At 39.8% G+C, this 121896-nt stretch overlaps 4 protein-coding genes across 4 annotated transcripts; all 4 read right to left on the bottom strand.

Annotated features, from left to right (window-relative positions):
• Positions 1-386: 386 nt before the first annotated feature.
• ppp1r37 (protein phosphatase 1, regulatory subunit 37) lies at positions 387-51595 on the bottom strand. Its single transcript, XM_036149430.1, has 13 exons — positions 49801-51595; positions 30556-30653; positions 22572-22617; positions 20807-20907; positions 15998-16117; positions 14878-15028; positions 14592-14747; positions 12013-12125; positions 8713-8854; positions 8448-8614; positions 4995-6408; positions 4831-4911; positions 387-2350 (listed from the first exon to the last, which is right to left on the bottom strand). Exons 1-12 carry the CDS (start codon positions 50555-50557, stop codon positions 4835-4837), a joined length of 3342 nt encoding a protein of 1113 aa, XP_036005323.1. The 5' UTR covers positions 50558-51595; the 3' UTR covers positions 387-2350; positions 4831-4834.
• A 5336-nt stretch (positions 51596-56931) lies between these two features.
• On the bottom strand, positions 56932-57663 carry LOC118556129 (late histone H2A.2.2-like). The gene is made up of 2 exons (XM_036150345.1): positions 57568-57663; positions 56932-57413 (listed from the first exon to the last, which is right to left on the bottom strand). The coding sequence occupies exon 2, from the start codon at positions 57404-57406 to the stop codon at positions 56990-56992; it is 417 nt and encodes a 138-aa protein (XP_036006238.1). The 5' UTR covers positions 57407-57413; positions 57568-57663; the 3' UTR covers positions 56932-56989.
• Positions 57664-62238: 4575 nt separating this feature from the next.
• Positions 62239-62966, bottom strand: LOC105939140 (histone H2A, orphon). The gene is made up of 2 exons (XM_021307897.2): positions 62841-62966; positions 62239-62684 (listed from the first exon to the last, which is right to left on the bottom strand). Exon 2 carries the CDS (start codon positions 62675-62677, stop codon positions 62276-62278), a length of 402 nt encoding a protein of 133 aa, XP_021163572.2. The 5' UTR covers positions 62678-62684; positions 62841-62966; the 3' UTR covers positions 62239-62275.
• A 37030-nt stretch (positions 62967-99996) lies between these two features.
• Positions 99997-119164, bottom strand: bmp16 (bone morphogenetic protein 16). Its single transcript, XM_012881212.3, has 4 exons — positions 119090-119164; positions 118274-118357; positions 107273-107640; positions 99997-101770 (listed from the first exon to the last, which is right to left on the bottom strand). The coding sequence occupies exons 1-4, from the start codon at positions 119101-119103 to the stop codon at positions 100701-100703; spliced, it is 1536 nt and encodes a 511-aa protein (XP_012736666.3). The 5' UTR covers positions 119104-119164; the 3' UTR covers positions 99997-100700.
• Between the last annotated feature and the right edge of the window lie 2732 nt (positions 119165-121896).

Genomic DNA, 121896 nt, shown 5'->3' with positions numbered 1-121896 from the left:
TCATTCCAGTGTGGATAATGAAACTCTTTATCAGCTCCAGCTAACATCTTGATGAGGCGTTTTGTGCTCGTTTTTGGGTTAATGTGCACATTTCAGACCAAATCACGTTCATCTCTGCGGCAGAGAGAACCTCTCCTTCCAGTATAATGTCTGGACATCCTTACACTGCTGATAAAGGGAAATAGTTGTTTGAATAATTTACGGGGTTTATAGACACATTGTATCCAAGGACAAAACTAAACTTTAAAGGTTGACAGCTTTCTTCCGTAGATCTTGACTGATTTCTTTGTGATGATGTCACAGAACAGGAAACTTGACGAGACAATGAAAAAATAAAAATATACACACTGTGTGATTTTCTGGTATAACACTAACCATGAACTGGAAAAATGAAAAATGTTTAATGGTATTACTTCATGAATTCTGTTTATATTTCACCTTCTCATGGGACAAATCCAACAATCCCAAACCGACTAATTTAATTCACCACGGAGGCCTTTAATTAGTCATAACATGCATTTATTTGAGAGAAACAAATTGCGCCATACATATCCGTGTGATTACCAGCACATTTCAATTAAGTTAACAAATCATTATTAAAAATTTCTAAAAATTAAAGCATTACAAACAGTGGTGGTGGTGGGTTTCAAACTACTTTTTGGGTGGAGAAGCCCAGGGGGATTGAGCGCTGCTCCGTGGGGGGGAAAAAGAAAACACACCTGCTGGTTTCTGCTTCAGGGGAACAAAAAAAACAAAAACAAAACACGAAGGCAAGGAAAACCAAATCACAAAACATAACATGGATGTTTAATGTTTAGGTTTTTCCCACTTGCTCTAAAACATTTAGTTTCTGCATTGAGATAATTCTCCTTCTGGTGTCCATGAAAGAATAATAGCCATCAGTGCCCCCTGGTGGCTAAAGCTTCACTCAGCAGAGCTGCTGCAGAACAACAACGGACATGTTTACAGCTTTCTGCACCCCAGTAGTCAACCATTCAATTAAATCCACTTTTTACTCTCAACATAGATTATCCAATCCCAAAAAACGTCATCTACTCTAAATATTTTCTCTAGTTTGTATATGAAATATACATCAAAAAGGACGCCGGCTTCAAAAGCAACGCCCAGACAAAAAAAAAAAAAAAAAAAAAAAAAAAAAAAAAAAAAAGAGATGAAATTAAGCAGATGCAGAGATGGAAACGGGGAACATTTTAAACTAAAAAAGACATCCTAGAATACAAAAATAAGTCCTTTCTCAAAGCAGCTGAATGTGGGGGAACAAGCATTGGTGAGACGCTGAAGGCAATATGAATAAAGGGTGAAAAGAGGAAGAAAAAAAAAAAAAAAAAAAGGAGGATCGCATAGCAAGGAGTTTGGAGCTGCAGGGATTTGAGAAAGAAACAAAGCAAATTTCTAATCCGTCTTTTCCTTAAAGTGACGTAGGTTTTTAGTTAGGATTTGTGCATGTTTGTTAAACGGGGGGTAAAATCCAAATGTTAAATTAGTTTCAATCGTGCAAAACGTAGGGTTTAATGTTCTCCATGTCAGTAAGTTGGGGGACACAGATTCCTGAGGGGCCAAAACAGAGCAGAAGACGAGAAAACACAGGGAAAAAAAAAGTCACTTTGGCAGAGGTCCCTTAGAGTTTTATTTCTGGTGGAGAGATAGAGAGAGATAGAGAGAGAGAGAGAGAGAGAGAGAGAGAGAGAGAGAGAGAGAGAGAGAGAGAAAAGAGGCCAGGAGACACACACAACGTTTACATTTACACAGATGGATAAACATCCTCAGCTTTCTTGGATACAAAAGCCTTTAACAGCAACTTACTCCCACCTCAAGAGTTTAAAGCCAGCAGGTCGGCCATGTTTCTCATCATCACCGTTACGTCTCTGTGAGTCATGAAAAACTGTGACTGCAATCAATTCCCCCCCCCCGACAACAATCTACAGAGAGCAAGTAAGGGCTGTCAGAAAGGTCTTTGGTTAGTGTTTTAGCCTCGCTCCTTCGTCCCTGATCCGCCTGTGCTTCATAGAGGTGCATGTAAATATCACAGAATGGGAAAACGTAGTGATAACAGGGGAGATCCTTACACCTTCCCCGCCTTTCATGTGGATGACGTAGTTATGGATGTAGGAGACTCTCCATTTGTCAATAGGTGAGCTCCAGATGATACCGTCCTCTTTGTATTTTCACGTGCGGAGCTTTGCGTGTAACACCGAGTCATCTGTCCTTTAAGGAAAACATTGTGTTGCTGATTAAGGTGAAGAAACGACAAAAATATTGTAGGGCAGCCAGTCATGTTGCAGAGCTTGACGAATCGGCTTAGTGTTGCTTCCATCTGTCCTCGCAGGCCCTGCAGGAAAAACGAGAACAGAGATGAGTCTGTCTGAGAGAAACAGAGGGTCCGTTTAAAGTCACATCCCGTTTATATTGTGGATCATTTACAAAGACAAACTCTTTTTGAAATGTATAGCGATGCTGCACAAGTAGTCCGAAACTCTAAACCTTTTCAGATTTAGTCACATCACAACCAAACCTAAATGCATTTTATTGGGATTTTATGCAAAAAAATTCGATTTGCACCATTTCTTACGAATATTCAGCCCCCTTTGCCTTTCTGATACCCCCAAATAAACCCCAGTGCAGCCAGCTCCCCTCAGATGTACCCTAATTAGTAAAAAAATAAAAATAATAATAATAATAATAATAAAAAGAGTTGATCTGTTTGTAAGTAATGTCAGTATAAGTCCAGCTGTGCTGCTTCTGGCCTCAGAGGTTTGTTAGAGAACATTAGTGAACAAACAGCATCATGAAGACTGAAGAACAAAACAAACGTTGAACACCTTCCAGAGCTCTGTTCAAAACACATTTCCATCTAAAAAAGCAAAGACTGTAACAGAACCATTAAAAGTGACAGGCCAGGCAAGGACAGCATTAAATACACTGCAAAAAGAGAACTAAAAATAAGCACAATTTTCTAGAAATGAATGTATTTGGCCTTGATTTGAGAAGGTAAATAAGACTATTTGCCAATGGAATGAGTATTTTAACCCCTGAAAAGGGATAATTAGACATCCTGCACTTGAAATAAGACGATGGAGATGAATTGTTCCTATTTTAAGTGCAAAAATCTAATTCCATTGGCAAATAGTCCTATTTACCTGCTCAAATAAAGGAAAAATACTTTAATTTCAAGACAAAATGTCTTATTTCTAGGTTTATTTTTGCAGTGCAGAGGAGCAGCCAGGAGGACCGCTCCTCTCGTCTGGACTTTGTAGAAGAGCGGCAAGAACCACCACCTTCATGTTTAAACACGGCGATGGCTGTAGGGAAGCTGCTCTTCAGGACAAGAACCATTTGACGGGAAGATGCCTTGAGCTAAATGCAGGGCAGCAGTAGGGGGTGGAGATTCTCCTTCCTGCAGGACAACAACCCTAAAAATCCATCCAGAGCTAAAACGAAATGGTTTAAATCAGAAATACGAGCATATTACTCCAGCACCGGCATCCCTTCACTGGTTGCCTTGTCGGTTTCGAGCTGATTTTAAGAGCTTGCTGCTCACCTTCAATGAACTTCTTATCTGTGCGACATTTTGCATCTGTACGTTCCACCCCGTGCTCTCTGAGCTCAGGGCACGGCTCTTCTAAGAGTCCCTAAGGCTAAAAGGAAAACTGTAGGGAGCGTGCCTTTTCCTTTCGTGACCCATCTCTGTGGAACAATCTCCCTCCAGACATTCGGCAGGCGTGTTCTGTGGAGGTTTTTAAAGCTCCACTTGTTCACTTTATCATATGTGGCTTAAATTGATGCCTCTAGTTATATTGTTTATTTTTGCCGTTTCCTTTTTGTCTTTATGTTTTTACCCGTTTTAAATTGTACCGTTTTGTTCCTTGTTTCAACATTTTTCATCAGCTAATAAAGTTGTTATTGTTATTAGAGTATATAATTCGTTAGATTGGCTTCGTCAAAGTCTGGATCTAAAACAAGACCTGAAAACCGATGTTCACTGACTCCACCCATCCAATCTGGTCGGTCTCTAGATGTACGAAGCTGACGGAGGCAAATTACTTACAGCTAAGACTGTAACTGCAGTCAACAGAGTCTCTACAAGGTATTCAATCAGGGGAAGAAAGACAAAAGCACGCCACACTTTTCTGATATCATTTCTGCTAAAAAAAAAAAACATCTCCTTTTCATGCCATGTCATAATTACACATTAGTTCATGTTGTTTTATCATAGGATGCCAATAAAGCACACAAAGTGTGTAGCTGTGAAAACATGAGAATGGATTCATTGAGCATAAATACTTGATGTTGTTGCTTAAATAGCTTAAATGCAAGTAACTCTCAGCACTGAAATGCTTACAAAATGTTAAAACTTTTCTCTTTTCTCTCTCTAAGTTACTTTTTCCTTCAGCCGCTCTGTCTTCATATTTGTATGAACACTACTTCTCTTTTTTCAGCAGTAGATTCATGTTAAATCTACTGCACCGCAAAAACGGAACTAAAAATAAGTAAAATGTTCTTAAAATTAGTGCATTTGTCCTTGATTTAAGCAGGTTAATAAAATGATTTGCCAATGGAATAAGATTTTTGCACTTATAATAGGAACAACTCATCTCCATCATCTTATTTCAAGTCCAGGATGTCTAATTATCTTATTTTAAGGGTCAAAATACTCATTCCACTGGCAGATAATCTTATTTACCTGCTCAAATCAAGGACAAATACACCAACTTTAAGAACATTTTACTTATTTTTAGATCCATTTTTGCAGTGCATGGAAGCAAAGTCTAAAGGAAACCTTTGCATAGTGATAAAAACGCAGATATTTACCAGTTTATGGTGCATCTCTACCATTGTCCATGCTGGCCTCTAGGAGCAGCTCCTCTAGTTCCTGTCCACAGCTGGCACTGACTACACAGGTGAAACAGAACAGATGTTTTCTAACGGGTAAAACAAGCCTGCAGGAGAGGATCTGAACGGGAGCTGCGACTCACCGTGCTCCATAACGCAGCTGCCGGGCTTTGGGCTTTCACCGTCCAGCAGATGGAGGGAGAACTCTGGTTTCAGACCGTTGGGTAGAGTTGAACCGACCACCTCCCCGTCCAGCGCCACGACGAAAGACTCGTCCGCAGAGCTCTCGTCCGTCGACTCCTGGTCTCTGACCTGTGAGTCTGGATCGACTGCAGCGGCGTCTTCAGGCTGAGCCGAGGCAGGCGGCTCCTGCTGGTCAGTCTGGACCGAGTGATGCGGGTCTAGACTCGCCTCCTCCTGGCTTGGCTCCTCTTCCGTTTGGCTTGGTGGAGGTGTGGCCTCCGGTTCTGCGGCCTGGTCAGTGTTGAGCTGTTCTTGCGCAGACGCTTGGGGCTGATTCAGTTCATTCGGCTCGCCATCCGTTACGTCCTCCTCTCCTTTATTGCTTCCCTCAGCAGAGGTAGGCTCCAGTTGGGGGCGCTCAGAGCTGCTTGTCGGCTTCAAAGTCTCATCCTGTTCAGATGAGGAACTTGAAGGCAACGCTGGTGTTTGCGGACTTGGATCCACCGCTCTTGCTGGATCTAAAGTTCTGGCTTTTGCCTCCTCGGCGGGCTGACCTGGTGACGGCGGGTCGGGTTTGTGAGACTGTGCGGCATCCGTTTCAGGCTCTAGTCTGACTTTGTGAGTCTCCTCTGTCATCTTACTGTCTGCTGACGGAGCAGGTGGGCTCCCCTTCGTGCCCTCCGGGGTCAGCTGGGGTTGTGTGGGTGGGGGCTGCGTCTGCTGCGTTGTCAAGTCTTTAGACGGGCAGGGCGCTGCAGGAGCAATCTTCTGCAGCTGCTCGGGGGGGCTCTCCACCCGCGTCACCATGAAAATCTTGTGGCCCCTGCCGGGACTCGACACAGAAATACAGCGGCCGGGCGAGGGAGGAGTCACAGAAACTGTAGTTTCTGTCACCGTTATCCCGGAAATTACACCTGGTCCTCGTACGGGTGAGACAGACGGGGGTGAGGGCGTACGAGAGGCACGGAGGGGGGGCTGACTGACCCCTGTTTGGGTTGGAGGAGCAGTCTGATTCGACACAACGGAAGAAGACTTTGTTACCACCTCTGCTTCATCCTCATCCTCGGTGTCGGAGTCAGAATCCAGATTGATCGGAGGGACGGTCGTCACGGGGCTGGTTTCCGCCTGGCTACCTGCCTGTGATTTGTTTTTAGCCGTCTCACTTTCCTCCTCTCCTCCCTTTGTCTCAGCTGAAGCTGGTTCTTCCTCCTCTTCCTCCCTCGTTCCGTCCTCTGTGGCTATTTCCGCCATGGAGGCCGACAGTCTCATCTTCTCCTCAGTTTCCTCCTTTTCCTTCGCAAGGATGAAGTTTCTCTTGCAGCCGTTCTGGATCTCGGTCAGCAGGCCGCGCTGCGTATCGATGAAGCTCTTCACCTGAAACAGAGAGTAGATTCTACTATAAACCGCTGGGAAGTGTTTTCCCTCTGCAGTCAGAAGTCGCATTTGTTCTATAAAACACTTTTTAAAGGAAAAGTCAAGACTAAATGAAGTAAGTAACAAAATAAATAAATCTAGAGCACTGCTGCGGATCCAATTTTTTTACTGAGTATAATTTTAGGGCTGCACAGTTTTGGGATTGGATGAAATTGCAACGTTATTGTAGAATATTGTGACAACGACATCTGATAATCCAGTTTTTCGTACTTTTTTTTGCTTTCTTCTCCATCATCACTTCAGCATCTTGGTCACTAAAGTGAATCAAAGTCCATCCATACTTTGGGGATGGACTTTAAATCAAAAATGTTTTTATTTGGTATCAAATGCCCCTGAAAAATTATAGCCAGCCAAATATTGCATGCAGGCTTGTCCAGTGCGATCGCTTTATTGCAAACATTAATACTACACGAACAATTACAGCTCAATGTATGGTGCTTTTCTAATTAAAATCGACCCTAGATTTGGTACTCTATAGCAGCAGGAGTTTCCTATAGGTTGGTATCCTCCAAGTCCTCGGTGAAGTTAAACTCTTTTCATTGGACAGTTTCTGATGTGTTTGGTGGTTCCTTGTTGTTCTCACTATTTTTCTTAACCCGATGTGAACATTTTGGGTGAAACCAGAGCAGGAAAAACAAAACAACAACAAAGACTGAAGTCATTTCACATCATTCACCAATAATGTTGCATATCGTTTAGGGCTGGGCAAGTTAACGCGTTAATTTTGCGTTAACTCATTAGACTATTAACGGCGATAATTTCTTTAACGCGCATTAACGCATGTTGCTCACATGCTTTTATTTTGTGAAGGTCTGTTGCTGCGGTGTAGGGGTTTGAATCAGAACAGTAGGTGGCGATAATGCGCCAATAACCTCGCTGTCAGCCAAACCTCGGATTCAAAGAGGAAGAAAGGTGCTGGCCGGAAAAAAACAAAGCCGACATGCGGAAGGCGGTGTTTCCCGCAGGAATTTGCTTAGGCGAGGCGGTGAGTTGGCAAACGGAACAAGTTTTGTACGGAGCGGAGCGGGGGGTGTCTGCATCGACGCCGTCGGTGAAGTCGCTTCTCGCTTCAAAGTATCCATGTGTTTTTGCCTGTTTTTGCCTACCATTCACTATATGCACGCGAGAAAGCAACAACAAAAAACCGCGTATCAACGTCAAATAAACGCAAGCAACGCAAGCATATCGAGTTAGCAAGCATTTCAGTTTAAAGTTCTTCCAGCATCGAATATAACAGAAACAAGTTAGTTGGAACCACTGCCAAGTTAAACTTTGGTATTGAACATAAAATGGTAATGCTGCTCCCTGCTGTCACCTCAGAAATTGCCTGTTTTTGGTAGATTTTTTCCCCATAAAGAGAATTCCCTGTCAGTGGCAATAAGCTTTAATTTATTATTATTGCTATTTTTTGTTTAACACGTTTAAGTTGAGCTTTACACTAAATATGTGTTACTGATAAGTGCTACAAATGTTACAACACTTTTGTTCATATGGCAGCAGAACATTAAAATAAAAGTGCTCTTTACACTACTTTTGAATTCATTCTTGGAGTTTGTAAATACAATGCGATTAATTGCGATTAATCAGGGTGATTAATCGCGATTAAATATTTTAATCGTTGCCCAGCCCTAATATCGTTATGACATCATGCAGCTCTACAATCCTACAAAAATAATTCAGATAAAATGATCAATAACTTGCCTTACCATGTTGAACTCTAGTTTCATTCTTTGTCAATACGGCACAAACATCCCTGTCACACCAATTTCATCCCTTCTTTAAATGTGACACTAGCTGTAGCTCTGGCTAAGAGGAAACAGTGACTTTGAGGAAACATGCCAACATCAGAGTGTTTTTGGCAGTGTGTCTGTGTGCGTGAGACACGTGCCACAGGGCCCTCTCCCCCACTCTCCTGTGATTACACAGGGGGTGAAACTTCTTCTTTCCCTTTTAAAATTCAGTCGACGCTTGATACTTACACTTTCCTTCTTGGGTTCTCGGTCCAGGTCGAGCCGCAGCAGCGAGTTGTTGACCTTCAGCGCGAGCGACAGCGCCATCAGGCCACCGGTCTTGATCTCATTCTCCCGAAGGTCCAGACGCAGCAGTCTGGGGCTCTCTGCGATGAATTCAGCCACAGCGACAGCTCCTGCATCGCAAAATTAAAAGCAGCCAGATAGTTAGCACGGCCACTTTAAAAACCCAAAACCCTGCAGCAGAGGCACAAAGACGCATGTTGACGCCCACCTTCACAGGACAGCTTGGTGGAGGCCAGTCCCAGCCGCAGCACAGAGCGGTTGGCGATCAGCCCGTCCTTCAGCTTGTGAACTCCTTCATTACCGACTGAATTGTGGCCGAGGTTCAGAGTCTCCAGACTCTGAGTGCACGGCTGAGAGACAGAAAAACACAGATTATTTCTCAACCTTATGAAGAAAAGCACGTTATTAAGGAAATAATCAAAAACAAAAGTGAACACCAGAGAATTAATCTGAAATACGCAGGCTGTATCGAATCATTTCAGTGCTCAGATTTCTGATGAGTAGCTCTGATGTATGTTTCTGACTGGCATAATATAAGTTTACGTTATTGCATTGAATGTCTGCCTTTTAAATAGCAGTCAATAATTAATAATATTTCACAAATGTACAGCTTTCCATTATCCTGACAGCAACTTGATTGGTCATTATATCTTCATTACTGCTTTTGGCTTTTTTCTTATAGTCAAATATAGTTAAGCCCAAAATTATTCACACTCTTGGCACAGTAAGATTTAAAATTATATTCATTAAACCACAACGTTAGTTTTTGATATGAAATCAAAAGGGGGTCTCCTAAAAGATAAAAAAACCCCAAAAAAACATTGTAAACGGAGAGGCTTTACTTTCACAGATTCAAGGCTGGACTCTACAAACCGTTTCTATTCCTTCCAATCAGAAAAAAAATCCCGTTGGTGAAACAAAATAAACCTAAATCTGCCAGAGAATGGATGATTTAGGGCTTAATTGTAGCTATCAACCACAAAAATACTAATTACTTGTTTTGTTATGGATATGTGAAGTGAAAATAATATGCTTAATGCTTTCATAGTTTCCCAATTCAGCACTGCTACAAAGAGCTATTTCCCCGCCTGTTTCTTTAGCCCAGTATCTTTAGAAATTGAGACTAAATGTGATTTAATTAAATTAATACTTTAATCTGTTACTAAAACCTAAAAATGTAATGTCTTTGTCATCATCCAACCCAGATCTAGTTAAGGAAGTAAACTAGGAGGTTAAAATGTAAAGAAAGAAAGAAACAAACAAAGAAACAAACCCAAAATGTCAAAAAAGCTAAAGAAAAATCAAATTGAGAGGTGGTAAATACAAAGAAAGAAACAATTTCAAAAACTCTAAAGTGATATAAAAGAGTACATTGTTTTAATATTTCAGAATTTATCCTTTAAAAAATAAAATGAAAGTCTGGAAACTTTTATTTTCAGCACTTCTTTCCAGATGTGGGAACAACAAAAGCTAACTCCAGACGTTTTCTTGCTTTTCCAGACTGAATGATATTGTCTGATGATGCATTTATGACCTATATGTGTAATTATTTACCATTGGCTCTTTGAAAAGACGTTAATATTGCATACCCCAGTGCTACTAACACTAATATAACACAAATAAAGCCCTGTACCAGAGAACAACATTGCAGAAGATCTAATAAATGAATAGAGACTAATTAGAAACAGTGAAACGCTAAATTAACACCAAAACAACAAAAGATAAGGCGTTTTAATAATCTAAAACTTGGTAACAAACCAACAAGTTGTTTCTTCAGCTGTTGCTGAGCAGTAGGAAGAGGTGTGAATAAAACCCCAGCTTCTCATGTTTACTCAGGGAAATCCGACAGCACTAAATGTCAGGAGTCTTAATGATTATCTGACAAGGAAATGTCCCCTAAAATAAAATGTCACAGCACTACTATACAGAGCATAATAATCCCTCATTTACACAGCTGCCACTCCTGGCTCTGCACAAACAAACTGGAGGGTGACTCCTTTACCGAGAAGTAAACGTGAGTCAACAGTCTTACTGAGAGATAATTAACAAACGTCTTTGGCTGCATTGTTCTTAACAAGACTATCCAGAATTTAAGGGGTTTAAATACAACCTCTCTAATCAAATCAAGTCTTAAGACATTCTGTTTGTGTTGTTGTGAAGTATCACAGTGCCGAATAAACTGCTTACCATCTGTTAATGTTTCACCAAAGGTGACGATGCTAACAGATATAATAAAGATTGGATTCTACTATTTGAGCGTAAAGTTATTCAACCCCTGCTGGAAAGGGGTTTATTGGCAAAATACCAACAATGTTCAGCCGTTTTAAACAAACTACACAAGAACAGACTAGATAGTAATCTAGTCTGTTCTAGTCTTTGCAATATTACAAAGAGGTTATCTAAATTCAAAACTAAACCTTGCCATCAATGATTACTGCAGTCTTGAATTTATTCTTCATTATAACAGACACCTGTAAACCAGGTGACATCTCAGGGATGCAACAAATCATGAGCCTCATTAGCTGATTCAAGTTTGCCTGAGATAGAACGTCTCAGACACTTTGTTAGAAACATAGCAAGCAAGAAAATGATACAAAAAAAAAAAAAGACATTAAAATGCCACCTGGACGTGGCAGAGAAAGGAAGCCCCCCGATGGCTACCACTAGTTTCCACCGTCAGACTAAAGAGGTCCATGTCTGAATTCAAAGGCATTGTTTTTTTTTTAATATACTGACTAAAAAGTAAAAGTTTGCAGAAAACAGGAAGGAGCCTACACTGAAAAGAGCGCCATGCCTGCAGTGAAGCACGGCAGTGGCTCAGTGATGCTCTGGGGCCGCTTTACTTCCTCCGACACTAGAAACCCGCAGCGTAACGAGGGCAAGACGGATTCAATCAAGCAACGGGAAATTTAGGAGAAAATGTGCTGTGGTCTGTGAGGAAGCTGAGGATTGGGCGTCAGTGGAGCTTCAAACTGGACAAAGACCTCAAGTGTGTCTGAAAGTCCACTGAGAAGAAGTCATGGCTGTTGAACGCTACTGAAAAGTGCAGGTGGGATTTAGAAAGGCTGCTCGACTAACAACTAAAGACGGTCGTCATGAGGGAGTTAAATAATTCTGACATTGCCGTAATGATTAAAATTGCCGTACTGTGTTTAATTTGGACAAACTACTTGTAATATTAGTCCTATGGAACTACGTAAACTATTCTTGTTTGGTTTATTTATAGCAAACAGCTGCTAGTCTGTACATTTTGCCAATATACCTGATTTGCATTGGAAATTGGATACCAAGAAACCCCTTTGATAATCTTGAATAGTCTCTTTATTCTAATTTAACGTGTCATTTTCATTAATCATTAACCTAAAACTAACGTGGTTACTAACTAAAACGTTGAGTTCAGTCAAATAAAAAGGGAAACTGTTTGGTGTAAAGGGGTTTTCCTCCAGCCACCTGGGTTATGTGTGTGTGCTGCATCATTGCACAGTGAATGCGTCTGTGAGTAACGAACCAGTGCGCCAGCGAGGTGGCCCATGCCGTTGTGTGTTAGCTGGTTGTTCCATAGCACCAAGGTGACGAGACCTTTCCTTTGCTCCTTTAGTCCTTCACATAAGTAGGCCAGACCTGACACGACAAACACACACCCGTAAACATCTGCACGCATCGCCTTAACGTTACATACACTGCCTCACAGGAGTGATTTGTGCTCTTTTAATTATTTACACATTTTGCCAAGTTACAACCACAAAACATCAATTTATTTTAGTGCGATTTTATGTGACAAACACAAAAGTATTATATAACTGAAGAGGAACACAAATTAAATGTGTTTTTTTTTTAACAAATAATTTTGTTTTCAGCCTCCCTGGGTCATTACGCTCTGGAACCACCGTTTGTTTTAGGCTTTCTCACTCAAAGTTTCACCAACCTTCAGGCAAAACAGCTCATCTGATAGAGAGCATCTGTGAACACCAATAGCCAAAGATTTTTTTTTATTGTTTTTAAGCCTGGGTCTAATACATGAAAACGTAGGGCTAGGCCATATGGACTAAAAATAATATCTCAATATTTTTAGGCTGAATCCTGATGTACGATATTTATCTAGATATGTTTTTCTTTTCGTAAAGTAATTATAAAAATGCATCTCTGAATCGAGGCTTTATCGCAAATGTTTCAGAGGCACATTTTTTAACAAACAGCTGTAGATAAATATAAGAAACAGCTGAAAGATAACCCACTGGAAAACATAAAAGTATAATTTATAAGGGATGGGTATCGTTAAGGATTTATTACCACTACTACTTTTATCGATACTGTATTTTATCTGTACTATTAGTGATACTTATTTTTTTTTTTAAACCAAACAACAGGGTAAAAAAAAAAATAATGGTCACTGACTGGCTTCTTTTTAAACATTTGGAACAAAAGAAAACAAAATAAATATCTTTATAGAAATAGAGCAATAAAAACATATCAATAATTTCAATAATAAATATCTTAAATAAATTACTATATAAACAAAAGGCTAAAACTCTGTCTTGAATAAAAAATATGTTGTAAGAGTGAGGAATATCAACATTGACAAGACAGAAATTGATTAAAAACACTAAATATGCTCAAAACTAAAATAAAATATGAAATATTTTACCTCAATCCAAACGACATTTATGTTTTTTTCATATTATTAATTTTAACCAAAATATAACAGAGACACCCACAGGGGATGATGTAAATAAATAACAGAGGCTGAGTGTGAATCAGTTCCAGGGAGGAATCTATAAGTGCAACAGTTTCAGAGAAAAAAAAGAATACTGTTACCCGTTAAATATTATGTTTATAATGTTTTAACATCCTGCTTTGTAATCCAGGGAAAGCTTTGCTCATGCGTGACTCATTTTCAATGGGAAACAGATGAGTCGGTCTCATCTCTCTGACTTCAGGCAGAGTTTGCTGCAGCAGCAAAGCGAGGCTGACCGCCTGTCAGCGCTATCGAAGAGGGAGGGGCTCACAGCAGCTCGCCGTTTACTGAAGAGACAGTGAACTCAGAACGATCGGTGCTTTTACTTGTCGCCAGTGTCTCATCCAACACAGAAAAAACGATAAATTTGTTGCTTTTGAATGAAAAATTCTCTAGAGGGGTCTGAAAAACTGCTATGTGTTGATGACAGTAAGGGAGGCGAACATGTGAGAGCAGAACTGTAAATCCGGGTTCAGTGGTGAAAGGTGAACCTCCGGCCCAGTTTTTTTTTTTATAATTTCTTCACAATTTAATTCAATTTAGTTTATTTCTAATGGTCCCACTTCAGGACAAATGCCATCTCAAGGCACCACAGAAGACAAACAGATCCAATTTAAACTAAAATCTGATATATCAATCACATAAACACATTCAAATTCAATTTCTGACATCCCAGATGAATTACAGTCTTCTTCCAGGATTGCCCTTGTTTTAGCTCCATCTATCTTCGTCTCGAGTAAAGGGGGTTTAATATAAAGTGCACGTCAGAGCTAGGCAATAATAACATTAAAAATAGATATTTTTTTAAAAGCGATATAAGATGAGACTACATTGTTTATATTGTGATTGTCTATGTTGCATTATAATTATACATTTATGTATTCCAGTAGGTTGTTTCTCATACTTATCTACAACTGTTTGTTAAAAAATATGCCTGTGAGATATTTGGGATAACGCTTAGAGATGCATTTTTATAAACACATTCAGCCTAAAATATCAAGAAAATATTTTTGGTCCATATAGTTACCAGCCCTAATGCAAGTCACACCTTTACCACAGTTTTTTTATTTATTTATTTATTTTTTTTGGTAAAGAAAATGTAAAAGTCATGTATAATTTAATTGTATTTGACAAGTATGCACTATAGTGTGTTTGTCTATCACATAAAATCTTTGGTTGTAATGTGACAAGACAGTGTCTTGCAAAATACTTTTAAAACGTAAACAGCAAAATGCAAAGTAATAATATAAATATAAACATGTAATTATCCAGAACCTCATTGAGATATAAAATCTAAGAGGGACCTGAAATGTTTTTTTTACAATCGTCGTCTACATTTTAGATTTGCGTACCGGAGTCTAGGATGTGGTTATTGCGCAGGTCCAGAATCTGAATGTTGTAGTTAAACTTGAGCAAGTTGCCGAGCTGAGCCGAGTCCTGAAGGCCGTTGAGCTTGTTGTCTGCCAGGTACAACTCCCGCAGGTTCATATTCATCTTCAGGGCCGTGGCTGATTGAAGAGGACGCGGTTGAGGCAAAGCAAGTCGGGCCAGAGGGATAAACAGAGGGATCACGTTTCAGTTCATTCTGAGAAAAACAGGAAAAGGACAAAGAGACCCCCAGTCCCACGCCTGTCTTACCCAGTAACATGAGCGGCCTGCCAGACAAACCAGCATTCTCCAGGTGGAGGACTGCCAAGCTGCCACTGATCCTGAGCGCTCGGGCCACAAAAGGAGCCGAGTGGTCCAGCAGAGGAGTGTTACGGGCATCTAGATACTGAAGAGAGCTCGTCTGAGGAGGAAACCATAACAGAGGAACGGCTAAGTGGATATACAGACAGACGCACAAGTCAGTCTCCTTTAATACAGTAAATAATACCAAAAGTGTTTACATCTAATACAGTTGCAGTTTCTTAGTTGCTGATACAGAGGCAATACATTTTATTCTTAATACTTATTATTTGAGTAAATTGCTAACCAAAATACTGATGTTACTTTCTGAAATAAAAGTGATTTGAGTTTTGTTGCTTTAGGTTTAATCTAATGTTTAACCTCATTCATTCATGCACAGCAGTAGTCAAAACATTAGTAGATTAAGATGTATACGTTTCGGCGAAGTGTCAGGAAGTTCTCCATTAATAATCTGATATCTATCACTTTTATCACAACACTAATGAAATGTCAAATTAGTTGCTCACCGGATCAACATACAACATCTTTTATCTATATGACACGTTGAGAACAGCCACATGAGCTACAGCATGTAACAGAAAAAAACAAAGACACCTAGACAATTAAAATAAAATGACCTATTTTGTTTATTAATTTCAGAGAGAAAAAGGCTTGTCATACTTTTTAATGTAGGCTTGTTTTCCAACTTGTTTTTTTCTAACACTGGTCTAGAAACCAAGACGGCCTTCAGTAGTTTCATTTTCTTAAAAACTCTTTGTGACGCCATATTTCTCAAATCCATTAATACTGATTAAGCTTTCATTCATTTTCTATATATATATATATATATATATATATATATATATATATATATATATATATATATATATATATATATATATATATATATATATATATATAATTCTGCTATTATGTTTACATTTGAGGCAGCACAAGGTAAAAGCTGGGAATAAATTACAACTTTATATACATCTTAGCAAAATATTACTCAGATTTTTGGATGAGAGCGTTTGAGGGTCTATAAATGCTTTGGTTGTCTACAGCACGTCTCTGAAAAACTATCTCTCACCTTTCTCATCATGTGAGCGGCGGCCTGCCATCCTCGTGTGCCGATATGCTTGTTGAAGGAGATGTTGAGATGTGTGGCTGATTCGTAATACTCTATCATGTCAAAAAGAGCTGAAGCCCCCTGAGAACAACAACACAATAAGGAGAGATATGAAGAATAAAAAAAACAATCAAAAAGAAAATCCTACATAACAAGTTTCAAGTTGTTTAAAATGTCAAAGCCTCTTAAGAAATGTTACAGAGGTTTTAACAGTTCCTCTGGACAGGTGAGAAATTAGAGGTGTTTGCATGATGGCTTTAGAAGTGTGTGGGTTATTTTACAACTTCCTTGGGCTGTGGTATTGTTTAACATGAAAAAAAACAAAACTCAGACTAATTCAAACTAATGAACACTTAAAAATTAGCTTGCATATCTGAACTGAATCTAAATTTTTTTCTCTGCATTCAAAACAACCATTTGTATAAAAATGCTAAATTATAAACACAAAAACAAAAGGGTAAAGTCTTTGTTGTATAAAATACTATTGTTGGTCATTATTACTCACACAGATTATTCAGTGTTAGCAGAATGCTAATATAGAGTAGTGGATGCTAAAGGAGAAAAAAGTTTTTTCGTATATGACATTACAAACTTCCGGCCTTTTCAGGCCAATAGACTACTCATTTTCTATTTTCTATTTCTATTTCTTAAGTCTGACCGGCAAATTGAGAGAATGTTTTTCCAAGCACTTTAACAAGTAACAGCATGAGCTTCTGCTGCAGCTTGTAAGATAGCAGTGGTTTGAAATCCATATATAAACTAAGGAATTAAAAGATTATCCCCATTTATACTTCCAATCATGTGTTCTTAACCTTTATCTACTTTTAATTAAACTCAAAAAAGTGCATCAAAGTAGAAGCTGTTGCGTTTCTAAGTTTGAATGTATTTAATGGTTAGGCAAAATTATCTTTTAAAACCTGGTCGGTGGTTCGGTGACAATTAGCCGATTGTTTTCTCTGGCCGTTCAACTGGTGCATCTCCAGCAACTCTTCCTATTTCATGCTCAATAAGTAACTGATACATTAGCTAGTGGCTGAAGTTTGAGCAATGGATATCTTTATTAACTTCAGTTTTGTATTTTGTTTAAAACATTAACATAGCTGTAGACAAAATGTGTAGCTAGTGGTTTAAGGAGAGCCTGATTTGTATTTTCCTCTAAGGATAGAAATGTAACAAAAAAGGAAAAAAAACAGAGAATCAAGAAAACATAATGTTTCCTAACCTTTCGCCTTTTTATGTCTGTGTGTGTGTGTGTACTGGGAGACATGGCTGAGTATACACACACACACGCGTGTTTATCTACAGGGCGGAGGGAAGATGAGTCACATTTAGTCTAATAAAAGCCACCCTGTGATCACGCTCTTCATGCCTGCTTCTCCACATGTTTTTTTAAAACATCTCTCCACCGAACTATTTCTCTTCTTTCATCCGCCCAAAACCGTCCCAACATGACGCCGCGGTTGCAGATACGGCTCTCTGCCAAAGGAAACCATCTTCCCCGTATCGCTCGGGCCCACTTCAGAAAATGAATCTATCCTCTCAGCGACTCAAAGCATGATTTACTCCTTTTGCTTTAAAGATCAGCTCAACCAGCGGTACGTCTTTCCATAATTTGTCCTTTCACAGCTCCGTCTCGTTGCAGCTCAAAGCGAGACACTTGTCTACAGTGACTCAGTTAATAACTCATTCAGTTACTTCATTTACATTTCCGGAAAAGCTGCTCCAAATTAATAAAAAAAAAAACTAATAAATGTCAAGCTGTATTTATTTGTACGCAGCGAAGGTCGTATCTTCTAGAACGCGCATTACGGTAAAAAGGTATACAAGCAGCATGATTCATCTATGGCTCTACTAGTGCCTGGTGACTTTTTATTTGAAGGGGGTAGATTATAATAAAAAGCTGCTATTTATATGCTTGATGACACAGGTAGGTATAAACTCAGTCAAAACATCTGTACCCTTTTGTAGTGCCTCTCAGGGATTAAAAACAAGCAAACGAGTGATTCAGATTTCCAGTGGAAAAACAAGTAATTTCACTGGATCATCTCAGGAAAAAAAAGCTATTTTTATTTCAGTGTCCTTCCAACATCCAGCCATCCTGCTTCCATTGTACCCTGGAAGAGGGAAGCGCACATCTGTAATAGCTTCTTGCTTCGAGAGAATGGCAAACTACCATCAGCTCTATTTTATTTCATTTCATTTCACCATGAAATGGGTTTGAAGTAATATGGCAAAGGAGCGGCAATGCAACTTTATTTATATAGCACATTTCAGCAACAAGACAACTCAAAGTGCTTTGATGATGGAATGATGGAAACATAAGAAACGAAAACACAAAGTACCTTGCAGTGGTAAAATAAAATTAAGGAAAAAAGTTGGACAACGGACTGAAATCATGATGTTTCAGTTAACCACCTAAACAGGACAATCAAAATAAACTCTAAACAAATGGGGTTTTAACTGTGAAATTGGAGGGACCCAAGAGGAAACCTTGGGGAACCCCCAATGTGATTTTTGTCAACTCCAGTGTCAAGTTTACTATTGACACAAAGAAGTCCCTGTCCTTCAACTATGGCCTAGTCCACATGTAGCAGGTTATCTGGGGAAAACTAAGATTTTTATGCGGTTGTGCCTTTCATCCACACATAAACGGCGTTATACATCCTTTAAAACGAATACTCCGGTCAAAATGGAGATTTATAAACGCTCCGGTTTTGAGCCTGCTTATGTACATGAAAAGACAGATTAAGGTCGGGCACATCACGGCACTGACGTCACATACGTGCAGCCATTGTTATAGACTTGGCCATAGTTGAGTAAAAAAATTAAAGAAATGTTAAAGCGGTGCTGATTTCAACGTTTTGTTGTGATTGACTTAACAATATATCTCTAAATCAGTGTTAAACTGGACAAATTCACAAACCTTTAACTTTTTTTCTCGCAGTTTATTTCCAACTGTTACCTCTGCAGGCAAAACATTTCCTGTTTTCATCTCGAAATCAAGACTTCAAAGTGAAAGTGTAAATTAAACGTTCTAAACATTATATTTGGTTCAGAGACCTTTTATTTGTCTGATTTTACAAGCCAATACATTGGTGTGCAAAGGAGAAATAATGCTTTGAGGTCAGCTGTTTTACACAAGCACGCTGCTGTTCAACATCGCTTTTATTTTGAAGGACTCTTGACTGGTTGGTGTAGGTTTTATCTTTGCGGTACACAGCTCTTATGCGTCTGGCATAAAACAACGGTCAATGGTGAATTTACTCAGACTTGCGTGGAGGAAAACCTTGCTAAAAACAATCCTGTATGCACGGTATTATTATTATTATTTTTTTTAAACGATGTGGGGTAGAAATTTGGATTTTTAAATACCCCGCTGCGTGTGCACAAGGCCTAAGACTCAAACCAGTTAAGTGGTGTATCATAAAGTCTGACCCAGTTCTTCAGTAATATACCATGTTTAGTGTCAAATACCGCACAGAGGCCCAGTAACACCAGCGGTGTGGTTCTTCCACAGTCTGTGTTTATGCAAATCTCAATGAACACCTTGACAAGGGCCGTCAACAGTGCTGTACTGAACACAAAAACCTGACCGGAACATAAAAAAAAACGGGTGGTCGGTTTTAAGAAGGTATTAAACTGTCGAAATGCAGCTTTATTAAATAACCTCATTGATGAATGGGAGATAAAAAAAAAAAAAAGGGCCTGTCATTTTGCAATAACAAATTTAATAGTGGTTTGATAACTGGTGGAAAACACCTGACAAAAGGGATGAGTTTGTTATTAGAATCAAATCAGATGTTATGACAGGCAAAACTTTTTAAAGGAAATCTGTGGGTAAAATACTGAGACAGTAGTAGGAAGAGTTTGACTTTTTTTCCTCTCCGTCCAATGGGAAATCAGTTCAGCTGGCTTTCAGTGTTTCAACATTTGTTAAGTTTGATATATAAAAAAATAACCCAATAAAAAAAAAGAACTAAAACGCTATCTAAGGGTCTCTGTGGGTAGAGTGTGACATGGAAATGACAGCAAGAACTAAATTACTCAGCATTAGGATCTGTTCTTATAATTAAATAATCTGGGCCAGTAAATAAATAGTAATTTTTTAACGAACGAGAACAGAAATCTAAGTATTTAGAAACAAAGTTCAGATTTTATAAACACTTCTTTTGGGTGCTGGACTGAGCTTGGTTTACAGCCAGGCTGAATATTTTCCAGAGGGAAGGTATTTTGAGTGTTTTCTAAGGTCCACAGCAGATTATTTAGAGTAAAGCTTTACGCTACTACCAATAAAAAGGCAGCAAAGAAAATATGCAAGCAAATATGCTTGGTGTATTTTATTTAAAGCATGTCACAGATATCTAATTAAGACCTAAAGAGATCATATAAGTATGTGCATAAAATGGTTAAACTGATTGCATCAACTGACTGTTACAAATATACAGAAGTAAATCAACCACTCGCAGAGCAGACACCTGATGCATTTAGGCTTTGTGACTGCCTTCTGTCCGTATAATACACTAACATACAGCAGATTTAGAAGATTAAACCCATCAGGACCTGCATCCCGGTGCATCAGTAAATGTGTTCAGCCCAAACATTTCTAATAGTATTTACACAGATTAACATCTGGGATAATCAAACAAAACCACGAAGAACCTCCTAAATGCTGCCAGACTTGAGAGAGTGGAGAAGATAATCACAGATAGACTGAATGTTGAAAGTGGCAATGAAAAGGCAGATAGAGGGACTATTTTTAAGTTATCTTACATCTTCATCCAGGTTGGTTTGCTCCAGGTCTATCACTTTAAACTGGACTCTCTTCAGAATCTCCTCCAGAGACTCGCATGTCTTGTAGTCCAACTTCTCACCTGAAGACACAAACACACAAATAAGCATTTAGGTGCAGTGCTATGAAGGCTGGAGTTAAAAGTAGGTTGAAAAGGCTGTAAAATAATCCCAATATGCAAGTCTGGGTCTAGGTTTAGTCACACTAAAACCTACAACCTTTAAGATTTTGTAAATTAGGACATTTAAAAATGATTGCGCTTTCTCCATGTCTAACCGTTAAGCTTAACATTACATAAAAATACAACACAGTCATTACTTAATGATTTCTCAGTGCAGAAGCCTGAGAAGAAGTAAGTCTACCTTAAGAGGAGGTAAATTAAGTATGGACAAGTCAAGTGTTTTTAAGTCCACGTCTATACAAATGCTGAAGTTTCAGTAGTTTTCTGGAATGGGCTGTGCGAAACGAAAAGATACTGAAAAGCTAAACGTAAGAGAAGGACTTGTTTCTTCAAGTGATGGACAGGGCACAAGCTAACTTTTAGCTTGATATGCCCTGACCAATAATTGACCACTTGGAAAAATAAAAAAATCTGATCTTTTTTCCATCAGTAAATAGACCAGACTAAGCATTATTAGCACAAGCTGACAAAAACCCTCTTTGGTGTGGAAGATGTTACTGATCGATAAAGCCATTTATGAGAATACTGTATTTTCTACAACCTTTTGAGATGCACTCAAACTAAATGGGGAACAGTGAAGTTGCCTTGCTTTGACCCTTTTTGAGAGGCCTACTGTCTGCTATGGAAGCTCCAGGGAGACAGACTGTCGTTTAGAGACGTTAACTGAACCAATTACTAAAATTATGCAAAAGATTTTAAAATGTCATCTTCGTCAGCTTGCCTTATTTTTCAAAGATTAGCAAAACACCGTTTTATAGTGACTACTCTGGTGCAGTGTGATTTCACCTCTACTCCTAAAATAATCAATGATTGCTTACAGTAAGATGGCTAGAATAAAATTTGCTGCAACCTTTATTTTATCATCATATATTTGTTAAACAGAAATTGGAATTGGCCAAATCTGGCAATGGCAGGTCAAAGCTATGGAAAAACTGTAAACTGGCCATTGCATTCTTACTGGCATATGAGGTTTTGCACTTTTTCGCCCTGAAAGGTTAATGCAGGCTTTTCCAAACAATATGGTCCCCGTTATAGTTCAGGGGTAGAAAACATTGAAAATGGTTTCCAGTTAGTCCCACAGTGGCTGTCCCAGCAGGTTCACATCAAGTTCAAACTGTGCTATGTTCGAAGGATTGCACAAGAGCACAAAAAGCAGATCTCAGACTCTGCAAGTCTCAGAGGGTAAAATGTAGAAGTTCATGGTGGGAAAAACTAGCAGCATGTCTTAGGTTGGACATAATGGCTCTAAAAAAAACACAAGATAACTGGAACAATAACATCTGGAGTTGTGCAAAGAGAAAATTTCTCCAGATACATAAAAATTAATCACACAGAAAATAATTACTTCAAGTTGTTACTGTTGTGAATTTACAGGTTTATTGTTTTTTTTTTTAACACTTTCTTAATTTTGGCTTGATTCTAAAATAAATAAATGAGTTGTAAGATGTCATGTGTTATTTATCTAAGCTTGCTTAAACTAATTCAGTGACCTGTTAAAGACAGACAAAGTACATAGGTTGGATGTACAGCATTGGCTGCCACTGCTGTGTAATTGTTGCGCTTACCTTTCAGATCCAAGCATTCGTTTCGCTGAGTCAGGTCTTTCAGTTCCTACAGAAACAAAGAGAAATAAAGTCGGAATGAGTTCATTTCGTCCACTAGCACGCTGAGGCAGACTTTGCTTTTCACATGGTGAAACTTTCATGCCACGTAAGAGGAAATTCAATAAAATCGGTACAAGTGATGCACAACAAAGATCTTGAACAAACTGAGATAAACTTTAAATGCAAACATTAGTTGCAGGCAGCTGAAGCTGCTAACAGAGTCCCCAGAGATAGCAAGTTTGTGAGGAACAACGTATCGCATGAAAAGCTATGTCATTCCTGAGATAATTAGGATTAGCTTTTGAGGATATGTTGATCATTAGATTTCTTCTGATTTCTGCAGTGTTTTTATAAATCCTATGACTTACTTACTTTCTCTGCACTGGCTGCTCTACCAAAACTAATAAATGGAGAAGACCTGGACAAGTTGATGCTCTATGGCTACTATAGGGTCAAAAGATTCTCATGGTTTATTTCAAAAAAACCTAGTACAGACCAAAGGCCAACATTATTTGACTTCCCTCAGACTTGGCCTAAAGAGATATAAAACAGGAACAACTAAAATGTAAGAGTGAAACTAAACTTCAAACCACAAAGTTGCGCTAAGAAACGTGAGAAGCACTAGAAGAATGACTTCTAGAGTAAACAGGAGGGTTTGAAGCGGCTCCTGAGGGGTATTTCGAGTCATGATTATGTGTGACGGTAAAAATGTGGACAGCAAACTAAAACTAAGCAGCATAAAAAAAAATGATTCTTTAGGCCTTGACCACAGTAATATGTAAGCTCCACTAGGAGTATAACAATACACAGATCCACATCGATATATTGATTAAGTAATTAACGATGCAAATGAAAAGATTAATCCATATCAGAGTCGAAAAATTTAACTGGAATGGCCCCTAAAGTTAATGTTAGGAGTTGGAAAGTCGGCGCAACATGACGGTACTTAACTTCGGCATTCATGATTGCTGCTACTCACAGCAACACTGTTTGTAGCAACTCTCTATTATTTCTGTAACATTTAGTCATTGGTACAAGTGCTACCTTTTAGTGTTCATCAGACGGGATGTTTCAGCAGTTTATTTGCACAAAATATCACCTAGAACAGTGTTATTGTCACTGTTGCATTTCTAACAACAGTGCGAGCGTCCATGGTTTTTTCCTACTGTCCGACAAAGGGAAACTGGTACGCAAAAAGGCGGAGATGACGTAATCTGACTGTGACTCATTAGTTCAGACCTCCAAGGCAACAAGAACGCACAGTCAGCCTCCGTGCAGCCACTCACCTCAACAAGAATCTGCTGCGCGAAGTCTAAACTCTGCTAATTCAATTTCAATTTATTTGCAAAGCACCAATTCACAACACGTCACCTCAAGGCACTTTACAAAGTCAATTCAGTTGAATCCTACAGGCAGACTGGTTGAAGAGCTTTCTATCCAATGCAACCCAGTAGATTGCATTAAGTCATTGACTTGCAGCTTTCACTCCTCCTGGATGAGCATGTAGCGACAGTGGACAGTCGCCGGCATTGTGTCGTTTACTTTGCAGTAATTCCCTTTAACAGGAAGAAACCTCCAGCTCAATGTGAACGGCCATCTGCCACGACCAACCGGGGGTCTGAGGAGACTGAGCAGGGACGCACAAAGAGAGCACATAAGCACTGATCCAGGAGTACTTTCTAGGAGAGAGATGCGTAAAAGGGCAATGGCAGTACTAGCTTCTATAGTGTCTTCAGCTGGCAAAGAAACACAGCTAGGCAGAGGAGCTCTGAGACAGTTTTCAAGTTACAAGGAACCCAAATCAAACAAATAAGCAGTATGCTGCCTGCCGCTCAGCTCAGATGTCGCACACCATAAACGACAGAAGGGTTTCTGAGGCCGTGTTTTGCACCTGCTGGTTCCCATGTGAAACCAGCTTTAGTGTGTCTCGACTGTAAATGTTTATTCTTTGAATTTACACATTCACAGCTCCTGATGTATGTTCACCTTGACCTCCATCTCAGCGCGAAGACGTCCAGAGTACCACAGACTAAAAAAGGTGACATTTAAACTCCTGGTAAAACATCCAACCCACATAAACATGAAAACACACAGCACGCTGCTCTCAAAAACTATGTACCAGCAAAACCCGGGCTCTAAATGATTGCTGTGTCCATTCAGGATGAACTCCATAACCCCTGCCCTACTGCCTCACAGAGAGAGTTCGTGGCCTCTTGCGTGACTCGACTGGTTCCAAACACATGATATTTTGGGACAAATACCACATGTAAAAAGCTGAGCTATCGTTACACAGAATGACATTAACTAATTAAGACAACAGTTTGTACGTTAAAGAGAAAAAAAAAAAAAAACAGATACAGGCGGCAACAGTTTCTGATGACATTTGGTGAAATTAAACCAGTGGTTAACAACTCAGACTCAGTAAAGAGAAAGACGTGCATCTCTGGTGCTTTTTCAGTAAGTCTGTGTCTACCTACAGTGGATATGGGCACTTGTCTGGAACAATGACCAGATCAGAGTAAATTCCTACCAGTGAGCTCTGCCAGAACCCAAAATAGAGCGTGACACATCATGGATCACTTCATGAGTGCGGTGCGGTGGGTGGCTTTACAAAGAGCAAGTGTTTCAGTTTCTGACCATTTTTTCCCCTCGCCTGTGGTGCTTTGTTTGGAGCTGAAGGGGTGGCGATGGCATTGGGGGCCTCTGATGGTGTCAAGGGGGGCCAGCCGGAGGTCTTAACCCCTTGGTATGGTGGTGTTGTGTGTATTCAGACCACGTCCGGTGGCCTATGGCTCCCAGGGATGTGTTGGGCCTTCCCCCTTTGACCTCTCAGGGGCTAGCTCACCAGGAGGGAGGGTAATGTGCCTTCCCTACTTTGGCGCTTCTGTTTTCCAGCTACCACAGTGATTTGTGTTTTCCCCGCTGGTTGGGGTCTGTCCTGTTTAGTGTCGGGTCCTGGGTTTGGCTTTGCAGCTGTAGATAGTAGCTGTGTTTCCATCCAATTCTCATGCGAATCTTGAGCAAACTTTTTAAATAATCGCAAAAAAGAAGATGCACGAAAATCGGACGCGTTTCCATCTACTGGTTTGTGGCGAATTAACCAGGAGATGTGCAGCGTAACGTTGTCAGACGTTAACGCTAGCTGTAATAAACAGGAAGTAAATGTTGGTAACTATAGCATGGACCACAGGAGCGAAGCTTTAACGAATATGCCGAGCTTCTTTTCTTTTCTGTTTTTTTTTTTTTTTTTTTTTAAATGGATGAGACTTAGAAATGCTGGCGTCGTTGGTCCACCCGTACCTGTTGTTGCTTCCAGACCTGTTTTCTAGGGTTATGGGAATATCTGGTAGATTTCTAAGTAGCCTAAAATTTGTTTTACTTGGTCACAAATGTGAGTCCACATACATGGAAACTGAACGGTAGTTGGTTTTTGAGACAACACTCGCTTGTTCCAAAAGACATTAATCTCCCTCATGTCATATTCATCCTCTTAACCGAGGAGCCTATGTATTACTTCATTCATTTAAAACATACACAGCGGCTGTTCTGGGGCCCGCAGAATAGAGTCGCCTATACATGCCCCTCTCCTCTAACATCTCCACTTTTCATATAACTCTGATACACAAGTTGAAAATGAATAAGCATTTATGAAGGTCATTCCACTTAAGGAGGGTATTTGCATTTTATCTGTGCATTAACAAGGGCTGAATGAAGCCTATAATTTTGCATCTCATTTGCAAACATTTGCCAGAGATATATATATATATATATAGCAACAGAACTAACGAAGGACATAGGTCTGCACCAAGAAACATTTTTGAAATAAGGAAAAACTCTCGCTGCAAATGGAAAACAGAATCAGGAGAAATGTGACACAAGGCTACCAAGTGTCCAAAGTTTTAAAACCCCTGTGGGAATAACTGTGCAGCAGGCATTCAACATGCAGCTACTAAATAGTGGCCCAAACACACAGTCTCACGCACTCAAAGTCTCGCACACACGAGCCGTAATGTGGAAAAATAAATAAATAAATAAATAAATCACCTGTAAAACCACTGGCAGGTTGCCACGTGACCAATTCAGTAGGACTTAATAAAGAAAGCATTAAGAGTGAAAAAGAAAACAGTAAATAGCCGAGCAGCTCTTGCCAACTGCCTCTCATTGGCCAGTCATGCTTATGTGGCTGGTCACTGCAAGGATGACTAAGCAGAAATGGACGACCGCTTTACTCGACAAAAACTGCTGTTAGACAATTAAAAAGCCTACATAATGATCAAAATCTGACACCGGCTGACGATAATTTCAGTGCATGAGATGGAAACGCACTCTCTGGTGTTTAAACAAGTGGATTTGGACTTTGATTTACTTCCTTATAGTCGTTAAGGTGGGAATTTTAAACCCTGAAAACCCTGTTGCTGCATTTATTCCAACATGTGTGTGTTCCTGCCTTTCCTCTTGTGTTTTCGCTAAATCAATTTCCCTCCTGTCAGACTCTCGGGACACATTGTTTAGCACCCCCGCTGGAGATGTGAGCACTGAGCTTTGGAGCAGGGATGCATTATTAATTCCTCCTGATTGTTGTGCCACTGCAGAGCACGCACTGTAAACCGTTTAAGTGTCCCGCTTTATGGGCTTTGCACATTTGTAGCGACAAGCTTTTGAATGCTGGTGTTAAATGAGAAAGAGGTCCAGATGGAAATATGTTCAACTCTGTGAAGAGATCACCACTTGACTGGTCAGCTGAGAGTTTGGGATACCATCTCAGCCTCATGTGGATATTCACATTGCCGTGCTAAGCTGCTGTTTAATAAAAAAAAAAAAAGAAAAATCACATGGTTAGTTTGCAGGAGTATATTTACACACTGCAGGGCTACTTGACAGATTTCTAAGCCATTTGTCTAATTTCCAGGCTTCTAAGTAATATAAATCGTAAGACCATTTAGGACAAAATAGGAAAACGTCCCCCCTCCCCCCTCTGGCTATATAGTCCACATTTCCTCAAGCTGTCCGTTACAAAAACACATCTGACATTCAGAGGAAACAGCTCCCGAATGAGGAAACTCCAACTACAGTAATAGAAATGAAGCATGTGCGTCAGTTCACACACAAAGGCAAAAGATCTGCAGAACAATGCAAACAAACAGCCTTGGGGCTTCCTCCTAGGAGGATGGAGTACTGAAGGTTTACATGACATCTATTTCTTGCCACCAAGAAACTACCAAACAAAAACAAATAGTCCTGACAACTCGGTTCCCATCCCCCCCAAAAAGATCTACCATTTGAAGACCACATGCAGCCCAAATTCATATCATTGCATTTAGATAAGCTTTTATAAAGGGTTCATTTCTTGGAAAACTAGTAAAACTACATCAATCAAACATGTTAAAAAAAGAGCAGATGCTCCAAAATGCGTGTATGCTACAAAAACAGTTTGAGATTGATGTGACGTCCTTGTGATTGTGTTATTCAGGGCCTGGTTGGGCTGTGATTTGAAAAAAAAAGAAAAAAAAAAAAAAAGAAGAAGAAAGTTCAAGACTTGAACTTGTCCCTCGTAAATCAGACAACCACATGACAGCAGCTCAGTGGCTGTGGTGAAAACGACTCGCTGAAGTTGACATTTGTTCTGGAGATGTAGAGATTAGCCTTTCGCCAAAGTGAAACTAATTTCCTCTCTTTTTGAGGACATGAGGATTCAAATTTTGACTGGTTGACGTGGTTTTTGAAAGGAATATAACACACAAAGTGGAAAAATGTGCTTTGATAGCAACAGGATTTATTAAAATAAACAGAAACTGAGAGATTTATGCATCAAAGCAAATGACCCTAACCCTTATCTGATTAAACTTCAAAATAGTGCATCAAAGTACATGTTGTTGGCTGATGTGTTTAAGGACCAAAGCTAGTGGCTAGTTGGAGCTCATGGTTGTAGAAGAGAACAGTAGATTCAGCTGTGACTGCCATAATGTTGGCTTTAACATCTGCCTTAGCATGAACACTGAACAGCACCACGTTTGTTGTGAGAGTGAGGAACATGTGGGTTACAGGGAGAGGAAAACAATAACGTCATTGCTTCAGAAAATATGTATTCAGCATGTATGTACAAAAGTACGAAACCAATGATTTGAAATGTTTCCGGTCTTCGACCAGGTTTTAAAAGAAACATAAAATAACCGTCCCGTGTAATTTTATGTATAAAAGTACATCAATGAAGCTGAAGCACTCCTCTGGCTTGTTAGATTAAACATGTTAAAGTATAGTTTCCGTTTCAAGAGTCATTTTATTACCAAAGAAGTCTAAAACAGAGAAGTCCACATTTACAGGGAAAGAACCTGGGAGAACTGAAACAAGTGTAGCTTTAATTCCCACACAGCTGATCTCATGTTCGTGTGAAACGGGGCCTTAATGAACAGGGAACAAAGCAGAGTTTCACCTCAAACTCCCAATCACTCATCATAGGGAATCGAAATAAAATTGTTCCGATTCTTATCTGTGGCGCATCTCTAAAACACACTGAATGGAGGAAGATGGCAGGTTCCAGAAGAGATGTAAGCCCTACAGTAGCTGGGGCTGGGCAATAATTTTATTTTATTTTTTTTTCAAAGAGACAAGATTAGATAACATCGATTCTATCGAGATGGTCTAGGTTGGGTCATTATTATACTTTTATATATCTCAAGACTTATAATCGTTTCTTTTTGATCTGTTTTGATCTCAAATTGGAAAGGTGGTAATAAAAACATTTTTAGCTGTTCCCTGAATTACATGTAGGTAAATGTGTAGTTATGCAACATATTCATACTAGTATTATATTGACATTCGACAGCAAATTAACAAGGTCATGGTAGCAAAGGTAATGGTAAGGACCAAACCCTTTCGCTGAACGTTGAGACAGTTGCTTTCACAAACATGTCGTGGGGCAGAAAACCCAAACAGCTCCAGGGTAGAAAACAAAGGATAGCAGAGATATCTGCAGCTGCTATCTGTAAAATAATCTTGTAGATTAATAAAAATCTGATATTAAAAATTCACCTCCTGGCGTGGTGCTTAGGTTCATTTAAGTTCATAGTGGAAATAATATTTTTTTGTAATTGCTCTTGGTTATCTGAATCCTTTTGGGATTAATACGAGAATCGATTCAGAATTGAAAAATCAATTTTTTTTTAAACACACCCCTAGCTTTTTGGGACATTTGGGATAACGCTTTGATCTAGAGATGCCTTTTTATAATTAATTACTTTATGAAAAGGAAAAAACATATATCGAAATAAAAATCTGCATTCAGCCTAAAAATATTGAGCTATTTTTGGTCCATATCGCCCAGCCCTAATAGTAGCCACTTTGTTGAAGTACCAGTCTGCAGGTGAGCAAAGAGCAGAACCACTGCATGATCTTCTAGCATCCCTCCCTTCTGAAACACATGCTGATCAGCACAATTTGATGCAGATAAGATCTTGTCTGTGGTACACAACAAGTTAGCTTGTATTAAAAGCACTGAATACTGTTTGATATTTGTTATAGGTTGTCTTGGGTGATGACAAGTGCGATAAATCTTCAGTTGGTCAACCACAGACCCCAAAGACTTTCTTACCAATCTCTCACCATGGAAGATTTGTGAACCCAGTGTTAAATGATGACATCTGAAATTATCTAAAGCATAAGGTTAAATGTTTGAGCTCATTATGTATCCAAGGAAAAGCTCATTTTAATGAGCCGAGTTAATATCTGCAGCACGAAGGAGCGAAATACAAGGTGAACAGCTCATTATCAAGACAAAAAACAACAACAACAACAACTAAAAAATATGCCAAAATAAATCATGTTTCCCAGCTATAAGCGACAAAATAAATTTCTTGAAACAGGTCATTTTTTCTTGAAACAACATTTAGGACATAAAAACTCCCATCGAATCCTCAGCTAAATGTACGTTTTGTGTGTGGATTCTTACCTGTATTTGTTTGAGCACTTTGGGGATAGGTTTACAGTTGAGTTTCTGACAGGCCTCTTTATAGGAAGAGATGATCTCCTCCACCGTCACATTCAGCGCTACAAAACAAGATAAAAAAAATGGTTAAACCAGAAGGATCTGTTCACATTTGAGTATCTAAAAAGTCCTAAAAGTAAAGCGTTTCCCAAAGGTCTGAAGCATGTTTAGATTGTGTTGGGAATGTCATGGCATCGCTGAATCCAGGCTCTAAACAGAAAGACGCTGTAGAAACACTGCTTTCTGGCAGATGTCATATCATTAGGTTAACCAACGCCTATTAATTTACCAACCTTACCAGTTCACTTACTGGTCATATTTAATTATAAAGCTGTTGCCCCCGGTACATATAAATGTTACTGTGATTGTAATTTTTTTAAACACAAAGAGAGTTAGGGAAAAATTATACAGCCTCTGAGTCTGAACACACCCTGATGCTAATCATCCATGATCAACTTTCTATCAATATTCCTGCAAGACTCAAATCCTTTTTAGAATAAAGTGTTGTGCTGGGTCACAATGAAAACACTTTGTTTTATTGTGAGTCGTTTGCGTTTCAGCCTGAGGGAGCACTCTCCTGACACAGAGGATCAGAAAATATGACCACCCCCCCACCCCCCTTCAGGGTGCCCCTACTTAAGTCGGCAAAAAGGAGGTATTGTTCTTGGTTTCTGTGTGGGTTAAGTGTAGTTGCCATCCCCGACTGTTGCAGAGGCTAACCCCAGTCAGATGACTGGGCCACTTTTAAAGCCACTGTTCAGGCTGAGAGGCTCTGATGATAGATGAAGTGAGGCACTCGTGCAGCGAAAGTATAAAAACCACGACGGGCAAGAAAGCCAGCACACACGCACGCAAATTTACAAAATAAGGCAGCCAGACACAAACAGGACTATTCACTCCTTACATCTATCAATGCACTCGCACACGGGACGCTGCCTATGTGTGCATCTGACTTTTGCTGCAGTCAGCGATCTGATTCCACCGAGGTGGGAAACTTGTCTCCTTCACTGCTCGGCTGCATTCATCACTGGAATCCTTCCTCTCCTGCAGTGGTTCGTGTTAATGTGGCCGACATTACGTCCATCACCCACCGCTTTGGTTCAAAGCGACATCCGGAGAAAAATGCTACACTGCGTGAAATCTGTGAAGCGTGTTTGTGCCTGTTTTCTAGAAGAAGAAAAAAAAAAACCATCACATCTTACTCATCTTCACTGAATTTGTCCTGGTTTGAGTAACATCAAACACGGCAGTATTTCCACCATTAATCCACACCGGAGCTCGAAACCACTGCTGAGGAAGTTGCTGAATTTGGCACTAATGTAAAAAGCAGGAGATGTGCCAGTCCAGTCGTACCAAGTAGTGTTGCAGTACTCAAGAAGGGCCTTGGCAAGACTTTTAAATCTTGGTTTTGTCTCTGGATGTTTTTTCTGAAGACCAATCAAGTCCACAGCTGTGACGCCTGTTTGTTTGTATTCCAACTTAATGTGAATCTCTTGGCTGCTTTTGAATGTAACCAGGTTTTTTAACTCAGAATACATTGAAAACCTTGTGTCTCTTGACATTTTTGCAGCTTTCTTATAATTACAGCAACGGTGTTGAAAATGGTCCCTGGTGGATTTGGTCCTAGGCTCACCGTTCTCCATCCTTGGTCTTGACTACAACATCACTATTAAGCCCTCCTGATCACTACGTTGTAGAACGCCATTTCACTGTAAATGCAGCAGCTTTTGGGAGATATAAACCACAAAAACAGCTGGATGTAGGACTAGACCAGGGGCCAGCAACCTTTACACTCTAAAGAGCCATTTTGCCTACAGTCCACTTGAATTAAACTCGTTCAGAGCCGCAAATGTTGCCTGGTCTTTTGAAAAAAGACAAGTTATAATTTTTGATAAAGATCTACCGTAGGAACTATGTTATCATTAAAGAAACGCCCTTTTATGTCTATGTTGGTTTAAAAAAAAAGAAGATTTATGGGATGTTGATATTTGTAGATAATTAAACTTTTGATTTAAAATGAAATATTACTGGCACTTTTAGCATCATTCTTTTGTGAAAATTAAAAGCATTCTTATATTTAAATACCATAATAAAATATAATTTGTAGCCAAAGTTATTAAGAGCCACTGTGGAAAGTCCAAAGAGCCACTTGCGGCTCCAGAGCCACAGGTTGCAGACCCCTGGACTAGACCTTTCCTGGACCTTTCTAACACATGAACATGCTTTGATCTAAATTATTCCTCTGTAGCTCTAGATGTACATTTTGGGTCGATGTCCTGCAGTCCAAGCCTTTTATAGCCTCTAACAGGTATTCTTCCAAGTTTCCCAGTATTTAGTATCAAAAATGATTTCCACAGCATGATGCTGTTACTACCCTGCTTCACCTTGTGGACTGTGTGTTCAGGATTAAGCTCGGCGTTGTGTTTATAGGCATAGCGTTTTTAGGCCAAAGCGCTTGCTATTGGTCTCATCTGATCAGTTTATATGAAACGATATACTGAACCTATTATGGGGTTCTTTTTGCCAACTCTCTAAAGGACAAGTTTGTATACCTTAAAACTGTCCCGGCATCCTTTTCCTTCCACTTAACAATAACAAACTGCTTTGTGTAGGTCTACTGGCTAAAATGCCCATAAAATACATTGATACATATTGTTTTAAGGTGTAAAGGTTTAGAACGGACACTTTTAGTTTGACTTACTATGAAATGCATCACTAGAAGACATGAGATGTGTCATGTAGAGAATCCTGGATTATCGAGGTACTGAATGGAGTGGCTTATTCAGAGAAACACTCATCCATAACAGAAATAAGTTTAAACACATGCGTAACTGCAAACGGGCGTTTTAGCATTGCATGCTTTAGTTTTACCAGATTAATACCTTTCTGCATGTGTACTTTACCTTTGGAGTATCGCTAGACTAAAGTGCTTCTCTGTCAGAGTTTGGACAGCAGTCTGTTCAATTTGTTGAGCACAGTTTGTTGCGTTCCAGCGAACAAAGTGTCCTTGGGAAAGTGTTGTTGTGCCGAGTCGCTGTGGAGCAAGTGTGTGAGTAAACATTTCCTGAGATGAGGTGGGGTTCGGGGTGGGGAGGGTCTAACGCTCACTACACTGTACTTTAAGGCAGCTCGTTAATTAAAGAGCTGAGAAAGAGGTGTTTATAAGGAAAAAAATAATTTATTATCGTTTATCATTCTCAAAAGTCATTTATCGCTGCTATGTTTAAAAAAAAAAAGAGCTGGGCAAAGAGACTAGAGCATTTCTATGAATTTAAAAGAAAGCGTAAACTGAGAAACGACACAAACAACAGTCGGAGAGAAGAGCTGAAAGATGCAGAATCAGTAAAGCCTGAGTGCCAACTGCTGTCTGGGTTTCTGCTTGCTCTGGCTTTTGTTTTATTGCCCTCTGCTCAGAGCTGCTGCTACATGCATGGAGGGGAGCGGTGATGAGGAAGGCACGCAGAGAGGCCGGGAAGGCGAAATTACGGAATCTCGCTACGACTTAGAAAAACAACCCATGATCTGGTAAGAGGCAGATTACGGCGGCTGAAAGGATCCAGTAGAAATTAAAAAAAGGTAATACGACAACGTTCAGTAAACACACGCCGCACCAGAAAATGAAACAAAAACACAAACGCATGCAAGAGTGAAAGGACAAAGAGTACAGGAAGCAGAGTCCAGATCAAGAAAGGAGACCCGTTGAAAGATATTACCAAGGACATTTAAGGGACCGTAAGAGAGAACATTACAGTCTTGTTTTAACTAGCCCTTATTTGCCTCCTTTAAAAAAAAAAAAAAAAAAAAATAAATAAAATCAGGTTTTAGCTACAAGTAAGAGTACAAAAGGACAACCATGTGGTCTACATGATGGCCGATGGAGTTGACACCTTGACAGCAGGAGCATTACACATTTGTGTTTAGTGTCTACTCCAAAAAAAGCAAAAAACGAAGCAACTGGACTTGTTTTCCGTAGTTGAAGACGTTTCGCTTCCTCTTCAGGAAGCTTTCTCAATTCAAAAAGGTCTAGAGTAATGATGAGGACCAAGCTTTATACTACTGCCCAAACAAAGGCCTTGTAATGGCGTTTAAACCAAGCCAATAACAACCCTAACAACTCCTCGTTACAGAGAAGTGGACGAGTTTCGGTTCAATCTGCTGGCTTAATGTCTTTAACGACCGCCCATTACTAAGGGGTGGACCTGTTTCTGTTGAATTTGAATGTTATCTAAGCCATTACAAGGCCTTTGTTTGGGCAGTAGTATAAAGCTTGGTACTCATCATTACTCTAGACCTTTTGAATTGAGAAAGCTTCCTGGAGAGGAAGCGAAACGTCTTCAACTACGGAAAACAAGTCCAGTTGCTTTGTTTTTTTACTTTTTTTGGAATGACCATGACCTGGATGACTGAGAATCTTCACCAGCATTTAGTGTCTACTCTTCCTTATGACAAATAAATCAAACCCAAGAAAAAACAACAATATATGCAACCAGTCCATTTGAAAAATGTTTTGGTCTGTCAAGTGGATGAAACGCGCCCGAAAGCAGATAAAATCTCTGTCTGTATATGATACAAGACGAGACGTTTAGGCGTGTTGATACGTCCGAGAAGGAGAGACGTCTCTGCTCTAACCCAGAACACCTCCGACAGGCCACACCTGCACGGTCTGATCTGATCGCTGCTGGCAACTATCCACAGCGCAACAGCCGAGCTGCCTGGGGACGGCTCGCTGTGGTCTGAGCAACAACACCTTGTAGCCTGCTGACGCAACTGTTAGAACCACTGCTTCTCAAATCTGGGTTTGCCAGTTTAGTACAAATACAAACATTTTGTGAAACGTGGACCACGGCAAGCCAAATTCACAATAATGCTTGTTAAAAAGAAAAGGAATTAAGTCAATAAGGCGAAAACTACTTCCAGTAAACACAAGGATGGATAAAGTTTAAAGGAAACCGGTGTGATTAAATCCAGATGGTCTCGGTACGGCCACAGACCTGTGTCCTAATGACAGAGTAATGCAAATGTGCCATATAATCCACACCTGCAGATGAATGGCATTTTACAGACTCGTATAAATGGCCTAAACTCTGCTTCAGGGGGTAGCTGAAGAATGCACGGCCTCCACCTGGTATGCACGAACACACAAACAACCTCTTGCATGAGAGCAAAGGATACAAAGGATAAGTTGAGTCGGTTTAAAAGATATTCCACCTAACTCTATCAGGATCAAAATCAAACACGGGACTGTGGCTATGGTGCATCGTTCCACTAAAATGTTCTACTAAAATGCAGAATAATTTGGCACACATCAACAGTAATCGTGTTTTTTTGTGTGGTTAAATTATCACAGGCATAATATAAACTAGGGATGGACATTATCATATACTGGGAAGAAAAAAACTAGCACTGAAGTAATAATGATAAACTGATAAGTATGGTTGGGATTGTTACTTTTGACATTTGAAATTATTTTCTTTAAAAAAACTCCTGCGTTTCCGTTTTAACGTATGATGCAACGCTATTATTGTGTGCCTTTTAGCAGCACGGTTGAGAAGCTCAATGTAACAGGTGTTAGAAACAACCACCTGGATAAGTTTTACTTGTTGAAATGATGCATTTAAAGCCAAAAAGGTTGGGATGAATCTGTCATAATCTGTCAGGTTTGTATCATAATCCCTATTTCAAATATGAAAGTTTTTTCACATAAGATTTTTTTTAATTATATGATTAATTAATTCAAATGTGGATTTGATCTCTATGGAGGAATTCTGTCCCACACTTTACAGAATTGTTTTAATTCAGCCACATTGGGGGGGATTTTGAACATGGACAATCGGTATAGATCATATTCTAGACTTTGACTAGGACACTCCTAGCTCTTTTTTTGAACCGCTCAGAGACAGACCTGCTGTCGGCTTTGGATCTTTTATTAAGTTTGTCTTAAACTTATGACGCCACATTTTTCTTTATGGTTTTCTGGTACAGAGCAGAATTAATGGCTCCATCATTTACAGCAGGCCTAAAGCAGCGAACCAGACCAAGATCCTCACATTACCACCACCATATTTGACCGTTAGTAGAATATTAATTTGTGTTAGCTTTAGATCAGATTTAGTGGGAAATCTACCATCCAGAAAGATCGACTGTTGTCTCCTCAGATCACAAAATATTTGCGCAGAAGTCTTGGGGATCATAAAGATTATTTTTGGTAAATGTAAGATGAGCCTGTTCTTTCGCCCAGGGGTGGTTTTGAACTTACAACTCAACCACGGATTCCATTTTTGTTTAGTTCTTATTACTAAATCATGAACACTGACCTTAAATGAGGCCCATGAGGCCTGCAGCAAGGCTGGGTGATATGACCTAAAATCAATATGACAATATATTGACTAGTTCGCCTCGGTAACGACAAATGGACAATGCTCCACGTTGTCTCGACTTGTCACCGCTCTCACTGGGATTTGCTGCAGTAGAAATAGCTTTTTGAAAACCTTTCAGACTAATTGGTTACACAGAACACATTTTTAAATAAAGGACCAGGTTAGTTTGGATTTGTTGCCCTTCATAAATAATTTGAAAACCTGCATCTTGATTCCTTATGTTACAATATGTTTGGTCTGAAGCGTTTAAGAAAGAAATCTTAACGGAGTAAATACTTTCTCAAAGCCGTTTCTATCAGCTCTTTCCAGTTTATCCAGAGACAAATAAGGGCACAATAGGAAATGACCCAGCTTTTGTAAATCCACTCCTACTTAATTCGCACTCTGGGTATTGCAATTCACCCGTTTTCTAAAAATACGCTGTTCCCCTCAGATTCTGAGAAAGAACGTGTTTAAACAATACCTCCAACGAATGCTGCGACGCACTGCGTTGCGTATTATGACCCTTGGACCTGACTCTGGTATTTCCTCGTGTCAAGTAGCTTCTGTACCGCATCTGTACGAAACCAGAACCAGCTGGGTTAATGTCCCAGGGTGAGGAAAAAACAGCTGGCAACGGTCATGAATTTTACATCAATTACTTAACCTGAATAACAGGCAAGGCCGTAAACAAGTAGGAGCACATGTAACATGAATGAGAGTGCAAAACCGACGTGACCCACAAAGCCCTTCTGCCAACTTACACACCTTAACTGTCTTGTGTCTAGGGCATGAAGCGAGAATGCAATCATTTTAAATATTATTAATATGGATGTTTTGCCTTTAGTACAGTGTGACTGGCGGTCAGATTTGACTGCTTTTTTCACTAAACCACTCTACTGTGACAGCTGAAGCATGAAAATCCTATGAATCAATTGTTCTCTGGGCCGATGAAGAGGGCCGGGTTGTTTCTTTTTGAAGAACATGGTCTTGCTACAACAAGGGAGTCCCGCAAGCTTAATTTTTTGTTTTTTTTTAATAAAAGATACAATACTATGGAGCATATTGTAGTATATTAACATTTATGTTCAATACCAAAGTTTAACTTGGCAGTGGTTACAACTAACTTGTTTCTGTCATATTCGATGCTGGAAGAACTTTAAACTGAAATGCTTGCTAACTCGATATGCTTGCGTTTATTTGACGTTGACACGCGTTTTTTTGTTGTTGCTTTCTCGCGTGCATATAGTGAATGGCAGGGAAAAACAGGCAAAAACACATGAATACTTTGAAACGAGAAGCGACTTCACCGACGGCGTCTAAGCAGACCCCCCCGCTCCGCACAAAACTTGTTCCGGCCGCCAACTCACCGCCTCGCCTAAGCAAATTCATGCGGGAAACACCGCCTTCCGCATGTCGGCTTTGTTTTTTTCCGGCCAGCACCTTTCTTACTCTGAATCCGAGGTTTGGCTGACAGCGAGGTTATTGGCGCATTATCGCCACCTACTGTTCTGATTCAAACCCCTACACCGCAGCAACAGACCTTCACAAAATAAAAGCATGTGAGCAACATGCGTTAATGCGCGTTAAAGAAAATATCGCCGGTAATAGTCTAATGAGTTAACGCAAAATTAACGCGTTAACTTGCCCAGCCCTAATATTAACATTTCAATGCACCGATATGCCCATTTTATTTTTACACATTAAAAGCACACATTCAACATTCTTCTGTTACGTTTTTCACTTAAACTTTTTGTCCTGTGTTGTCAGTATTTTCACTAGGATGAGGTTTCCATATATTTTTGTGCTTTTTTTTTCATTGTAAAAGTCTTGAATACAGCAATTCAAGTCTTGCATTGGAGGTTAGAGTAATAATCTAACAGGACAGTTAAAAAACCCATCAGCTAAAAGTGAAAGAAATGCCCTTTAAGGCCTTAGAACAGAAGAAAGCTGCAGTCGAAGCCCTCAACACCTCCCACACATGTCAACATAGACTGAGCTGCACTGTGCCGACAGTGCAAGAATCGTCTGCGATACCAGGATATATATGTGATACCAGGACTGTTAATGCACTAAATGAGGAAAGCATTTGCATGACGTGGTATTAAGTGATATCATACGTTAATATATATATTTACAAAGTATTTTTATTCTGAAAAACACACAGATCTCTACTTCCATAAACTTTTTTTTTTATTAAATAAAATTCTTAGAGCACCTTAGCAGCAGAGATACACCAATCAGGTGTTTCCAGGCAATTTGGAGTAATTCTGATTTCTATTCCTACAGACAACATGTCAAATAGAACAAAAAGCATGGCTGCTGGCTCTTTGATAGAGTTACAACATACAAATGTCTCTAGCTTTCATAAGATGTTATGAAACGTATAAAAGGGCGTGTTCACCTGTGATGGAGTGGCGAGGTGTTCAGGGTACAGTCTGTAAGCTGGGAAATTTGGGTAACAAGCTGGTTCTGTAGGAACCCAAAACATTAATGGGCACAAAAAGAGCGCAGAATAGTTCATACGGGAATGAGTAACACTTTTGTCTCCCTCTATTGATCTTATACTTTAGTCAACGTTAAAGATCAGAAGCCGCCGATTAACTTTAATCCCCGTCTGATTTAACAGCTTTTAATATAATGGTCGTAATTGTCCATCCTAATGGAGGGCTTTGTTACACTTATCAAGATTTGCTCTGCTGTGCAGCAGCCTTTCTATAAAGCAAGAAAAAGCAGTAGTGCGTTTGTGGACAAGCTTCCCATCTAATCAAATGCTTCACCAACAACCATCAATTTGAACAAAGTACAAAATAATAGAAAGAAAATGCTCCCTCTCCCAGCTACTGAACCGACATTTTTACGAAAAGCCTCTGAAGAAATGTTAGAACACCTAAGGGGCCTAATTACTTCATTATGAAGTTCTTCAAAAGGTGCTTGATGTTTAAGCCAAACCTCAGGGGCCCGTAGCAGCATGAAAGTCTTGCCTTTTAACAAACTAAACGGAGTTAACATCTCACCTTCCCTCAAAGGAAGCTGTCAGACGCAGTTAAAGCCAGACAACTCAATCGAATGGCAGCATTTATGAGCGGAGCATAACCGTACGTGCCTATAGCTCGCATTTTGACCCAGCTTCAGCCCGCTTGAGGTTTGCTTCAACCCAACCACTTTTCTACCTTTGTTCCTTTTTGCTTGACAGACATGAAACTAGTGCAACCAAAAATGGTGCAATTCTGTCACCACAGTCAAACAACAGAGGGTAAACAAGCAAAGGAAAAGCTTGACTTGTCTGCAGAAGACTGAAAGAAAACAACAATGATCGTCCTGCAAAGAGACGCTTTGGAGGGCTCAATGGCAGCAAAGTAAAAAAATATAGCCTTTTCATTTTAAGTTACCAAATGGTGTTCAGACTTTTATCAACAAGTTTTTAATGCACATTTATCCATCCCTGCAATTAATGTTGCATGCTCTCATATATATTCTGTGTAAATGCAAATACTACATTTTTGTTACCCTGTATGTCCGGCGCAACATTTCTCCAACGGGAGATTAATAAAGAATCGTTGACTTCCCTTTGACTCACATTGTAGCCTATTTTTAAATCTGTTAGATTTGCATTTTTGCTTTCCCTGGCAAAGAGTGACAGCATTTGTGATCCGATCAACCGGCCAAAGATCGATTCAAACTAACTGTCTCTGACAGAAGATCAGCCGGTCAAGAACTCCCAATATTTTATGGGAATAAAAGACGTTCTAGTTGTGTATTCAAGAAAAAAAAAAAAAAAAACAGAACATTAGGTACATTTATTTGGTGCACAAATAAGGATTTGTGAAGCATATAATAATAAGGAACCTGTTGCCCATTTCATAATTTGTGTCCAATGTTTATTGAACCTAAACAAATTGCACAACATTAATTGTATTTATTCTATACTCCTAAATCAGAATCGGTCAGTAAAAGCCTGACTGGATCATCCTTCACAGCAAGTTCTGCACGACCCGACGTTATAAAAAAAAACAAAAAACACAAAGCGCAACGTCTAAAGAGGGGAACTCCGCCACGCTCCGGTAGGTTACGCCTGCTCAGCTGCAGTCTGCACAGAAAGGCAGCAGAGTTTCCAGCAGAGAATGTTGTTGTCTTAACACAGTGACTAGCAAGCTTCTCATTTTCTACCGACATCTAGCAGCTAATACGAACCCCCTGATGACTGGCACCTAAAACCATTGAGGTTGCAGGTATGGGACGGGATCACCTTGAGTTGACTGCTGCATTTATAAAACTAGACGACAGGAAGCCACAAACAGTGTTGACTGATTTGTCACAGACCACAGGCAGGAACAACGCCAAATCAGCAGGGCTTGCAATACAGTGTACATTGCTTCACACATGTGGCCTATATGCACACTCAATGCTTACATGGAGTCCTAATATAGATGTGCAAAAAGCCAGAAAATTAGAGACACAATCCAAGCTTTAATTCTACCACATTTATAAGAAGAGCTGAGACGTTTCTTTAATTATACTTAAAAAAAAAATAATCATGATGTGGCACAGATGTCCACTTGTTTTAGCCACTGGCAGCTAGACAAGGATCCATGTTTATTCACCACGCATTGAGCGAGAAGGCAAAGGAAGTGGAAAAAAAACAAAATGCTCCAAATATCACTGAACTCCAGTAAAGAGTACCATCTAGAGAGTTCAGGGTCTCCGTAACAAGCAATAGATGCAACCTACATGCTAACTATAATTATTATTATTATTATTATAGTACTTATTTAACCGTTTATCTGGGCATGAAGCAAACACCACCTCTACCCTACCCTCGAATGGGATTTTAACTGGAACAGTGTGCATGGACAAAACTAGTCTAAGCATCTCAGTAAGAAACACTCCACTCCACTCCAGTAATCATAAAAAGGCGTCTCTGAATCAAAGCTTTATCCCAAACGTTTCATGGGCATATTTTTTAACAAACAGCTGTAGATATAAATGAGAAACGGCTGGAAAACAACCTACTGGAATACATAAAAGTATAATTATAATGCAACATGGACCATCTTCATATAAACAATATAGTCTAATCTTATATCTATATAAAAAAAAAGGCACAATATTTTTTAAAATCTCGATATATTTCCTAGCTCTACTCCACATCATGAACTGTTTGAAATCACAGGAGATTTCAAATAATCTGGTGGACTCGACCAATAAACTGGACGTGGGTAATCCCAGCTTCTTTCAGAAAGATAATTATTCATAACACGCAACATGGGCAAACCCAGACAGAAATGGTTCACCAGACACAAAAGAGGAACCAGGACCTTAAGCGACCTAGAGACAAACGCAAATAACTTGCGCGTTTGTCTGCATGCTCCAACTCTGTGAAATGTTATAGGAGACAGTTCAGCGCTGTCCTATTGGCAAAGAGGGCTTTAATTAAGTATAAAAAAAACCCAGGAGAATAAATAATTGTGCAAGAAATAAGGTTATTTTTTTACAGAGTTATTTCCTATTAAATAAAATAAAAATTCAAGGCTGGATCTCAACGACTGCACAGTAATTTTAATTAATCAGTCAACCAAGATGCACCACAGGGTATTACATCTTTCAAGCAAAAATGAGGGAGTGTTAGTATTTAAACAAAAGCAGTACCAGTCTCTACATCCAGACTTCAGTGTGGGAAAAAAAAAAAGCCTCGCTTTCCTGTGCGGTCCTGTTTGCTGTCATTTCACACCGTCGTGTTGTGTTGCGTGTTGTGGCAGCAGCGTCATTAACACAGAGCAGCCAGCTGACTGGTTTCTCAAAAGTGTGGCAAGAAGACAAGAGCTCAGCGTTTGTACCAGGTTAAAAAAGAGACACAATTCTGATATAACAATTATAATAAATCACGCAATGATTGTTTGCATGTAAGAAATGTGCTGTCGACTGACTGAAAGTGAAATTTCCACCAGAGTAATTACATGTAAACCCTCTGATTGTGATTTGCCTTACTGTAGGGAAATGACAGATTACATTTTTAAGACTGACAAAGTACAAAAAAAAACCCTGAAAATCAATGTTCAACAAATATCATGTAGTTTCTTGAACATATTATCTAGACCCAGCAATTGCAGGTGGGCATTAGATGTCAAAAAATATTAGGGGAATTTTAGCATTTAGCAATACAGCCCTTTTTTATGCCCATTAAAGGTTGTTTTTTTTTGTTGTTGCTGAAATAAACAGTAACTTTCTTGCTTGACGTTATTTTCTAAAGTTAAAAAGGATTTTTTTGAGCAATGTGCAGGCACCGCGGTCGTTTCTTGCTTGTGAGCGGCGCTGGAATGAGAGGAAAGAGCAAGGTATTCCTGTTTGACGAGGACATAAAGTTCAGACGCGACGACAATACCAACAAGGAGCACGTGACCTCGCTCTGTAACGAACTGTGTTTTAATGTCACGGTGAAAAGAGCTACTAAGTCAAAGGGCAGGGTTCAGCAGCACGCAAACAGACACATGCCCGCTTTTTTAATTTACAAGATAAAAGATGCGTGTGCTGCTTGCTTAGGCAGGCAAATCAGCAATCGGAGCAAATAAGAGACAACCAGGAAGGCTGATATTATCAGGAGGTGTTTTTGTTCAACAAACATTAGCAGACAGATCAGTAGCCAGATAAAGAATGTGTCTTGATTTTATAGGGAATTTATCAACAGTATGATGCAGCATTTGAGTTAGAAATTATTTCTTTTAAACAATGCACAAGCATGGCCTTATACAAACATTAATCGTTTTAATTACTGTGAATATCAAAACTACTAAAAATAATGACTACAAATCAGCCAATATAAAGGTAGGGATAATATGATCATATCTGCCTTCATTAAAAGGCATTACATTACAACATTTATTTTCAATTGCGTCATGATTCAGACTTACAAATAGAGAATGAACCCTCACTTAATTCAATGGTAGATGATTTGCATGCTATAATTTGCAGAACAATACACTCTTTTGACATTTAGCTCTGAGTGGCCAATAGATGACATAACCAGTCTGCCACAGACAGTTAGTAGGGATGTAAATCAGCTTTATGACAATAGCGATTTGTTTTGGATGACGATACGATATTTGTGGATATCACAAAGTCTTTTACGATTCCCGGTCGATATGATGCAATATCATCTGCCCATCTAACGCCATTCATTACATTGATTTTAACTCACACAAAACTCCAAATAGAATTTGACCATTTTATTTTTGCCTGGTTCATTTCAAAATAAAGTTGCATCTTAAAAATGACGATATGGATCGATATTTTCATTTTGCATCGATGTAATTGGATCATTAATCATTTCATCCATTTACCGATGTGGATCAATGTATTGTTACACCCTTAATAGTTACCTTAATGACGGGTCGTCCTTCTTTAGCTTCCACACCAACACTGTCTGTTCTTTTACAATTTGCAAATGCATTGAAAAATTCAAATGTGGCTGTTTAGAAATACTTCTAAGAGTTTAGCTGCTATCTTTCAGCCAATTGAAGAGCAGAGTACAGGTACAGGTGAAAGAGGAGCAGCGCGGTGTGGCTTTAAAATTGCATAAAACTGAATTTCCATAGCAATGGTACGTTGGGTCACTTTAGAGGCTCTGAAATGTATATTTTTATGCTGGAAAACAGCTTATTCTCAAGTGAAAGATCTATATTTATGTCTAAGTTCTTTTGTTTTCCTAAATCAGTCTAAAACCAAGCATTGTAAAAATCCATTCAAATAAAAATGTACATTTAAATAAAATGTATTTAAAATTCATTCTATTTTTGTAAAAAAAAAAAAAAATTGCATATCAATATGTAAAAGCCTGGAAGTAAAAAAAAAAAAAAAAAAAAACACCCATCTTACTTTAGGGTCTCTTTATTAAATGTTTTTTTTTCATTTTGTTTTATTTAGGGTCTCTTTATTAAATGTTTTTTTCATTTTGTTTTCTTTAGGGTCTCTTTATTAAATGTTTTTTTTCATTTTGTTTTGACTATTGTGAAAAAAAAAACACTAAACATAAAATGCTGTAATTTTATGGCTGTGATCATGAGTTTGCTTCAGTCTAAAATTAGTAACCTTTCCTAGATTTTCACCCCAGTTAAACATTAAGTTTGTAGCCTGTAGGCCTGAGAGCTTTACTACTTGGCTATCAATGTAAAAGCTTTATTTGCATTGCAAATAGCTGGACTTGATTAAAAAAAAAAAAAACAAAAAAAAAAAAAACAACCTTTTCTGTGTTTTAAAAATTGTATTTAGCATTTTAATGTGGTAACATTATGGTTTAGTTCTTTGATGGTTTGCACCGGCACTGTAAGCTTTACCTAGTCTGATACGAGCGGCTTAGCAAGGTGAAAAAACTTGGGAAGACGTGTGGAAAATGACGGGGAACTATGCAGCGCAGGGAATTCCAGGAATCTCTGAATATGGTGCAGTATTTGCTCTGGCCTGCAGAACTAACAACACAAAATCAAAAAAGGAAAACTCCCCAGACTACGAGGCAACTCAAGGAAGTATCCCCACATCTCACTTTCCTTTTAGGGACAAAGTCTACGGCAATTTCTTCCCGCGGTAATGTTGTTTGTTGGCCTTAACACCGCTTAGACCCACATGTTGCATGCTTGTTGATAGCACAGAACCTGGCAACAAAGCAGGAAACAAGAGCACCAAGAGGACACGGAAACTCGACACCCCACCTGCTTCCTTGTGTTCCCCCCAGAGAGATGTTTCCTCCCTAAAACAGTGTACTAAATGGCAACCTAGATGCAGTTTACTCCTTTCAGGAACCCCTTTTATGGTTAAAAGCCACATTTCTGCTTTTCTTTAAATTCTACATATCCATCTAACTTACAGAAGAAACTCACTGTGAATGAAACTAAAGTCTGGTATGTTTCTGATGGATCGTTTAGGAAGAGGAGGGGGGGGGGACACCATCCAAACACTTTAATTAGAACAGATCTGAACTTTATCTTGGAAATAGTCGGACTTGAACAATAAAAAAAGGAAAGATTTTGGGTGATCTTAGGCTACGTTCACACTGCAGCCTGAAGTTAGATTTTCTTTTTGCCCATATGGCAATCTGACCTGGATCTGATCTTTTCATGACAGTCTCAACAACACAGATCGGATTTTTTCAAATGCAACCCAGGCCACTTGGATATGTGGTCCTGAATCCAATACATATCTGATCTTTTCAAATATGACCTGTGTCTGTACGGCCAGGTCGCATTTATCCGACCTGTACGTCACTGATACTCGACAAACGTTACTATTCTGCGTCCTGCTATGCAGAAGCGGGAAGAAAAACGACACCCATAGCGGACAATAATGAGGAGAGCAGTCAGTGGAGGGAAAGCTCTGGTTAGAAAAGAAATTAAAGATTGCAAAACGCGTTCAGTTCACACAGGAGATCACATACAAGTTGCATATATTCGGAAATGTGAACGACCATGTAAAAAAAAAACAGATTTCATGAAAAAAAATAAAAAATAAATAAAAAAAAAGGCCTGCAGTGTGAATGTAGCCTAAGAGTTTTTCGTCTTTGCGATGATGTTCGTTGTGAAGGAAAACCCGTATCAGCTTCTGCATCTTCCTGCCTGTCACGCCACCTGCTCTGCAGTCTCCTGACACGAGTCATTACAGTTTATGACAAAGGAAACTAACTTCATCAGACAGAACAATTCCCTCTGCAAGTTTTCTGACGGTTAACCAGTAAAGCTCTAAGATATGGCATTAAGCAAATAATGACATTAAAACATGCTAGCATTGGCCTGACACTTCAGCAAACGGCCCCACAGACAAAACATCACCAGACCGTGGGCCGCATGCGTCCACTACGAGAAATCTCTAAACACCAGAGGTTGTCCTATTTTGGAAAAGTAAATGGAAAGTGAGAACGTCTGCTGTATTTACACGACATCTTAAGGATGCACTCATGGATTTCACATTCCGCATGAAACGCAGGCGGGACATTAGGCGACCGGCTTTGCAGCCGTCAGCTGACTTTCTGCCTTCGTATCAAAACTCAATCAGGAGGAACTTTGGAACTTAAACAAACGGCGAGATAAAGGTGTTTCGATAGAACAAAAATCTGGAGCTACGGTCCTGTGTGGGAGACGTTAAGCTGTTTGTCGTGTGTTTCACAAGGCCCAGAGACCTGGTTAATGGGGTGGACTTCGCTCCCCTCCCCCGCAAACTCTGGCACACTGATCCATATCGCATGATATGGACCGAAGCTGCAAAAGCAGCACGGCTATTTACATTTATTTAACATACTATAGCCTGCTAGAGCAGAATGTACAGTAGCAAGCAGCTTTGTGGGCTTCAATTGATTAGAGAATGGATTGGTTTTTCTGAGTACCCATTTGATTATTTAAAACACATTATTAAGTGTTTTTCTCAAAGTTTGGGGGGGGGGGGGTTACAAACAAACTGTAATTGTGACGCCATCAGCAGTATACTCAACACCGCACGCAATCTTCTCAGACTGCAGACAACTATTTAACCACTGTGTGTCCACGGCAGCCTGTGAGCAGAAAACTTGTTTATTTTTTCTCAGATTAGGGCCTACGAAGGCTGTTCTGTGAATTTTGTCGACCCCAGACGCAGGAAGGTGTGAGTCACACACATTTCCAGCTAGTTCTGTGCTCCTGTCTGGGAAAGGAACAGCTACCCAAAATCCAAAGTTAAAAAAAATAAATAAACAACAACAACAAACAAGACCTTGTAAGAGCTGTAAAACATAAAAACAAAAACGTTAAAATGAAGCCAAAGCACCTGATAGAAAACAATTGAATCTCAGATAAAAAAAAAATACTTGTTGAATAGGTGTTATGAAGCTGGCCTTTGCTGTAACAGGGTGCTTGCTCTTTTTCCAAATTAAAATTCCAGACTTTTTCAAAACTGATATTTTTTTTCCCCAAGACCTTAACTTTATGTACTTGTATACTTGTGTGCCTACTGCCTACTTCATTGGTTGAGATTGTACAAACTGTGTTTATTAGAAATGTTAATTTTTATAGGCTAGTATTTATTGAACAAATGCATTATTCACAGTAAATTATGCTTTTACTGATGAAAACGTTTCAAAACATGAAAATCACAAGTACATGAATTTCACATCAAACAAGTGTTTGATTCCATTAGGCTAATACAGTACGTGACCAGTTAGTAAAATTATGGTTTTATAGCCTACCTTCCTATTTCTCATTTCACAATGCCTTTGAGCATACTGTAAAACTCTACCATACATTTTTTCTCCCCCATACTTTATTAAGACTTTCACACAAAATTCAAGACTTTTCAAGGTCTGGAAAACAGTGTTTCAAAATTCCATACTTATTAAGACTTTCAAGACTTGCGCAAGCACCCTGTGTAAAGCTAAACACTGGCTTCGTTATGCGTCAAAGCAGAGGCCGCGCCACATTCTCAAGAGTTTCCCAAAGTGTGCGCTCGCTGAACAAACAGGAACCTACTGTGGTAAAAAAAAAAAAAATGGCACGCCTCAAGGAGTGGAGGGATTCACTCAATGCGCTCGCAGGCCTGCGCCGGTACGGAGTTCTGCTCGGGCTATTCAGAGAGCGGCAGAGCCAGAAAACCAAGTATGTCCTCTCTACCTGCTGCAAGCTGTTTAAAGAAGGGGCGAGGGTGAGGGTGCTGCCTGAGGATTAAACAGGAGGATTGACAATGCAGCAGCTTGGAAGAGAGACACAAAGGACTTGTTCGCCGTAAGACTCGCACATTAACACACCTCTTGAGAATGAATGGCAACGTTCATCCGCCCGTCACAATTTTAACGGACACGGCGAGACGCGTCGAGGAGCGGTTTGAACTAGTGCCGCGTGGTGAGAGCAAAACGTGACAATATTGATAATAAATAACCCGCATCATCTTCTCTTAGGCTTCTTTTACACCACAGCAATCGCCCACCCACTCTCCCCGAGCTGTCCGATCTTATCTTAGTCACCAGAATCTGGATCAGTAGAGGCCATAACAGACAGCGAAAGTCCACCCAAATCTATCTACATACCTTAGGATATTACAGCCGACCTAACATGACTTACATCTAAGTAGCTTTGCAATTGTGGTCGGAGATACTGGACGGCTCTGTTTTAAGCCGGATGTTTGCAGCCATGGCAGGGCCTATTTGACTATACCCTATGGAGTATATGCAAAAAACAAATGTCACCTGGAAACGCATGACTTAAAATAATCTATCCAGAGTCAATTTTTCCCGTTCCTGCTAAAATAGAAAATATGAATTATTGCAGGTAATATCTAATATTTTGATAAACAGATCCATACAAACATGTAGGCTAAACACTAGATTTAGCAGTAGCTCTCAACTGTGCCCTTAGGAGCGATGAGCAAAGCGCCTTTAGTTTTCACAGTGGATGTACGAATGTTTTTAAGCATCTGGAAATATTTTCAAATGGTCAAATTTGTCTTTTTTTTTTCAGGGCAAAGTGTAGCGGCCATTTTTCAGCCAGCTGACTGGCAGTGTGGAGCAAAAGGTGGGGGAGGGGAAGGGAGGGCGCAGCTTTACTCCTATTTAGCTGGAGAAACCATTGCACTTATGTAAACGATGGCGTGTTACAGCGGCTAAAGGGAAAAGCTGGTTATTTTCTAATTATGTGTTAAAGTCCTTAAAAAAAAAGAAAGTGATCAAAACTGAAATAGTCCGACGGGATCTCAAAGAAGAACCGAAACTGGTAAAAAGGCCAGGAACGGACCTGTCGGTGCATCTTGAATCCCCTAGTGAACCGACACGTTCAAAACTGTCTTAGCAGAAGCACAAAAAAAAAAAACAGAAAGTTAATTTACACATGCAGAAAACGACAAGTATTACCATGTCTCCAGGGGTCCTTCGGCTCCACCGCTCCGGAAACAATATCCTCATCTGATGGAAACGTCACCCTTTTTCCACTCTGTCTCTGCTTCTCCTCCCCCTCCTCCACCAAGGGATACAGTCCCGCCGGATCGGCGGCGGACGCCTCGGCCTCCGTTGCGCTCGCCTGGCCATCTGCCGTCCTGCCAGCTCGGACATCCTGAGGACTGGACTCGGAGTCCAAGGCGTTATCTGAGATCGACGCAACGCTCGCGGATTCAGCCTCCAGCACCCCGGTCTCGTCGAGGCTCAGATCCACCCCGATGTCCATGTCCACGCCATCGTCCCCTACCTCGGGGTCAGCTTTTGCCGAGTGGCTGTCCCTTCCCTCCTTCATGCTCACCACCTCCTCCTCCTCCTCCTCCTTAACAGTCTTGTATTGCTCATCGTTAGACGAGATCAAGTCAGTGGGATTATCAACAGCAGGGGGGTCCGGGGCAACACAGCTCTTTTTGTTTCCGTTGACCTCATCGATTTCCAGTGTGTCTTGTGCCTGCAGGTGACCTTCCTCAGCAGTCTGGAGATTGTCAGTGAGTTGGGGCATGATGTAGGTCTCAGAGGCCTCTGTGGGAACGCTGGTCTGCTTCGGGGAGTCGGTCATCAGCTCAGAAATGCGAGGGGTGACCCCTTCTGTGCTGTTGGTAGTGTTGCGATCATCGTCCACGTTGGCTTTTGTCTTGACATTACACACATCTAGACGCTGCTCTTGGAAATTCATGTTTACATTTCAGATTGCTGCTCGACCTGAAACAGACTGGAGGTTTTGTCTCTTGCTTTAAAGCTGAGGAGAACCTCGTTTTGGTCATCCACTGGAAGGGGGGAAAAAACAAAACAAAACAGAGCTCCAGTGCGTGAGAAATGCCTATCTGCGCTCGTTTGGTTTCGTTTCTGGAGGTGACAAGAACACACTTCAAGAAACAACCGTCAACATGTGACTTTGCGATAAACACGAGAAAATAAAGTGCAATTTTTTTTGTTGTTGTTGTTGTTTAAATGTCATCAACAATTGTTTTTTTCCTGTGCAAAACGTCACCGTTGTCTTGATAAACTAAAGCAGAGAGCCTGACTACCAGCGGCCAGGTAAAAGGGGGCTAGATTCCTGCCGGTCCTGTCCCCTATTGCTCCGTGTGCGAAGCGCCGGAAGGCTCCTTGGTCGTCAACATGTCAGCGCCGGGAATAAACGGGGCCAGGCCAATCCACTGGAACCGACGGGTCGCCCGGTGGAGCTTACGGGGACCAAGTCATCAACGTGAATTACAGCGAGCTAACGCGGCGGCGGCTGCTAGCTTTGCTAAAGTTGTTGTCCAACAACGACGTCCAGGCCCGAGTGCGGCGGCACGCCTGCTTCTTCACGCCGACCCGCCAGTTTCTCCGGGTTCATTCTTCCGCGACGAGAAGAAGAAGAAATATACTCCCTCCGCAGCTCGTGGTCTCACCCTCTGTCGTGGCGCAACTCTCTCTGCTCGCATCACAGCCCCTTCAGCCAGCGGCGGCGGCGGAAAAAACAGGCGTCACACTCCGAGCGGTGGACATGCCTCGGTGGCTAAGCTCGGCGCTCAGGAAACGTGCCTGGACGGCCGCTGCTTACTGTCGGGAGATTACGGGTCGCGATATTCCCACCATTCGGCTCTCCGCGGTATCCCCGGCTCCGGGAGGAGTCAGCTGAGCCTGCTTTTTTTTTTTTTTGCTCCAACGTTCTCCTTCGCTAGCCTGTTGAAGTCCAACAACTGTTTGTTGTGCACTCGTCCTACGTCAGCACGCACACGAGGCACGTTAAGGCAACGCGCCGGTATGGCAGGCAAATGTATCACATAATAGACAAACCGCAGGGCCGCTAGAAGTAATTTTGAACAGGGGGGTGCTGTGAAGTTTTTTTTTTTTGGACAAAAGACCTGTGAGCCTTTAGGCCTATTTAAAATACAACAAAAAAATAAATAAATAGATTGAGATTCACTACTTTATTGTCAGTTGCATACACTTCGGTGCACGCAACCAGGGGATGTAACACACGGACATCATCAGTTCTCAGGTGAATCAGGCCCGTATTAAGACAATGTGGTGCCCCTGGGCACTATACCTCATTTATTTATCATTTATTATTATTGTGACATCAGTGTTCACAAAACGAATAATGCATGGTCTTTCAACAATTTCAAGTAAATAATATAACAATTTATGAAAAATATATTTTTAAAGCATGTGTCATATGGTGCCCCCCCCCCCCATGGCACCAACCATGGTGCCTAGGGGCACCATGGTTGGTGCCCCTAGGCACTGGCCCACTGGCCCTTATGGATAATCCGGCCCTGGGTGAATATATGCGATCCTACAGATTCTGGCCCACGGCCTATTACTAGTCTGCTGCCACAAACTGGATAACTCTTTACTCGGCAACCACCAGCTTGCTTGACGTTGCCATGGAAACTTGCCATGAACTTGTGTTGATTAGGCCTTTTAATTAAATTAAAATCCGAATACATGTAATAGTAAAATAAAAAAAGTAAAAATAATTTCCCAAAATATTCGTAAGAAATTTATTAATTGTGCAAAGTATTTTTAATAAGTTTTTTAAAAATCTCCCTCTTGCCACTTTAAGGTGCTGCAGCACCCCCACTTCCAGCGGGCGTCACAAACGTCTGAAGGGAAAAAAGAACATTTACGAAAAGATTATCACCCACATGCGCAGTTGACGTGTCAACTTTTCCAGACGTCATGCTTCTGGAAAAATCTGTACTTTTTTAGTAGAATTTATATATAATGTACTCAAATACAAGGCAAATTTATTTGTATAGCATCAATCAACGTAATTCAACGTCCTTTACAGGAAAATGAGGGAAGTGAAGAAAAAAAAACATTTAATAAGTGATACATTGAAATAATAACTATGATTTTAGCACTAAGTATAAAGAAACACCCGAATAAATAGCTCCCATGGGTGGCACAGTGGAGTTGCCTTGCAGCAAGAAGGTCCTGGGTTCAAATCCTGGCCTGCAAACTGCATGTAGTTTGCATGTTCTCCCTGTGCATGTGTGGATTCTCTACAGGGAGGGGTGTATAGTGGTTAGAGCAGGGCACTTGTGTCTGAATGTTCCCTGGTTTGAATCCCACAGATTTCTGGCACCCAGGACACAATGGCAGCCCAATGCGCCCTAAGAGAGATGGGTTATACGCAGAAGACACATTTCATTGGATTGTGCAAAGTTGCAACAACAATTAAAGATAAACTACTATGATTCTCCAGCTTCTTCCCATAGTTAAATGAAAATAAAATCACCTCTATGTTAATTCATCTCTCCAAATTGCCCTTAGGTGTGAGTGAATGTGTGTTTTTTTGTCCTGTGTGATGGACGGCCACTTGTCCAGGGTGTACCCCACCCCACCTCTCGCCCAATGATTCCAGGATATAGGCTCCCCTATTAAATTAAAATTCTACACAGGATATATCCTGTTAAGAGCATTTTTTTATTGCAAAAAGTATTTAAATTTTGCAATAAAAAAAAATTGAGGATTGGCACATAGGTTTTATTAGTAGAGGTGCAAATCAGTTATAAACATAACAGCGTTTATGTAAAATTGAACTTTACAAAATACTAATGAAAGGTACAGTTAAAAAACCTTCCAAAAGCAGAATGTAAATAAGAAAGGAAGGTAAAGTGGTGCAATGCACAAATGCATATTTATTAAATAAGTTTCAATTTTATTAATTCACGTGTCTTTGTTATAGAGGAAGAATGTACTCCAAGATATCTGAGACTAAACAGCCAATGCGCAAAATGATGTAGCCTCTTCAAAGTGAGCAAAGCTTTTAAGATGCTTAGACTGTTGACAGTGTTAAGTAAGAAAGCCATTCTGGATGTCTGATGTTTTTTGACTGGATAGAAAATAATTATTCATATGTGCGATGCATTTAAAGCGGAGCCAATAAAATATAATATGTAAGCTCAGACCTTAAATTATTTGTACATGTCTAGATTTGACTCTTTCTAATACATCTCTACCAGAGATTCTCTGGTAACACCCTGAGATATTTTTATTAGGAATGTTATCTTACAGACAACATTTTAAAGGTGTCTATAAATAGTTTAAATGTGATGTTAAGTGAAGCAATAATAATAATATAATAATAATAATAATAATAATAATAATAATAATAATAATAATAATAATAATAATAATAAATATAAAATAAAAATAACGCTTTTTGGTTTGATTATATGTTGTGATTACCTGCCGTACCTGATCGCTTAAAGCACCTCTCAGATGCAGTGGTCTGCAAGATTTTGTTGTTCCTTCGAAAATCTAAAAGAAAATATTACACACTATAGAAATCTTCTGAGAAATGTGCACTTACTTATTCAGCACTTATTAAGGGATGTGGAACTAAGAATTTATACAAGTACCAATTTCAAGCATTTATTTCTGTTAATTTTAATGATGCTAACAGCTAATGAAAAGTCCTAAATTTTGTTTTATCTGAAAATATTTTGTATATTTATTGAGTATTAGATACATCCATCAGAATAGGGAGTTCTGATACAAAAAGTATCTGCAACCTGTACAAAAGATGTATCCAATACTCAAGGGCTTCTTCTGCGTGATTAACTGCAGTGTCTGGGTAAGGAAACAATCAGGCTGTGGATCTGAGGTTGACCCAGGTTGCTTCGAAAGCAACCATTAACTTGACCCTTATCTTACTTAATGCTCCACTGATTGTTTATTGGGTGGCCAAACTAGGAGGCCAGCCAGTGATGGACTTTAAATGGTAAATGGAATTTACATATTCACATCAACTACTCAATGGGCTTTACACTATGGCCACATTCACCACTATGAAAATCAGCGGGCACCTAGGGGTTAAGTTCAATTGCATTACATTTTATTTATATAGCGCCAATTCATGATACATGTCATCTCAAAGCACTTTCCAAAGTATAATTCTATCAGATTAAACAGATTGGATCAGATTTTGGTCTAAACCTTTCAACTCTAAGGATTGCATCAAGCATGAAGTGATCTAAAATTTCCGATCGGCTGACTTTGGAGTTTAAAAAGTACAACTTGGCTCCCCAAACTTGACCTCAAGCAGACCTGATCCTGTGCATCCGTACTGTTCCAGACTCAGCAAAATTAATTTCCAAATGAAATGACAGCTTGTCCTTCACCTCAAAAGTAATATTTAGACTGTGAAGCTATCTGGGGCCGTACTCTCAGAGAGCTCCTATCTTAGCCTAAAAATTCCTGCCAGGGAGTTTTAGCTTTGGAGTGATTCAGATAGTTGCTGAAAGCAACTCTAAATCAGGAGACAACAGAAACTTTTATCTTAATGAGGAGGTGCGGTTGAAACCATTGTTAAGTGTGATGCTGTCTTCTATGAACTCTGATTGATGGATAAATAAAACAAACACACAAATATGCATCTTGTAATATGTGGAGGGAAATGAAATGACTAGATTGGATTGAGAAATGTGTCTCATGATGATGAAACTTAGCTAAATTAAATAATTGTCACAGCGCACTAATTGTAGAGACTTTGGAGAGCATTATCGATTATATCAATGTGCCTTTATCTCTATTTTTATGCAGCCTGGAAAGTGAGAAGTGCTACGTGCAGCAATCAAAAGCCAGAGAGGAGACGACATCACACACAGAGAAATCTGTATCTTGTCTAGAGTGTGCATTTGTTGATCTTATGGAGTTTTTTTCAAATTCTTTTAAAACGTTTAATTTTGAGAGAATTTTACAGACTGTAAATAATCTTGAGTTTCCCCAGTACTACATTGTTTGTACAATTGTCCACTTTTTATTCATGATTACATTTTTTCCAAGGATTTGTCAAAATTACATTATTAGAGCCACCTTTAACCCGTCTGCCAGCTGAAACAAATTAATTTCCCCTTGTGGAGGTGATAAAGTTTAGCTTATCCACATTCATAATTGTATGACTGTTAAAGTAAAGTAGTTCTGTGTAATTACGGTCCCTGATACTTTTACTCCTTAGCCCAGGTATGATGCTTCACATGAAGCATGTTATATCCCACATTCTGGATGTGGTACAGCAGATTCTGTCAATATTTCACTTGATGGTACAAGCAGTAAATTTGGCACAAATAAAGTATAGGAACTATTTAAGAAAAGCATGTTACCCAACTGTAAATTCAAGATTGCAACCAGTTTTCAAGATAGCCATCTTGTAAAATAGGAAAAAACAACAAAAAAAAAAACAGTTTTCAGTGGAGAATGTAAATAGAAACATCCCATTTATCCAAACGTTAAATAGAATGCATTTTGACTGGAAAATGTTTTTGACAGTTATATTCCAAAATGGTTTTCAGGATAGCGGTCAATGCATGACTCAAAATCAGTGCTTTCTGAGCCGTCTTACAAAATAATCAGATATTTCACAGCAACATCCTCAATCATTTGAGCTGCTTCAGCTAAGCTCTGTTACTTTATGTAAAAACAGTAATAAAGCAAAACCAGGGAACACTGGTTCCAACTGGGGGTGACAAAGATACAGAGGTCTGGCAAGTCTTTTGGATGACCCTTCAACCAATTGGCCATAGATCTTAGACAAAATGTGGCTGCGAGACCAAGCCATCATTTCAGCCTCAAATGCACACAGTTGTGTGCCTGCAAATGTGAGGATTAAATGACAAAGTCTGCACACAAATAAAATGTCCTGCTCCACATGTAAATGTCTTTGCAAAGGCATCATCCTACCTACAAGGAAGTGTAATACGTCTCATGAACCAGCTACCCCACCTCATACTGCTGAAATGCAAACAAACAGTACATGGCTCTATATTGACAGTAATTTGTTCAAAATATCAAAGTGTTTTGCAATTTCTGTCTTTAACAATTACAAATTTGTAAATGCAGAATTTACAAATTACTAACATTTCAATGTATAGAACATTGAAAGCATTGACATCAGTTGCGTCACCTTCCATATAGGGGATGTGAATAGGACAGTCACTTCTTAAAAGCCATAGCCCATGTAAACATATCATTGTAGTCAGAAAAGCTGCAGTCCAATACATAGACATGTGAAAACGTCTGAGGCTTAGACATTAAAGCACATCAAACAGTATATCAAGTTGATACATGTACAAAAATTTATTGCAAAAATCAGAATAAAGTTTAAAAACAGTTAAAATTCTTGAGATTGGACATCTTTAGTGCTTGAATCGTCCTTTGGAGCTTTGGTCCTCTTTGGGATGAGGGCTGCCTGGATATTCGGGATCACCCCACCCTCCGAGATGGTGACTCCTGCCAGTAGCGTGTTGAGCTCCTCGTCATTCTTTACAGCAAGCAAGAGGTGGCGTGGGGCAATGCGCAGCTTCTTGTTGGTCCGGCTTGCATTTCCAGCTAGTTCCAGGATTTCAGCGCAGAGGTACTCCAGGACAGCAGCGAGGTACACTGCAGCACCAGTGCCAAGCCTCTCTGCATAGTGGCCTCTTTTGAGCAGCCTGTGGATGCGGCCTACTGGGAAAGTGATTCCTGCTCTGGAGGAACGGGACATTGCAGTTTTTGGTTTTGATGCAGCTTTCTTTCCTCGTCCAGACATTGTAAGGCTGGGTTTGAAGAAATGGAGAAAAAAAACAAAAGGTCAGAAGACACTGAAGCTACATATAGCAGATGAATCCTAAACAGTTTGGAACAGATGCAAAACAGAGCCAACAATTTTAAAACCCCATCAAGTCATTCACTTAAACCCAGCTTACTCACCAGGAACCAGCACTTCCACAGGAGAGCTCAACTAAGAGGTGAGTCACAGAAAGCGTGTTTTATTTCAGCCAAGGTAATCAGTTGATTAATGACACCTGAAGACATTGCGTCAACCTCCTGCAAGCCTGAAGGAACAAAAGCAAACAAACAAAAAACAAGAACAAAACAAGTCAGAGTTAAATTCCTAATTTGTAAAAACTATATACTTATGCCAATAAAAGTAAATTATGTGGTACTGAATCTCTATGTAATGCAGCTACTGCAAATTAGCTGTTTAGATGTTTCAATTTCATGTCTTTTTTTTTTTTAACTTCAATGTGTTTAAAATTTGAAAAGCATCTAAACGTAGGACCAGAATTAAGGAAATGTGTGTTTGGCTGATTATTTTGTTGTTGTTTATTTCTACTTAAATATGCCACGTTTTTTTGGGGGGAAATACATTTGTGGATTGAACAGCAGAGTTGAGTAAGTGTGTTGAGTCTGAGAAAAATTTGCTGAATCCTCTCTGCCGAGGCCAAACAGCTTTTGGTAGAGGCAATGTTAATTCTGTCGGATGGACGGCATCTCCCTCACTGGAAAGAAAAGTTGTAGTGTTTTTAGTCTCAGTTCAGGGAGACGTCAAGATAAGATCCTGCCCACAGCGGACATCCCATAATTCTACTTTTAGGGACCAAATTCTATCTTCTAAGATGTCATCGACCTTTATCAGAGATTACATCCAGAATGTGGAGCGGCCTGCCCGCAGTCCTGACCTCTACCCATATAAACACAAGATGTATCAGTTTGGGCTGGCTGTTTTTCCAGAGTTACCAACACAACCACACTGGCTAACTTCTAAAAACTGCAGGCTGAGAATTTGGATGCTATCTCGCTGCAGTGTGTGAACAACACAAGAGGAAGAGGTACTAGACTGTGTGTGCGTCTCCCACACAATACAGATGATCCTGTGTATTAGATGAATTGTTAAATTGTCAATAATGTCCTGTATGTTAAAACTTCATCCAATTAAATAAGCAACAAGAACAATAAAAAAAAAAAGTCCACAGCATATAAGCTGTCAATCTGACAAGTAGATTGACAGTTGCATTTTTTTTTTAAATGTGGCACCATTTGGGGGAAGTAAACAGGGTTTCTGATTGGATTTACTGCAACTTAGAAACAACCAACCCTACACAATTTGCATTACTTTTTGAGCTAAGGTTACATTTAGTTCTTACTTTCAAAAGACTTCAGCGTAGTACATTTGCATGTGAAATAGGGTAATACATTTTTTGCACAAGATGGCTGCACATAATAATATGACCAGCAGATGGCAGCACTAAATCATAGACATCCACCTGAGTACACTCTCGTTTATATTATATTTTGTTACATTTGTCTTACTTAAGGGTCGATTACTCGTAAATTTATACTCATATATATATCACGAGCCTGTGATATATATTTCTATTTGTGTCTGAGTATGTGATGTGCTTATTGGTCAGCTGTTTGGTGCAAAGATTAGATGACCTATCAGCACAGCTCAGTGTACAAACCTGTTCAATAAATTAGATTATTATCAAAAAGTTCATTTATTTTAATATCTCAAATTACAAAGAGAAAAACATATAAATTAATTACACTCAGATTTGTGCTTAAAATACCTTTATTTGTATCACATGATGATTTTCTACTTACAGCCAACAAAATCCAACATCTAAGATTAGAATATTACATCAGACTAATAAAGACATTTTCTAATACAGGGTTAGGGTTCAAACCTTGCTTTAAGGTTATTTTAAAAATGTAATTTCATATGCAGCGCATAATTAAATTTATTCAGCATGACTGGATCAAGTGTCTGCGATAGACTGGCACCACCACCAACAGGGATAAGCGTGCATAGATAATAGATGGATGGATAGATCAAGTGTATAGAGTTGCTGTGGTTTACTGTTTTAAAATAATAATCATCTCTATTACTTAAGAGCCTTAATTAGAGAAATACCCCAGAGGACCCTGGTAACTCTGGAGGAGCTGCAGAAGACCACAGCGCAGGTGGGAGAATATCAGCAGTACAACTATTATTCCTGATTTTTGAGGTTTCTGTTTAAGAAATCTACACAGGCCTGGCCATCTTTTTAAGGGTTCCCTCAGTGTTCTGCAACTGAGTGATGAAGAGGAGAGAGCCTGAGATATTCTCAGGGTTTGAGCTCACTTTAAAGTGTGGCAGGGAGCCAATCACAAAGCAGCAGGAAGACAAATTAAGCAAAGACCTTCGCAGCAGGTCATCCTTGGACAGATTGGATGTGATTCTGCTTAACCTCTCAACATCCTCTTCACACGAGGAGGACGGGATGGGACTCACAAGCTGTTAGCTACCAGCGCACATCAGCCTGACTTTCAAGTTTGAAAAGGTTGGTGCCAGCACACACATTGAGCTGTTTCCTGACAGAATTTATTTGCCCTCAGCTGAGAGACCAGACCTGTGAATTAGACTTCAAGCTGCAGTTTTTCACCATGTCAGTCGCCATCATTGAGGCAAACCATTTGTTTTGACATACAGTTCTCTTAAGGATCTGTGTCTGGATAACACCCGAAGGCCTTATTAGCAACAGTAGCTACTAAATCTCTACATAAGATCAATGTTTCTGGGCTGCTTTAAACAGATCCATCAGGGTTCCTGGGGCGTGCTGCCTCAGGCTGGGGTCCTGGCTGGGCCTTGAGGGCTTTGTTCCTTGTGGGTATTCACCTTTAATGCATTGGTGGGCATTTGGGCCTCTCAAGTTAGTATGGAGGGTTTTTCTTTTTATCTTTCCTCTAACATCTCATTGCAGGTGCCTTCCCTTGAGGGGAACGGATTCTGCTGCTGGGGCGAGCCCAGCCTGGGTGACTAATGGGGCACTCTGTTGACTCTGTACTATGGATCCAGGGATGTTGGGGTGTGTTCATTGGGTGCCATCCTTTGCACGGTGTGTTCTTATCAAGGTTGTTGTGCTTGGCCTCGTTGTCGACTCTGTCAGGGTGGGGCTCTTTTGCCTCTGCACACTTCTGGTTAGTCACTATTTGTTGGGGTTTGCCAGCTTCTTCGGTTGGTGGGCTGGGTGTTGGGCCTGGGTGTCAGGTTTTGTGATGGTATCGTGGGGCTTTAGGTATTGGTTGCGGTTGGCTCTCAGGGCTCGGTGCTGGTGCATTGTTGGACTCGCTGGATCTCAGTGCCTCTGCTACCATTTTCCCTGGGGTGGATGTGCCTCTTGGTGGGTTTCAGAGAATAGGGGTGCCTATTGGAGTCAGCGGGGGAGCTGGCTCCCTGGGAAATCATTTTGTTCCCCAGTCATCCCATCCCTGTACACCTTCTGCCTGCTCCATCACACGACCACACATGTAGGATCTGGTGGTGTAGACGCATCTAGGCTTGGGGTCTCTTCACATCCTCATTCTCTCTGTCGTCTTGGGTGTGAGCCTAGGAGGAGGAGCAGGCCATCTTGTTGGGAGTTGGGTCTCGGGGGTTGGTCAGTACTGGGACTGGCATTTTGGCTCTCCCAGGGTTGCCCAGACCTTTGATCTCGGCTGCCGGGTTGTGGCATGGGGGGGTCAGTGGCCTGACTCTGGTGGGGGGCCTGGTTAGGTGGCTCAGTATGACACTGGTGGCAAAGGTGTCGCACCGGAGGGGCTGTGTGGCTGATGTGTCTAGGCGTATCTGGGTTCATAGTATGGGGTTGGAGTATCTGGTCTTGAGATATCCGGGTAACGCTGGGCTCTAGTCAGTCAGGTGGGTGGGGCAATGGTGTACCACTTGCACCTGCACTGTGGTAACAGGTGTTTGGAGCTGGGCCTGGGGCAGTGGGTCCACTCTGGTGCAGGTACCTGGCTTGCATGGGCATGTGTTCTTCTCATGATTGGGTGGGCTGGCTAGCGTTTGACTCAGGGTAAAGGCTGCTGAGCTTTCTGAAATGGAAAAACCAGGGTGTGCAGGAATTTACCCCAGAAATTACTCTGAATGACCACTAATCCAGCTTTCTGAAATGGGGCCCTGGTGTAACACAAGTTTTTATTACAACTTAAACATTTAAATCTTCACAAGCCGGTCCAGAGGTTTCTTTCTCAAATGCATTTAAGCCCCCCCCCATAATGTAGACAGGAAGTTGACATCCTACCAGGAAAACAGTAATCATGTCTAATGAACCAGCCAACCTCTGATTAGTAGCACATCTTACTGTTGAAATACAATATGCACAGTATTACAGTAATTTCTTTAAATTAAAAGCATCGCTAAGAGAATGCTTTTGTAATTCCCATCATCATGGTTTTCAATAATTACAGAATTGGGTTTTTCATACTCAAAAAAAAGTTAAGAAAAAGTATGTTTCACAATCTTCAGAGGGCTGCAATTGGCCTAGTTTCACTTATTTTACTGGCTACCTTTGGTTAACCTTCCATGTAGAGGATGTCAATACAACGGTCATTCCTGCAGCGTTATAGGCCAGTCATTTTTTTTGTGTTAAATGTCATCTCAACTGTGTGATTGTAGTCTGAAATTTTATTTCAGTAGTGTCCATTACAATACATACAAATGTAAATTTTTTTGTTTGCAGATTAAAAAGGGCGGGGGGAAACTACAGTTAACATGTTAAAGCATGTCAACCATTATATCAAGTTGATACAGGTTTAGCTTTAATAATAATGTACAAAAAGTCAGAAGCAAGCTTGTAAATAAGTTAAAATTCTTTTAGACATCTTGAGTGCTTGAATCGTCCTTTGGAGCTTTGGTCCTCTTTGGGATGAGGGCTGCCTGGATATTCGGGATCACCCCACCCTCCGAGATGGTGACTCCTGCCAGTAGCGTGTTGAGCTCCTCGTCATTCTTTACAGCAAGCAAGAGGTGGCGTGGGGCAATGCGCAGCTTCTTGTTGGTCCGGCTTGCATTTCCAGCTAGTTCCAGGATTTCAGCGCAGAGGTACTCCAGGACAGCAGCGAGGTACACTGCAGCACCAGTGCCAAGCCTCTCTGCATAGTGGCCTCTTTTGAGCAGCCTGTGGATGCGGCCTACTGGGAAAGTGATTCCTGCTCTGGAGGAACGGGACATTGCAGTTTTTGGTTTAGGTGCAGCCTTCTTTCCTCGTCCAGACATTGTAAGGCTGGGTTTGAAGAAATAGAGAAAAAAAAAACAAAAGGTCAGAAGACACTGAAGCTACATATAGCAGATGAATCCTAAACAGTTTGGAACAGATGCAAAAGCGAGGCAACAACTTTAAGACCCCATTAAGTCATTCACTTAAACCCAGATTACTCACCAGGAACCAGCACTTCCACAGGAGAGCTCCACTAAGGAGTGAGTCACAGAAAGCGTGTTTTATTTCAGCCAAGGTAATCAGTTGATTAATGACACCTGAAGACATTGCATCAACCTCTGCAAGCCTGAAGGAAGCTGCAAAAAACAAACGAAAAAACAATTAGAAGCCAGAGCTTGAATTCCTAATTTGTAAAAACTATACAGTTAATCCAATAAAGGTAGATCATGCATTACATGCAAACTCTGTAATGCAGCTACTGCAAATTACCTAATTAGATGGTTTAATTTCATGTCTTTTGTTTCTTGAAATTTCCGTGTTTTTAGAATCTGAAAAGCATCTAAACTTAGGACCAAAATTAAGGGAAGTTGTGTTTGGCTGAATATTTTGTTGTTGTTTATTTCCACTTGAACAGTGCCACGTTTTGTGGCATGGAGTGGTGACCTAGTGCAGTGTGCTTGGTTTTTAAGAAAGGCTGCAAATACCCTGTTTAAACCCCACAGACTGCTGCTACGGGTCCCTGAGCAAAACCCTTGGCCTCAGATTGCTCCCTGGGTGCTGTAAGATGCCCAGTGCTCCCTAAGGGATGGATTAAACTCAGAAGGCAAATTTTGTTGTACAACTGCAATGACAAACACTTCTATTTTCAAGGAGATTAAATTTGTGGATTGAAAAGCAGAGCTGTGCTGGTTCTAAGAAATGTTGCCAAGTCCTCTCTGCCGAGGCCCAACAGCTTTTGGTAGAGGCATTGTCATAGACAGACGGCATCTCCCTCACTGGCAAAAAAAAAGTTTTTTAGTCTCAGCCCAGAGAGACATCAAGATAAGATCATGTCCCCAGTGGACATCCTCAACTCTACTTTTGGGGACCAATTTCTATCCTCCAAGGCTCCATCCAAATATCCTTAATTATAGCTTCTAGCTCCTGTTCCTTGTCCTTTCATGGGGTCAACAGTAAGAGCACTATCGCGAGGAGGAAAGGTGCTTCGGATTGTTGTAGCGATTTAGGCCTACAGCTTTCCAAAAATGAACAGCAAAGTGCACGCTCTCTTCTCTCCGGCCATCTTCATTAATTTCCGTGAGGTGAGCTGTGCTTATACGGCATGTCACACAAAGGATTGTGGAAGTCTTTATAGTTCCTTAGTGCTGGTATGTGAAATCACAAGGTTCATGGGCTAAATTAGTCACGGTAGGAAGCATACAGGCTACTTTTCCTACCTCCTTCCTCTGACTGCACTATTTGGACAGCACTTATCATGACGGTCGCTGACACACTTCCGCTTTGGCTGAAGAGTCCCTACCCAACGGGGCATTTCTCAAATGACGTCACATTTTTCCAGAGACAGCCCGATTTCCTGGCTGGTCAGACAGGAAGAGTTCAAATTGCAATGACAAAATCCGCAATACTAATCATTTTGGAAGGTGACCACGTCCCAGGAGCTTCATTTAAACCTGCTTTGGTGGAGAAACCCAGCATAGAACAGCTGAAACGTTGGTTGAAATGTAGAGGGCTCAAAATGAGCGGAAAGATAGCAGTATTAGTAGAAAGGTAGGAGAGGCTGTGCTCTCCTCTCTCACAACAGGTCAAATTCAAGGAAGAAACCTGCTGAATCTGCTTAGAATTACAGCTGATAATAAGAAAAAATATAATTCATTATAGAGCTCATTGCAGACAATAGACTTGAAAACAGTCAATCAGACACTCAGATCCCATCTCACCTACACACACACACACACACACACACACACACACACACACACACACACACACACACACACACACACACACACACACACACACACACACACACACACACACACACACACACACACAAAATCACTGTGAGAGAAACATTGACTTGATCCAAGAAAATTAGTGGAAGACCAGCAAGAGAACCACCACATGCTGCTCACAAATACATTTATTTAGCTGGTATTTATACACACCTTATAAAAAAGTTATCACAGGGGAGTGGGGCTTGAGCCCCGCTCTTTTGCTGCGCGGCACGATATCCAGAAAAAGACGTTCAATCTGAACAAATCCCAAGCCCAAAAAAGCGACTCCATGTTCCGAAACAACCCCAAGAAACCACAAACCGCTGACTCATGAAAGTTACAAGTGATTTTAGAGAAACACAAACCCAAAGTCGCTTACAATAAGCATACTATGCAACACTGAAGCTCACATAAACAGCCCTCATAGACTGTATGCAGTTTTAAAGCTGCTGAGAAAAAGCTAAATAAGTGTATCCTACCCAGGTGCTGCAGTTGCTGGTTTCAGGTCTGGACGTACAAGTGTTGGGCTACTTACGACCGAAGAAATATAAAGAGCACATTTAGGTGTCTTTGGTTGGTAAAGTCCTCCTGGTTACAAGCTCATTTCCAACACTAAAATTTCTCCTCAATCCTTTGGGGATTTGGAAAATCAATGGAGAAAAAAACTCCCCTATATGATCACAATCATCAGATCACGAGTCACTCCAGCAGACACCATCGCAGCAGCGGTATTCTATAACTGTCTGTTGAGGCGATAATCAGGACAGATCTGTTCACTATTTGACTCAAACAAGTAAATATTCAAGCCTTATCGCTCTGCTTGTACCACAAGATGGCTGCAACGCGTGCGTCTAAATTTAGCAATTTGTCGTCATTTGAGGAATGCCCTATATAGGTATTCAGATGGACCCCAGGATGTCAGTGACCTTTATCAGAGACTATCTCCAGAATTTCAAAATGCAGTTCTAACTTCAAACCCAATGAAAACTTGATGGATCAGTTTCGGGTGTAAAATAAACACCAAAAAAAAAAAAAAAATATGATTAATAAAATTGTCCATAGCATAATGAGCTGTTTGGCTCTAGCAAGGAGGACTTGGCAAGCTTTTGATGGGTTAGACCCACATACACAACTCTGCTGATCGACCCCCAACTGCATTTCTACATAAAATGTGGCACCATTGGTGGGGAAATTGCTTTAAATTTACAGTTAGTTTTTACTTTCAAAATTTACATCTGAATTGGGGTAATGAAGTTTTTAGCACAATATGGCTGCATATAAAAGTATAACCAGCAGAGGGCAGCTCTTACTCACAGATGCTCACCTAGGCGAGCTCTCATTGACATTTTATTCTGCTACATTTGTCTTTCTTAAGGATTGATCACTAGTACATTTACACTCATTGATGTCATGAGCCCTCACTTGGTGTCCGCTGTGTCTGAGGGTGTGATGTGCTTACTGATCTGCTGTTTGTTGCAAAGATGACTCATCCCCTGCGCAGCTCAGTGTGGAAACATATTCAATAAATTAGATTATTGAAATGTTCATTTATTTCAATGGCCCAATTCACTAAGTGAAACACATAACAGAGATTTCACAGACTTATTCGTTAAAGCCTTTATTTCTATCATATATTATGGTTTTCTACTTACAGCTAATGCAACGTCTAAGATTAGAATATTACATCTGACATTTTCTAATACTGACATATTTTTGTCTAGGCCTCTGATCCACATGCAAAACAGTGATTAGACAAAGGAAAGTTAACCAGTTAACCAGGGCATGGAGGGACAGGAGCCCACTGGAGAAGCGGAGGAGAGGCGAGTGGTCATGTCGCAGTTTCAAAGATTTAAAGATAAGGTTCAGGCTTATGGTGGGTGTGGTCGAAGATGCCAGGCAGAGTTGGACAGGATCCGGGGTGTGAGCCAGGATGCTGTGGTGGCATTGGAGGGTGGACAGGACATGCTGAAAGGAGACAAAGGAAGCTTGGAGTTGCCGGTGTAAGATGTGGGCTGTATCCGAAAAGGTCTAATTGGTAAGGACTCTCTAGCCATGATAAGTGCTGTCCGAATAGTGCAGTCAGTAAGGAAGGAGGTAGGAAAAGGAGCCTGTATGCTTCCTGTCATGGTTCCTTTAGCATAGGGAGCTCGCAATGTCACTTACTGGTGCCAAGGAGCCATAAGAAACCCTACAATCCTTTGTGTGACATGATATATAAGCACAGCCCACGTCACGGAAATTTATGAAAATGTCGGGAGGGAAGAGAGTGTGCATTTTGTAGTTCCTTTTTGGAAGGCTGTAGGCCTGAATTTGACTAGAATCATCAATGTGTTGCGTTTCCGTCATGGCACAGCAGTCTGAAGCTCCTTTCCTACCCGTGATAGAGTTCTTACTGTTGACCTTATGAAAGGTCAAGGAACAGGGGCAAGGGGCTATAATTAGAACATTTCGGATGGAGCCCTGGGTTTCAGGTGGATTATTGAGCAGAAGACGTAGAATGAGAAAACCAGAAAGTTTGTTACGGGAGCCTAAGATCACTCCAGGGAAGTGCCTTTGGGACAGAAAACTGAGGCCTGGTCAAACAGAGCACAGGGAATAAGGACTTAATCATGGGATTGATTCGGCTTGAGGTACCACTAGACAGAATACTCAGGCGTGGCATGACTGGCAGCCATCTCCTCTTATACTTGAGCTGATGATGATGAAGAACAGGTGTCCAGAAGGGTCCTGCTCATCTTTGACTCCGCTGCGGCCCCACTGGCCACCTCGAGACAAAACATAAGCACCACAACACCCATACCCATACAGAAATATTTACTTGAAGGTAGAGTTTGCGATTTTTCCAGGAGTTTCCCTTTTTGAAAAACTTTTTGAAAAGCAGTCAAGACCCTCTTGACTGCTTTTCCTCCTCCTCCGGGTGATCATATGAAAAAATCTCCCAAAATCCACTCTGGTCTTATTTCTTTCTACTGAGGCCTTTCTTTACATTTTTTAAACGGTTTGCTTCTTGCGACTCTCAACCATGTTGAAAGTATACGGTGAGAGCGGCGGAGCTATAAAAAACAGCTAACATAGAAGCAAACCGGACAACATAAACATTAGATGTGAGAATGTGCAGCCAGTAAGTGGAAACTAACAATGAACGAGCGCGCACACTGGCGTTACTTGAGCGGGTCAGATTGATTGGCATGTGGGACAACCAATAGATAGAGGCGATACCCCTGAAACTTGAGGGACAGAGGGGCTTTGCACTGAAGGGCAGGGATTGGTCAGAGTTTTTACAGTCCTGCAGCTCCCACAGAGATCTAATTTTTTAACCTCCTTTTTCTGAATACATAATATATTGTCAGGATGAAAGGACCATTTCACCCAGTATAACAAAAAGTGTGTCTGAACAAGATAGCTTTAAAGGTTATTTTGTTTAAAAGATGCTTGCATATGTACACAAATTAATTCAGTATGATGGCATCAATTATTCATTTAGAGTTGTAGTTTACCGTTTTAAAATAATATTGATCTGTATTACTTAGACTTGAAGCTTCCTCAGACGCAGTTAATGTTTATTTTATTAGAGCTTAATATCAATGTGTTAAAGATTATATTCTATTTAGCTGGCACATCACAAATAATGCTAATAAGAACGTCTCATCTTGTTTTGTGAAATACCCTACATTTATAAAATGGTTCCCTAACAAGGAAGGGGTTGAGGAGAAGGATGAATGGGAGGAGAGCATAGGATCATCCAGTGGCGGTTCTAGACCAAGTTTACCAGGGGGGCCAAGGTGGGGCCAGTGTTTTTTCACAGGGGCACAGAACAAAAAAGTGAAACAATAAAATGGCAATATTTAACTGTGTAATAATATTAAGTGAGCCACTTGTGGTTTTGGAAGTGCAGGTTTCAGACACCTGATCTAGCAGTTGAAAACTTTGCCCCCCAGCTCAATCTGGCTAAAGCTAAACGTGAAACATCTTAATTTCTAAATCCTTCTTAGAGTAAAACTGTATAGGTAAAAAATAAAATTGGTCAAAGTGACCAATCACTTATGGTTTCTTTGCCATTGCAAATAGTTATGAGAAGTTTATGTAATTTTATGTCTTTAGTACAGGGGCCATAACAGGGGCCAGTACCATTTCTACAGGGGCATGGGCCCCTGTTGGCCCCTGTCTAGAACCGCCCCTGGGATCATCTGACGAAACTTGCTTGAAGGCGTGGGAGGATGAGACCCAGTCTTCAGGAAATGGCTCATCAGCCCCCACCCCCCAGATGGAACATACAATGAAGAGAAAAGGATAAAGGATGAGGAAATAAGGATGAGAGTGATGGGATGAAGGGGTAGAAGAAGAATGAGGTGAGAATGTGATTTAGAGTAGGGTAGGATGGGCTGAGAGAACATGACAGAGAAGGTTAGGTATAAATAGACTGCTGGGTAATTAGAGGTTTTGGTATTAACTTAATTTAGAGTTGAATTTGGACACTTTCAGCTGAGAAGGTCATTAAAAGAGTATGGCACAACTGAAAACCTCCTGAAACTGACAAGCAAGGAAAGCATTAATTAGAGAAATATCCCAGAGGCCCCTGGTAACTCTGGAGGAGCTGCAGGTGGGAGAATATCAGCAGTACAACTATCATTCCTGATGTTTGAGGTTTTTGTTGAAGAAATCTACACAGGCCTGGCCATCTTTTTAAGAGTTCCCCAAGTTTTCTGCAACTGAGTGATGAAGAGGAGAAAGCCTGAGACATTCTCAGGGTTTGAGTTCACTTTAAAGTGTGGCAGGGAGCCAATCACAAAGCAGCAGGAAGACAAATTAAGCAAAGACCTTCCCAGCAGGTCGTCCTTGGACAGATTGGATGTGATTCTGCTTAACCTCTCAACATCCTCTTCACACGAGGAGGACGGGGCTGGACGGGACTCACAAGCTGTTAGCTACCAGCGCACATCAGCCTGACTTTCAAGTTTGAAAGGGATAGCGCCAGCACACACATTGAGCTGTTTCCTGACAGAATTTATTTGCTCTCAGCTGAGAGACCAGGCCTGTGAATTAGACTGCAAGCTGCAGTTTTTCATCATGTCAGTCGCCATCATTGAGGCAAACCATTTGTTTTCATACAGTTCTCTTGAGGATCTGTGTCTGGATAACGCCTGAAGGCCTTCTGTATTTATTAGCAACAGTAGCTACTAACACTGAAGCCTACATTCTGCTGCTGAGAGTAGAAAGAAGATGAAAGCAAGAACAGAAGAAGGAAAGATATGAGCCAAAAATACCATAAAAGTCAGATCTTGAAGGCAAAACCAGATGTCACAGCTTCTAACTAGATCGTTTTATATTTTTTAAGGTAATAATTCAAATAAGACCACTACCATTTCAACAAATGTTTCAATAAAACTGATTATAGACTTCACATATATGTTTTTGACCAGAACTTAAACAGACTTTCTCAAGCGGATGCACAGTTTTTTTTTCCTCAGCTGTGCATGTGGCTTTTTGGAGGATTTAGGTTTTTTGGAGCCTACAACATAGCAGATATCCTACTTGATGTTTAGGGAGTGGTTAAGTTATTCTGCAAATTTAGTTTACCTCCAAACAGGGGTCAATAACTGACTTCACAAGTGAAGACTACTGTAGATTATAGCCAAGATTCGCAGAATCTCCCCAAAATAGACAAAATCATGATGACTCAGGCTGACAGATTCACTGTGATTGTTAACCTTACCCAGCAAAGAGTAACTCCTCTCATCACTTTTTAAAATTTCATAAACGTTTAAAACACACTGGCACCAGCAACACATTGATGTATCAAGATATTAGAAATGTGAAGCCACCTGGCCTTCTGGTCAATCTTTCAATTTAATAAAAAAAGTTATTACAGCAAATTAAGCTTTGAGTGGTTAAATGTGATGCTTTTTGTTACCGCTTCCTGTTTTGTCATAGCATCCTTATATAACACTTTGTTAATAAATCCTAAATTAACATCAAGCTGCCCTATAAAAAAAGAATAGTTGGCAGAGCTAAATATTTAAAGGCCACAAACTTCAATAATCTTTTAAGATTAGCATTTTAACCTTTTGAGTTTTGCTTTTGAGTTTGCCAAACTTAGAATTGTATGTTTTAGTAACTTGGAATACAGAATTGTTTCAGCTAATATGAATTTAGCAGTTACTTAGAAATACTAACATACAAACCACGAATCTCCAATTTCTTACTTAAAAATCTGACTTTGTCCATCAGTGGGGAAATTTGTCATCTGTATTAAAAGTGTGGCACTTTTTGTTTCAGGGAGAGTAAAAATCTGAACCAGCAACCTTTGCAGCCTCTCTAAGAAGCAAATGCCCTGCTCTCTAACCACCAGCCCCATCTATCAGTTACAAACTCTGACCTCTGATAACTTAAGTATGAATTGTAATAACCTTAAACTTAAGAAACAAATAGTAAGCTTTATTGTCATTGTAAAGAAAGTACAATGAAATTTAGGTTTAGTTTGGCAGCAACTCTTTGGCAGCCATTTTTATTATTAAAACTGAAGTTTAAAAGAACACTAATTCTAAAGCCAACTTTTCACTGGTTGAAATAACATACAAACTGATCCAGTTCTGGTTTGCTGCAACCCCCCTCTGCTCCTAGGGAAACAGCGATCAGCTGTGGCTCCAGCTGCGGAAATGGCGTTGGCAAAAACAGAAGTTCATGTGGTTTTCTGTTGCTGTCCCTCATACATGATTCAAAACAGCCATGGTTTTAATTTTTTTTAGGGCAAACCTCATTGTCTGTGTGCTTAAATATCTTATTTCATCCTCCAAAAGCCCCTCTGTTTTCTCATGTTTCTGTGTTGCCCTTTTGTCTACACTAGTCAAGTTAGCATAAGTTGGTGCAGTGATTTTATTCAGAAATTCACTGGAATGCCTCAATAATCGGACCTGCAACCGTAGGTAACTGATGTTAGTGGAAACACTGATTTTTAAATATTTGGGTTACTTGCGGCACCATAAGTGTAACTGCATTTTATTTAGTGTGAGCCCGGGGTTAATGGAGCAATAAGTAACAATGACACGTAGTATTGCAGATCCAAACAACACATACACAACACCTTCACCAAGAACAGCCATTTCTTCAGTGGTCCGTTGCTGGTGTGAAACCCCACTGAATTTTTACTAACACAGGATCGGTCTATGATGTTGTTTTCTGTTCTATTTCTGGTCCACTTCTCTTACTGGCTTCCATGTTAGCAGGTTGCTGCTCTTTTGCCAAAATAAAATATCAAATACTGCGCTCTGTTTTGGGAAACCTAGGAACTCTCATGTGATTGGCTCAGGAACCAGGAAGTAAACATGAGCCACATGCTGCAATGAAGTAGTTCCAGACCGTACCTCTAGGTTTGAAGGGAGAAAATGTGAATAAAGCCGGGCGTACACTGTACGAGTTTTTCAGTCGTGTTACTTATATACATCTCAAACTGTGCGACGGAACCGCGGGGTTTAAAAAGTTCACCGCTCACGATCTGTGCGGCGCGACGCTCGGACGAGACCGGACTGCTCACACTGTATGTCGTGTCCCCTCTGGGACCGCTCGCTGTGGTGGCAGAGGCACGCGAGCGACGGTAGGTGACAGGGACCCAGAGCAGGGGTTCGAGCCCAGCTCTGGCGAGGCCCGCAGGAGGCCCCGGGCGTCGGGGAACGGAGGGGAGAGAGAGGAGAGACGAGACGCATCGGCGGCCGCGCGGCACGGCAGGTCGCCTGGCCCGCCAAACATCTCAAGGACGACAGCCCAGGCCTTAATTCGGACAGGTTAATAAATGAAAGTTCCAGTTCATAACTTAATACATTAAATGTATTACTGTTAGCGCCATGGGTGGTCCACATAATTGTTGTGTGATTAGCTGTGGCTAGCATGCTACTAGACATATGTTATATTTGGGTTATTTTTTTTAGCATTTATTTGCACACATCATTGCATCTGTGATTCTGTTGAGAAAGCACGTTCTACGTTGAGATTGAAAAAGGTGAGTTTTTCATGCTATTAAAATAATTTTTATGCCTTTATTTGTCATTATTTTCCCTCTATGGTATCGAAAATGGTATTGAGTATCGAATATTTTCCTGGGTATCGAAATTGAGTTTGAAAATCTAGTATCGTGACAACCCTACTATGTACCCTTTACACTGATCAAGGATAGCAAGAGCCAAGTTGACAATTATCTACCAAAGTCATTATGTGCAATTCTTTTTTAGATTTTTATTTTTTTTCTAAATGTTTTGTTTTTCCCCTCTATTGAAGAAACGATAATTGGTGTTATTCATTTCACCTGTTAGGTTTAATAATGTTATGCCCAATTTGTTATTACAGCCAGTAGCAAAAGCAAACTATTGGAAAATATGAACTTATATCTATCTCTCATCATACCCTTCTTTCTATCATTTCGATTTTATTTAATCGTCTTCAGGATCAGAGCAAGCTTTGATGGCAACCGAATGTCAACACTAGTCTTACAATAGAATACATTTCTCATCTTAAACAGGGTATAATCACAAGATAGAAAATGAGAGATACAAAAATACTTCTGACCAGGAATGGAGAATGGGTTTTTAAAAGAGAAACACAGTCCCCACAGATCTTCTATCACGTCATTTGAGGAAGGAGGAAGAACGAAGGGCAAGAGATTTTCCATCATCCACCCAACCACTCATCCGTCCATCCCACCTGTGCTTAACTCCCATTCCTCCCTTCTTTTAATCCTTCCATCTGTTTTCTCTCTTTCCTTTCTCCCACATTTTTCCCTTTTCAGGCATAACTTGTATTTGCTGGATGTCACTTTTTCATGTAATTCTCTTCCTGTCTAGATTTTCTTCTCCTTGTACCCTTGGTACCTCATCACACAGCACAGAGAGAGGCATTCACACACTTCATTTCTTTAAATATTCATTTCCGTCTGTCTGTGATGTGTTTAGTGGAGTTTCCTGTTCCCAGTCCTCCCACTTCCCTGAGAACTACCATGTAGGAAGTGGCATTTCTGGCAATGGTTCCCACCCGTTCCTCTAACTGGTCTAACCTGACGGAGACCGACAGATGTGGAAGAAGATGGAAAGAGAGAGATGGAGCGCTGCCATTAAGGTTACTCTCCATTTAACAGTAATGGCTTCTGGATTTAGATGCAAAAATGTACATTTTCCTGACAGCACCGCCTTCTTTCCCAGACAGTCTGCACAGAACTTATATCAACCCATAATTTCTCTGTATCTTTTTTTCTGTCTTTTGACATTATCAATTCCCAGTTTTTTATTCAGAACGTTCTAACTTATTTTTTGTTTTTTCTACCATTGAGACAGGCATACGTTGGAAACTTGAACATGTACTGGTATTTCACTTTGTAAATCATCTGAATACAGAAACCTTTCATATTTTTTTCACCAGCTTGTCACATCAAGAGACCTTTGCCTATTCTTCTTTGCATAATTTCACAAGCTCAGTTATTCAGTCATTTGAGCCAGAAAGGCAAATTGGGATCTACAAAGACAAACTTCACATTCATGTCACAGTGTTTCTTTTCTTGTATGTTGATATATCTAAGAAGACACTGTGTGGATCCAGATCTATCTTGTGCACAAAGTTGGGTGTCATTTATAAAGTGCCCCCATCGGAAGAAGAGTCTAAATAGGTAGGCAATTGTGTCACCAAAAGTAAGTCACTTTAAATGGGAACTGAAACGTGTTTCTGAGCTAACAAGTAAATTAAAAGACAATTATACTGACTATATCTAAATTATAACTTTGGAAGACAGCTTCCAGTGTGTTCTGTATTTTTTTGTGACCACTCGGGTTTGTGATGGAAGGTGGGCCACCGAGGATAATACCATATGGCCATTCAACAATGAATGGACTTGTTCAGGTTCAAATTGGTTAAATTTGTTGAAACTAGTTGTTCGAATAGTCCCAAAAATACCACTAGAGTGTCGATTTTTTTCACTTTTCAGAGAGACAAAAACATGGTCAAACTTGGATGTGTAAGTTCCGACATGAAATGTGGACTTTCTGGCAAAGGATCATCACCATAATACGATTAAACACACTTTGAAGTGATAAATGTACAATAAAACTGACCATTTGGTCATTGAGTGCATTAAGTTCTACGCTATGACGTTCACTATGGTGAAGTTAGTTTTTATGTTGGATATCTGTACTCCAGCACCGCTATCCTCCGGTTTGACCTGATGCAGGCAGTCTAATTGTGGATAGCTGCTCTCTGCCTGCTCCCTTCCGCATGGTGGTTGTTAAAGTGGAGGACCATGTGAACCCGCTGAGTGCGAATAAACAACCTGAAACCAACTTCACCGCAGTATGACAGTCCTCATACTCAGAATCTGAAACTGAAAAGTCTTCTCTTTACCCCAGAGACCCAGCTGTTGGCTCATACTGTAATGGTTAAATATGCACTACTCTCACAAAATCTATCTGCATTTTTTTTTGTATTCAAAGAAGGCTTCTTCTTCTATCGCTACAAGTAAACAACTGGACAGTAATGGTGTTCTTGCTTCTCCTGCATTCTGTTTTAGTTGGCTTTGACTCACTATTACGGCAGGCAGCTATGCACACCAAAATAAGCCCACTTTGGCAGTCATCATCATCAAAAAAACAAGCGGACATCCCCTTCTCATGAAAACAGTTTACTGACCTTGACTGATCTTGGGCTGAAGAAACGACGCCGTAGAAACTGTCTGTGAGCGTCTCCAAGTGGTCACATAAAAATGAGATTATTTGCTCAGAAAAAAGGCCCCAACTCCACTTTTGCGTCATGCACTCAAAGCATTCAGCATGCTTAGGTGAGTGTATCTTCATCAAAGCGTAGCATGACATCAAGTAAAGTTACTACTGTGTATTTGGTGCAGCGTTCAAGTAGCATCTGAGGAGACTTTGCATCAGTCCAAGATGTGGCATACTGTAGGTCCTGTTTCAGAGTCGGGTGCTTAGACCATAGACCACAAATGTTTGAGAACAACCTGTCATAGCTGCAGATCACATTAGATTTGGCACAGAATCGGAAGTGTAAACCAGAGCTGTTTAATTACTAACTATTTAAAGCAATTTATTTTCATACAACTTAGCAGATACGCAACAAGGGTGACAGGGGTAAAAAAGTAATGATTATTTGTTTTAGCACAGGAACGATTAGTTTAACAATAAATGACACTGATTTTAATAATGTCCACATATACAAAATCACCCCTACAGTCCAATATGTTTTTTGAAAAGTGAAATCTTAAATATATGTTTCAAATATTACAAAAAAAAAAAAAATACATTTTGGTTGTTAACATAATGGAGGTTACAACCGTATTTACCTAGCCAGGTTAAGATATGCTGTGATGTTGCTTGTTAGATTTTCTCAAGACCATTTAATACTATCAAGAGGTTGAAATGCTCAATGTAAAACTGTCTCACACAGCATGTCAGTGCAAAAGATTAAATAAAGTAGAAATTGTGTTATCTATTTAGTTAATGTTAGTTATGTTTAACCTCTGAAAGTTTCTAAGCACATATGTTCTTTAGCTGGACTCCGAGTAGTTCAATGTTTACACATTTTTATTATGCTTTGATTAATCACTATGTTCAAGTGGAATAGAAATATTCATGTCGGGTTTGGTGTGACTTGCGGACTTTGCTAATATTCTTCCCATTTCTTCTGTTGTATATGTTGATATAATGAATACACTCACCCTTCCTCCTGCTCTTGTTACCATTGTTGGTGATTTAATGGAGTCAACCCTCCCAGCTTTGAGTTCCTGAACAGCTTCCTAAATAAATGAATTCAAATGGACTGTGAGGGATGTTTATAAGACATGTTTTTAGTGTTTCCATCCTGTTACCAATCAGGATGTTTCTCGCTCTCCCTCTGCCCCTCCAACTAAAACATAATACCACTTCATGATAAGTAAAAAATATTGTAGTGATTCTCGCTGAACTTCATTGCCAGGCATCTTCAAAACACATATAATACAGACACCTGCTAGAGCGCTTACTACTACAACAGACTCTGCTGATGTCCCGTAAGCGTTTGGATGGAAACGCTCCATGGCCTCTTGGCTGGCTTCTTTCCGCTTCCTTCCTCACTGGCTGGCGTTGCATCTGCCAAATGTGAGGTACACAGTATCCCCACACACTCATGCAAAGTCACACACACCTGATGTTGAGTCAGACCAGGTTTTTGAGAACTTTTACGACCACGTGGCAGCTTGTTTTTATTTAAAGAAGGCATGACTTCCAGTTAACCACTGAGTTCCGTTGGATTTTTGTCTCTAAATGCCTGATTTTAAATCAAAATGAAGTTTGTATTATAGCAGCACCAGATGAAGAGAAAGATATTAATAGCGGACAGGAGAGATAGATTTTGTAAGGAAATAAAAGTATCCTTTTAACCCAGCGTGATAAAAAAATCTATATTTTAACAAAAACAATGATTTAACCCCCCCTCCCTTTGATAACTAAAATGAACCGAAGCATTGCAGGGAAAAGGTTTTAGCATCCTTAGAGATATTCTCTGTTTTTTTTGTCACTCTTGCATATGTCAGATCATCTTGTGAAAGCTCACCTCTGTTATCTGTTTTTTTTATTTTTATTTTTTTATTTATTTATTTTTTACATATGCGGATAAAGGCTCTCATCTTTGCTCACTTGAGTCCCAAAGCCACAAAAATGGCTTTGTGACCCATTCCAGTCTGACAGATGTGTTCATGTGCTCTTCATTTTTTTCCAGTCTTGCTTCTTAAGATATGTTTTGCCTAATTAATTTTTAATTATTTCTTGATCTTGCAGCTTAACCAATAACCAGACCTGACAGTGGCTGGTGAAACTGAACCAAAAAAATGTTGATCGCTTTTAATTCATGAATCAGCAAGAGGGCACTTACTTTTTCACAATAGGTAAGTTGGTTCGAGCCCTTGAAAAAAATAAATCATCATTTCAAAACTGCTTTGTTATTTGCTCTGGTTATTAATTTGGATATCAAACTTTAAATGATGACCTAAAACCTGCAAGTGTGCTAAAAATTAAAAACAAAAAAAATCTGTGACTGCACAAATACCACCAAATATAAAATAAATACCACAACGACATGCAAAAATGAAGTGTATGTTTTTCTGCTTAACAGACACATAAATATCTACCAGAGAGAATTTGTGCCAGTGAAGTTTTTTTTTTGACTGCAGTTATTAAAAACTAAATGAAGTTCAAATTTGTGGTTCTGGAGTGGCATTCCTCTTGTCCCTCAAGAGGTTCAGTTCATCTCCTCATTTGTCATCAGAAAAAATAATTGCTTCCCCAGCAGCCCACCGGTAAAGTTTAGAGGGTATATCTATGTATCAGTCTATCTGTCACTTTGGTTTCAGGACTGTTCCCACCCTTCCTCCCCTTGGAGTCACAGCTGGCACTGCAGCTCACTGTAACAGTGGAGTTGAGGAAACACTCTTCCTCAATCCCTACTATTTCCTTCCCAAAGGGAGCACAATGTAATGAGCACAGTCTTAGAAGACATGGCATAATTTTGTTGCAGGGATTGATCGTCAGAACAACAATAAAAGGTGTAACAGAAATCACTAAATCAGAAAAATCAGAAAAGCTTTTGTTTAGAAAGAAAAGTTAGATGTTCAGTTTGGAGAAAGCCATGCATCAATTAGGTGTGTTTAAGTCTCAACCCTGACAGATTTGTGACAGCCCCAAACCTAGTCTGCCTGATTTGTCCTTGCTGCTGTGGATTCTTTCATTGTAAGAGGGGGTCCAGTTATGTTTGTCTTAAAGGGTTTCTTTGCATTAAGAAATAAGGACGCCTTTAGATGAGGCTCCATAGCTGAGGAAAGGAAGCACATTTTATGAAGCATCAGGTTTTATGACTCTATGACATACTGTGCATGTAACATTCATCACACGTCCCCATTACATACAGTATATTACATAAGCATTGCATTGAAGGTTATTAAACTTTTATTAAACTATTCTATGTTGCTGTAGCATTTTTGTCTTGCTAATGTTTCCGTAGGTGTAAAGGAAACCAGCAGGAACAATGAAAATCAGGGAGCTTAAATACAGGAGAAATGTGATCAGTAACATAGAAAGCCGGTGAGTCTAATCAGAGGTATGCTGAACCGCTGTGGGAGTACTGGGCAGGGGAACTGAGGGAGGGAAACAAATGAAGCACATTACACACAGGGAGCTGGACTAAAAACAAAATAATATATAAATCAAAAGGGAACTAAACTTAACACTAACCTACAGGAATACTCCCATTGTACACAGAACAGGACACAAGAATAAGCTGAGGACTTAAACACAATGAATAAACTACATTAGTGCAATAAAGCGATTACAAGTCCTGAAAAATGTTTACATCATGCGGCAAACATGTAGATGGTTTCCGCTAAGATGAGACCATAATCGAACTCTTTGGTACCAAGTACCAAATCCAATGGGTTGTGAAAAACAAAAAACTTCTTAAACTTGAACACACGATCCACACACAGCGTGACGGCAGATGTTGGCCCGCTTTTCATCAGCTGGGAAAGGGAAGCAGGTTAGAGTCACTAAACTTAGAAGCAGAGATAAAATCAAATGGTTTATACCATAACTATTAATGTGTTAGAATATGTGGGGTAACCTGCTCACAGAGGCTTACCATCCAATCTGACTTAGCAGGACCTATTTTCCGAACATGAATGGGGAAAAGTTTCAGTCTGTAGAGTTGCCAGGCTCATATGGACATGCAGCAAATGACACTTTCAGGTATATTTGTAAATGCTTTTCAAAACCCCATGAGGAAGGACAGCTGATGTTAAATTCAATATAATTCTGTCTTTTTGCTAAAAGCAAATCTTCTTTCAAGTCAAAGGGAAAGCCAACGCTGAAAAACGCTCACATGAAACCTTGTCTGGAATTAGCCCAAAGGAACCGGAGAGACTCAAAAGTAGGAAACACTGAGCAGAAAATAAATGCAGAAAAGGTGTTTATTTTTAATAACTGGGCAATTTTGACTAATTTCGAGTTGCGATTTAAATATATATCCAAAATGGCATTAATAAGTTTTAAATTTTAGAAAAAAGAGCTCACATATTGCCACTAGAACATTTTAAATACCCTTTTCTAAAATATAAAAAGATCACCATATCCCAGGGGTCGGCATGCTGGGCACCCTGGGGTTAACTGATGGCACGCAGTGCATCAATCTTAGAAAGTGTATTGATAAATAGAAATATACACACATTCCAAATTCGCTAGCACAGAAAAAATCAGTTGCATCAGTTCCTAATAACAATCTCTCATCCAACACTCCACCTACTGGGTTTAACACTTGATTGGATAAAAATCACTGATCAGTTTGAGTTTCTTCGCCAACCAAAGAAAACGACGTTGTTAGCTAGTCAGTCTAGCCAAAATGTGGCATCGAAGCAGAAAAAAAAGATAATGTGATGGATGGAAGAGTCTGGTGCTGTATGTGTCCTTTGCATGAGAGTGTTGTTTACTGGACAGTCATTGTCAAAAGGCCTTTTGAGACTTAACATATAAAAACTTTCAAGGATGAATTGGCTACGTGTGCCGTGTCAAGGTATGAGAAGCACACAAGTAGTCTCAAACTTTTTACTGCTGCTAATCATCCTGAAACTGAACAAGTCATTGTATTGCTATACATGGAAAGCAGATGACAAATGTATTAGGGAGGCCTTTCTCTAGTTCAGATGTGTTATTTGATGGGCTCCAAAATTAAGTTGCAATTATAAGAATGATACAAGACATCCAAGTATCAGACAGACATGTGGAACGATGGACCCAGACAATATCAGAGGCCCATTAAACACTGGATATGAGAGATGCCGGGTGTTTAGATGAGAATGTTGCTATAGATAATGTGCCACATTTGGTTGTTAGTGAAAGACTTGATGGTCCAAGAGAAATTGTTCTGCTTATCTCTGATGCCTGGCACAACCAGAGGTGAGGATATTGCCAAGATTTCAAGGAGCTACAAACTTTATTGTATAACACACCACGAAAATCTCTGTGCTAAGATGTCAAATTCAGATCCGTTAGATGGCTTTGCTGTAAAGAGAGGTTCTGTAACCTTTTCTGGATTGTTTTGATGTGGTAAAAAAAACATTCCAGGGAGAAAAGGGGCAAAACCATCCCCAAACTGGAAAACAAGAACTGAGTTGTAGGGAGCAGATTTGTACAAACACATGAGATGCTTTTGTTCAAAAGCTGCTAGTTTTTTTTTATGTTGAAACTTCCACATTTCCACCACTTCAAGCCCCTCAGGGAGCTATCTGCTCAGCGCACCATCAGCACATAAAACATGCAGGCATGTATCTGAAGACATAATTCACAACACGGTTTTGGGACCTTAAGGTGTATGGATGACTGTATTTTCCTTTTTGATCAAACAAAAAAGCTTTAATATAACTAGCAGTTGGATTTGTGTCTCTTGAACTGGCAGGATACAGAGGACATGGAAATGCAGCTGAATGAACTGAAGAGCTCGACTTTACTGGGGACAAAGTTATCAGAACTACAAAAGCAGCTGGAATCTGCAGCAATGAGGTTGCCTCACCTGCTGGACATTACAATGAGACAAGATTAACTGTCTCAAGAACATTGCACTGGCCTTGTTGACAGTACTGGGCTCTACATATCTGTGTGAGCTGATTGTCTCAATGCCTCACATAGCTCCTGAATGCTGGACTCTCAGAGACTGGTGTACTCCTAAAAGTTACTAAGTGTGATCCCTAGATAGCAGAACTGGCAAATACAAAGCAGGGGCAGAGATCTTAGTAACAAGCATGTCTCTGTATGAACATAAACATCATGTTGACTTGTTTTTTTTTTTCTCATCAGTGTTGTAAGTAGTACAGCAGCAGTACATAATATGCAGCATTATTAAAAAGCATTCAAATATTTGTTAATGTGACGGTTAATGTGGCACATTGACCTGAGAAAATGTTAAGTGGCATCCCTCATAAGTAAGGTTGAAGACTTTGAAAAGGCCCAGAGAAATAAATAATGAAAGTGTTAGGGCAGCAGATGAGAAGAGAGGCAAAGAGCAGAGTTGTAGAGGTGGAGAAATAATTGTGAAATCTGGCTATGATCTGTAGGGGGAAGAAGCAGCTTGAGCCAGACGAGTTCGCAGATGTTTTAAAGTGCTAATCTAATCTTTATGCCAGGCCTTTCCCTCCCCTCAGCCTTCCCTTTCCTCCTCTCAGTTTTGCTTGAGGGAGGCTGGAAAGTCTCCAGTTTATGTTAATGCATCTCAGGAGCACCATGTACCGTTGCTGCTCAGTGACGGGGCCTATTTATTCATACGCCTGTTATCAGCCCTGAATTCAGAATCAGACACATGTGGTATTGCAATAAAGGAATCTGGAGCTGAGAAAAAGAAACAATGAAAAATAATCTTTTGCAGAGATGCCAATAGAACGGGGTAGAAGAGAGGTGAAGAAACATTGAAGCAAACTGCATTCCCATTAAGAACAAAAAAAATATTGCCCCTGTTGATAATTATTTAAGATCACTAGTCTTCCTCCTTTTCATTTTGACAATGTGTGTCTTGTTGTAATATCTGCCAAAACATTACATAGATTTGCATGTGGTCTATTGTATGGTTCACATTCAGAATAAAGGATGGGTGTACAGAGCTGTGACATAATTGTTGTTTATTTGCAGATTTCTTCTGTTTTTGCTTTTTTTTTGTCAAACTTAATTGTGCAAGAACATAACAAAAATCATGAAAAAATGAAGCAGCCTTAAAGATTACAAAAAGGCAACAGATCTTCCTGCTCCAATGTAAAGAAATTCAAATTCTTTGACATCTATCAGTCAGAAACATGTTGCAAAGCCATTTTAAGCCCTCTAGATTGCAGAGAACAACAGGGGGAGGCATTGTTCATGACCAAAGAAAACCCAGAACAGTGGAGTCACTAGTCCACCAAAATGACTCCCTAAACACAAGGGCTTATTCAAGAAGTCATAAGAGAACCCCGAACAACATGTGAAGCTCTACAACCCTCACTCGCTTTAGTTAAGGTCAATTCAAATAAATGTTATTTATGTAGTGCTAATTCACACAACATGTCATCTCAAGACACTTTACAAAGTCAGTTCAATCAATCCTACCTACAGATTGGTTAAATGTTTTCTAAGGAAACACGGCAAATTGCATCGAATCATTCACTTGCAGCATTCACTCCTCCTACATGAGCATTTAGCATCGTGCTATTGACTCTGCAGCAATCCCTCATGTCGAGCATGGATGTAGTGACAGTGGAAAGGAAAACTCCCCTTCAACAGGAGGAAACCCCCAGTAGAACCTGGCTTTGTATGAACGGCCAAAGTTCATGACTCGACAACAAGAAAGAGACCAGGCAGACATTGAACAGTTTCATGATTAAAACCACTGCAGACCAAACAGAACACAAAGGTCTGCCTGATTTGAAAATAGCACTATATACAATAGAATCAGGATCAGAATCAGCTTTAATTGCAGAGTTGCTTCATACAAGGAGTTTGACTCGAGTTCTACTTTGCTCTCACTGCAGACATTTAGTACATATGCACAAATAAAGAAAATATAAATATGTTTCTTGTAAATACTGTATGTGTACATAAATGTTTCTCCCAAAAATGTTTGGATTTTTGCAAACACACATGGTATCAATCTGAGTAGTGTGACTGTTACATGTTCATCAGAGAAATAGCCTGGGGAAGAAAACTGTCTGTGTAGCAGTTGGTTTTTATAAATAGCCCTCTGGCACCAACCTGGAGGTAAACTTCCACCCCAGAGGTCTCCAAACTTTTCGGCCCTGAACGCTACTTTAAGAAAATGAAAGTGGCTCCTCCTGTTTTGCAACATTCATCTGAACCATGGCATGTTTTGAAGTGAAGAAAAACAATGTTTTGCTTCTCAGTGTTTATCTACAGATTTATAAAAAAGCTAATGACCATTAAAACAACTAAAGCTGGTTTGCTGAGAGGTAAATCTAAAATTACTAATCATGCTTTTGTAAGATTCATAATCTCTTTCAACAGCTATTTGGAAAGTTGTGGAGGGCCCTGGTCTAAACAGTTTTTTGTGCAGGATGTGTGTGGTCTGCAGAGATGTTAGCTGCTTTTTTCCTGACCCTAGCCCTGTACAAATTATAATTTGTGGCTTGATTTTAAATTGCTCAAGTCTAATGACCCAAATCATCTATACGAATTTACACTGTTATGTGGAGGAGAGTCGGGGGAAAATCCTCCATAGATGCTCATGGTTAATAAACAAAGGGACATGATAGAAACCTTTCATCCTAAACATTTAAGTGCCACAGAAAAGCAGTTTTACCTTATTTCCTTCACTTGTCATCTTCCCCAGTTTCTACTTTTGCATTTATTTATCCATCTTCTTCCTGAGAGTGCCAGTGGGTAAGTTGTGCCACCCCATGTTTCTAGGTAACCATAAAAGAAATGGGTCATATGACAACACATTTTTGAAGAATCAGCATTTTCACTCATCCTGCAAAGAAGAGAGCATCATTGCATGAGATGTTAGCACATTTAAGGTAAAAGTTTTTTGCCTGTCCGAGTACAATTTAAATGTTCAGGGTTTTTAGTTGTTTAGTAGTTTGTTTTGTCTGAAAAGCTATAGACTTGTTTAAAAACATTGTCCTTAATTTAATGCTGGATAGTGTTTTTTTTTAGGTGAGTTGTGACAAAGGGGTTGGGGTGAGAGGTGCCAGTCGTACCACTCACCCCCACTTGTAAATATTTAAAATATATTATTTATTTTGTAACTGTACACTTTATGCTTACATTTTCTGACGCAAACTATGGGATATTTCTAGTTTTAGACCAAAAAACAGAAATAGACCATCATGACCATTGCAATCATCAAGTGACAGAGTTGGTTCCTCTGCCCATTCAGGCAACCGCTGAAGACGTCACTTTGGGGTGGCCATAATAAAGCCCTGCTGTCTGGAGAGCTGAAAAGTTCTGTGTAAGAAAACCAGACTGGGTTACACCGGTTTTATCAGGAGGAATGGGCCAAACCTCCAGCAAACTATTGTGAGAAGCTGGTGGAAGGACACATAAAATGTTTAATGGTCCAGCAGTTTAAAAGACAATTACTCCAAATACTGAGTATAAGACTGATTCAAATTCTCCATATCATCATTCTGGCATTTAGCAAATATATATAATTTTGGCAATCCCACCAGACATAAAACATCAAAAGTTTAGGCAGAGTTAAAAACCAGATAGTGAGGTAAAATAATTTTAGTTTGTTTTTTATAGATAGATTTCTAGTTTCGGCTGTACCATTCACTAAGAGCCTTCTTCACTTCCTCCAGTTCACAGCTGCAAATCCACAACATTAACACTGATCAACCAATCAAGTAAGACTCAAGATATTATCATTATTACCATAATGACAATGAAGATCCACCTGAGCATCATTAATATCATTCTCCGTCTTCCCAGAAGCATCCCGTGGTCCATAAACAGTTTCAACATAGCTTTGCTTCTTCAGTGTGTTCTGCTTTTGTCTTTAAACAGCACACAATGTAATATGGCCTTTGCCCTGTGCAGACCCCTAACATGTTCCAGTTTTTGCAGTTTTTAAACACACATGCCTTTGATTGTACAAGTAAACATCAATGAGTTTACTCTGACAACCCTAAAACAAAACTTTAGCTGTTCACATGGTTCGAACTGTTTCTTCGGACTTCCTGTTCTGTTCTGTGTCCCTTTTCATCATCAGCAAGCTTGGAAACATCTGCAGAAGAGAGATATTTTTTTAGGTAAACAGCTGTCTACCAGCTTTTCTCTCTCCTTTAGCCATCTCTGTCTCGAGTTTTTGCATGGCTCTTTTATTTTCTTATTTCTATTCACCCACAGCCACATGCGACCACTGCTGTTTCACTTATGTTGGCTTTGTTTCAACAGGTGAGCATCGCCAACAGAGGAGCCTTTGATTCATTGCACTGGATGTTTACTGCTGACCTGTTTTTACGAGGGGTACAGAGGTACAATCCACAATCACAAATCTTTATTGTCATGATGTGTTACCATTTTGTTTTGATGAGACAGATGCCGGCTCAGAACTGGATGTGAATGCCCAGAAACTTTATGCTGTTTGCATGCTCCACCACCTTGCCCTGTTTGCAGAGAGGAGCGCGTTCAGTCTTCCTCGACCTCCTGTAGTCCACTACGACCCCCCCTTGGTCTTGCTGGTGTTCAGGATGAGGTTGTTCCTGGAGCATCACTGTGTCAGATTGTGGACATCCTCCTTGTAATGGGTCTCACCATTGTTGGATACGAGACCCACCACAGTGGTGTAGTCCGTAAACTTCACAACCATATTTGTTGCTGTGGACAGCAGAGCAGTTGTGTGTGGGAAGAGAGAGAAGAGAGCAGGGCCGAGGACACAGCCCTGCAGCTTTCCAGTGTTGAGGATCAATGGGGCAGATAAGTTTTTCCCAATCCTCACCACATGGCGCCTGTTGGTGAGGAAGTTGCTGATCCAAGAGTGGTGTGGATAATCCCAAATTGTGGAGCTTCAGAGCCTGAGCTGAAGCCCACAAATACCATCCTAACATAAGTGTTGGAAAGCTGCAGATTTGAGTATTTGGCAGAGGTGTCAAAGGTATTCACATCTATTACTGAAGTGTAACTATAGATACTAGGGTTTAGAAATACTTTTGTAAAAGTATCAACTCAAACCTGTTACTCAAGTAAAAGTATAAAAGTACCGGATATAAAACTACTTAAAGTGGTAACGTAGAAGGAAGTAACCCCCCCCCCCCCCCCATTACTGTAATTACATTGTATGATGTTAATATTGGAAAAAAAATGGGATTGGCTTTTTCTCCCACGTTGTTCATTGAAAACAAACCATTTAGTACAATGCAAATATATTTAGGTGCAATAATGAACATCAATGTGGGGTTCATGAAGCAGAAAAATCAGATGTCTGGCTGCCTATAACTTTTGGGGCAAAAAGTAAAACTTCAGAGACATATTATCAATGCCATTTTACTTGGTATTATTGGAATATAAATGAACATCCAGAAGTACATACAGGAATTGATGAGGGCAACAGATGCAAAATAACAAATATGGACATGAAAATGAGCAAATTACCCTCTTATAACAATTACCCTTGTGTGGTTAATCAAAAAATGTAAAAAAGAGGAAAATAACAAATAATCCTAAAAATACAATTTTCCTCTTCTACGATTTGTTGTTCTTGTGAAGTAGTAGGGTAGCGCTATTTATCTGAATGTTTTTTCATTTTTGTTTTTTATTGACAAGCCAGAACGAAAACAAGCAGAAAAAAACAGAAGTAATGAGACCATTTTCAGAATGTAAGGAGTAGAAGTAAAAAACAAAAAATAAAAAGTAATTACTTCACTAAATCATACATAACCAAAATTTTTACTTAAGTAAGGTAGCAAAGTATTTGTACTTAGTTACTTGACACCTCTGGGATTAATACTAATATTAGCATTAAAGGAGTATTGGGGCCATTGTACAGTGCCTTGCAAAAGTATTCTTCCTCTTTGGCTTTTTTAATGTTTATTTGCCTCACAAACTGGAATTAAAATGGATTATTTGAGAACTTAGACCATTTCATTTACAGAACCTATAAAGCACACAGACTGACAGAGAACCCGGTATTTGTGCAAGACACGGTGTTGCACTTGAAAAGGTTTATTAATAACAATGAACCAGAAGCCAGATGCAGGTACAGCAACTCTGCTGGAGACTGCCTGAGGATCCTGGCAGAGGAGAACAGACTGTTCTGTGCAGCAGATGACAGGAAGGTCGGCAGAGGCTTGCAGTTCTGCAGGACAGGCCGAGGCCATGGGAGGACAGAGACAGGTAGACAGATCCGTAGGGCTTGGCAAGGTTTGTGGTCGAGAGGTCAGTCCAGGTCATGTCTAGAAAAACAATATCTATTGCGCATTTTTTTCTTGCACAGACACATCAAATAAGATAAGATGAAAATAATTTAAAATATAGGATGCTTTTTTACCTAACAAAATAGGTAAAAAAAAGCGAGGGGGTGGATGGGTGAATACTTTTGGATTGCACTGTAGATTAAAAAAAAGGTGCAGCAAAAAACAGAGAACAGGTATTTTTCTAAGCTACAGAACTTAAAGGATACATCCAATTAAATGAAATGTGTAATAGGTCTAAATGTAGCATTTTCTTAGTAATAAATATGAAATGAAATGAAATGTTTCCAGTTTGGAGTGAAATACATTTGAGATAGAGGAAGACCCCAGACTATAAATATCTGCCTCCCTGCTCGGCAGTTAAACCTGGGAACACATCCCTCATCTCAGCTTCAGCAGTATATCTTCGCTAAAGTTATACCTTAGCTAAAGTAAATCAGAGCCTATGATGGTGAATGCATCAAAAACAGAAAGAAAGGAAGAAATTATTACAACTTTAACAACTGAAATTTATTTTCATTGTGAAACACCTGTGTAAACATTGTTTCCATCCTAAACCTACATTAAAAAGGAATGAGGAATACTGGGAAAAAAAAACCTGGAGAATGCGTGCACACAGGAAGAAGAGAAAATGCTTTTGTGTTTGTTTGTCAGAGTGTTTAAAGTAGAATCAGTTTTTATTAAGACAGTATCTGGTGCACAGATTGTGTGAAATATCTGGTGGAGCAAAATTTTGGGAAACCAGCTGGTTCTTACGCAACCTCCACCTTGCTATTAAACACACACACACACACACACACACACACACACACACACACACACACACACACACACACACACACACACACACACACACACACACACACATGCACGCACGCACGCAAGCAAGCATGCACGCACGCACACTCAGAGAGACTGAGCGGCCCTCCTTAACTTTAGGGGTTCTGGCTCTGAGGCCGCCTGTTTCCGATCAACCTTCCCGATGCAGCACCTGTTTGGTTCTGTGACCCCTAAGGATCTATTTTTTTTTTGCTGATTCAGTCCATCTTTGAAGCTCTCAGGTGAAAACAGAAACCTTCGCTATCTGTTTTATCTTTTTCCACCCTGAACCACCTACCCAGTTTCAGCACAACAGCGGTAGATCCATTCACATCTGCTGCAGAGATTTGGGACTCCATCATTTTATCGTGTGACACACTATATGCATCAAACTGTAGTTTAGTGTACATTTGGGGTTATTATGATTGAAAACTGTTTCTGGGGGTCCAAGCAGGAAAGGTTCACACCTATTAATAGTCACGAACTTGGCTGTATATGTGATGTAATGGATCTTCTGCTGCTGGTAGACCTACACTAGAGTCATCTTTGTTTTTCTTCTGTTGCCAAATGCAAATCTTACATCACTGTATCAAATCCCAGACTTCTACACAAAAATTATATTTATTAAATACAGTGTCTTGCAAATGCATTCAATGTTGCCTGGTTCTGCTGGAGATGTTTCCGTCCCGTTAAAGGGGAGTTTTCCTTTCCACAGTCGCTTCATGCTTGCTCAGTATGCTGCAAAGCCATGGACAACGCAGACAATTGTCCACTGTGGATCTACACTCTTTCATGAGGAGTGAATGCCGCTTGTCAAGACTTGATGCAATCCACTGGGTTTCCTTAGATAGGAAACTTTTTTGACCAATCTGTATAATCTGACTGAATTTGACTTTGGAAAGTGCCTTGAGATGACATGTATCATGAATTGGTGCAACCAATTACCTTCAAAAGTCACATAATCAAGTGAACTGAACTCCACCTGCATGTAACCTAAGTGTAACTTGATCTTTCAGCATAAACACACCTTCTCTGAAAGGCCCCAGAGGCTGCAGCACCACTAAGCAAGAAGGATCCCACAATGAAAACCGAGGAGCTCTCCAAACAAGTCAGGGACAAAGTTGTTTAGAAAACAAGTCAGGGTGGGGCTTTATAAAAATATTAAAAACTTTGATGTTCCCCCAAAGTACCATCAGATCCATCATCTTCAAATGGAAAGCACATGGTACCAGAACAAGTTTGCCAAGAGAGGGCCGCCCACGAGAACTTACAGACCAGGCAAGGATGGCTGTAATCAGAGAGGCAGCACAGAGACCAAAGGTAACCCTGAAGGAGCTTCAGAAGTCCACAGCAGGAACTAGAGGATCTGTCCATAGAACCACAAAGAGCCGTACCCTCCATAGAGCTGAGCTTTGTGGAAGAGTGGCCAGAAAAACAAAACAAAACCTTACTTAGTGTTAAAGATGAGAAGGCATGTCTTGATTTTGCCAAAAAGGACGTGGGCGACTTCACAAATGTATGGAGGGCGGTTCTTTGGTCAGATGAGACTAAATTTGAACTTTTCAGCCAACAGGGAGAACGCTGCCAGGGACAAACCAAACACACCCCTTCACCTTAAGAACACCATCCCCACAGTGAAACATGGTGGTCGCAGCATCATGCTGTGGGAATGTTTTTTCAGCAACAGGGGAATGGAAAATGGATCAGAGTCAGGGGAAAGATAGATGGTGCTTAATACAGAGATATCTTTGAGCAAAACTTGTCAGTTTGTCTTTGATTTAAGACTGGGACGGAGGTTCATCTTCCTGCAGGACAATGACCCAAAGAACACTGCTAAAGCAACTCTAGAGTGGTTTAAGGGGAAACATTTAAATGTGTTGGATTGGCCTAGTCAAAGTCCAGTCCTAATTTCACTTGAGGAACTGTGGTTGGACTTATAGATTGCTGTTCACAAGTAAAAAAAAAAAAAAAACATCCATCATGGAGGAGCTGAAGCAGTTTAGTGTTGAGGGACAGGCAAAAATTCCAGCGTCATATAGCTCATATAGCTCATAGAGATTGATCTAAAGTGACTTGCAGATGTAAATGCTGTGAAACGTGGCTCTGCAATGTACTGACCTTAGGGGGGTTAATGTTTCTGCACGTTATGCAGTTATCTTCAAAATTGTAGGCATGTTCAGTAAATGAAATGGTGGAAACTCTCCAACAGTCCGTTTTAATTTTAGCGAGTGAGGCAAACAAAACACGAAATACACCAAGGGCAGCGAGTACTTTTCCATAACACTGTATTATACAATGGAATTTGTTGGGAAAGCAGTAGACTTTTTTAAGTATCATAAATCTTTTTTTTTTTTAATGTATGGTCTAAAAGTCTATAATTTATGATTTGTATAGGATTGTAAAAACATGCATTGAATATTACACTACCATAGTTAGATGTTCTGGAGGTACAGTGGGTCAGTAGTGCTTCTCCCTCTGCAGATGTGTTGATCAGGTTTTGTTGGATGAAACTGATATCTGATTTTAGACTCAGCAGACTTTTCATATAGCAGGAGGGTCTTCGAACTCTGGTTTGGCTGTGTTGTCCACATTGCTTTGTTTTGATGTTGCTTGAGTTGTTGTCTTTAGTAAGTTGTATGACAGAATGTGGAGTTCAAGTTTTTAATTCTGCACATAAATGTTTTGTGTGTGAATTGGTTAAAAAAGAACAATACTGGATTTCAGGTACATGCCAAACCAGAAACTTCATATTAAGCATTTTTGGTCACTATTGCACCCCTACTGACAACAAATATTGGTCATGAAAGAAAGCATAGTGCTGCGGATTCTTTGATGGAGGTAGCAGCATCTGTCCAAAAACAAATTTGATTAGATGATTACGTACCTGTTTACTAATAAGCTTGAAAAAAACTCTTCAACTTCAAACTTACTGAACTAAAAGCTGCAGACACATCTGCAGCTTTTAGTTTCAGCCTAAATGCGGAGCACAAAGTGTCATCAGTATGTTGATCTGCTTATCAGCAGTGTGAGAGGATGCATCTGAGACCGAGCATCAATAATGTATAATTTTATTACTGCATTGTGCTCAGTGTACACATGATACACACAAAAAAAATCAAGTTTCTTTGTCTTTTATTGATGTCTGTGAGAGGATCTTACCAGGGCTCAGAAGGTTACTGTTTTTCTTATTACTGTTATTGCTACTGCAGCAAAATGATATTTTACTTAGCAGCTGCATCCATTTTTTTAATCTTCTTTGTCTTCTTGGTCATCCTTACCACGGCACAAATACATATCTTACTAAAAAACTTCCTTACCTTTGCTTTTTACCTGCATCCAGCCTATATGTCCAGCTTGGATGTTCAGATATTCAGTACTTGTTATTGACATTGCCCATTTCACATGCTTGGAGAGATCGTTTCAATGATGCATGTAGGAGCTACAGAGCTAAAACTGGTACAAAATATTACTTGTTGTGCTGCCGGCCCACTGTGAGCGTGATACAAATCCACTCTTATTCTCCTTCAAGTTCCATAAGGACCAAGCCTTGCTGGTGCCCATAGTCCACACGTCACCAGTTTCCTATCAGTGCTGCAACGAGGCTCCCCATGAAGCTCCCAGAACCTAAACAGGCTGTCGCCATGATGCTGATTGATGCTCCGTACAGTCAGAGAAATCTCAAACTCCATCTCATGTAATGGGGAGCGCACTGTGGATGTCACAAAACCTCTCCAAGACCTTGCTGGGGGCATTCATATTGTTAAATCTTAATCTCATGGTGTGGTTTTAAATAGATGTGAACATAGGGCTTAAAAAATACATTGTGCTAACTTTCATCGTGAGGAAAAATTAGCTGTTGAAAAAAAAAATACAATTGACAAGCAACACTGTCTTGGGATAGGGAAGTGAATGATAAATGGGGGAGATAAAGTCAAGATTTAATTATCAGCTATTCAGAAAGAGGGTTAAAGTTGAGATAAGTCAGGCTCGGTAGAAGACAGATAGGTTGTGAAAGAAAAACTGACCTGGGGCCATGGACTAAAATGGTCAGAAGATATATTTAACCAATAACTGAACAATTATGTGTTGCCGGCATCCACAAGAAGAAACATGGAGCTAAACCAAAACCTCATCTGCTAAAAGTGTTATGAGCAGAAAGGGCATATACCATCTGTGATCATGATATCAAATGACTCATCTTAAGCTTTCTGTCCTTCTGTTTTTCCTTGTCCCGCTCCCTCCCTCCCACACACATGCACACACAGACCAGTGTGCAGGAGGCAGGTGCTGAGAGGTGAAATATGCAGGAAGGAAGTTTAGATGATTCCAGCTATATGCTCTGGACAATTAAAGTGCAGCAGCACATTGCTGAACACTATATGTGAATTTGCAAAACTCTGCAGAGTTGTAAAAACATCTGGGTCCTTTACAACCATCTGTATGGGCCTGCTTATGTGTTTTATTGCACTTATTTTCATGCCTGTGCAGATATAGGCTATAAAATGCAGGTGTAAATGTATCCGTCTGCAGTCCTCATTAAGATAACTAAATTAAAGCGCAATATAGTGTGACAGAGACAGTTAAACAGAGGGGCAGCTCACAACAGTAGATAAAGTGAGAATTAGGGAACTTAAATTCCATAATAAGCCCATCTCATGAAAATTAAACTCATAGAGTTAATCTACTCATGCGTAAATTCAAACAGATAAGTGCCTTAATTAGGATGTGTTCATCTGTAATGACAGTTTTTTTTTTTAGTTTTTTTTACCTATGTTGTCTCTTTCTGCCACTCACCTTTAACTTTGTTTAAACAATAACTAATGTCACACTATGAGACGCTTCCTGTTGCTACTACGTAAAAATTCTGATGCCATGCAAGTTCAACAAAAGATACAACCAATTCTGGCACAATATCATTAACAGGCCTGATACCAATATTTGAATTGGATATACAGAAGAGGCCACTGTTCCACAAGGGATAGTCCTTCGTTGCTGCAGGGGATGTTTGGGCTGATTTTACTCTGGAAGCATAGCTTACAACCAGAGATGTGTTGTATAATTGATCATAAAACATTCATAATTAGAGAGTACACTTACCAGGTAACCTATGTTAAGAATTAGGCTGGAACTGCAGAAAGCAGTTAACAGGGACACAGCCGATAACCCACTGATGCCAAGGACTTCATAGATGTGGCATGCACAAACTATGAACATGAAATGGACAGTTATCTCGGAGCTGAATGGACACATAGATATCCCTGGAGCCAGGCTAACAGTGGCAAGTATCCCAGAAGAAGGGAAGAACTGACCAATCCTGGAGCAGGTCTTTGCTCATCTATATAAGCTGATGTAACTGAGAGTGGGGCACTCTCTCGTGTCCTGAAATGTACTCGTCTCGCATGTTTATGTATGAGAGTCCAGTACTGAGGATGTAAACATCCCTCTGCCTTGTTAGATTAAATTTGTTAAAGTATAGTTTCTGAGTCTTTTTATTACTACAGATACAGTCCACAGTAGATAGAACCACTTTTTTTCAGGTAAAGAACCTGGGAGAACCGCAACTGGGTACGGTTAATTATAACACTTAGATGAGGAATCTACTAGCTTTTCCGGCCAGGTTATCAATGTTATTGCACCAAAAAACAAAAAACAAAATGTGGATCATAGGAGCTTCTTTATTGCTGTAAAGTCTGTGGCACTATCAAACCCCTTCTTTGATAGGAATGTAAACATTGGCATAAACCAGGGGTCACCAACATGGTGCCTGTGGGCACCAGGTAGTCCCCAAGGACCACATGTGATGTCCTCAAGCATGTTCTAAAACTAACACAACCCTCCAGTGAGCTGCATCTAAAATGTTAGTTTAGTCTGTTGCTCTACGTTTGTATTAATATTTGCATTTATATAGATTTAAAAAAGTCAGTACTGGTAGCCCTTTGTGTGACACAGTACCAATGTAGCAGCTCTCAGATTCAAAAAGGTTGGTGACCCCTGGCATAAACCACTGGTATGAACCATAAGGATGGTGCTTGTAATCAATCTAGTAAATGAGATAGAGTGTGAGCCACCAGAATTGACAAAGACTCCGGGAAAGGTATCGAAACATTTTCAGAAAGAATTGAGTGAGAGTTTGGTTGCCTCTGATTTAAGCCTTTTTGCTGTTCCAATGACCTGGATAACTAAAAATTTGCACAGGCATCTTGTAAATGTCCACCTTATTCCAAGATCCACTGACACATTGCATGAATTCTGTTCACATTTTCAGTCGCTACAAGAAACAAGCAGTCCCTTGTAGAGCAAATACAACACCCCCCCCCCCCCAAAAAAAACCCCCCAACAACAACACTTGGGGAAACACAACTTTTACTTTCTACAGGATACTGTTGTTATGCGAACACCTTCATCTTTCAAAGACTGGAGGAGCGACCTGATTAAATTTACTCGATTATGTATACCAGCATTCTCATCTGCCTTGTCAACTCCATTGCTACATACAACAACGAAGGTAATAATAAACATTAGTTCTGTTTTGATCTGCTGTTTTCTTCGCTTTTAAATCAATGACAGCAAATCTGTTGTGTATTTGACCAAATCTGGTGCTATCTTCTGTCATAGGTTGAGAATGTGTTTAGGGAGGATAAACACCCGGATGTCATGGAGAAATAAATTATTACAGATCGTAAAAGGATGTAACTATGTTACAAGTCGGTTCCGATTGGAACTGATCTCTGGCTCTCAGCATTGCTTTTAATTGTATTCAGAAGTAGACATTTCTTCTCCGGTGCCCAAGAACGGGTGGATTTATGTCCCTTGTGGGTTTTTGTTGACAAGTAAACACAGCACACTTGTGGTGCTTTTACAGGCTTCTTTGATTCCATATCTGTTGTACAAATGTAACATTTTTTTCCAAAGTATATCTTTAAAAACTGTTGACATGCAACAGTTAAAAAAAGGTGGGAGATTTTGTCCTTTTGGACTCCAGTCAAGCACTTTTAAAATGGAATACTCCTTAGTTGAATACGTCTTCTTTCCACGGGACTTATTTCATTTTTGAAAATTCATTCAGTTTATGGCCACAGTTTACAGTCATAAAGATTTTTTGCTTGTTTTGTGTCCATTATCAGTAGCCAACCAGAGAGCTCCATGTCAGCAGTGCTAAAATGTCCCCTGTTGGCATTGACTGCCTTTACCTGAACCAAGTACTATGAGTCAGCGTCAATCATTTACATGATCCTTTACTGACTATGATGAGTTGACAATTTCTAACTCGTGCTGCTTTGCCTACGATATGTTAACATCATATAAATTGCAATAAAAAATGCTTTAAAAAAAGCTTTAAAATAAAGAAATTAGTCTGACTAAGGAATGTCAGCTGAAAACTAGAACAGCGCTTGAGGATGTTCGTCATCCCACACCCAATCTCCACAGTTTTTAAGAAAGTTGTCATGATATGTAAAACAGTATTAAATACATTATTTATTTTCAGTACATATTGTTCCTTGCAAATTACCTCAGCAGTGGAGCAACCTAGGTCCACATCAACATTTCCTTATCTTGTAATGCAGCTTGACTGTCAAGATACTGTATCTGTTGTATGCAATTTAAAGAAAGTGTTGCAATACAAAGCAATTGTTTTATGCATAAATACTTTAAGTACTTGTGCATATTCATGTAATTAACTTGGGCTCTAAATATACATTTTGGTAGATGATTTGCAGTTTTTCCATTAATATCTATCTTATTCAGATATCCAATTTTCATTTTGAATTTCACTGTTGTGTGGCATTTGCTGTCTATTTCTGCACTCTGTTTTCATTATTCTTTTATTTTGTAATGATTAAACCTTATTGTTCTAATGCATTTTATGCACAGATACAGCTGCTACACAGTGATGATCCTGCACTTAATATTTGCAACATGATAATAAGATAATTAAACACAGCAACAAAATCTACGTTAGACTCATCATTACAATTTTTCATTGTATATAGTGGTTAGAGTACAACTATACAAATGGAAGAACGTCACTTGCCTTTTTGGTGAGACGTTGGATATTTGAACTGATTTTAGTTTTAGTCGTTAAGATTAAAGAAGATTTTTTTAAAAAGTGTTTTGATTTCTTTTTTACTTTTATGTTCTATTTACAAGAACAGCATTCATGCTGATGTGTATTTATGGTGTAATGTAAATAAACCAACAGACTCTCCTCAAACTTTATCCTCCTCACCGACAGAAAAAACCCTCCAATGATATGTAATATCTTCTCAGTGTCTGAGCCAAACGAATTACACTTTGCTTATGAATATCTTTAACCCCCTTCTATCCATCACATATGTAGCATTTACTGAATCCTACTTTTTAAGATCAAAAACATTTAAGAACTGATGAAGAAAGGCTTTTTTAGAGTTTAAGCGGTATGCAGATCACTATTGTTGAAATTGCTACATTACTGTAGGGCAGATAAACCCTATCTGGATAAATGTGGGTGGGTTATATATAGAAAGGTGAGACTTATTGCTCATTACACTGCACAGAGTTTTAGTACAAAGTATTATGGTGACAAAGCTGTTTGGGGAAAAGGTTGTGCTATAAAATGCACATGCTCAGAACCATACCAGTATTCACGTCAATGCTGCTAGGAATTGAAATCTTTTTAAAAGTTAGGTTTTTAGTCACACATGTGGAGAATTACAGGCAGACTGGTTCTGCCAGAGTGAACTTTTAAATCCCCAGGTGGAGAGCCAGTCCATTACCTCTCCAAGGTATTGCCTCGCAGAAGGCCTTACTCTTGATTTCCTCTGACTCACTGGACAAATCAACAAAGTTTCAACATATAAGCTGCCATTTGAATAGGAAAATTATCTGTCTCTACTTTAATCTAATTATCTGTCTCTACTTTAATCTTGGGTGTTATGCATTAATGCCTGAGTTAGATGTTTCTTGTGTGACATCATGGCTTAATGGGTTAATGGAAAAGACGCTGCTTTAGTTGGGTGACATTTAAAATTTTCTCTAGGACTCGCAGCTGTTTCAGAATAGAAATGTAAAACTGCTTCCCCAGTTGCAATATTTTAAATAAAAAAAAAGAGTTTTGGAGCTTTACTCTGCTGCAATAGTCTTTTCTTCCACCCAAACATGATACCAAGCACATCCCTGACCAACAAAACGATTGTAAAGAAAGAACAAATGGCTGATGCAAAAAAAAAAAAGTTACTTGACAGTTGTTCTGCTTGGTCTGTTTATTAGAGGTATATTGGCAAACATTTTACAAGCTCTTGCTTAAATGTTTCCATTCATGGAGGAAAATGCATCACTGTAAAACACTCACGAAGCACAGCAGAGAACACGTTTAAAGCCCCTGTTTTAAAAGGCACTAAAGGCCGAGTTTTACTATCCATCACATCTTACACATGCAAACACAACTATAGCAAAGACACCTGTGTTACACACTGTAGCTGCTAGAACACACAGAGCTTTCAACTGATGTGTTAGTTCAGTTTCTAGAGGTAATACCACATTATGTCCGCTATTATGTGTTGCACACCAAAGGGCATGTGAAGCATCAAACACTGTTAACTTCAATATACTAAACATTTGGACGTAAAGATACCATTAAGTACTGCATGTGGCTGGCAGGCTTTCATGTTTGCTGTATATTCTGAGTGCAGGTACTTTAAATATTTTCTAGATTAAATACACCATACTGCTGCTTTCTTTAAATACATAATGTGTCTTTTAAGTTAGAGTTCACCTATTTATGTAAAAATCACGACACAACCATTACATGAATTTCTGCAAAATAAATGTACAAAATTTGTTCTTTTTTTTTAAATAAGAATGATGGTAATACATTCAAATAATAGCATATTAATTCCTCAGCATTATTGTTTCAAATAGCTTGTGATGTAGTGGTTGCTTGTATGGTACAGTCATTCATTATATTAGCTTTCATAGAAACAAATGGACCCTTCTTCTCATTCAACCACTGCGGATAAAACTCCTTAGCACAACGTTTTTAATGCCACGCTGGTGCCGTCGTCATATTTCAAATACGGTGGATTATTCAGGTCAAGTCAGGCAGAAGTACATCAGGATTGCTTGAATGTTGCACAGGAGCTCAAATATTTCCCCGAGGACAGAGATGTTGATGATTACACCCCCCAAGACTCCCCAAGTCCAAGTTGAGCATCAAATCTTTGGCACCATGTCCATGTCAATTCTGGAAAGGCAGAAATTATCATCCTCCCACGAGATGGTCTGGTCTTCCTAAAACTCAGAACTGTCAGTCGAATAATGGTCTTTATGTCTTTATGTAAGATCTTTGTACTGTTCAGTGCATTCGAATCAACTTGTAAACCCCCCCCCCCTGCTATTTACTGCTATGAAATATTTTTTAAAAAGACTAAGATATAATATTTACCTCACAACAAAATCATAGTATGTACTTATGTTCAATGATAACTTGCTGAAATAGGGTAACTAATGGAAAGTACTTTTATCTTGAAGACAAAGTGTCTTTGTATTGATACAGATAGTACCTGTTAATCCCATAATTTAACTAGCCTAATTCTATACTATATGGCAGACTATACAGGTTAAGAGCTTTTCTTCTTCCTCATTTGTGTTATAAGATGGGCAAGGTTATTAGGAAACCATGTTTTAACTCTATATTGAAAGCTTTGTTAAGTCTAATCTTTTACAAGGTACCTGATAAATCCCAAAAAATGTTATTCTAAAAAGTTGGGAGTATTTTTTATGGTGCTACCTTACCATTGAAAGAATAAGGTGTCAGTGGTCATTTAAGATTATTTTGTTTTGAAATTACCGAAATTTATTTAAGAGAACAGTCGGTCTAAAAAAATCCTTGTGGTCATGTGTTACTCATTTGGTCGTTAATAGCCCACATTCTGCAAATCATGATAGTTGGTAAGTTAAACCCACCCTTTAACAAAATAAAATGACAAACTTGAAAGCTGCCATTAGCTCCTTTTACTGGCGAATACTGTTCAGTAACCTTGCCTGCAGGCTGAATTCTCATGTTCACAAACATATTAGAACCTATCTTGTCCCGATCCCGCCTAAATCGTTCTGGACCGAACCGAACACGGTTCGGGCCAATCACATCGCAGTATTATGGTTTAAGGCGGGACATATCGAAAGCAAGAGCTGTCGACCACACAGCTGAACTAACATAAACATGGCAGTGCTGGACACATGTGTAGCTGCTGGTATCACAGCTGTTTTTTTTTTTCTTCAAAATCCACAGTTTCTTCTTTGAAAGAAGAACAGCAAGAAATGCCTTAACCAGGGTAAACTTATTGTGGTTTCTCATAGCGCCTGCTGCTTACATTTGCATTTGATACTGTGATTGGCCAAAACCAACCTTTGGTAGGCGGGCACTAGGTGTCGCTTCGCCCAATCAGCTCGGAAAGATCTGCTGAATGTCCCTCCTTTCCCCAAACAGATTTGATGGGAGCAGGAACAGATTGATAATGTGCAGAACATAGAGTGCTCCACATTATCAATCTGGCTGGCCAGGTTAATTGCTCTGCTATGTTAAAGAAAAGCCATGTGTTCAGTCATTAGTGTACACATGGGAGAAGACTCAGTGTTATTTATCCAAATAATCAACTATGCCTTGCTTACTTTCCCCCTGATTATGTGAAATAAAGCTTGTTCGTGAGATTCAAGTCCCAGACCTCGAGTCTGAGCTAAGTCTCAAGTCTTTAGGTTGAGAGTCTGTGTCAAGTCGTTGAAGTCGTTGTTTTTGCTATTCAGGTGCAACTGAAGTCTCCATCTCTGCCCATCAGTGGTTCCTATTACTACTTCAGAGTTTGGCTGTCTTCCTTCAACCTGTGCTTTCTGACAGGTTGCAGTCATTAAAGCACGACTTTTGTCGTTAAAGCATTTGATGTCAAAGCATAGGCTTTCTCACAGTGAAACTAGTAGACTGGCAGTGAATGATGTAAACAGCTGCAAAATTGCAAAATGGTAAATAGAGAATCCCTCATGGCAGTTTATTTCTGTCATTGGTATGACCGCTTATCATTTATCCGCACGTAGAACGTCGATTCTTTCAAACTTTCTCCTATCTTAAGCTCCCTCTTTCTAATCTCTTGCTTCTGATAATGATAACTTTCCTCATGTCTGCTCACATTTCTATTTGCCACTTTTCTTTCAGTCTCTGTCCGTTTGCAGTTTTTGTTTTTTGGCTGTTCTCTTTCTGCCTCCTCCTCCCATCCACCTGCCCTTTCAGCTTCCTTTTTTGTTTTCCCGATGGTCCGCTGACAGTGTGAGTGTCCCAGCCCTCCGGCCCCTCTACCAGCAGCCACAGCTCTCCACCACCATGTCTTGGTAATTTTTCAGCACGACTCTGTCGTGATTGTCCAGGTACAGCAGGGCAATGGGGCTGAGGGAGGTTGGGACGCAGCAGGCCCGGGGCACTGCTACGTTCACAGAGTTTACCATGGTTTGGACCACAGCATGGCTGGAGGCATTCATGTGGTCAGCCAGAGGGTAACGGCACTCTCCAAGGCAGAAGAAGGCATCATAGCCACTAGGTGCGATGATCCACTTGTGCCAGCCCACATCACTAAAATCTACATATAGAGGATGGCGCCGGCACCTGCCACGGGACATCCGCTTCAGTTTAGCTGGACCACCATTTCTTTTCACCCTTCCACGATCACTCCAGCTTGCTCCTCCTTTATCATCCCCCCAGCTCTTCGTAGAATAATCGATTTTTCTGGCCTTTGCCCAGTCGTGGTCTCTGTTGTGGCCTTTGCTGCTTTTCTTCCTCCTCATGTTTGACCCTTTTCTGGTCTTAATCCACTTGTTATTACCAGATGTTCTCCTGCCATGTTTGACTAGAGGCTCTCCATGGCCGTCATGACTGTAAGTCACCAAGAGGGGTCTCTCCTGGGCCCAGCTGTGATCGTCCTGCCCCACAGACCTGCATACCCTCAGGTGTCTCTTTTTGTATTGCTCTGCCTGATCATTACCTGCAGCAGAGGAGTAACTCTGGTCAGGTGAGGTGGTGCTGTTTTCAGGTTTGGTCTCCAGGAGGAAGCCCAAGCTGCCGGTCCCACCATGGGCCTTATGGAGGAGCTCCGCATTTAGGCTAAATGCCTCCCAGAAACCACCAGATTTACGGTTATGAAGGCCATCTGTGAGTAACCTTGTTTCAAGCAAAGTGGGCTCAGGATCCTCATGGTGTTTAGAAAGGTATAAGTTTAATCTGTGGGGTCCAGGGCCCAGGGACGCTGTGTCACTGCGGAGTAGGCGAAGTTCAGCAGAGAGAACCGTTTCATCTTGAGGTATAGAGGAGATATTGAAGGAAATGTGCACTCTTGTCTGATCGTTTGCTTTGGTACTGTCTCCATGAGGTTCTGAAATGAAAAACAAAAACGGGTAGGGAAGAAATAAGTTTAGTGTAGTTGGACGACAGATAAAAATAACCCTAATAATTGTCAAGTCCGAGCATCATCAATAGTGATACAATGTTTTCAGTCAATCAAAAAATTTGATTTTCATGAGATACAAGATGTTTATTGTTACATTCACAGTAAAAACACAAGTCAAGACTTTGTAATGGAAAAATTAATGCTTACTTCCCAATACTTAAAAAGAAGTTAGCATGTATGTTCTTATTGTCTTTGACGTTTAACCTCAACAATATAAGAAGGGATGATCTGTACTGTACAGACTATAAAATATTTTGCAAGTAGACATTTCTGTACCTGGGTTTAAAGGTGTGTCATGATAAGCATTACTAAGAATTTTAAACTACACCCCCAGTAAAAGAGAAAAGTATAGTCTTGTAAACACGTCACTAGCTTTATCTGTTAGACAAGAGGTTTACAAAGAGCGATATGGCAAACTAATACAACTATTGTACACCTGAAAAAAATGTTAAATAGTCTATTTAACATTATCTTTGAACACAGTTCAACGACATAATTTTGTCCTGCATGCTTTTAATGTGTCTCTGATTCAACAAACCTGAATCATAAATATGGTTTGTTTGCAGGCATCAGCAGAACCAAATGTAGAAATTCAACCATTTTAATTTGCTGAGTTGGAGCAGAGACACATCTAAAGCATGCATGAAATCGACCCTCAAAGCCTGTGCCCGTATTCACGAAGATTTTTATGACTAAAAGTAGCTCTTAGGGACGTCATTTTAAGAAAAACTCTTGAATTTCCTGAATTTTAAAATTTTTCTTAGAATTTTACCTCGTTAAGATAAAAGTTATTCACAAGGCATCTTAGGCCAGAAACATAGAGAACTGATTGGTTGATCTACCACCTAAACAGTGGAAGTAAGCACAAAACCTCTTTAACAATCATACAATTATAATATTTAGATAAGATAAACTTTATCATCCCCATAGGGAGAAATGTATTAGTTTCAGAGGCCCGTTGAGTTAAATGTACGGCTCTACCTAATGTAATTTTATGGAGGATAAAAAATAATAGACACATTTTGGATAATCAGGAATATAAAGTGGAGAAATTTACAAAGAATATATATAAAAGAGGTGAGAAAGTATTTTCTTTATTGCGTGATGATGTATGTAGCCTAAATGGTCATCTAGAAGTTAACTTGTTTTATGCCGTCTCCTCGCTTTGATCACTGCACGGAGAACTTCTTCTCACCTTCCAGGCTGGTGCGTAAAAAAAGCACCAAGACGTGCAGAGAATAAGGCGCATTGATCTGCAGCAATACGATTTAAACTCTGTGTATTTGTGCCGTGATCTGGTGACCCGTTTAACTTTCAACACTCCTCCTCCCGGAGATAAATGGACGGGTGCGCTGCTGTTCGGTTTTTCCATTTTTTTTCTCCATTTCATGTTGGTGATTTTTCCAAATACGACCGCTTTATACAAGCAGGCAGTCCTAGTAAATCTGACATGTGAGTGCAAATTAATATCAAATAGATAAGGTGGTAAAATGACTGGCGAGTAAAAATAAGCAAATCAAAATAATGTTGAGGATCTAAATACATTTCTTTAAAACATTTTAATGCTGAGTGATAAACAGTACGTTTTTTCTAGTTTTCATCATCATGAGACACATTTATTAATCCAGTCTAATTTCTCTCCTTTGAACACTAAAAGCACTTTTGTGTTGTGTTTTTCTTTTTGTACTATCCATGACTATCTATGATAAAAACTTTTGCCATTTCCTTGCTCAGAGTCACTCTCAGCAGCGATCTGAATCACTTTTAAGCTAAGACTCATAAGTAGGAATATTTAAGCTAAGATAGGAACTCCCTGAGATGACTCTGAGAATCTTTGTGAATATGGGCACTGGTCTATCTGCACTTCACTGGTGTAAAATACTGTCTACAAAATATATGCCAAGAATGGGTAATTCAGGTCCTTGAGGGCAAGTATAGATGTGTCTGATCGACAACCTGCTTCAGAGCATTGAATTATCTCCTCAGTCTGCCACCAAGTTCTGCAGGAGCAAAGGATGCAATCATTTCAGCTAGGTGTGTTCAAACAACGAGCATGCAGGAAACAAGCTCCAGAGGACTGGATTTGCCCATCTATGAGGGTCATACAACCAGTCCTGCAGGTGCCCTTGTTGATGTTAGTAAAGGGAAAATGTTGATGCCTGGTTCTGCTGGAGGTTTTTTCCTGTTAAAAAGGGAATTTACCTCTCCATTCATGGTCAATATAAGGGGTCTCTGCAAAATCAATGGCACAATGCAAGTGACTGTCCAAATTGGTCCATGCTCATTCAGGAGGACTGAATACTGCAAGGCAGTAGCTATGTTTCCACCAAATTGTCATGCGAATTTTGAGCGAACTTATAAAATGTTGCAGAAATGAAAATTTGAGGTAGATGTGTTGCAATCTACTGGTTTGGAGCAAATTAGCTAGGCTACATAAAAAAAATAATAATTTTGTGAGAAGTTGATGTTATGCATGACTGTAATAAACAGGAAGTAGAGGTTGTAAACTGGCGTGGACCACACATCTGAGAAAATTGAGAGGGGTTTTTAGGAATGTGTTGCTGTTGGGCAAGTTGTAATTATTCTGTCATGTCAACTAGTATTGACGATGTTACTTTGCTTCCAGAGGAGTAGCGAAATCAATGCAATTCTGTGTATTTTATGGCAATATCTGGGAAGACACCGACAATGGAATCAGCCGATCAGTCATCGGAGGTAAATTTCGTTCAAGTGCGAGCCACGAGCCATTGACAAGGTGTTGAAACGTTTTCAGAAAGAACTGAGCGAGAGTCCAGTTGCCTCTGATTTAAGCCTGTTTGCTGTTGCGATGACCCGGACAACTGAGAATTTGCACAGGCATGTGAGATAAATGTGTGCTACTTTAGAACTTATTTGGCAAATGTGTTTCCATGTCCTGTCTAGTGCATCAATTCTTTTTCAGAAAAGCCAAAAACTACCTCAAGCAAACAAAACATTTTTTGTGAAATTGAGGAAGTTTTTTTGAATTTTGCTGTTTCCATCACCTTTTTCCTAATGTGATAATTCAAAATGTGCACATAAAAACGTTGATGGAAATATATTTGAGGACTTGATTTTATCTGCTGGGTTTCCTTAGGAAGCTCTGTCTACATGATTTGATATAATTGCCTTTGTGAAGTGCTTTAAGATACCATGTGTCCATGGATTGGAAGTTAGGTCTTGTTTTTTGGTTAAAAACATAAACTAATTTTATTCTTTGCTGTAATATACTCTTAAAAAATCATGCAGTTTAGCTTTGTGCATTATTTCTTAGTAAAACGAGGAACAATTCACAGGGTCAGATTTTTTCCTTTACTCATATGTAGCTGCTTGATACACAGGATAACTAAACTCATGAACCTCTATCAAACATTATTTTTCTCTTCCAGTTTAAAGCTGAGAGATATCTGCAACTCCTCAGTGCTAAAATATGATTGAATTGACCAGAAGACTGGCACACTGCTCCATTTATTTGATTTATGGCTTTTTAGTGTAGTATCAGAATCAGAAACAGAAATACTTTAATAATCCCAGAGGGAAATTGTTGTTTCAGTACAATCGCCATAACAAACAAACAACACATCACAAACATGATGGACAAAAAACATGTTAGTAATTATAACAACAAGATATTCCTTTTGGATGTCTATTTGCTCTTTTTTGAGCAGGAGTCTCTCTTTGACCCTACAAATTTAATGTGATTCCAGGTTTGTTCTGATGTAACTTTTCCAGTTCTTTTTCTGATCAAACAGGTCTATAATAACAAGCTATCCAAGCAGATAATGGCACCACAAACTGTGTTAAATAGAGAGAATGATATTTTAACATAATGTAATTTTCTTGTAAAGAGCTCCGTAGTTTCACACTCTAATTATAGGACTTGTGTTGGAAATAATGACAACATAAAAGGAAGATTGAAGAGGTCAAGAGGGGCCCAACTAATTTTTGCCCTCACACTCCCTGAGGTCGTAACAAAGCCATAATGAGGGCAGCAAAGATTACACAATCCAAGATGAAAACTGTGAAATTATATTTTCACTGATAAATGTTTCTGGTTTAGATAAACTTTTCAAATATGAATTTATTAAAGGAAAAAGAGATATTTACATTAGCCTGACCCTATGTGGAAAAAGTAATTGCTCCCTGAGCTCAATTGTGTCTACTGAGGCAACAACTCTACTGAAGCATTTACGATGGCAATGTATCTTTCAACAGGAACTTTTATTCTCAGTTTTGCAGAATGATTTTATTTCAGCAACACTAGAGAGTTTTCAAGCATGAATGGCATGTTTAAAGTCATACCACAGCAAATAAGTCATAAGCACACCTTCAAAAAATGATCACTGTTTATTTTTCGCTACCCAAAACTGAATTAACTAAGGCGGGTGAATCTTTTCAGTGCTTTAGATGTTGTTTTGGGTTCCTTGTGACGTCCTGGATAAGCTGTCAGTGTCCTCTTAGAGTATTTTGGGTTGGCTGGCCACTACTGCAAAGGTTCACCTCTGTTCAAAGTTGTCTGATATCAACATGTATTTATTGATCAGAAACATTTAAATGTTAAAAATTAGCTAAATACAGAAATAGTCTGCATAAAATGTTCTAACTTTTTGTAAAGACAATTACAAAGTCGGCCTTCTATCACCTGAAGAATATTTTTGGGAATTAAAGGACTGATGTCTTAGCAGGATCTTGAAAAACAAATCCATGTGTTTATCTTTAGTCAAATTGCAACAGTGTTTTCACAGATCAGCAGCTACAGTCAATCCAGAACGCTGCTGCCCGCGTCCTCACTAAGACTAAGAAAGTAGAGCACATCACCCCAGTTCTAAAGTCCTTACACTGGCTCCCTATATCTCAGAGAATAGACTTTAAAATCCTTCTGTTAGTCTATAAATCCCCGAATGGCTTAGGACCTAAAATACATCACAGACTTGTTATCAATGTATCAACCCTCCAGACCACTCCGGCCTTCTGGCTCAAGTATACTCTGCATACCCAGAACCAGAACCAAACATAGAGAAGAAAATATTGTTTTTTATGAAACACTTTGAACGCTTCAAAATGTCTTGTTACCGAAATGTGCTATACAAATAAACTTGCTTTGCTTTTCTTTTATATACAAAAAAATCATGAATTGGTTTTTGGGTGGTTTGAAGCTAGGAGTTGTATTACACATTTGAAGTATTATGTGTTTATCCTAGATCTTGACTGCAAATAGAGGATCACAGCAAGCAGATCATTAAGACATACTGTATGTGTCATATTTTAAGGATATGCACTAAACAAGAAAAAGACTGGAAATTGTGGCCTCACAGCAACGTAAACTAAGGTAACAAAACAAGTAAGAGGAGTCACACTTGACGATCAAAAGAGAAATCGCACATTTAAGACACTCAAGAAGTTTCTTACCACTGTGGTGAAAACTGCGAATAGTGTTAGCCTGCTGGATGTGATGGCTGGGAAAGCTAAACGATGGGTCTTCCAGCAGGTGGTACTGCTGCTGGTGGAAGTGATAGAGGTCAAGGAGGTACTGCGGCACTGGCACGCCGGGCCTGGGTTCCGGCTGAGACTGCAGGCCCAGCCGGCTCAGGAGGAGGGACTGGATGGTCTGAGCCACGCCAGGATCTGGTGGTGCTGCCGTGGACGATGGGGAAGAAGGTGATGGGGGCACCCTGCCATTGTCAGTCTCGCTGGATTCTCCACCCTGGCGACCAGACGAGGCTTGAGGTAGCAGCAAGACCATGAGGAGCAGGAGGTTAGCAGGGAGCATGGTGGACCTGAACAAGAAGGAAAGCATTTGGTGGAAACTAGCTGTACAGTTCATTCAAAACGTTTTTACTCTCTTGAGGTTTTTGCAAACTTTGTCACATTACAACCAAGAACATTCACGTACTTGGATTTCATCTGCTGTATGCTAATGACACAAAATAATATAAATTTGTGAAGTGGAAAGAAATGACTTTTACCAATAAAAATCTGAAAATTTCTGCATGCATTGGTGCTCAATTCCATTGAGTTACTACTTTTTAGAATTACCCTTTTCTGCAATTACAGCTGCAAGTCCTTTAGGGTAGGTCTATTCCAGCTATGCAAGGCTAGGCTGATATTTTCGCCTTTTCTTTTTTGTAAAAAAATAAATAAATCTCAGACCCAGTCAAAATAGATGGGTTTGAGAATCTTGCCACGGATTCTTATGCGCATGCAGGTCCTGACTTTGACTGGACCATTCAAACACACGAACAAGCATTTATCTACACCGTCCCATCATGGCTCTGGCTTTTTGTTTAGTGCCGTTGTCTTTCTGGAAGGTGAACATTTTAGTAGCCTCAATCAGGTTTTCTGCGCTGATTGTCCCGTATCTAGCTCCATCTATCCTCCCATTAACTCTGAACATCTACCTTGACCCTGCTGTGGAAAAACACCCATATAGCGTGATGCTGCCACCACCATGTGTCACCTAGGAGATATTGTTTGTGTAATGTGCAAGTATTGGTCATACATAATGTTGTGTTTAATATGCCGCAAAAACGTCCTCTTTGATCTCATCTGAACAGATCACCAGGACTTGGTTTGTTTAGTTTTAAATTGACAGTTTGTTTCTTCCTGCCACTCTTTCATACAAGCTAGATTGTATGCCAGACAAGGTTACCAAGGGGCACATGTCTGCTTCTCTGATCAATGTCTTTGTAGCAAACAAAAAGGAGCTTTTTTCCCAGACCATACCACAGGAAGGCAACAGCAAGGTCAGCTTTACCTTATTGTGCACATTTTTCTATACATAGACTCATAAAAGAGCTCTTCCTCCTGTCACCATGCTATCATTTGTCTGTGTCTGCAACGTGTCTTTTGAAGTTAGCTTTCTGTTTGTGTAATTGATTTTAAGGTGCTTTGATTTCTTTGCTAAATAAAATCAAGGTTAATGTTAGATTATATGAGATTTAAATTTAAATTTTCAGTTAAATTCATTGTTAATATTACTGTTAAAATGTTTTACATTTAGATAATTTAACATTTTTGTCTTTTTTTTTGTTAATTGCTGGTGCATCCATTAACCATTTTCAGGACAAAAGTAATGAGGAAAATCTAAAATAGAAAACAAAAACAAAAAAGTTTAAAGTCAGTTTTCTTGGGATTTGTGGCACCAGTAAGAAGCGTAAATATCTTATACTCAGATTGCCTGGCACATTATTATCTCTGACATGTGTGTTTGTTGGTCTTCTTGATGCTGTATGTTCTCTCATTGTCTCTAATAAACTTCTGAGGTCTTCACAGAACAATTGGCATAACACATTAAATGACTCACATATGGACTGGGTTCACTTAATAGATTGCTACTCAAGGCAAATGCCTATACTGGAATTTATTTGGACTAAAACGGTGGTAACAATACAAACGTATACATTGCTTTTGGCCTGTCCACACAGAAACAACATTGGGTGTATCGGCAAAGGTATTTTGTCGTTTCGGCTGTGCGTCAACATGGATCCAGCGTTTTGGGAGACTGTAAATGATCCTAGAGTGGATACATTTCAAAACGCTGGTTTCGTGTTTCCGTGTGTACATGCAAACCGCATCTTTTCTGAAACAATGACATCGTAGCTTTGCCTCTCTCCATTACGTCACTCTCACAAATAACAACAAAGATGGCGCCATCCGGTGTAGCGCTCAAACTGAGGCAAATACTGGCTTTCTTATGGATGTTATTACCATCCTCTGAATCTTCCTTTCTAACGAGCCAACTCTACACCCGTCCCCTGCCAACTCGCATAAAGATCACGTTAAACATGTGTAGATGTTTGTGTCTGATCCCCTGGCATTGTGCTCTGTTCACTTCTATGAGTTGTCTGAGCATGCCCAATGTTTTTATTTGTGAGGCAATGCCACAGCGCCACCAATAGGCCTGGCATACTTACTACAGCATTTTCAGTGGCACTTTGTCCTCTCATGTGGACGCACATTTTTTCTTAGCTATTTTTAAAATTTACCATGTTCTTCTTCAAGTAGACGGTGCCATAGTTGCTTCCATATAAAGTCGTAATTAAACACGGCGAGGTTTGTGTTTTCATTATGACAAAATGTAACAAAGCTGAGTAAGAGTATTTTTAGGTACTCTAGGTGTCCTAGATGTTTCTTTCTGGACCATTTCTGTTTGATGCAAAAACAGCAAATAAATCATACGGAGTAATGACAATATAAAGCACTGGTTAAGAAATCTGCAAAAGTGATAGCCCTTTACAAGGTGTTCCAGCTCCCAGTATATCATGCTCATGTCCTTTTTCCTTCCTGGACACACTAGTTTCTCATTAGTCTTCAGCCTTCATGTGGCATATGTTCAAGAAATTTGCTGTCCACAAATCCATACAAAGCTGTTAGCTTGTTATTCCTGCCTACATTGTTTTATTTTCCTTTCACTAATTTATGGCGAAGCTCTGTACCCGCAAGACCCATTCATCTCACTGGACACCTCGGCAGGAGCAATTAGGCATCCTCAAACTGGAATATAATCATCTCATGTGTTAGTTGTCAGAGAATTTAGCGTGCTGAGCATCAAAACTTCTAGCATTAATCAGAGGTTGTTGACTCTGGTGGCATGTTATGGAGTTGTAAAGACCTGCCACAATGACACATGACCTGCATTTTTTTCTCTCTTCCTCTTCAAATCACCAGAGAATAAAGGTATTAAAGCATTCAGTGGCTTTCCATAACTTTGACTGCATGCGAGGGAGTGAAGAGGACATTTCCTAAGCGCCAAATAATAGATCTTAATAAAACTTACAGCTCTGATGGATAGTTAGTTAGATTTGTTCGTTTATGAGGAAAACATGTAGCAGTGTTTGCAACTCTTTTATAGGTGTTTCATGCTGATGGATCAGTGTGTTAGGGTTAAGTGCTTATCCTCTGAACGGTTCTCCTTGCCATTTGTCTTTGTGTTTGACTGGTAAGAAGGAGCCAATAACATTCAGAGCTGAATTTAGAGAGAATCAGTTAATCTTTTGGTGAAAGTGTGTCCCAATTTGTTCCTCTAAATCAGTGTTTTCCAAATGTTGGCCAATTTTTCCAATATATACAACAATTAAATAATACATTATTGAACAATGGCAACACACACAGAACCAAAACCTAGTAGTTATTCTTGTTAATTTATAACCACATTTATCTCTTGTAAAAACAAAAAAATTGTAAAAGCCTGTTAAATTAATCTTTTTCCCAGAATAATTTAATTCCTGGATGTTCCCCCACTTTGAGGTTTATGAACCCAACGTTAGGGCGCTCTGCTCGGTTAAGATGAGCTACTTTCAAAAGTAAAACTTTTTTGCTCACTGAACCTTAGAGGCAGGGCCACCAATTGCTCTTCATAAAGAAAACAGACATCCCTTCTATAGGGTATATAGAGAGGGCCGGCAACAGCGTTTCTGGTGAAGCTCACAAAAAAAAAAAAAAAAACACCCCCAAAAACATAAAATGAATGAATCTTTTAGAAATGTAATAATATTTCACTGCAATATGCAGCATTAAGAAAAATCCTACCACAAAATCTTATTCTTAGAGAAAAATATTTGGTTCAAACTGAACAATTTCTAAATAATAAAAAATTTAATAATAATTCATTTTAACTTGACATTCAAAATAGATAAGGCAAAATAACATACAATTTAAGCAAGACAGATGTTTGCTGACCTTCAGACATTATTTGGTAGCTTCAAGAAAGTAGCTATTTACCAAAGACTTTGCCTTATGTATAGTCAAAGATATAATGGTAAGGTTTAAAACAACTGGATCAGAGAGAAAAATGGCCAGCTGAGGTTATCCTGGCACCTCGCAGAGTGAGAAAAATGTTAAAAAAGGCAAAAAAAAAAAAACAAAAACAAAAAAAAACACAACAACAACCAAAAAACAACAATAAACAAACAAAAGAGCAACAACAAATCAACCGTCAGAATAGGGCAACGGTTTAATTTCATTCTAAGGTCTTTTCCCTGCAAGATGCATTTATTTGAAGGGTTTTTACACATCTTCAACACGTGTCCAATTAAAAGTGAACAATGTTTTATGTAATTATTGCACACTGCCTCTTCGTGAACCTTGGCTTTCCACAAATTCAATCTTCAGAGTAGAGGTAGGGATTATTATCGAATCACAGAAAAATCGTCCTACTTTACCTAATGGCGAAGCTTAAAAAAAAAACAATATTTTACATTGTATAATTTGGATCTCTTGACATCACATTGGAGGTTCTAGGCTTTTCCAGGTGAGCGATCAGTTTCTCACTCTGAGTGTCAGTGCGGGAATCCTTTGACTTCAAAATGGGGTCACAATCCACCATGACCTGGCTAACACCCTGCCTTTTTGTGGTGAAGGTCTTAATAATGACGGGTAATTACAGGCCAGCACAATAATAGCTCAGATGACCTGAACAGGTTAAGGTGCCTAAAGGTCAGGAAAATGGATAAAATTTGGAAAAAGAGACTTATGAGCTATAAAATAAACTTAACAAATGCATATTCCTGTCAGTGTAAGCGCTTTAGGTTTGGTGTCATGTCTTTCCTCACACAAACACTCCCATATCTCCAGTTTTCTCACCTCTATCTCCTTATCTCATCTCTGTAGGGGACAGAGAATCGATTAGGGCCTCTGCAGCGAGATAGCAGGGGTGTTTATGGGTGAGTAAACATATAATGACGCTGTAATGACTCGTAATCTTGCCACACTGTCAGAATAGAGGTAAGAAAGAGGTCACAGGTGTGAAGGCGTGTATTTTTTTATGTGTGTTGCTCAAACGCTGCACGGTTCAAAGGGCAGGCATGGGAAAATGAACCAACTCCTACCGTGGGATTGTTGCTGGCTATCTATTAAACTCTGGCAGCTCCACCCTGAGCTGTTACACCTGAGGCAGCGAGGCAGAGGACAATTACAGATTAGACACTGCTGGACGGCCTCTCCCTTATGCTGTGGGAGCTTATAAAGCAGACTAAGGACAACAACACCACCTCTCTCTCCTGTACTTTCCTCACCTATATACCACCCAAGTGACTCTGAGGTACAAAGGTTTGGCTGTCACACAGCAAGGTGTGTCTGAGCCTGTTCCAGGCTGAGAAACAGAGGAAAAGAAAGAAGCAGGAAGGCTTTCCTTGGTCACATTTAAACAGCTAAACTTTTCCATCTCTTTGCTGTTATGGTTCAAAGTGCTTTTAATGAGAACGTTCTACGGTGAAAGACATTTTCTGTCTGTTTTGTAACAGATCACTAACCCACACACCTGTCGCTGCAAACTGCCAGTCAGCTGGCTGCAAGAAATCTTTTATACTTTCATGTCATGTAAAAGCAAGCAAAACCTAGCTTTATGGAAATATTTTTGGCTTCAAAAATCAGTCAGTAATCTTAAGGAAACTAAACAAGCACCACATATCACCCATGAAGCTTATTATGTTAATAAAAGTTTGCAACAAGTGGGGAGCCCAGTGCAAGCTAGTTAATCTAACATGAGCTTGTTAGACTTTTGTGAAGGGCAGAACAACAAAAAAAGCAAATATTTTCCACAAAGGATCTGGAAAACTATAACGAAATTAGAGGGTTTTTATTTTACATTTACTTTAATGATAAATAAGTATTATTGTTAATATTTTGTGACTGCGATAATCTGTATGCTATATTATTTCAGCAGCAGAAGAAGTTGGATGATGTTATACATTTTTGTTTTTCCCTTTTAAGTGAATACTTTGAATATTATATTTCAAGTACCATACATGCAAATTCTCTATGCAAACAGTGTTTCTGGCCCGTTGGATATGTCATGTTCAATAAATTAGAATATGGGTTCCAATGAGGCCCATTCATTAGTTAAAAGTACCTTTTAAATAACAACCTTTAAGAAAGTATTAAAAAAGCATTAAACATATTTTTCATTATGCCCACATTTCTCTATTGCGTTCTCTGCTGTAATTTTTAATTGGTTCGATGTAAGTCCAGTTGCCTCTGATATAAGCCAGTTTGCTGGTTTGATGTAATATTTTAAACTAAAATGCTGTGTTTTCATTATATGCAAGAAAAAAAAATCATTGTTATTAACAGAAATATGGGCTTTAAAACATCATTCTGTGCTGTGAGTAATTCATTTATATAATGTGTTTACCTTAGTTAATAGGTAACTGAAAGAAATTGATAATATGTAAATTTATTGAATTTATTGACTATTTAAGCAACCAAGATGATAAAACACACAGAGTTGAGGAGATATTGTGAGGAAGGAATGGCAAGAAATTCTGGGTTTATTGTACTCAATACCTTTAGTGTAATATTCAGCAATAGTTTTGCAATTAAATGTTTTCCTAATATCATGCCGCCCTAATGACCTTGAATTCAATTCCCATACCAAAACTTGGTAAAATGCATCCAGGCCTAACTGGTGAGTTTTACATGTGAACCTTCTCCTTCCGTCCAACCTGAGTCTGGCCTGAACTTGAAGTAATGAAATGTTTGGAGGGTAAACTCTGTAATTAAGGGGTCATAGATAAGGTTAGAGAGCGGTATGAAGGTTTAGAGTTAAAGACTGGTGTTTTTCCGCCTTTTTTGTTTCAGATGGATTAGATGTGGCCCGACCCTAATGAGCAGACAGTAGTGCAGCGGGTCAGCGTCGTTTGCTGCTCCGACCCTGCATCTTTCTGAACTCGCTGATTAAAACCTCCAACCTCTGACGTCCACCTCTCTTTTTATCTGTTTATTTCAAACTCTGCTCCCTTTCCCCTTCCTCCTTCCTCTTTGCATTCCTTGAACTTTGTCCTGTAGCTTTGTCCTTTGTGTTTTCCTATAGAGCTGGTTAAACATGCATGCACTTTTTTTTTTAAATGTAACCCTAAATGTTTCCCTGTCCAATATTCACCCGTCTTTGTCCTCTGTCTCTTGCCATCCTGTGTTTGAAATATCTGTTTTTATGCTTCTCTACATCACCTCCCCATACCCTATCAGTTGCTCCCCTTCCTTTGCCCGTTATTAATGTTTTTCTTTTTTCCCCCCCTCCAAAGTCTTAAATGAATAGTGTTTTTACGGAAGAGCGCGGCAGACTGTTGCTCGGCCGGAGGGCTGGTGTGTCACCGCAGCCGGCTGATTTATCCACTGCCGCTGTCTTCATGTTACGCCTGGTCCCTTAACTTTCCCTTCCTGTTGTTCTTCCCGTGTTTCTTTCCCTAAATTCCTTCTTTCACTCTCTCTGATTTAATCCCTGCTCTCCTCTTCTCGGCTCTCATTGTTCAGTGCGGCCGTCCAATTCTTTCTGAACCTTGATATGTGCTGCGAACATGCCGCAGGGTTCATTTTTGTTCTCTGACCAAACAGCCAAGGAAACATTAGGTCAAATAACCTCATGAGCCAAAATATGAAATACAAGCTTGTTGTTACTTCTCTAAAGCAGCCTTTCCCCCCCCTTGAAGTGACATTGAATGCTACATGCATGAGAAAACAAGATTTTTCTTAGAAACGCATGTTCACCAGCTGTAATTATTAGGTGATTTTCAACAACACTCTTCACTGTGGATGCTGTTGCTGAGTGAAGAAAATTCACTCGTGTTTTAACAAAAATTCAGAGGAAGGACAAAGGTGTAAGAAGTTCTTTAAATTAAATTGTGTTTAATGGTGCTAATTTCTTAAAAGTTACCAACATGGGGCCCACGGGCAACAAGTAGCCCTCGAGGACCACATGTGGTGCCAACGAACCTTTACTAAGAAAAGCACAATCCACTATTGAGCTGTATCTAAAACTTTATTTTATCTTCTTGTTTAATTATATTTGAAAATTACAATATATATAACAAAGCATGAAAAATGTATTAACATAATGTTAAGGTGAACTCTGACTTTTAATTCAAAGATCAGTACTTGTAGCCCTTCGTAAGACTCAACACCGAAGAAGTAGCTCTCAGTTTCAACTTGCTGTCCTTCAAGTTTCTATAAGATGCTAAATTAGCTCATTGCCTAATTTGCATAATTGGTCATCTGCCTGGAATTGCATGTAATTGTAACGGATACCATAGGATACGGAAAGTGAGAAAATATCTTTAGAACTAAAACTGAATTCACTTTACATTTTATATATATATATTTTTTTTACATTTTTTTAGTTTAAGTTTCTTAAATCCAATTTGATTTTTAGAAGCACCAAGAATGGTATCATTGTTTTTAACTTAAATATTTTTTGAGTAGATTCCACATTATCAGTCTAAAGCAGTGGTCCTCAAATATCCCCCCCACACCCCATGTGTTACCCCCCCCCCCCCCATCCCAACAAAATGGGTTAAAATGTAACTTTTATTGTTTTCTGTTTTAATACATGAAGGTGTTTAACTGGAATGTTTCAACATTGGCATACTTTTTAACTATACAATATTAACAATATAAATGGATTTTAGCCCAGCTCGTACCTGCCGTCAGCTTTTAACTAGCCATGAACCTCGTATGAAAAAAAAATAAATATCAAGCCATTAATATTTCAGATAAACTTCAGTTACATTAAGTTTTGTACGTTTTTAGGAGTTTAATAATAGTATTCATCATGCTACTGACCGCAGGTACAGACCAAGCAGCAGGGGGTGCTGTTCTCAAATTTAGAAGGCCTGTATTTTCTGGACAAAAAAGGGTAAGGCTTTTCTTGCTCCTCCCCTGCAGTACCTTCACGGCCCACTAATTGAGAAGCACTGGTCTAAAACCATTAAAAAGAGTCAATAGGAATGCAAAGCTTAATCATACATATAGCACATTTTACATTCTGCCCTGCTGTAAATATATCAACCATTGGCTATTTATTTCACAACATGAAAAAGAATGGGATTGGGGTGGGTGGGTGGGTGTGGGGGGCTAAGGATGGGGGGGGGGGGGATGTTGGGGATCTAGCTCTGGCTCGCAGGGGTTTTGAGACAAGAGAGTGGTCCATAGCAGCACCCACTGCTTGCTGAAAATGAGTTTGAATGTTATTAGCTTTCACTAGTCTCCCAATGTCTCTATTAAAAAACAGTAAAAGTTGCTAGTCTGTTAAGAAAAAAAGGACTTGCTAAAGTAGCCTGACAACTTGTCAGGCTTGGTTTGAGGATGGCGACTGTTGCTAAGTTTGCAACAGCCTCTCTATTTTCTACAAATGAGTGAGAGAGAGACTTTCAGTAGATGTCAGCAAGGCTACATAGAGTGCAACAAATTTGTTCTGTTTTATCCCTCTGCGTTTTCAAGCTCCGCATGTCAGTGAACATGTTGGATCAGGAAATGTAGGAGGCATTTTGGAAACCTTTCTGTTAAGTTTAGGGTCTAAATTCTCTACAAATTGTTGCTTTAGTAATGCTGGCCATGCTAACTGTGCTTATTGTTAATACAGAAGACAAAACTCTGCAAACAATTGGTCGCAGTGAATGCTCTTTTGCACATGACATGACTCAACCTCTGAACCTGATATATATAATTTATGACAGTTTAAGGCAGAGAGGTGAGAATGTTTTTTTTTGTTTTGAATGCTGTCTTTATATCCCTGATCTTAGAGAAATCAAGACTGTTATCAACAAGTTAAAGTAAGACAGATGCATCTCTAGTTGTTATCAATGAGTTTAGCCTGTGGGGGAAATTCATTATGTAGATGGAAAAGTTAGAAATTTTGCAGAAGCTGGTGTTTTCAGATTTATACCGTTTTATACTATTTTATAAGAGACACAGACACTGTAGGCAGAGCAGGGTAGAAACACCTGCCATAAGTAGTAAGCTTTAGCTCATGAAGTTATGTGTAAATGGACAGACCCAGGTGATATTTAGGAGCCGAGTGGATCTGGAGAACCCCTGCTCCACCTGACGAATCAGGTCATCGTAAAACAAAAGGCTTTGGTCTCATCTGCAAGTCGTGCAAGAGCGTTAAAAAGCTCCATCCTCCTGTGGCTCATCTCCTCGGCCTGAGATGCTTGGAAGCGTCTGCGCCACCGGTGCGTTGTGGTTTACAGGGGGCCCCTGCTGAGGTGCAACACTTCACCAGCATCAGTGGAAACACTGACATGTCCAACCCGCAGCTGCTGAAAGCTCAGAGACTGCTCTCGTTTGTGCGTCTGACAGCTAAACCGATGTGAAATACAGAGCTAAAAAAAGAAAAAGAAAAACAGTTCTGCTTCTTGCATTAAACCTGGTGAGTGCTAACATTGGGAGCCAATTCATGCTGTGCATGCTGAAGCTGTGGTGAATGACGCTCTTTGAACTTATAATGGGCGCATTATTCTCATACAGGTTGCTTACCGGGATAAGATTTTGATAGAGTGAAAAAAAAAAAGTTCGAGGGGAGGGTTTGCATGTGTGTATTTTTCCCCAGAGTGGCTAATGGTTTCAGCAGCACTGTTCCTGTGGCCTGTTGCATGACGGATAGTTATGTGTGTGTGTGTATGAGGATGGAGTACTCACGTCCAGGTGTGGTGAGATGTATGCAGAGTCCATGGTATATCCTTGAGCTCCAGTGTTACGATCCCTTGCCTGGTGCTCTCGCTCCTTTGGACAGAAAAAAAGGCGAAGTGGACTAATTACCCTGACTCTGTCTCTGTTTGCCCCTCTAAGAACAATCAGGCTAAGTGTTCTGCGTTTTTGAAGTTAACTCTGCTTGCTCCATGTTTTTTTTCTTTTACTCGCTCAGATTCTCATCCTGTTGTCACTGTCAAATAAGCAAACTGTTAAAAACCTCCGCCGGCTTCCTTTTTCTTTGCCTGCCTGACCTCTGCTGGTAACCAACACCCTCTCTTGTCCCCCTGCGCTTCCAGCCCTGGCTGCTAAAAAGTAGTTGGCCGCTGCAAGAGAACAAAACAAGTTGTGTGTCTTTACTGGTATCACCGACAATAACTCCCTCTTGTTTCTAAACCTGCTCACTGTCTACTCTCCTTCTCCACTCTGTTCCTCCTTTTTGTATCTCCTCCCCCTTTCCTCCCTCTCTTTCTATCTCTATCTCTCTCTCTCTCTCCACAACACACACCTCCCCAACAAACACACACACTTTTTCCCTTCCAGCTGGTAAACTTTGTTTAACTCAGATTTTACTTAAGTGTCAGATCTACAAATACAGTAAGGCGTTTATCCCTCTTTTTTCACATAAATCCACCCACACAGGCACAGCGCCACTTAAAAATGAAACCAAACACACCGATTTACCTGCCCACTAACTGGTCAAGATAACCTGAGAGGTCAGCACACACAAGAAGACCAATTGTTTCCCTCCTTCAACAAACTCACCTGCTGTGTTTCATCGGCAATGTTTGACTTTTTCCGCCAGCATGCTCGCGGACAGTCCCTTCGTCATTATAAATACCCGTGACAGCCAGAGCGAAGAGACTCAGTTACAAAACAGAGGTATGAATGGATGACTCATGAGAGCTGCCATGAAGTCACGACAGCTGGGGTTTGTGATTGGATCAAAGTTTTCTTTTTTTTTTTTTTAAACAGGACTGCTGTGCTTCTCCGTGATGGGTTGAAGCAAGGTGCATCCGTCCTTCCCGAACAGCGCAAGCGGGCGGGGGTGAATTTGTATTCATGAGGTAAGCCCATGAGAAAACGTCTCTTTAGGATGCATCGTCTCTCATATTAGATCTCATCTGGAGAATCACTCACCCACGTCCCTCAGCTCCTCCTCCCTTGTCCCCTCTGCTCCCTCTTCCAGTCCACTCTTGTACAAACACACACATACACACACAAAAACTCAACCACAGACTTCATTCATCCCCAGATGGAGTAATTGTCCCACTGCAGTGAGACACAGGCACACGGAGGCATACTCGGGCGCAGGGCATTTGAAGGTTTCGTAAAATTTGACTAATCACTGAACATTAAAATTAAATAAGAACTCTATCATATTGCCCGTAGAATGTTGACCTGCTGTCAGCACTTAAAAATGAAGACTTAGACCTACTGAACTGACCTGCAAACATTGACATTGTAAGATGAAATATTCCTGTCATTCTTGAAACAAAGTGCTTTTGAAAGTAATAAACTTGAACGTGTGAAATTAAACTTTGTCAATAAAATGACTAATCTGCTCTTGTCAGTAAAATCTAGGGGATTTAGTTTACACAGATCAAGAATCTAAATCAAAACCATCAGAATCATGTTTAGTTGGCCATGATTGTGGGAGGGAAACCCAGGAAATACCGGGACACCAGGGGGAGATTTCAAGGTGTTTTCAGGCCAGAAGTGATATATAATCCCTCCGGCAATTCCGATATCTTCCCTGGGGTCTCCATCCCAATGGCTAATTCAGAAAAACCTTTAAAGGGAGGTGCCCAGGGGTCATCCTGAAATCTTTTATATCCAGATGAGATGTGGGTCTTGTGCAAACTCTTTAAAGATGACAAAGCTCCTCGTCTTATCTCTGAAGCTGCGCTCAGATACCCTTTGGAGGAAGTTGACTTCAGCTGCTTGTACCCAGGATCTTGTACTTTGGGTTTTATCTCTTCATCATAGATGAAGTTTAGAGTGTAGGCAGACTGTACAGAGCTGCTGAGCTCTTTCTGTACCAAGAGAGACCGGAGCAGCAACGTCATTACTGCAGACAAAGCCCATTTTCCAAATGTCCATCTTCCATTTATTCATTTGTAAATAACACACCAACTTCTCTACTTCAAACAGAAACCAACTCCAGACTTAAAGAAATGAGTTTACTGTGTACCCCCAGACAGGTCACCAGTCTATCACAGAGACAGACAGGACAAACAACCATTCACACACACAATCACACCTAAGGACAATTTAGAGGGGCCAACTAACCTAACAGTCATGTTTTTGGACTGTGGGAGGAAGCCAGAGTACCCAGAGAGAACCCACACATGTACAGGGAGAACATGCAAACTCCATGCAGAAAGACCCAGGGTTGGACACAAATCCATGACCTTCTTGCTGCAAGGCAACAGCGCTACCCACTGTGCCACTGTGCAGCCATGTCAGTGATCTCAATTCCCAACCCGTTATCTGAAGGCGCTTTAACAAAGTCAAATTCAAATCAAATCATACAGACAGATTGGTCAAAAAGTTTTCTATCTGAGGAAACTCAGTAGATTGCATCAAGTCTTGACAAGCAACATTCACTCCTCCTGAAACAGCGTAGAGCCACAGGGAGAGTCGTCTGCATTGTCCATGGCTTTGCAGCAATCCCTCATACTGAGCATGCATGAAGTGACAGTGGAGAGGAAAACTCCCCTTTAACAGGAAGAAAAACCTCCATCAGAACCAGGCTCAGTGTGAACGCTTAACTGCTTCGACCGACTGGGGGTTAGAGAAGAAAGAGCAGAGACACAAAAAAAACACAGAAGCACACATTGATCCAGGAATCCTTTCTATGTTATAGAGTAATAGCGGATGATCTGCCTCCCCTGGATGGTGTCACAGCTAACAGAACGTCAGACCAGATATACCTACTATGAAGAGAAAATGTACTCTGTACATTATTTGTACAGAGTACAAATAATGCTAAATATTTTTAAATGCTGTCCATCTTATCAACCCCTTTTGCTTCTTGTAATGTGATTTGGGGCCCATAAGTAACCCTTTGAATGCATTGAATTTCCAAAACAATCCCCCATTTTTTTTGCTCAAACACTTATGGCTTTACAGCTATTTAAACATACCTGATGAGATTTAAAGATCCTCTAAACATGGCTGACGTTTAGAAAAAAAAAACACTTCACAAAACGCATCTACCAGCTCAAACTATCCATTTCTGGTATCATGTAAAACTAGAGAAATTCATTATGTAGTTTAGCTTTACTCATTCCGTTGTCCATTATTAATATAATTTTGTGCACAATGGTACGTTTTAATGATATAAGATTTAAATGTGTTGACCAAATACACTGTTTTATGCATAAAGAGTCCTACAATGGAAATCAACATTTTATTCGACCACAGTTTTGGGACATTTTGGCTAAATTCCACCTGGCACACTACCCACTAAAACCTTTGTGAAACAAATTATGCTTGAACTGATTCACCCCAATTTTACTGCAGTTATAGATCAAGATGTGGATCTGTAAAATCTGATATTTTTCCTA

This window comes from Fundulus heteroclitus, chromosome 18 (assembly GCF_011125445.2).
Source record: "Fundulus heteroclitus isolate FHET01 chromosome 18, MU-UCD_Fhet_4.1, whole genome shotgun sequence".
In the NCBI taxonomy this organism is placed as follows: Eukaryota; Metazoa; Chordata; class Actinopteri; order Cyprinodontiformes; family Fundulidae; genus Fundulus; species Fundulus heteroclitus.
This window is presented reverse-complemented; position numbering and strand designations above follow the sequence as displayed.

Bases quoted from the DNA above. Each gene is read 5' to 3' on its own strand.
- LOC105939140 (XM_021307897.2), bottom strand. From the start codon at position 62,677: ATGTCTGGACGAGGAAAGAAGGCTGCACCTAAACCAAAAACTGCAATG.
- bmp16 (XM_012881212.3), bottom strand. The intron at 107,641-118,273 runs GTGAGTACTCCA...CTTCTTGTTCAG, and splicing joins ACATCTCACCACACCTGGAC to GTCCACCATGCTCCCTGCTA. The intron at 101,771-107,272 runs GTAAGAAACTTC...TTTTCATTTCAG, and splicing joins TCGCAGTTTTCACCACAGTG to AACCTCATGGAGACAGTACC.
- ppp1r37 (XM_036149430.1), bottom strand. From the start codon at position 50,557: ATGAATTTCCAAGAGCAGCGTCTAGATGTGTGTAATGTCAAGACAAAA. The intron at 8,615-8,712 runs GTGGGCGTCAAC...TTTGCGATGCAG, and splicing joins CACCAAGCTGTCCTGTGAAG to GAGCTGTCGCTGTGGCTGAA. The intron at 6,409-8,447 runs GTAAGTATCAAG...TCTCTGTTTCAG, and splicing joins GAGAACCCAAGAAGGAAAGT to GTGAAGAGCTTCATCGATAC.
- LOC118556129 (XM_036150345.1), bottom strand. From the start codon at position 57,406: ATGTCTGGACGAGGAAAGAAAGCTGCATCAAAACCAAAAACTGCAATG.